The sequence below is a fragment of the Dermochelys coriacea genome, chromosome 16 (genome assembly GCF_009764565.3).
Source record: "Dermochelys coriacea isolate rDerCor1 chromosome 16, rDerCor1.pri.v4, whole genome shotgun sequence".
Classification (NCBI taxonomy): domain Eukaryota; kingdom Metazoa; phylum Chordata; order Testudines; family Dermochelyidae; genus Dermochelys; species Dermochelys coriacea.
The window spans coordinates 2,574,406-2,715,423 of record NC_050083.1 but is presented as its reverse complement, the minus strand read 5'-3'; the positions used below and the strand labels follow the sequence as shown (position 1 = coordinate 2,715,423).

The window sequence follows — 141,018 nt, the reverse complement described above, 5'->3', positions numbered from 1 at the left end:
GAATGAAAGATTCAAATGGATTTTTAGTGGCATTATTTAAAAAAAAATCAAAACAAAATTAATTCATCTTAAACGGGAGTGTTGGTTTAGTTCCTTAAAACCTTGCATATTTACACACACAGAGATATACATTCTCTTTTTATTAATATCCCTTGCACTGCTTTAATTTTTATGCAGCTCTACATAGATTATATATTTTATACATTTGGAGGCAGTTAAGTTCCAATAGAAACCCCTTATGTTCTTTTAGCCCTGGTCTACACTACGAGTTTAGGTCAAATTTAGCAGTGTTAGATCGATTTAACCTGCACTCGTCGATACGACGAAGCCATTTTTTTTTTACTTAAACGGCTCTTAAAATTGATTTCTGTACTCCTCCCCCGACGAGGTGATTAGCGCTGAAATCGACTTTGCCGGATCAAATTTGGGGTAGTGTGGTCGCAATTCAACGGAATTGGCCTCCGGGAGCTATCCCAGAGTGCTCCATTGTGACCGCTCTGGACAGCGCTCTCAACTCAGATGCACTGGCCAGGTAGACAGGAAAAGGCCTACGAACTTTTAAATCTCACTTATTGTTTGGCCAGCTTGGCAAGCTGCAGGTGAGTGCAGATCTCATCAGCAGAGGTGACCATGATGGATTCCCAGAATCGCAAAGGAGCTCCAGCATGGACCGAACAGGAGGTACGGGATCTGATCACTGTATGGGAGACGAATCCATGCCATCAGAACTCAGTTCCAAATGATGAAATGCCCAAACATTTGAAAAAATTTCCAAGGGTATGAAGGACAGAGGCTATAACAGGGACCCGCAGCAGTGCCACTTGAAACTTAAGGAGCTCAGGCAAGCCTACCAAAAAACCAGAGAGGCAAATGGCCGCTTGGGGTCAAAGCCCCAGACATGCCGCTTTTATGATGAGCTACATTCGATTCTAGGGGGTGCAGCCACCACTACCCCACTCCTGTGCTTTGATTCCATCAATGGATTATCACACAACAGGGATGCGCATTTTGGGAATGAGGAAGATGATAGCGCACAATAAGCAAGCAGATAAACAGTTTTCCCTGAGAGCCAGGAACTGTTTCTCACCCTGGACCCAGTACCCCCCCCCCCCCCCCGAATCCACCCAAGGCAGGCTTCTGGACCCACCAGGTGGAGAAGGGATCTCTGGTGAATGTACCTTTATAATATAATACATGGTTTAGAAGCAAACGTGTTTAATAATTAATTTGCCCTGAAGACTTGGGATGCATTCGCGGCCAGTACAGCTACTGGAAAAGTCTGTTAACATGTCTGGGGATGGAGCGGAAATCCTCCAGGTACATCTCCATAAAGCTCTCCTGGATGGTCACTCCTCATGGTCACCTGGTTGAAATAGGGTAATTTTATTAAGGGGACATTCAGAGGTGCCCATTCCTGCTGGGCTGTGTGCCTGTGGCTGAACAGAAATCTTCCCTGCTGTTAGCCACGTGGTGGGGGGAGGGGTGAAACCATCATCCCAGAGAATTGGGTGTGTGTGTGGGGGGGGGGGAATTAGTTGGGTTTGTGCTGCACGTTAACCTGAAAACCATGGCCCCTCCATTTAAATGGCCAATCCAATGGGTGCTTGATATGGGAAAGGAGGGCACAGCTGTTTGGAACCATTCCCACATGTTATGAAGGTTAAAGAAACCAAAAGACTGTGGCTTACCATGGCTGTCTGCAAGCCGAATTCTGTTGCCCGGCCCTGCACATGTGATCTCTCACACCAAACTGGCAGACCCTCAATATAAGAGGCAAAATGCGACCTTGTACCGAAAGCACATGTGCTATGTAATGTTAACAGCAAGGTTCACTGTGAAAGAGTCTACCCTTTGTTCTCTAAAATATGTCTTTAACTACTACTCTCCTTTTTTTCCCCCTCCCGCAGCTGAAAATGTTTCAACGCTCACATTATCATCTCCATCCCAGAGGCTAGCGAAGATTAGAAGGCAAAAAAAAAAAAAATGCACTCGCAATGAAATGTTCTCTGAGCTCATGCAGTCCTCCCACACTGAAAGAGCCCAGCAAAATGCGTGGTGGCAGACAATATTGTAGTCCAGGAAAGCACAATATGAACGCGAGGACAGGTGGTGGGTTGAAGATGATAGGTGGTGTCAGCTTGCTGACAGAAGGCAAGAATCAGTGCTGAGGCTACTGGAGGATCAAACTAATATACTCTGGTGTATGGTTGAGCTGCAGGAAAGGCTGAAGCACAGACCGCCACTACAGCCCCTGTGTAACCACCCGCCCTCCTCCCCAAGTTCCATAGCCTCGTCACCCAGACGCCCAAGAACGTGGTGGTGGGGCCTCCAGGCACCCAAGAACTCCACCCCAGAGGACTGCCCAAGCAACAGAAAGCTGGCATTCAATAAGTTTTAAAGTGCAGTGTGGCCTTTTGCTTCCCTCCTCCTCCACCCCTCCTGAGCTACCTTGGCAGTTATCCCCCTATTTGTGTGATGAATTAATAAAGGATGCATGAATTTGAATCAATAATGACTTTATTGCCTCTGCAAGCAGTGATCGAAGGGGGAGGGGAGGGCGTTCAGCTTACAGGGAAATAGAATGAACCAAGGGGGCGGGTTTTCATCAAGGAGAAACAAACAGAACTTTCACACTGTAGCCTGGCCAGTCATGAAACTGGTTTTCAAAGCTTCTCTGATGCACACCACGCCCTCTTGTACTCTTCTTACCGCTCTGGTGTCTGGCTGCGCGTAATCAGTAGCCAGGCGATTTGCCTCAACTTCCCACCCCGCCATAAACATCTCCCCCTTACTCTCACAGATATTGTGGAGCACACAGCAAGCAGTAATAACAATGGGAATATTGGTTTCGCTGAGGTCTAATTGAGTCAGTAAACTGCGCCAACGTGCTTTTAAACATCCAAATGCACATTCTACCACCATTCTGCACTTGCTCAGCCTATATTTGAACAGCTTCTGACTACTGTCCAGGCTGCCTGTGTATGGCTTCATGAGCCATGGGAGCAAGGGGTAGGCTGGGTCCCCAAGGATAACTATAGGCATTTCAACATCCCCAGTGGTTATTTTCTGGTCTGGGAAGAAAGTCCCTTGCTGCAGCTGTTGAAACAGACCAGAGTTTCTGAAGATGCGAGCGTCATGTACCTTTCCCAGCCATCCCACGCTGATGTTAGTGAAACATCCCTTGTGATCCACCAGTGCTTGCAGCACCATTGAAAAGTACCCCTTTCTGTTTATGTACTCGCTGCCTTGGTGGTCCGGTGCCAAGATAGGGATATGGGTTCCATCTGTCGCCACACCACACTTAGAGAATCCCATTGTAGCAAAGCCATCCACTATAACCTGCACATTTCCCAGAGTCACTACCCTTGATTTATCTTGGGATGATTTAGTTGGGGATTGGTCCTGTTTTGAGCAGGGGGTGGGACTAGATGACCTCCTGAGGTCCCTTCCAACCCTGATAGTCTATGATTCTATGATAGCAGCAGCTCAGTGATTGTGTTGGCTACTTGGATCACAGCAGCCCCCACAGTAGACTTGCCCACTCCAAACTGATTCCCGACTGACCAGTAGCTGTCTGGCATTACAAGCTTCCACAGGGCTATCGCCACTCGCTTGTGAACTGCGAGGGCTGCTCTCATCATAGTATTCTTGTGCTTCAGGGCAGGGGAAAGCAAGTCAAAGTTCCATGAGAGTGCCCTTATGCATGCAAAAGTTTCAGAGCCACTGGGAATCATCCCAGACCTGCAACACTATGTGGTCCCACCACTCTGTGCTTGTTTGCCCGGCCCAGAATCGGCGTTCCATGGCATGAACCTGCCCCATTACCACTATGATGTCCAAATTGCCAGGGCCCGTACTTTGAGAGAAGTCTGTGTCCATGTCCTCATCAGTCTCCTCACCACACCGCCATCACCTACTCGCCTGCTTTTGCAGGTTCTGGTTCTGCATATACTGCATGATAATGCGCGAGATGTTTACAATGCTCAGAACTGCTGTGGTGATCTGAGCGGGCTCCATGCTTGCCGCAGTATGGCATCTGCAGGAGAGCAGAGTGGCAGCAGAAGCGGTGGGTGGATGATGATGCTGACAGTAATATGGCGCCCGCATGAAAAAAAGCACAAAACTATTGTCGGCCGTTGGTTTCACGGAGGGAAGGAGGGGGGAGCAAGGGGTAGGCTGGCACCAGACAGTGCAGTACAACCGCTAACCGTCGTAGTCTCCTGGGTGCTCACCAGCAGATAGTGCAGTACGACTGTAGCCATCATTGTTTCGAGGCATACTGAATCTCCATGAGATGAAACTTAAGAGAATGACCTGGAGTCACTCCCATTTATGTCCAGGCACCCCTGACTGAGCCAAGAGCACCCAGGAGACGATGATGATGGCTACCAGTCATATCGCACTGTCTGCTGCCACAATGCAATGAGCTGCTGCTGTGTAGCAATGCAGTACTGCGTCTGCAGCACCCAGGACACGTATGGTGACGGTGAGTTGAGCAGGATCCATGCTTGCCGTGGTATGGCGTTTGCATGAGTAACCCAGGAAAAAAGGCGTGAAACGATTGTCTGCCGTTACTTTCATGGGGGGGGAGGGGGCTGACAACATGTACCCAGAATCACCTGCGACAATGTTTTTGCCCCATCAGACATTGGGATCTCAACCCAGAATTCCAATGGGTGGCGGAGACTGTGGGAACTGTGGGATAGCTACCCACAGTGCAACGCTCAGGAAGTTGATGCTAGCCTCGGTACTGTGGACGCACACCTCTGACTTAATGGTCTTAAGTGGGGACACACACAATCGACTGTATAAAATCTATTTCTAAAAAATTTACTTCTATAAATTCAACCTAATTTCGTAGTGTAGACATACCCTCAGTGAATTTTGATTAAGTTGTCCATAGTCAAATGATTTAAATCAGATTGTCTCTTTGCCTTTACAGACATTCCTTTGAGAAAGGGCCCATTTTTCTTCAGAATGGCTGCAAAGAAAGAATTCTTTTCCTATATCACTTTCTCTCTAACATTTTCACAACGTTCAACTGCTTAATTCCCTCCAGCCTCTGCAGAGTTAACTTCTCACTCTCTTTCCTTAAATCACTTGCTTATCTCCCAAAATGGCACCTTCATCAGCCCAGATATCACCATGTCAGGTACTGTCCCAGGGAGCCTCATTCCCCGGTGCCTGCACTTACTCCCCGCTACTCCTGCCACTATCTGTTGCCTGCCTGCTTGTCTGAGCCCGATCCTGCCTTCCTCGGTGAATGGTCCCTTCCCACAGGCACAGGCTTTGTCCCACTATCCATTTGACAAGGAGGGTGGACTCCTCAACTAGCTCCCACCCCTCCTGGTCCCTTTTCTTTGTTTACTTTCTCTCTTGTTGCTCTGGGGTGGTCATTCTGTCTGCAGTGGCTCCTGGAACAGCTACAACTCCCTGGGCTACTTCCCCATGGCCTCCTCCCAACACCTTCTTTATCCTCACCACAGGACCTCCCTCTTGATGTCTGAAAATGCTTCTACTTCTCAGTCTTCCTGTAGTACGCCTCTCACTCTCAGCTTCTTCCACCTCTTGCTCCCAGCTCCTCACACACACCACAAATTGAAGTGAGCTCCTTTTTAAACCTAGGTGCCCTGATTAGCCTGCCTTAATTGATTCTAGCAGCTTCTTGATTGGCTGCAGGTGTTCTAATCAGCCTGTCTGCCTTAATTGTTTCAAGAAAGTTCCTGAGTGTTCTGGAACCTTCCTTGTTACCTTACTAGGGAAAAGAGACCTACTTAACCTGGGGCTAATATATCTATGTTCTATCACTCTCCTGTAGCCCTCTGGCCTGGAGGGAGAAGGAGGGAGAGGGCTCCTGCTGGTGCTGGTGCTGGTGCTGGTGCTGGTGCTGGTGCTGGTGCTGGTGCTGGTGCTGGTGCTGGTGCTGGTGCTGGTGCTGGTGCTGGTAGGTCCTGGGCTCTCCCTGCTGCTGTTCCTACTCCAGCTGCTCCCCTGGCTGGGCCAGACTCCACTCACTCCCCTTCTCTGCTACCTGGCTGCTGGCCGGCTGCTGGACCCCTCCACCCTTGGGTAGTGCTACTGCTCCAACTGCAGCCCTGGGGGGGGCCTGCTGGCCCACTCCCTAGAGGAGGGGAGTGAGGGACCCCAGCTGTTGCTGTTGCTGCTGCGGACACCACCACCACCACCTGAGAGGGATCCTTCCTGCCTGCCTGGACCACCACCAGGAGTTCCTGGAGCTGCTGCTGCGGAGTCTGCTGCCTGGAGCTGCTGAAGCCTTGAGGAGGAGGATTGACCTTGGGAAGGTGCGCGCCCGGCTCTTCTGCTGCAACTACACCCGGGGTGCCAGCCGACGAAGGGATGAGGTGATAGGGCAGTTGGAACGGGAGGTCTTAGAGCTGGAGAGGCGTCTGGCCGCCAGCCCTGAGGATCCATCCCTCTGCAGGGAGAATGTGCTCTTCGTGGTCCAGGACCCTGGTGACTTGGTGCGGGTGGAGGCTTGCCAGGCCGTTTACACGGCAGCCTCTTCCGCCCGGGTCAACAGGGTCAAGAGCTCTGCCTTGGTGGTAGGAGACTGGCAGCAGGCGAGCTCCCTCCCACCCGCGCCTCAGGCCATCCGGTGGAGCGCAGGTCCGCTGCTCTATCTCGGCACTTACCTTTCTGCCGCACATCCGTCTCCGCCGGAGAACTGGCACGGTTTAGAGGACAGGGTGGTAGAGCAGCTCCGGAGATGGACAGAACTACTCCGGTGTCTCGCCCTTTGAGGGAGAGTGCTGGTGCTTAATCAACTTGTCCTGTCCATGCTCTGGCACCGGATCAACACCCTGGTCCCGGCCCCGGATTTCCTGGCCAGCCTCCGGACGTTGATTCTGGAGTTTGCATAGATTCATAGATACTAAGGTCAGAAGGGACCATTCTGATCATCTAGTCCGACCTCCTGCACAGCGCAGGCCACAGAATCTCACCCACCCACTCCTATGAAAAACCTCACCCATGTCTGAGCTATTGAAGTCCTTAAATCATGGTTTAAAGACTTCAAGGAGCAGAGAAGCCGCCCTCAAGTCAACCATGCCCCATGCTACAGAGGAAGGCGAAAAACCTCCAGGGCGTCTCCATTCTGCCCTGGAGGAAAATTCCTTCCCGACCCCAAATATGGCAATCAGCCAAACCCCGAGCATATGGGCAAGATTCACCAGCCAGATACTACAGAAAATTCTTTCCTGGGTAACTCAGATCCCATCCATCTAATATCCCATCTCAGGGGATTTGGCCTATTTACCCTGAATATTTAAAGATCAATAACTTTCCAAAATCCCATTATCCCATCATACCATTTCCTCCATAAACTTATCAAGTAGAATCTTAAAACCAGATAGATCTTTTGCCCCCACTGCTTCCTTTGGAAGGTTATTCCAAAACTTCACTCCTCTGATGGTTAAAAACCTTCGTCTGATTTCAAGTCTAAACTTCCTGGTGGCCAGTTTATACCCATTTGTTCTTGTGTCCACATTGGTGCTGAGTTTAAATAATTCCTCTCCCTCTCCTGTATTTATCCCTCTGATATATTTATAGAGAGCAATCATATCTCCCCTCAACCTTCTTTTAGTTAGGCTAAACAAGCCAAGCTCCTTAAGTCTCCTTTCATAAGACAAGTTTTCGATTCCTCGGATCATCCTAGTAGCCCTTCTCTGTACCTGCTCCAGTTTGAATTCATCCTTTTTAAACATGGGAGACCAGAACTGCACACAGTATTCTAGGTGTAGTATTTTAGTCTCTAAGGTGCCACAAGTACTCCTTTTCTTTTTGCGAATACAGACTAACACGGCTGCTACTCTGAAACCAGTATTCTAGGTGAGGTCTCACCAGTGCCTTGTATAATGGTACTAAAACCTCCTTATCCCTACTGGAAATGCCTCTCTTGATGCATCCCAAAACCGCATTCGCTTTTTTCACAGCCATATCACATTGGCAGCTCATAGTCATCCTATGATCAACCAATACTCCAAGGTCCTTCTCCTCTTCCGTTACTTCTAATTGATGCGTCCCCAATTTATAACTAAAATTCTTGTTATTAATCCCTAAATGCATAACCTTACACTTCTCACTATTAAATTTCATCCTCTTACTATTACTCCAGTTTACAAGGTCATCCAGATCCTCCTGTATAATATCCCGATCCTTCTCCGAATTGGCAGTACCTCCCAGCTTTGTATCATCTGCAAACTTTATTAGCACACTCCCACTTTTTGTGCCAAGGTCAGTAATAAAAAGATTAAATAAGATTGGTCCCAAAACCGATCCCTGAGGAACTCCACTGGTAACCTCCCTCCAACCTGACAGTTCGCCTTTCAGTAGGACCCGTTGCAGTCTCCCCTTTAACCAATTCCTTATCCACCTTTTGATGTTCATATTGATCCCCATCTTCTCCAATTTAACTAATAATTCCCCATGAGGCACGGTATCAAATGCCTTACTGAAATCTAGGTAAAGGAGATCCACTGCATTTCCTTTATCTAAAAAATCTGTCTCCTTTTCAAAAAAGGAGATTAGGTTGGTTTGGCACAATCTACCTTTTGTAAAACCATGTTGTATTTTGTCCCATTTACCATTGACTTCAATGTCCTTAACTAATTTCTCCTTCAAATTTTTTTCCAGGACCTTGCATACTACAGATGTCAAACTAACTGGCCTGTAGTTACCCGGATCACTTTTTTTTCCTTTCTTAAAAATAGGAACTATATTAGCAATTCTCCAATCATTCGGTACTATTCCTGAGTTTACAGATTCATTAAAAATTCTTGCTAATGGGCTTGCAATTTCAGGTGCCAATTCCTTTAATATTCTTGGATGAAGATTATCTGGGCCCCCCGATTTAGTCCCATTTAGCTGTTTGAGTTTCGCTTCTACCTCAGATATGGTAATATCTACCTCTATATCCTCATTCCCATTTGTCATGAGTTCTTCTGGTCAGGACTGCACTGGGTCCCTGCAGGGGTTCTCCATCTACCCCTGGAGGAGGGAGGGCAGGGCCTGAAGTGTCTGCATGCTCAGGTCCGTGTCTTCCACCTCCAGGCCCTGCAGAGGCTCCTTTATGGTGCAGGTAGTCCAGCGTGGAGCGTATTGGCGCACATCTTCCTGCGCCGCCTCCGGGGGCTCCGATATGACCAACCGCTCCTTTATCTCCAACCGAGAGGTCTTCCACGAGACCTCTCCAAGCTGTCGGTCTTCTACCAGGACCTCCTCCGGACCTGGAAACTGTTTGCAGTGACCAGGTCCGTGGCAGCCTCCATGGGGGAAGATCTCCTCATGGAGCCCCTGCTACACAACCCCCAGCTCCGCGTGCAGGAGGCGGAGTCCCCCGTGGTGCTCCGGAGGTTGGTCCTGGCAGAAGTCACCAGGGTCAGAGACCTCCTGGATTATGACCGGGGAGACTGGCTGGATCCCCTGACGCTCGCTCAGCGCATGGGGCTCTCCAGATCTTGTACTCCCCTGCGCGTACTTCAGGAGGTGAGGGCCGCTTTGCTGCCCGCTGCTTGGGTTTTCCTCGACCAGATCCTAAGGGAGGGTGTGCCCCACCCACCCTCCAAGCCAGGTCCTCCGGACCTTTTCATCGGGTCCCTGCTCCGTGGACCCAACCGGCCTCCCAGCCCCTTCACTGTGAGCCGGCTACACGAGCTGCAGCCGATCCGTTTTCAGACCGCGCCAAGGAAACATCTATACATGCTTGTGCTCCACACCTTTCATGTCCTCACCCTCGCATCTGCCCTGACACAAAGTGGCGGGACCTCCTGCCACCCTTAGAGGGTGAGGAGCCCTGGTGGACCAGCCTCTATTCCACACTGGTCCCGAGACTTGCCGGGGATATCAGTTGGCGGCTCCTTCACGGGGCCGTGAGCATGGGTGTGTACTTGGCGCGGTTCACCCCAATCCCGGACACCTGCCCCTTTTGCAGCGTGAGGGAAACCCTGGCGCATGTCTACCTAGAGTGCGCCAGGCTGCAGCCCCTATTCCGGCTCCTCATAAATATTTTGTTAAGATTTTGGTTGCACTTTTCCCCTCACCCTCTTATCTATGCACTCCCTGTCCGTGGCCCCACCAAGTCACGGGACCTCCTGGTCAACCTCCTCCTGGCCCTGGCTAAAGTGGCCATCTATACAACCAGGGTGAGGAGGTTGGCTGATAGAGTCTCCTGTGACTGTGGGGCCTATTTCCGATCCTCCGTCCGTTCACGCCTCCGGGCAGAGTTCCTCTGGGCGGCGTCCGCTGCGTCCCTTGACACCTTCGAGGAGCAGTGGGCGCTGTCGGGGGTTCTCTGCTCAGTATCCCCATCCGGTTCCCTTCGTTTGACCCTTTAACCGCAGCCCTGTCCCTGTTGTTCATTAGTTGTCCCCCGTAATTATTTCGTTTTCCAGGTCCTGTGGACCCCCCTCTTAGGCTGAGGGGGGGATCCTTTAGCAGTGGGCGGGCTTTGCCCGCCCACTTCCTGGATCCCAATACGGCTGTTCCTGCTTTAGCTGCTCCCCTGGCTGGGCCAGACACCATCCCGCCCCCTTCTCTGCTACCTGGTTGCTAGCTGGCTGCTGGACCCCCCACCTTTGGGTGCTGCTTCTGCTCCAACTGCAGCTCCTTGCGGGGGGGGGGGGGGGCTGCTGGCCCACTTCCCAGAAGAGGGGAGTGAGGGACCCCAGCCTTTGCTGCTGCGGACACCACCATCACCACCACCTGAGAGGGGTCCTTTCTGCCTGCCTGGGCTACCACCTGGAGTTCCTGGAGCTGCTGCTGCTGCGGAGTCTGCTGCCTGGAGCTGCTGAAGCCCTGAGGAGGAGAAGAAGAGGACCATCTGCCAGTGGGGGGGCACCTAGAGACTTTGCAGACCACCATGGAGGGGGCCCTAAGACTGAGTAACTTTCAAACTGTGCTCTTGTGGTGGGGGTCTTGACTGTGTTTATAGGGACACAGGGGGTGTGGCGTGGAGCTGCCCCCTGATCCATCTGTGTCCCCACCAACCCCCACCACTACTACCACCATCGCTGCCCCCTCCACCACCACCATTGCCTCTATACCATCTGCCTCAGCTCCTGCCTCTGGACTCAGCTGCTTGCTTGGCTTGCCACGCCCCGATTCCACCCTTTGGCCCAGAAGCAGCAGCCAGCCTAAACAGACATTGTGCAAGTGCACATGGGCGCATGTGCCCCCCCCCCGGACTGCCCACCCCACAGCTTTGCCCTTGCAACCTGCCCCATTTGCCACTTGCAGCTTTTGCCCCCCCCTTCTGCCTCAGCCCCCGCTTACTAGCTTCAGTTTGTTTGCCTGCCCCACCCATTTCCCTCAACAGCCTTTGTTTGTTTGCCCTGCCCCAGCCTCTGAAGCTAGCCCCTTGGTTTCCCTGCCCGAACTCCAGCCCGCTTAGCCCCTTGCTCCGTGCACCCATAACCCCTCCCATGCGCTTGTGCCACTCCCCATTTTAGTTTCAACCCTATTCACTGCACCCCCAATGCTGTTGTATCCCCCCCTCCCCTAGTGCACCAAGAGGAGCTGGAATTCCACCCCATGTCAGCGACTGACCCCTAACCCCTGATTACCCCCCTGTCCAGCCCACCCCTTTGGCGCCCTCCCCGCCTGCAGCCTAGCGGGGAGGAGTGGTCGACCTGCTTCCCCTTTTCCCCTCCTTCTTCTGATGTCTCCCCTTCCCTACCTGCTCATGATGCTGGGGGATGAGGCGGGTGGAGCCCCTCCAGCAGCCCAAGCTACCCCTCCCCCGCCTGCCCCTCCATCACCCCCCCCAAGCCTCTACCTCTGCTGCCGAACCATCTGCCACCACCCCCGCTGGGGCACCAGCATCGACGGGCACTGGGGTGACCTCCACTGCTGCCACGTCCTTCCCCCCTCAGATTAGGGGGGAGCCCCCCCAGCCGGTGGGAAGGGCCAGGGTAAGAAGAAGGGGAAGGGCCCCGCCAAAAAGACCAGGCCCTCCATGGCAGGGGCTGCCCCCACTGCCCCGGCCCCACCACCACCAGCTGGGGCATCCCTTTCCACTGTTCCCTCCACCAGCTCTGCGGGTGTCCCTCCCCCAGCCCCCAGGGCGTACGCCCAGGTGGCGGCAGCCCCCCCACCTGCCGCTACGTCATCTCTCCCACCCACCGCCTCCACTACCATCTATAGCGGCCAGGGCCCCTTTCCCACCATGACCAGGAAGCACGGCGTCCGTTGCCTCCTGGTGCCCGCCTCGCCCCATATGGAGACCTATGTGCGGGCGTTGGCGAGGGTGGTGGGGCCCACGGCCATTGTGGGGGCCTCCAAAATGTACGGCAAGGTCGTCTTCTTCTTAGCATCGGAGGCCACCGCCCAGGAGGTGGTGGAGAAGGGCCTGGCGGTGTGGAGCATCTTTGTCCCCTTAGAGCCGCTAGAGGACCTGGGCGTCTGCCTGCTCCTGACCTCCGTCCCTCCCTTTCTTCCCAATGCCGCCCTGTTACCCGCCTCTTCTACCCTGGGGAACCCATCTCTGTCATCAGCCCTCTCCCGTTGGGCTGCAAAGACCCCGCCCTCCGTCACGTCCTCTCGTTCTGCCGGCAAGTGCAGCTTCAACTGCCACTGGTGGCGTGTGACGGAGAGGCACTGGAGGGGTCCTTCCTAGTCCCCTACCAGGGGGCCCATTACCGCGTGCACTGCTCCACGGGGGAGGCCCGGTGCTACCTCTGCCGGGCGATGGGGCACGTCCGGAGGGACTGCCCCTTGGCCCGGCAAGGAGGGGCATCCGGGACCCCCGAGCCCCGGCAGGGCACCGGCCCCGTCATCGCCAGCGCCCCTGGATGCCCGGCGCCCGAAACCACCCCTCCTCCTTCCCAGTCCACCATTGCTCCCACTCGGGCCCAAGGGGCACCTTCCCAACTATGCCCAGACGAGCGGGAGAGCCCCGCCCCCGCTGCTTGCAATCTGGCGGGGCCTGTGGAGGAGGGTGCGGCAGGGACACTGCCGGGCATGGGAGAGGGCCCGCCCCAAGGGGAATCTTCCCTCCCTTGTGCTGCCCCACCGTTCCCCCTCGAGTCCCTGAGCCATCGCCTCTGCCCCCTGAAACGACCCTGCTAGCCAGCCCCTGCATGTTGCCATGGAGGGCTGGGCCCTAGTCCAGGGGAAGGGGGGCAAGCGGAAGGCTCGAGCTCCGCTCCTCTATTCTGATGCGGAGGCCCCCGGAAGACCAGGAAGGGGGGCACCGATGCCGAGCCTTCCGCTCTACCCACGGGTGTGCTCCATCCACTAGAGCCGGCTGGGGAAGACGTGGCAGCACTGGAAGGCAGCATCTCCCCTCCATGGGAGTCCCTCCCCTCCGAGGCCCCCCGAGGGAGCCCCGCCCGCCCTGGCGCCATCTGAAATCTCAGTGTGCCCCGAGGCGACCGTCGCGTCAGGTGCCAGCGGGGAGAATCCTGGGGTGGTGGAAAATGATTTCCCATCTATATATGAGGAGATCGAGGCCGTCGGTCTGACCCCGGTCACCCAGGGGGAGGAGGACCCTATGCCAGCAGTTCTCGATCTGGGCGACTTCACTCCAGCCCCCTTTCCCCATGCTCCCTCCTCTTGCCCCTGTTGCTTCCGCTCCCACCTCCGAGGAGCCCCTGGACTCTTCCATCAACCCAGCTGAGAAGGCACCCCGCTGACGGCCACCGAGCCTGTTGAGGTGACGGCCAGCGCCATGCGGCTGGGACCTGAGCCACCAGGGCCACCCTTCATTGGTGAGGAGCATTTGACCTCCTTCCCGGGAGGGGACCCTACAGAAGAGAGTCCACCTCCTGATGCCGTGGATGCCAAATCCACCATAGAGCCTGTGCCCGGCATCACTGAGAGCCCTCTCCCCGCCCAGAATCTCGCCTCTAACCCTGCCCCTGCCCCTGCCCCTATCCCGTCCACCTCCCGAGATGTTATTGCCGCCCCTGGGCTGTCTCCTTCCCTTTTCCAATAGATGACCCCCAGGGAGCGGCCTTTGTGTTCACCTGTCCCGACCCACCAGGGGCTGCTATCCTCCCTCCGCTGTCCCCTATCGCCCCAGGGTTCGAGGCGGGCCTAGTGGCGCCAACCCATCAGGAGCCCCGGCGGGGCTCCGCACCCTGTCTGCCCGTCTCGGTGGGCCACGGAGCTGTACCAAGGGCCCCGTCGGGGAGTAACCAGGAGACCATAACCCCAGCCCTCCATGCGGTGCGAGAGGAGTTGCGGGAGTTTCTAGAAGACGTCCGTGGCTCCCGCAACAAAGCCCAGCTTGCCCTCCAGCAATGGAGGGACTTTCATCAAATCCTCCGGGCCGCAAGGACCCTCATAGGGGAGGGTAAAAGGACCGGGAGGCAGGGCGCTGCAGCCAGCCAGTGGGTCCGCCTCTTCCGTGACTCCTTACTCACCTTCCGGGTAGGTCACGGACTGCTGCACGGCCCATCGGGAGCTGCGAGCGTCCCTGCCGGTGAGGATCCCCCCCAGCCCTCCTCATGGCAACTCTTACCATCGCAACATTGAACACCCGTGGCTGTAGGATGGGTGTCCGCAGGTCCCAGGTGCTCTCCTTCCTTCGGGAGGGGAGGTACTCTGTGGTTTTCCTGCAGGAGACCCATACGGATCCGACCGCCGAAGACAGCTGGCGCCTGGATTGGGGGGACAGGGTCTACTTTAGCCATCTCACAGTTCGTCCAGCTGGAGTGGCGACCCTGTTCTCCTACGGCCCAAGGTGCTGGGGGTCGCCGAGGCTGTGCCGGGTCGCCTGCTGCACCTCCGGGTCCCTACGGAGGGGCTCATAGTCAACCTCATTAACATCTATGCCCCGGCAGCGAGCCCGGAGCGGCTGCAATTCTATCAGCAGGCGTCCGCCTTCCTCGGCACCTTGGATCCTCATGAGCACCTGGTCCTGGGAGGGGACTTTAACATCACCCTTGAGGAGTGGGACCGCTCAGGAATCGAGCAGAGCCCAGCTGCCATCGCCGTCCTCCAGGAGAGTCGAACACCACTCCCTGGTGGACATCTGGCGTGACCACCACCCGGATGACACTTCCACATTCATCTTTGTCCGGGTGGAGGCCCATCAGTCGAGCCACTCCCAGTTGGACCGCATTTATTTATCATGCTTCCATCTTTCACGAGCCCACTCCTCCAGCATCCGGCCGGCCCCATTTTCTGACCATCATTTAGCCACCGTGACGGCCTCCCTCTGCGTGGAGAGGCCAGGGCCGGCTTATTGGCATTTCAACAACAGCTTGCTGGAGGATGTGGGCTTCGTGGCATCCTTCCGGGAGTTCTGGCTGGCCTGGCGAGGGCAGCAGCGTGCCTTTCCCTTTGCGCAGCGGTGGTGGGACCTAGGGAAGGTGCGCACCCGGCTCTTCTGCTGTGACTACACCCGGGGCGCCAGCCGATGAAGGGATGTGGCAATAGAGCAGTTGGAACGGGAGGTCTTAGAGCTGGAGTGGCGTCTGGCCGCAAGCCCCGAGGATCCGCCCCTCTGTGGAATGTGCCGGGAGAAGCAGGAGGAGCTCCGGGCCCCTGGGGCGCCTTTGTTCGATCCCGCATCCGTCTCCTTCGGGAGATGGATCGCGGCTCCCACTTCTTCTACGCCCTGGAGAAAAAGAGGGGGGCCAAGAAACATGCCATCTGCCTTCTGGCAGAAGACGCACCCCCCTCATGGATCCAGTGGAGATGTGCGGGAGGGCGAGAGCCTTCTACGCAAGCCTTTTCTCCCCGGATCCGACCGATCCTAACGCTTGCAGAGTGCTGTGGGAGGAGCTCCTGACAGTCAGCGTGGGCGACCGAGACCAGCTAGAGCTGCCTCTCACTCTGGCCGAGTTCTCAGAAGCCCTCCGTCGCATGCCCACCAATAAATCTCCGGGCATGGACGGGCTGACTGTGGAGTTCTACCGCGTGTTCTGGATGTCCTCGGCCCAGACCTAGTCACCGTCTGGGCCGAGTATTTGCAGAGCAGGGTCCTCCCTCTTTCATGCAGGCGAGCCGTGCTGGCCTTATTGTCAAAGAAGGGGGACCTCCGCGATTTACGAAATTGGCGTGCTGTCTCGCTCCTCAGCATGGACTACAAAGCTGTGGCAAAAGCAATCTCGCTGCGGCTAGGGTCCGTGCTGGTGGACATGGTCCACCCAGACCAGACCTACACTGTCCCGGGCCGCAGCATCTTCGACAACCTATATCTGGTCTGGGACCTTTTGGAACTCGGGTGTAGGGATGGTCTGTCATTCGCCCTCCTGTCCTTAGATAAGGAGAAGGCGTTCCACAGGGTGGATCACAAGTATCTCCTGAGCACTCTGCAAGCGTTTGGCTTCGGACCCCAGTTTGTGGGTTTTCTCTGGGCGCTGTACGCCTCCGCAGAGTGTCTGGTCAGGCTCAACTGGACCCTGACCGAACCGGTCAGCTTTGGGTGAGGAGTACGGCAGGGGTGCCCCCTCTTGGGCCAGCTGTACGCTCTGGCGATTGAGCCCTTCCTCTGGCTCCTCCGAAGGAGGTTGACAGGGTTGGTGCTGTGGGAGCCGGAGCTGCGGCTGGTCCTGTCAGCGTACGCTGATGACGTGCTCCTCGTGGTCCAGGACCCGGGCGACTTGGCGCGGGTGGAGTCTTCCCAGGCCATCTATTCGGCAGCCTCCTCCGTGCGGGTCAACTGGTTGAAGAGCTCTGGCTTGGTGGTCGGGGACTGGTGGCAGGCGAGCTCCTTCCCACCCGCACTTCAGGCCATCTGGTGGAGCGTGGGTCTGCTGCTCTATCTCGGCATTTACCTTTCTGCCATGCATCCCTCTCTGCCAGAGAACTGGCAGAATTTAGAGGGCGGGGTGATAGAGCGGCTCTGGAAATGGACAGGACTACTCCGGAGCCTCTCCCTTCAAGGGAGAGCGCTGGTGCTTAATCAACTAGTCCTGTCTATGCCCTGGTACTGGCTCAACACCCTGGTCCCACCCCGGGTTTCCTGGCCAACCTCCGGACATCGATTCTGGAGTTCTTTTGGTCAGGACTGCACTGGGTCCCTGCAGGGGTTCTCCATCTACCCCTGGAGGAGGGAGGGCAGGGCCTGAAGTGTCTGCATGCTCAGGTCCATGTCTTCCACCTCCAGGCCCTGCAGAGGCTCCTTTATGGTGCAGGTAGTCTGGCGTGGAGCGTATTGCCGCAAGCCTTCCTGCACCGCCTCCGGGGGCTCAGATATTACCAACCGCTCCTTTATCTCCAACTGAGAGGTCTTCCGCGAGACCTCTCCGGGCTGCCGGTCTTCTACCAGGACCTTCTCCGGACCTGGAAACTCTTTTCAACAACCAGGTCCGTGGCAGCCACTGGAGGCAGGGGGAGATCTCCTCCCGGAGCCCCTGCTATGCAACCCCCAGCTCAGTGTGCAGGTGGTGGAGTCCCGCTCGGTGCGCCAGAGGTTGGTCCTGGAGAAGTCAGAAGAGTCGGAGACCTCCTGGACTAGGACTGGGGAGACTGGCTGGATCCCCTGATGCTTGCTCAGCTCATGGGGCTCTCCAGGCCTTGTACTCATAGGAGACTTCAATCACCCTGATATCCACTGGGAAAGCAATACAGCGGTGCACAGACAATCCAGGAAGTTTTTGGAAAGTGTAGGGGACAACTTCCTGGTTCAAGTGCTGGAGGAACCAACTGAGGCAGAGCTCTTCTTGACCTGCTGCTCACAAACTGGGAAGAATTAGTAGAGGAAGCAAAAGTGGATGGGAACCTGGGAGGCAGTGACCATGAGATGGTCAAGTTCAGGATCCTGACACAGGGAAGAAAGGAGAGCAGCAGAATATGGACCCTGGACTTCAGAAAAGCAGACTTTGACTCCCTCAGGGAACTGATGGGCAGGATCACCTGGGAGAATAACATGAGGGGGGAAAGCAGTCCAGGAGAACTGACTGTATTTTAAAGAATTCTTGTGGAGGTTACAGGGACAACCCATCCCGAAGTGTAGAAAGAATAGTAAATAAGGCAAGCGACCAGCTTGGCTTAACAGTGAAATCCTTGCTGATCTTAAACACAAAAAAGAAGCCTACAAAAAGTGGAAGATTGGACAAATGACCAGGGAAGGGTATAAAAATATTGCTCAGGCATGCAGGAGTGAAATCAGGAAGGCCAAATCACACCTGGTGGTGCAGCTAGCAAGAGATGTTAAGAGTAACAAGAAGGGTTTCTTCAGATATGTTAGCAACAAGAAGAAAGTCAAGGAAAGTGTGGGCCCCTTACTGAATGAGGGAGGCAACCTAGTGACAAAGGATGTGGAAAAAGCTAATGTACTCAATGCTTTCTTTGCCTCTGTCTTCACAAACAAGGTCAGCTCCCAGACTACTGCACTGGGCAGCACAGCATGGGGAGGAGGTGACCAGCCCTCTGTGGAGAAAGAAGTGGTTCAGGACTATTTAGAAAAGCTGGACAAGCACAAGTCCATGGGTCCGGATGTGCTGCATCTGAGAGTGCTAAAGGAGTTGGCGGATGTGATTGCAGAGCCATTGGCCATTATCTTTGAAAATCAGGGGAGCTCTCGGATGACTGGAAAAAGGCTACTTTAGTGCCCATCTTTAAAAAAGGGGAGAAGGAGGATCCTGGGAACTACAGGCCAGTCAGCCTCACCTCAGTCCCTGGAAAAATCATGGAGCAGGTCCTCAAGGAATCAATTCTGAAACACTTAGAGGAGAGGAAAATGATCAGGAACAGTCAGCATGGATGCACCAAGGGCAAGTCCATGCCTGACTAATCTAATTGCCTTCTATGACGACATAAGTGGCTCTGTGGATGAGGGGAAAGCAGTGGACGTGTTGTTCCTTGACTTTAGCAAAGCTTTTGACACGGTCTCCCACAGTATTCTTGACAGTAAGTTAAAGAAGTATGGGCTGGATGAATGGACGATAAGGTGGATAGAAAGCTGGCTAGATTGTCGGGCTCAACGGGTAGTGATCAATGGCTCCGTGTCTAGTTGGCAGTCAGTATCAAGTGGAGTGCCCCAAGGGTCGGTCCTTGGGCCAGTTTTGTTCAATATCTTCCTTAATGATCTGGAGGATAGTGTGGATTGCACCCAAAGCAAGTTTGCAGATGACACTAAACTGGGAGGAGAGGTAGATAAGTTGGAGGGTAGGGAAAGGATACAGAGGGCCCTCGAAAAATTAGAGGATTGGGCCAAAGGAAATCTGATGAGGTTCAACAAGGATAAGTGCAGAGTCCTGCACTTAGGACAGAAGAATCCCATGCACCACTACAGACTAGGGACTGAATGGCTGGGCAGCAGTTCTGCAGAAAAGGACCTAGGGGTTACAGTGGACGAGAAGCTGGATATGGGTCAACAGTGTGCCCTTGTTGGCAAGAAGATCAATGTCATTTTGGGCTGTATAAGTAGTGGCATTGCCAGCAAATCGAGGGATGTGATCGTTCCCCTCTATTTGACTTTGGTGAGGCCTCGTCTGAAGTACTGTGTCCAGTTTTGGGCCCCACACTACAAGAAGGATGTGGAAAAAGTCCAGCGGAGGGCAACAAAAATGATTAGGAGACTGGAACACATGACTTATGTGGAGAGACTTCGGGAACTGGGATTGTTTATTCTGCGGAAGAGAAGAATGAGGGGGATTTGATAGCTGCTTTCAACTACCTGAAAGAGGGTTCTAAAGAGGATGGATCTAGACTGTTCTCAGTGGTAGCAGATGACAGAACAAGGAGTAATGGTCTCAAGTTGCAGTGGGGGAGGTTTAGGTTGGATATTAGGAAAAACGTTTTCACTAGGACGGTGGTGAAACACTGGAATACGCTACCGGGGGCGGGGGAGCCGTGGAATTTCCTTCCTTAGAAGTTTTTAAGGTGATGCTTGACAAAGCCCTGGCTGGGATGATTTAGTTGGGGATTGGTCCTGCTTTGAACAGAGGGTTGGACAAGATGACCTCCTGAGGTCCCTTCCAACTCTGATATGCTATGATTCTATGATACTCCCCGGCACGTACTTCAGGAAGTGAGGGCTGCTTTGCCGCCTGCTGCTCGGGTTAACTTGACCGGGTCCTGCACAAGGGCGCGCCCTGCCTACCCTCCAACCCAGGTCCTCTGGACCTTTTCATCAGGCCCCTGCTCTGTGGACCTGACCGCCCTCCCCCCCCCCCTTCACCGTGAGCCGGCTGCACGATCTGAAGCCCGTCCGTTTCCATACCGCACCAAGGAAACATCTATACATGCTTGTGCTCCACACCCTTCACGCCCTCACCCTCGTGTCCCGCCTTGATACAAAATGTCAGGACCTCCTGTCAGCTTTGGAGGGTGAGGAGCCCCAGTGGGCCAGCCTATACTCCACCCTGGTCCCGAGGCCTGCAGAGATATCAGTTGGTGGCTCCTTCATGGAGCTGTGAGCACGGTCGTGTACTTGGCGCAGTTCACCACTATCCCGGACACCTGCCTCTTTTGCGGCGTGAGGGAAACCCTGGAACACATATACTTGGAGAGTGCCAGGCTGCAGCCCCTATTCCGGCTCCTCACAGATATTTTGTTATGCTTTTGGTTTCACTTTTCCCCTCACCTTCTTATTTATGCACTCCCTATCCATGGCCCCACAACATCAAGGGACCTCCTGGTCAACCTCCTCCTAGCCCTGGCTAAAGTGGCCATCTATAAAACCAGGGTGAGGATGTTGGCTGATGGAGTCTCCTGTGACTGTGAGGCCTATTTCCGATCCTCCGTCGGTTCACGTATCCAGGCAGAGTTCCTCTGGGCTGCATCCAGTGACTCCTTTGATGCCTTTAAGGAGCAGTGGGTGCTGTCCAGGGTTCTCTGCTCAGTGTCCCCATCTGGTTCCCTTCATTTGACCCTTTGACTGCACTCCTGTCCCTGTTATTTCATTAGTTGTCCCCCGTACTCATTTGGTTTCCAGGTCCTGTGGATCCCCCTCTTAGGCTGCGGGGGGATCCTTTAGCAGTGGGCAGGCTTTGCCTGCCCATTTCCTGGATCCCAATACGATCACTTTCCTGTAGCCATGTGGTCTGACACTATCACACCATCTTAAAATTTGTTTCTTTATCTGGTAGTATTGGGTACTATTAGGACAGGGTGGCCTTCTTAACAGCTTAATACTACATTGTTTTAATTTAATTTAGATGACTGTGAGATGTAACCTTGTATTGATGCTGCCTCTGGCAGAACACAACTGAAAGTATCAATTCAGGACAAATTGCTTAGAGTAGGGCAGTTACAGCCCAAGGCTGGGTTTTCTTTACTATTAAGGCACACCAAACCAGCCAAACAGAGAGGACTTCAGTCTCATCCCCCTGGCTAACCGGAAGTCATACAAGCAATTCCCTCAGACACTCCAGTTTCCCAATATCACCACCAGTGCCACTAATTATATGGACAAATGGTTATGAAAACTAATATGCCAGTAAAAGAAAAAAGGTTCTCCCGATCCCAAAGGACCAAGCCCCAGACCCAGGTCAATAGACAAGTGAGATCTTACCCACAAATCACACTCTTGCCAGTCCTTTAGAATCTAAAATCTAAAGGTTTATTCATAAAAAAGAAATATAGATGAGAGCTAAAATTGGTCAAATGGAATCAATTACATAGAGTAATGGCAAAGTTCTTGGTTCAGGCTTGTAGCACTGATGGAATAAACTGCAGGCTCAAATCAAGTCTCTGGAGTACATCCACAGCTTGGATGGGTCATTCAGTCCTTTGTTCAGAGCTTTAGTGTAGCAAACTTTCTCTAGAGATAAGAAGCAGGACTGAAGACCAGACAGAGAGGTTTCCAGGGCCTTTTTTATCCTCTGCCATGTGGAAGGGGACCTTTGTTTTTACTGTGGAAAATCACAACAGCAAGATGGAGTTTGGAGTCACATGAGCAAGTCACATGTCCATGCATGACTCAGGTTGCAGGCGCCATTGCTCACATGCTACCCTGAACATCCCAGGAAGGCTCCTCAGATGTGGACTGGAGTCTTCCAAGGTCCATTGTCAGTTAAATGTTTCTTGATGGGGCATTTTCTCAGAGTAGTCCTTTCTCAAGAAGCCAACCAAATGCCTCACCGATGCTACTTAGAAACAAACACATTGAAATACAAGCACATAGCCAATATTCATAACTTCAAATACAAAAATGATACACACATACGGACAGCGTAATCATAACCAGCAAATTACAACCTTTCCATAGACCACTTATGTGACCTCTTTTGTACAAGATTTGGTGCCACTATAAGACCTTGGTTGCAAAAATGATCTATACAGTCACAGTTCATATTAATAATGTCACAAACCTTCTGCTTTTTAGTACATGGCTGCTGCTGTCCTAATGTGGCTGTAGACAAAGGCCTCAGACCTTACAAATGGCTACAGGAAAAGGCCTTATTCTTCCACCTGAGTGACATAGTTTGTACCGCTGTAAGTCTGTAGTATAGACCTGGCCTCAGCCACGTGGACAGAGCAGTGCATGGGGCTTAATAAAGTCCCATTTGTTTAACTAAATCTTCATTCAGCTTCTCTTTGTGAACGAAATCTCCACCAGCTCCTCACAACCACCTGACTGCCCGTGACAGCCTCATTCCTCCGAGTACTTCAGTGTATGACCGGGGAAGAGGGCAGACAGCCCATTTCTTCACCTGGGTAGGGCTGAGGAGAAGGGAGGTGGGAGACATGGGGTCAGGAAGAGAGGAGACTTATAGGTATAGAGGGCTGGTATAAGGGGGATACAGAGAGGTGGCAACACCCCAAAGCCTCCTCTCCCCAGGGTAGAAACCCCACAGCCCCTTCCATTGGCAGGAAAGGGAAAGGAAGCTGCCTCCAAAGACTCAAGATGAGAGAACAGACTTGCCATCCTCCCCTAAACATGGAGGAGAGGGCTAGCAGGCCCCTGGACTGGCTACCACCCAAGAGGCCATCTGCAGGGTAGGGAGGGAGGATGGTTGTATGCCTCCCGGAGGGGACTGGATGCTACTCCAACCTTCAAACTTTTAGTGAACCTTCTAATTAAGCAACTTCTATTAAAAACCACTACAGTACTTTACCAGAATGTGCACACTGGCCCCTAGTGCTGGGGCCTAGAAGCCCATCTCAATCACACAACTGGTCCTGGAAAAAGGTTACATGTTGGCAACTATTGGGCTGGGGTATGGGGGAAAATATTGTGTATTTCCTCCAAACTCAATCAGAACCAAAGAGCTCCCACTCCATGCAGCTGCAGCATGGGATGTGACTAATAAAGCACATATTAGCATCCTAACCTGAGAATAAGCAGGGGAATATATATCCCCAAAAGGTGTCTTGTTCTGGAAATTTATAAGTGTCTGAAAACAGAGGCATATAATGACAGTGTTTCCTTCATCCTAATAGCATTGCTATCACAGTGGTATAGTTGAGGCTAAGATTGTGTCATAGTTATTTTTAGTAAAAGTCACGGACATGTCATGGGCAATAAACAAAAATTCATGGATGAAGTGAGCTGTAGCTCACGAAAGCTTATGCTCTAATAAATTTGTTAGTCTCTAAGGTGCCACAAGTACTCCTTTTCTTTTCGTGATCTGTCTGTGACTTTGGCTGCTGCAGCTCCATGGTTTCCCCTGCCACCGTGGTGGCTGGGAGCTGTGGGGTTCCCCCTCTGCCTGTGGCAGCTGGAAGCTACAGGGTGACCGTATTTCCCAAAGAGAATATGGAACACCCCCAGCCACTCATCCCAAGGCATCCCCTTCCCCCTGCATGAGGTCACCACCCTGAGGAGGGCCCCCTCAGGAGTCTGTCGCCTGTCACTGGAATCCTGCCAGGGCCCTGCTGACTGCTAGCTCCAGAGTCCCGCAGTCCCAGGGGCTGAAACCTAGAATGTCACCGAGATCTCTGGAAGTCACGGATTCCATGACTTAGTTATAGTCTAAGCCATGCCTACTGGTGTGACACTCTGTCCCCCTCTAGTCGCAGCTAGCTCAGCTACAGATTGATGAACCTGCTGCAGCCTTGGCTACTAGAGATATATCTTTTAGCTCATGCAGTAGGTCTCCTGCATTAAGGTCCAAATACACTGTTGGGGTAAAATCTTGTTTTGGTATGTTTCTCCTCTAGTCTCCATCTTGTTTTACTAAAACAATAACTAGGACTCCATTTTGGTTGCCCTCCTTTACGGAGAGTTTCCTGCCCCTCTTTCCTGCCTTTTTCAAATTAGAGAACAGGAAAGGCAAGAAGTGCTTAAACATGTGATTGCGTAGTCTGCTGCTCGGGGATGTCCATCTTAGTGACAGTCAGTGTCTCCCACATTACCAGCCTGTGGAAGGAGTTCTAGCTAGGCCAGGACTGTAGTGTATGGTACTAGGTTCCATTTGTGTCATACACGGCATGCATCCATTTCCATTTCCACCTGCGAGTTCGCATACCACCACTCAGGATGATGCCTAGGGGATAGAGGACAGAAGAAAGAAGGGGAAAGCCACTTACCTGGTGATCATCATTGTGACGCTCTGTACTTGAGGGGAACACCGTACACCCCCGTGTTCATCTTTATAAAAAGATTGTGTGGTATCCAATGCAAAGTTTATCATGCTGGGTGTCTTCGGAAGGCTCATGATGCACTGAGCGTGGTTGTTATAGTGATGTTATAGTAATTGTTACAGTAATGTTATAGTAAGGTTATAGGTTATAATTTCAGGTATATAGTTATGAGGCTGAAAATGTATCCTCATGGCTTAAAGAAAGCCCAGGCAGAAACTCTTCAAGAACAGAGAGGCAGTTCACACCTCATCAGGGCAGGTATGGGACAAACCAGCCCAGTCTCACAGGAACAAAGGATGCTGGCCTAGGCAGCAACAAAGATCTGTTAGACTCTCCAGGGAGACACCCCCCCTCCCAGGATCATAGAATATCAGGGTTGGAAGGGACCTCAGGATGTCATCTAGTCCAACCTCCTGCTCAAAGCAGGACCAATCCCCAACTAAATCATCCCAGCCAAGGCTTTGTCAGGCCTGACCTTAAAAAACTTCAAAGGAAGGAGATTCCACCACCTCCTTAGGTAATGCATTCCAGTGCTTCACCATCCTCCCAGTGAAAAATATTTTCCTAATATCCAACCTAAACCTCCCACACTGCAACTTGAGATCATTACTCCTTGTTCTGTTATCTGCTACCACTGAGAACAGTCTAGATCCATCCTCTTTGGAACCCCCTTTCAGGTAGTTGAAAGCAGCTATCAAATCCCACCTCATTCTTCTCTTCCGCAGACAAAACAATCCTAGTTCCCTCAGCCTCTCCTCAGAAGTCATGTGTTCCAGTCCCCTAATCATTTTTGTTGCCCTCCACTGGACACTTTCCTATTTTTTCACATCCTTCTTGTAGTGTGGGGCCCAAAACTGCACACAGTACTTCCTTTGGTCAGTTTGGGACAGTGATGAGGTAATGCTTACCTGACTCTGAAGGGGAGAAGGAGGCAAAGCCAAGAGGGAAGTAAGGACATGATAAAAGGGAGAGACATTTGCCATGCTCTCTCTCTCTCTTCCACCTACATCTACAGACACCACACCAAGCAACTGAAGTGCTGATCAAAGGGGAGAGTCTGGCTGAAGAGCAACCAGCCAGCCTGTGGTGAGAAGTATCTAAGTTTGTAAGGGCACTGAAAGTATTAAGATCAGCTTAGAATGCGTTTTGCTTTTATTTCATTTGACCAAATCTGACTTGTGCTTTGACTTATAATCACTTTAAATCTATCTTTTATAGTTAATAAATTAGTTTGTTTATTCTACCTGAAGCAGTGTGTTTGGTTTGAAGCATGTCGGAGACTCCCCTTGGGATAACAAACCTGGTACACAACAATTTCTTTGTTAAATTGATGAACTCATATAAGCTTGCAGCGTCCAGTGGGCATAACTGGATACTGCAAGACGGAGGTTCCTAGAGTTGTGTCTGGGACTGGAGATATTGGAGATAGTGTCATTCAGTTGCACAGTCCAAGGATGGTGTGTGTGAACAGCCCAGGAGTGGGGGTTCTCACAGCAGAGCAAGGTAAGGCTGGCTCCCAGAGTCAAGGATTGGAGAGGCCTAGCAGATCACCGGTCCAGATAACACCAGAGGGGAACATCACAATCGAGTCCTGTTCCAGTGTGTTCCAATGTTCCTGTGGTCCAGCATTTCCAGTCTTCCTTGATTCTGTCCAGGATTCCAGAACCATCCTCATCACACGGTCAGGATTTGTCCCGTGGGACAGTCGGGGTCCATCACTTGGACAGTTGGGGTTCATGCTTAGGACAAGGAGAGAGATGGTACTATAGTTTCCTTTTATTGTCTTTTGGTTATCCCAGTGTATCAGGTTTGTGAGCTCTGGACTTCAAGTCCATTTCCATCCTACGAACAACTGAGCCATTTGTTTTACCTGTGCTTTTGTTATTACTTGTGCTTATGTTATTTAGCTTTGCAACAAGCATTCTGTTTGAGACCACGTTGGTCTAATAAATCTTGTTGTATTTGCACCTTACCCTGTTGATTTCATTCTTAACTACCCTGGGGACAGATTGTTACCAGATGTGCCTGTTACTTTGGGGTATGCTCATTTATTAGGGTTACTCTTCTGGCGGGGGCAGGGGGGATAGTTCTGTAATTCTATTAATGTACTGCTTTTGTCACTTGTGTGTTCATATGGAGCTCTACTTCTCCCTTCTGCAAGTCCGCTCCCAATGGAGCTATCCTGCAGGACCTAGGTTCCCCAGGGTAGATGACCCCCCCCCACACACACACAGTAACGGAGCAAGTCTGAGTGGACCGGGTCAATCAGCACTCTCAAGCTGACCCCCTTATATGTCCCTGTACTCAATGGGCTGAATCAAGCAGCACTTTCAAGCTGCCACCCTTATGTGCCAAAGGTATTGCACTGGAATAGAGTAAGCCTGAGCAGGCTGAGTTGAACAGCATTGCCAGGCTGCCACCCTTATATTACCCTGTACTCAGTGGACTGCGTCAAGCAGCGCTTTCAAGCAGCCACCCTTATATGCCCATAGACTCAGTAGTCTGGGTCAAGCAGCACTTCCAAGATGTCACCCTCGTATGTCACAGGTTCAGCACGTCCTTATCCCCACTTTCACATCACAATTATACTGGTAGTAACCCACTTGATGAGCAAACCCCACAGTATTTTTGGGCACTACAGGGATCTTTAGCTCAGGTAAGAGAAGTGTTGCTGCAGAGTAAAATGGGGAAGCTGAAAACACAAAAGAGTAAAGTTCAGAGAGAGAGAGAGAAGCAACCAGCTTAATCATAAAAGTTATTTATTGAATAATAGTGATCACTACACAAGAAGGGCTAAACAAACATAACAGTTACATTATTAAAGGTTAATACCTGAGGTTGAAAAGAAAACAAAGAGAGAGAGAGGAAGAGATCTCACCCACTCCATGATGCTTGAACTGGTCAGGGTTCCCAGGTGATGGTGGTAGCTCAGGGTCTTGAGTGCTGGAGACAGGCAGAGTCCCCAGCACAATCAGTCAGGAGCTGGAGTCCCAGTGAAATCGATGCAGAGTTTGGGTCCATGCATCAGAACACTTACTTGAACATAGGTAGGGGTTTTTGTAGAGAAAATACAATGGTTCAAGGGAGAATGTCACACCCCAATGGCCCCCTCCCTCAAGGGGTCCCCTGGGGAAGGCAGATCAGCATTGTATATTGCTAATGCTGTTGCAAGCATTGCAGGATATTTTGGGAATGGACAAAGTTGTGAGTGAGTGTGCAATGGAAGATTCTTTTGCAGGCTGCAAAAGGCCAAAGGGGGAAGGAGAAAGAGAGCAGAGAACGGGTTAACACTCCAGTCCAAGGTCAGGGTGCCAGACAAAAAATTATCTCACCCAGCCACAGCCAGCCATGAGAAAAGAAAAAGTACACTGAACCAGGGCTGCAGAGGTGGCAAACACCAGCAAGACAACGAGCGGGGGAGCAGAGCTTCGCGTCCCTGGAGCCGTTGTGTTTTGGGAAAGAGGAGAAGACCACAGAAAGCCGGTTTGGACTGGCACAAAGAGCACCAGGAACAGAGGTCGCAGAATGGAACACCCCCAAAGGAGCCCAGGACTTAAAACTGTCCTGAGAGCTGAAGCAATTCGGAGATCACAGCAGACCCCGGATGACCTGGGCCCAGGATAGAAATCCCATCCATCCTTCCCCCTCTTCTTCTTATATTCCACCCAGGCTTGGCCAGCCTCAGGTAGAGTGTGTGTGAGTATGAAAGTGGATTAGGGCTTGGGGCACTAATGCTTTCTTCCTTCCTCTGAGTGACGTGCGGAGCACCCATCACATTTCGCTGTTATTTTATTATTTTATCAATAAACCTTTAAAATTTAGACACTTGGTCATCTACTCCCTTAACGATCCTGTGGCCTCAACCTGATCAACCGATGCCTCAGGCAGATTGGTAACAAAAATCTGTTGCAGTTTTGGTGACGAATGTGTGTGGGGGGGGGAGACCTGCGGAGTGCACCAACTGCTTTGCCCTTGGTATTTCATGTTTTCTCTGTCTAGCACTGTTGGTATTGCATGTTGGGGATTTTATGATTAGAGGTGAGCCCCACCCTCAGTCGTAGTATGACAGAGAACCGGAGGGAGGTTTAGCATTCCTCTCCCCACCCTGGTTGGTGGGGGAAGGGTGAAGATGGGTCTACCCCCGGTCATAGAAGTACCGGGCAATAGGAGGAGGACTTTGAAATCCTCACTCCAAGCGATGGGGACAATCCTCAGTGCATACACCTGCAGTCATAGTATGACTGAGTAGAAAGAGGAGAGCTTTGGGGTTTCTCACTCAGCTCGAGAGGGGCACTTGCAGAGGAGAGCTTTGGGGTTTCTCACTCAGCCTGGGAAGGGTTGTGGTGTATGCATCCTCAGTGGGATCAGACCGAGTAGTACAGAGAGAGGCTTAGCGTCTCTTCCTCCCACCCCTCAAAGGGGGGGGTGAGCATTGTAATCCCCGATGCCAGTGTGAGCAATGTGAAATCTCAAGTGATTAAAAGACCTTCAGAGTGGTACTAAGGGATAAGGGATTTTGACAGCATGTTCAGGAAACAGATGGGTACAGCTGCGGACTTGGGAGTCCCTCAGTCATGGGCAATGGCATCAACGATGGGTTTAAGGCCGGATGTACAGGCATTAGGGAGTGCGGACACGGTAGTCCAGCTGCCCGGTTAGCTGGCGTCGTGGGAGGCAGGTGGACCTGATGCCTGAGCCACGGAGGAGGCAGCAAAGAGGGACGGGACCCTGCTGCCTCTTTCAAAGGGAAGTGAGGACCTCTCCCAGCTGGAGAGGGCTCTCACCAAAGTGGGATACAATCCCTGGGGTTCTGTGCGGAGCTTCAGAGGGGCATGCATACTTGGTAGGATTTATTAGACCTGTATGCCGAGTATGAAAAGCAGAAGGGTTTTTACCTGGGGCGGCTGTGGGATTAATTTGGACTGCAGCAGCCACGTGGTATCAAATGTTGTCGGGACAAAAAGAGGAGTTGGGCAGAAGGGAAGAGTTGTGCACCCGATAGCTGGTGGAAATGGAGCAACTGAAGCGCAGATCACTAACCAGGCTGCAACCCAAGTCTATGCCCAGGACAAGTTGCAAGCCTTGAGACAGGACTTCCAGGTGGAAAAGGCGGAACGCACCCACCTGAAAGCTTTGGCTAAGAAAGTACCAGTCCTTCAAGTACTTGTCAAAAGATTTAACCATTCGTGTTCAGCATATGCTGCTATGGCAGTGTGCCCGCCATGAAAAGGAAATTAAACAGTTAAGCCGTCAATTGGCTGTGCGTTCGGTCCAGGTGGCGAGCCTCACGGGGGATGAATCGGGTGACCCTTGTGAGGGCTTTGATCTCTTCCTTTGTGAGGATCCTCAATTTTGAGTGGAACCTTGTTGCACCCCTATAGTGGCCCTCAATAAGACCAAGGAGAGGTCCAGCAGGTGAAGGAGGAGAAGGTCGTATGTATGGCATCCCCAACTATGAGGAGAGCACCCTGTGGGGTGATTATGAAGAGGAAAGGGACCAGGAGGGGTGGGTGCTAATTAAGGAGCCCACGTTCCTTGCTAAATTGGTAGTGGAACAAAGCCTGTGCCCATGGAAAGGGACAGTGCAGCGAGAAAAAAAGGATCGGGCACAGACAAGCAGGCAGGCAGCAGATAAAGAAATTGGAAAACAGGTTGGAAGCCTTTAGGAGTAAAGGAAGCAGTAAGTACAGGCATGGGAAATTCAGATCCCTGAAATAGTACTTGGAATGGTAAAATCTGAGTTGATGAAGGTGTCATTTTGGGAGATAAGCAAGTGATTTAAGGAAAGAGAGTGAGAAGTTAACTCTGCAAAGAATGGGGGGAATTAAGCAGTTAAACATTGGAAAAGTGTTAAAAAGGAAAAGTGTTAAAGAAAAAGAAAATTCTTGGTTTCTTTCCAGCCATTCTGAAGGAAAAATGGGCCTTTTTCCAAAGGAATGTCTGTAAATAATCCAGGCAAAGAGACTATCTAACTAAAATCATTTGACTATGAACAATTTAGTCAAACTCGCTAAAAGAATATAAGGGGGTTCTATTGGAACCTGACTGCCCCAAATGTACAAAGGGAATGTAATTTATATACAGCTATGTAAAAACAGATCAGAGTATGTTGCAGAAGAGGTAAAAGAAATGCAAACATACCATGCTATTTAATTACAATCCTATTAGGGCTCCAAAGGGAGCCATAATAGGTTGTGTTTTCTTTTTCAGATTTTTGTATGTTTTAAAAGCAGGAGTTAAAAGTGAACAGTAATCAAAGCTCTGGTGAAAGTTGGTTGTGTCCCTTTTAAGACAGAGTCTCTGAGCTGCTAATGGCTTTGAATCCAAAAGCAAGCCAGAAAGCACCTGTGTTAATGCAAATTACCTAACTGATAAAGGTAGACGCCATTGAAACCTGACCTGCCTATAGAACAAACACAGGAAAATATGGGGGTAATTCCTCTGTTTTGCCTGTAATCAGCAAGGGTATTTGTAAAAGAAAAAAATATTTTAAGCAATAATCTGCCACCCCCAAAGGGATAGAAATAAGTTTTTCTTGTCTTTCAGAACAACAGGAGAAGCTGATGTTTTGACAAAAAATATGTTTTGTCTTGTTTTGTTTGTCTTGTTGCTAGCACTGTTGTGTATTAAATGTTGTAGGGAAACCTCCTCAGGTAGCAGACACCATATTAGGAGAAATTGGTTTTGGAGCAGGGATTATAAATACTGTAGACCTGGAGATGATTAAGAATAAATTAAACTCTCTGTTCCAGCTACAGGACAGCCTAATTCAGAAACAAATGGAAATAAAAATAACCCATACTACTATAGCTGTGGGATGTACTGAAATGCTGATACTTGCTTTGTTCACCTTGGAACACAAAATGTTTTGGGAAATATCAGAAAACACTAAGGTTTTGATACACTTGCTAAAGCAAAGAAAAAGCTCACTGTTTGGTATATTAATATGAATGGATGCAATATGTTTCTGGCATAGTAAGGCCAGACCTTTTAATTGGGAAAATTTTTGTTAAAATGCACACCAACAAGCTCTGAAAGTAAGGATATGGAAAGTTAGCCCACTCCTCATATTGCACATGGAATCTTTCTGGCTACTCCAGACCTTGAGCCAGTGGGCTGGGGAGGGAGGAAAGCTATTGGACACCAGGGGTTGTAATTAGTGGATTCCTCAAAAGTGGGTGTGCTTTTCCTTGCCTGTTGCTCAAGAGCCCTGTAGTGAAGACATTTCACTAGGATCCTGTATGTAGGATGAATTGGATAATGAGACCAAAGTTCTGTAAAATGGGCGGATGCCAATCAGCTCAAAACATATGCTTCCCCCTAGGTTTCTGGTCATGGTGTTGTGGGCCTTGGTTGTGGACCAGCCACCTGCCTGGACCATCCGAGCATCCAGCTGTCCATGGGATTATCTGGATGATTACAATTATGAGGAGGAAAAATACCTCCAAAGGCTCTCCCTAGCTTGAGCTGCCCAAGGGGCCCGAGCCACAGTGTGGCGGAAGACAGGAGGGGAGGTGCCTTGGAAACAGTGCATAGTCCGGATAGACACAGCAGGGCCACAGCAAAATACCTGGTGGGTGGCCCTGAACCTCCCCTGGATCCCATGGGGATGAACCCTGTTCCTCATGTGGTGGCCTGGAGAAGAAGTGGAATGGGAAGCCCTTTGGCAAGCAATAGCAATTACTGATCTCAGGATGTAATGTTGTTGTAACCTCCTAAACCAGACAAACAACATCCATGATGAAAGCCAGGGAGGGCTGTAACAGGACAACTAATAATTTAGAGAGTTTTTGTATGTGCCTCAGTTTCCCCAATAGGTGCATTTACATTGTTGCTTTTTTCCCCTTTTCCTTTGTTAACAGGACAAGGGAGTAATAGCGAGAGCCCAGGGACACCCCGAACAGGAGTGGTGGGACCACTCTTGCTGCTTTAAGCCTGCAAAATTTGTCAGGGCAAAACAATGTATATATGGTGGTATTTCTCTCTGGGAATCCTTGGGTTCCCAATGTTTTGGGCCTCCCTTTGTTAATTTTACCTTGGTTCAGAATTGACCGTGGTGGGGAGCAGGACAATTGTGGCTTAGCATCCTGGGAATGTGGCATCATGTATTATCTGGGACTGGGTGGTCCACTGCGACATGGAACGTGGCTCCCCCCAATAACACAATTAAGTGTTATGTGCTAACCATGACCACTGACCATCAGCACATATGGACTGCAGAGGAAAACCCTTGGCAGCTGTGGCCTTTGGAGCCCCCTCAAGGGTGTGTAGAGAAAAGGCAAACCCAGGCTGCTTTTACGAGGTGGGTCAACACATCTGCTGGGAAGGGGAGGCATCAGGATATGCCCCCACTAAGACCCATGTGTTTACCAGTACCTCTGTGCGTGTTTGGAGGGCCACCTACCCCAGGATGCCCCTTCATTTGCTGTTAAACTCTCAGGCGCAAATTTTTTCAGTGCATGTGGCCGCCGTTCTGCAAGAGACTGTGAATGTTTCTAACTATGCCGTGTTTAATTTTTCATGGCTAACGCCCAATGTGTTTCTCCCATTGGCGCACACCAGAGAGCAACTTTCTGTATTCCAGACAGATGCCTCCTCCTTCACGGTGTTACAACCCACATTTAATCTAGAGAAAGCTGCCTTTACCACCAACATTTGAATGGGGCATCTGTGCCAACAGGGGGATGTGTTATGCTATGTTACTAATGAAGCCAGAAGCCATTATTGGCTAGTGTATGCAATTGTGATCCTAACAATTTTGTGCATGCTGTATTGCTGTTTAGGTCAGAGACACTTGGTGTGTTATGTCATCTCCTCCCTTAACAATCCTGTGGCCTCAGCCTGATCAACTGATGCATCAGGCACATTGGTAACAAAAATCTGTCACAAGAACACTAGATTTGTTTATGGGTAAACTGATGACTGAAGGGTTTTCTTTAGGCTAGACAATAGGAGCTGATCACTCTTGGCTATGGGTGGTGTTTTCTTCCAGGGAGCTCACAATGCAATTAGGCTGCTTCAGTATTTTGGATATCAATCAAGGATTCATTACTAGAATTGGTCTGATAACTGCTGAGCTGGGTGTGTGCAGGTGTAGGTTCATTAACATCTGAAGCAGAGATTCCCATGATGCAGTGCTTCCCTGCTTTTCTGGTCCCTGTGTTCAGTGCAGTTCTCTGTTCTCCATTCTGTATGCTAATGGAGATGCCTTAATCTTGTCACCCTTGTCAGGAGAGGTCTAGGTGTGTCTCCCAGCGCCCTTCACTGTTCTCTGGAAGTCTTTTCTCTGATCGGTTTTGGTTCAAGCAGAGACTGGTTGGGGGAGGGGGATGTTTCATGAGTCAGACAGGCTGGATACTGCGCCCTGGTTCCCCAAGAACACAGAACTGACTGGTATCAAGGTACAGGAGAGGGAAGGGCCTGCTGATCAGCCCATCTTCTGAGCAGCCTCAGAAGGTAAAGACCTTCAAATGTATTTTGGGCTAATACCAGGCTTGATCCCGGGGGGCGTTACCATAGCATGGGGAGATATATGCTGTTTTAATAGCACTGATTATATCAGTTCCTGAGACTTATTTACTCTACTTCCAAACATCATAGGGCTGATTCCCAGCTGGTGTAAAGTGTCAGAGTGCCATTGAAGTCAATGGCTCTAGGACAGTTTACACCAGCTGAGGGTCTGCTGCTTTGGGATGCTCTACACTAGAAAACTGGACTTTTAACTACACCGGTATGGGTCCAGTGGTGTGACACCCCCTGCTCAGTGTAGCCTCAATTACACTGGTATATCGGAGCTTTACACTGGTGGAACAGAGTTTAACATTGGTACAGTGGTGCTTGACATTTGTACAATGTGCTTTGCACTGGTACAACTTTACTTTAAAAACACAAGAAAATAACATAAGAACATAAAAATGGCCGTACTGGGTCAGACCAAAGGTCCATCTAGCTCAGTATCCTGTCTTCCAACAGTGGTCAGTGCCAGGTGCCCCAGAGGGAATGAACAGAACAGGGAATCATCTAGTGATCCATCCCCTGTCACGCATTCCCAGCTTCTGGCAAACAAAGGCTAGGGACACCATCCCTGCCTATCCTGGCTAATAGCCATTGATGGACCTATCCTACATCAATTTATCTAGTTCTTTTTTGAACCCCCGTTATGGTCTTGGCCTTCACAACATCCTCTGGCAAGGAGTTCCCCAGGTTGACTATGTGTCATGTGAAGAAATACTTCCTTTTATTTGGTTTAAACCTGCTGTCTATTAATTTCATTTCATGGCTCCCAGTTCTTGTGTTATGAGAAGTAATAAACAATTCTTCCTTATCTACTTTCTATACACCAGTCATGATTTTATAGACCACAATCATATCTCCCCTTAGCCATCTCTTTTCCAAGATGAAAATTCCCCCCAGTCTTATTAATCTCTCCTCATATGGAAGCCGTACCATACCCCTCATCATTTTTGTTGCCCATTCCTGCACCTTTTCCAATTTCAATATATCTTTTTTTTTTTTAGATGGGGCGACCACATCTGCCCACAGTATTCAAGATGTGGGCCTACCATGGATTTATATGTAGGGAACATGATATTTTCTGTCCTATTATCTATCCCTTTCTTAATTATTCCCAGCATTCTGTTCGCTTTTTTGCCTGCCGCTGCACATTGAGTGGATGTTTTCAGAGAACTATCCACAATGACTCCTAGATCTCTTTCTTGAGTGGTAACAGCTAATTTAGACCCCATCATTTTATATGTATAGTTGAGATTATGCTTTCCAATTACTTTGCATTTATCAACATTAAATTTCATCTGCCATTTTGTTGCCCAGTCACCCAGTTTCAAGAGATCCTTTTGTAGCTGTTTGCAGTCTTCCTGGGTCTTAACTATCTTTAGTAATTTTGTATAATCTGTAAATTTTTCTACCTCACTGTCTATCCCTTTTTCCAGATCATTTATGAATCTGTTGAATAAGACTGGTCCCAGAACATTCCCCTGGGGGACAAAACTATGTACCTTTCTCCATTCCATACCTACCCATGATTTCCTATCTTTTAACCAGTTACCAATCCACGAGAGCACTTTCCTCTTATCCCTTGGCAGCTTACTTTGCATATGAGCCTTTGGTGAGGGACCTTATCAAAGGCTTTCTGAAAATCTAAGTACACTATATCCACTGGATCACCCTTGTCAATATGTTTGTTGACCCCCCTCAAAGAATTCTAGTAGATTCGTGAGGCATGATTTCCCTTTACTAAAACTATGTTGACTCTTCCTCAACAAATTACGTTCATTGTAGTAAGAGGAGGCCTTGAAACATAAATTCTTGCATCAGAGGCCCAGTCTGAGGCCTGAAGCCTGAACCAAAGTACTTCCAGCCAGTGATAAGCAAAGCTGGGCTGTGAGCCAGAGGCAGGCCCCACTCACAGAAGTTGGCAAGAAAAGGTTGTTAAAAGCACGTGCACACACACATAAGGGCTAATGAGAGGAACTGGCGCCAAACACTCCACAGACATAACAAGAAACAGGCAGGTGCATCTTAAAGACAGGGTCAAAAGGACAACATGATGGATAGATTTGTTTGAACTATAATGAGTAATCTGTTCTGCAACTGTACAAAAGTAGGTCCGGAGCACACATCTTTGTTCAGCCTAGGGGGCTGACTGAGCTGCGTCCATTGCCAGGGAGCACAAATTCGTAGTATGCCCTGTAGAGTCTATAGGGAACTATCACTGTGCTTCGTTTGACAATAAAGCCGGCTCGGGTGCCTTCGTACTTTACTAATCTGTGGTTTTTGGGGGTTCTCTCAGGGTCTGCTGCGTTAGGTATCTGCGCAGAGCCGGGGCAGCACACAGTGGGAACATGCACGCAGCCGACTGTTATCATCGTCGAACAAGAGCAGAGCACCACACCGGAAGCTACCGACAACTTTCATCTATATGTCTGACAATATTGTTATTATACTTACAACCAGTTTGCCCGGTGATGAAGTCAGGCTTACATGCCTGTAATTACCGAGATCACCTCTGGAGCCCTTTTTAAAAACGTACACTGATGTAATAGTGCTTTGCACTGGTGTAAGGGAACTGTGGCTGGTGCAGCTATTGAGGTAAAAATCCCCCTAACCAACAGGGCTGGCTCTAGGCACCAGCAAAACAAGCAGGTGCTTGGGGCAGCCCATTTCTAGGGGCGGCATTCCAGCGCTGGGCATTCTGCCCCTAGAAATGTGCCCCCACCACCCCAGCTCGACTCCACTCCACCTCCGCCAGCTCCCCTGAGCACGCTACTGCTGCTCCGCTTCTCCCCGCTCCTGCCCAGGCTAGATGCGCCAAACAGCTGTTTTGCGCGACAAGCCTGGGAAGGAGGGAGGGAGGAGGGAGAAGCCGAGCGACGGCACTCCCGGGGGAGCAGGCGGAGTGGAGGTGAGCGGGGCGGGGGGTTGCGGGGTTGGGGGAGCCGCAGGAAGCAATGGGAGGGTGCGGCACGCCCGGAGGAGCAGGCGGAGCAGATGTGAGCAGGGCGGGGGGAGCCGCAGGAAGCAATGGGGGGGGGGTGCGGCACACCCGGGGGAGCAGGCAGAGCGGAGGTGAGCGGGGCGGGGGTTTGCGGGGTGGGGAAGCCGCAGGAAGCAATGGGGGGGGTGCGGCACGCCCGGGGGAGCAGGTGGAGCAGAGGTGAGCGGAGCAGGGGGAGCCGCAGGAAGCAATGGGGGGGTGCGGCATGACCAGGGGAGCAGGCGGAGTGGAGGTGAACGGGGCAGGGGGAGCCGCAGGAAGCAATGGGGGGGTAGGGCACACCCGGGGGAGCAGGCAAAGCGGAGGTGGGGGGGTTGCGGGTTGGGGGGAGCCGAAGGAAGCAATGCAGGGGGATGCGGTACGCCCGGGGGAGCAGGCGGAGAGGAGGAGAGCGGGCAGGGTTGCAGGGGGGGAGCCGCTGGAAGGAATGGGGGGTGCGGCACGCCCGGGGGAGCAGGCGGAGCGGAGGTGAGCGGGGCGGGGGGAGCCGCAGGAAGCAATGGGCGGGTGGAGCACGCCCGGGGGAGCAGGCGGAGCGGAGGGGAGCAGGGCGGGGGGTTGCGGGGTGGGGGGAGCCGCAGGAAGCAAGGGGGGGTGCGGCATGCCCGGGGTAGCAGGCGGAATGGAGGTGAGCGGGGGGGGGAGTGCAGGGCGGGGGGAGCCGCAGGAAGCAATGGGGGGGGTGCGGCACGCCCAGGGGAGCAGGTGGTGCGGAGGTGAGCGGGGCGGGGGGTTGCGGGGTGGGGGAGCCGCAGGAAGCAATGGGGGGGGTGGCACGCCCGGGGGAGCAGGTGGAGCGGAGATGAGCGGGTGGGGTTGCGGGGTGGGGGAGCCGCAGGAAGCAATGGGGGGGGGTGCGGCACGCCCAGGGGAGCAGGCAGAGCAGAGGTGAGCGGGGCGGGGGCTTGCGAGGCAGGGGGAGCCGCAGGAAGCAATGGGGGGGGTGTGGCATGACCGGGGGAACAGGCAGAGTGGAGGTGAGCAGGGCGGGGGGTTACGGGGTGGGGGAGCCGCAGGAAGCAATGGGGGGGTGCGGCACACCCGGGGGAGCAGGCGGAGCGTAGGTGAGCGGGGCGGGGGGAGCCGCAGGAAGCAATGGGGGTAGTGCGGCATGCCTGGGGGAGCAGGCGGTGCGGAGGTGAGCAGGGCGGGGGGAGCCGCAGGAAGCAATGGGGGGGCAGCCCGCCCGGGGGAGCAGGCGGAGTGGAAGTGAGCAGGGCAGGGGGTTGCGGGGTGGGGGAGCCGCAGGAAGCAATGGGGGGGTGGAGCAGGCCCGGGGGAGCAGGTGGTGCGGAGGTGAGCGGGGCGGGGGAGCCGCAGGAAGCAATGGGGGGGCGGCCCGCCCGGGGGAGCAGGCGGAGCGGAGGTGAGCGGGGCGGGGGGTTGTGGGGCGGGGGAGCCGCAGGAAGCAATGGGGGGGGTGGAGCAGGCCCGGGGGAGCAGGCAGAGTGGAGGTGAGCAGGGCGGGGGGTTGCGGGGTGGGGGATCCGCAGGAAGCAATGGGGGGTTGCGGCACGCCCAGGGGAGCAGGTGGTGCGAAGGTGAGCGGGGCGGGGGGCTGCAGGGCGGGGGAGCCGCAGGAAGCAATGGGGGGGTGCAGCACGCCCGGGGGAGCAGGCAGAGTGGAGGTGAGCAGGGCGGGGGGTTGCGGGGCGGGGGAGCCGCAGGAAGCAAGGGGGGGGTGGAGCACGCCCGGGGGAGCAGGCGGAGCGGAGGTGAGCGGGGCGGGGGGCTGCAGGGCGGGGGAGCCGCAGGAAGCAATGGGGGGGTGCAGCACGCCCGGGGGAGCAGGCGGAGCACAGGTGAGCGGGTGGGGTTGCGGGGCGGGGGAGCCGCAGGAAGCAAGGGGGGGGTGGAGCAGGCCCGGGGGAGCAGGCGGAGCCGGGGGGGGGAAGAGACGAGCAGAGGCGGCAGAAATCCCGGGGCCGGCCCGGTGAGCAAACACCTGCTCCAGCCAAGCGCGGACGCGGACGCGGACGCGGAGCCCGAGCTCGGCCGCCCCGGGCCCCCGCCGCTCAGCCTGGCCACGCCCATGAGACGCGTCAGCGCGGGCACCGAAGCCTGTTTATGCCGAAGCCCATTGAGACAAGGCGTCGCGAAGTCCCGCCCCGAAGATCTCATTCTCACCCAGTAAGGGAACGTATTTAATGAGTGATGTGTATGTGAACCAGTCAGCGCGCGGATCATTGGCACAACCCCTCTTTATCTCGGCCTCTTTCTCGTCCATTCAGTCCAAGCCTATCTGAGGAGTGACAGGCAGGTCGTCCTATGAGCGGCGGGGTGGAGGGCGCAGGAGGAGGAGGCTGCGCGGCGCGGCGGGCGGAGTCAGTCGGTGCCATGGCGGAGAGCGACTGGGACACGGTCACGGTGCTGCGCAAGAAGGGGCCGAGCGCGGCCCAGGCCAAGTCCAAGCAGGTCAGGGGTGCCCGGAGGCCGGGCCGGGGCTGTCCGAGCGGGTCCCCTCAGGCCCGCCCTCCCCTTGGAGCCGCCCCCCGCCTTGGCAGGGGGCTGGGCCGGGGTCCGGGTCCCGCCGCGGCTGAGCTCGCGGGTACAGGAGCCCCCCGGGGCGGGGAGGCCGCGGCTGAGCTCGCGGGTACAGGAGCCCCCCGGGGCGGGGAGGCCGCGGCTGAGCTCGCGGGTACAGGAGCCCCCCGGGGCGGGGAGGCCGCGGCTGAGCTCGCGGGTACAGGAGCCCCCGGGGCGGGGAGGCCGCGGCTGAGCTCGCGGGTACAGGAGCCCCCCGGGGCGGGGAGGCCGCGGCTGAGCTCGCGGGTACAGGAGCCCCCCGGGGCGGGGAGGCCGCGGCTGAGCTCGCGGGTACAGGAGCCCCCCGGGGCGGGGAGGCCGCGGCTGAGCTCGCGGGTACAGGAGCCCCCCGGGGCGGGGAGGCCGCGGCTGAGCTCGCGGGTACAGGAGCCCCCCGGGGCGGGGAGGCCGCGGCTGAGCTCGCGGGCGCTCGGGGGGATGTTTGTGGAACGGGCTCGGCGCGCCCTGGCTGCGGGTCGCTGGCCGCAGCGGGGCTCGGGTCGGCCCGGGGCTGTGGGACTTGCCCCGCTGCCCTGTGCGCGGGCTCGTGCGGATGGCTGCGAGTAGGGCTCCCGTGTGCGCGCCCAGTCCTCTTCCCATTGCTCCCCACCAGAGCCCGTAGTGGAAGCGGGCTGGATATTTCCTGCTCGTGGGGGCCTCTTGTTTCGGGCATAACTGAACTGAATGGGATGCTCTCAACCAGGGGTCTGGGGCCCCGAGCCCAGCCGGCTGGGGCTGGAGCCTGAGCAGCTTAGCTTTGGGAGACCCTTGTGGTGTGAGGCCCTGGGCAATTGCCTTGCTGGCTACCTCCTAAGGCGAGCCCTGGCTTGTATTTGCAGAAAGCCAGTTATTGTGGCCCAGGTGCGCCATGGAGTTTTTATAGCATGTTGGGGAGGAGGGCGGCTGCCCTCAGAAAGAAAAAGGTTGAGAGCCCCGCTCCAATAAACAGTCCTGAATGCAGAATCGTGTCAATGCTCTGATCCAGCACAGTTGGAAAGAGCCTAAAATGGAAAAGGGATTTTTGTCTAGCTTGATTTGTTCCATTGCTGGCACATGTAGGGTAGGCTTTTTTCTAATAACTTGGTGTCTGTGCAGTAAGATTAATATACCTAGATTATTGCACAGTGACAAATTGCTGCTCTTCTCTCGTGACATCTTGGTGCTTTCCATCTTCTTTGCTGAAAAGACAGAATTGACACTTTGAGGCTTCACTCTTATCCAGGAGAAGCAATGACTTGGCAAGATATAATGTTGCACCTTGGATTGCTACTTCTAGTAGGAATAAAATGGAATACAGCTGGAAATACAGAATTGCAGATAATGTAGTTCATCTTTCAATATATGACCCTGCTAACCAGGCTGAGAGGGGCATTTGGCACAGATTCTAAAAATTAATCTCTCTCTCTTAAGCTCCTCCAGTGTTGCATTGGCTTGTTCTTGTGTGTGTTTGGACATTCAGTGGCTTTCAAAGGGTCTTCTCTATCTTTAATGGGGGTAACAGTTAACTTACTGTATATTAAAAATATTTCAAAACTGCTGTGCATCAAATAAGCTGGCTGATGCAACATAATGGGGTGGAGCCTAAACAAGCATAAACTACTTGGAGTGTTTGTCCTGCCCCAACCCCAGTGGAAGGAGCCTTTGATGCACATCTAATACTGCAGTGCTCCTATTGTCTATTCACTTTTAAGAATTTTTGTGACTGGACAACAGCTTTGGGAAGAAGAAGCTGCAAACTTCCCAAGTTCATACTATTTCACATATGGATTCATTGCCTGAAAACAAAGTCATGTAGCTGTTTGGTGCAACTACTGTTGGGTGGCAATAAAAATGAACACAGAATTCCTAACTGTTAAGTCCATCCATGAACAGTCATACTAAAAACCTGTATGATAACCATCTCTTAGCTGTTTCGTAATCATCTGTCACCTTGATGCTTTTGCCCCTCATGGTACAGCAACTAAATACCAAGTTCTGTGACCTTTGCCTGTCATCCGTTTGTTCCTAGGTAACTCTAAAAGTTCCAGGGTGAAACTGGAGCATGTAGCTTTGGTATCAGTGGAGATAAGTACTTATCTCCATTAACTTGTACTTAGTTTGAGTTTGTGTTAATAATACTAATGGTTTAGTGCTGCATTTTGTTTACTGGCTACTTAAAAAAATAACCATCTATAGCAGGGGCAGCTCTAGCAATTTTGCTGCCCCAAGCAGCCGCCGCCACAACAGCGGCAGAGCAGCTGCCGAATTGCCACTACGGGACATGGACTGCCACCCCATTCTAATTGCCACCCCAAGCACCTGCTTGGAAAGCTGGTGCCTGGAGCCGGCCCTGATCTATAGTCTATGTATCAGAGGGTAGCTGTGTTAGTCTGTATCCACAAAAACAATGAGGAGTCTGGTGGTGCCTTAAAGACCAACTGTTTTATGTAGCTCCATGCATCTGAAGAAGTGGGCTTTTTTTAACCATGAAAGCTTATGCCCAAAGAAATCTATTGGTCTTTAAGATGCCACCGGACTCCTCATCTATAGCCTAAGTATTTTAGGAGAGCAAGTGGATAAGTTAGCTAGGTATGGAAACAATCTCTTATCCAACTGTGGGAAGTCATAAAAGAGCATTTCTGTATATGCTTGAAACAATTTTTTTCTGGCAAGTTTATAGACAGTTAGTTAGTCTTTAACTAGACAATACTTAAAAATGATGACCTCAACAAAACATCTGAGTGAATGAAATTAGACCATATGTAAGGTTAAGATTCTGTCATGGGTATTCCGGTCATGGGCAATAAACAGAAATTCATGGTAGCCTGTGAACTGTCTCTGACTTTCACTAAAAATACCCTGGGGGGCAAAAGGAGGAACAAACAGCACTGCCAGGGCTTGCAGTTGCTCCAGCCCCACCAATGCTCCTGTGGCAGGGACTGACTGCTTCTTCTCCAGCCCCAAGAGGGCTGACTGCACTCTGACTACTACCTCAGAGGGTTGGGGCCCAGCACCATAGCAGAGGTCCCCTGGGCAGGCTGCTGGCTAGCTGTTTTGGGGGTCCTGGGGCATGCTGCTGGCTCTGCCCCGCCCCAGAAGAAGTCATGAAGGTCCTGGAAAGTCATGGAATCTGTAACTTCCATAAGAGAATTGTATCCTTAACCATGTCTTCAGATATATGCAGCTTCAGGGTCTGTCTGCAGTGCAATGTAAGCCCAAGTTTAGTAGAACTCAAGTTAGCAGACCCTGGGTGTGTTTAATTTAGGGCTTGAGTGTCCACACTGAATTATGTGGGCCTGAGTCCAACCATCCATGTCCTAGGCTTCCTAGTGCCTTTCCAAAATGTGGCCACTCTAGCCCTTTGTTTGTGGTGCAGTGTGGAAAAACTTGACTGTCCACCAAACCTGACTATCCAGAGGACAAAGAAAATCAGCCCATGGGATTGTAGAATACTTTTGGCAGACTCCTCAAACCCAAGTCCAGTGGGACCACATCTACACTTCAAAGCAATAGGGATTGAACCCTGGATCCCCGCTTGACTCAAGCTCAGAACCTTCACCCCCAGGGGGTCCTGGGACTCTGAGTCAGAGGAGCACCTGTATTCCCCCCAAGCTTCATATCACATTTGGATGCCGTTTGCAGCAGGACGGGAGATGCCGCCCCTCCTATCCCCCTCTCTCTTCCACTGGGGCTGCTGCTGGCCAAGCTGCTCCCCCATGGACCTGGTCTCACTAAGCTGGGGTGAGAGGACAGGGCCTGTCTGTGCTTGTGCCTCTGGCTCAGGAGTTGGTGCTTCAGCTGCTGCTATACTGAAAGTACTTGGTGTGCTGACGCACTCAGGCTCACACTTAATCTCCCTCACACACTAGTGGTGGTGGTGTTACTTTCCTGTCGAAATGCACATATATTCTCTGTATTTTTTTTTCTTTCAAAGTTCTTTAAGAACTACAGTGTTTCTTTTAGTGGCTTTTTTTTTGGACTGGTTTGTCCATTTCATAGTTGTTTGTTTTCCCCTTTCTTATGCTTAAATTGAATTCTTTGAGTAGTGAGTTCTAAAATGCCTAACTGGTCCTGACTGGAGTAATTATCATATTACTTACCATGTTGAGCTTTGTCGATCATTATTTAAAGTGATACAATCAAATGTGATCCTTCTTGAATGTAAATTTAGCTTCTCACCTTAGCAATGCCAGTCTAAAAAAAAAATTAGCTAAATGCATAACTTTAGACACACTGCAGATGAAGGTTATTTATTTTCAAATGATATTTTTAGTTACATCTGTAAAATAACTTAATTCATATGAAAACAAATATGGTTCCAAATCCGATACTAAGAGCAATGATGGAGTGAAATGTTAGTGAGTCACGTACATAATTGTGATCACCAAATACAAATGCCAAAATTAGAAAAATTTCCCATTCTTAAGAGGAAAAAAACATAATCACATGTTAAAATTAAATACGTTTTGAGTAGTGTGAAAACAGTTGACTAAAATAGAGTAGATAGTGGCAGTAACACAGATTGTCTGTTAAAGAAAGAAAACATATTTTATTTGTATTTATCTCTACTAAAGATGGCGTATAAAGTATCATCAGACATGTGTTTCTGATACCTTGTAAGGCTCCGAAATTGATACCTCAAGGCTTGGGATTGGAAATATCTTGTTGTATTGTCCCCTGATTGTTCTAAATTTACATATAAACTTAAAATATGGCTTTAATTGGGGTTTGTATATTTTTTCTTTATATAGTAATTAGGAGTACTGTATCAGCTAATTTCTAAGAGCATATTTACACTAGAGAGTTAAGTCTATTTTATGTTAATTGACATTGATCCTCCGATTTAAGCAATTTGATCTTGTGTGTCCCCACTATGCTCATAATGTCGGCAGAGTGCATCCTCCCTAGCAGGACTTGCATCAATGCACAAAGTGCTGCACTATGGGTGAGTGCATGGAACTGAGTGGAATTTGGGGTTGGGCTTACGATGCCTCATGGGACCAAAACATTTGCGTGGGTGGTTATAACATGGCATTGGCCTCCCATGATGCACTTACCTCCCTCTCTCCCTGAAATCAGCAGCAAAGAAACCAAGCCTTTTTTGTGCCTTTTTTCCTAAGCCTGGGTTACCCGCACAGACACCATAGCACAGCAAGCATGGCCTCTGATCAGCTGTACGCTGCTGTTGTGAGCATTACAAACACCTCATGTCTTATCCTGCAGTATATACTCAGCCGAAGCAGGAGCCACCGCACGGAACAATGTGATGCCACACAAGCAGCCCTGCTGGAAGCCATGGACCGGAGCAATTAGCAGATGCTGGCAACCGTCACGCATCACCTTGACACAGTGGAATGCCGCTTCTGGGCCCAGGAAACAAGCACTGACTGGTGGGACCATAGTTATGCAGCTATGGGATGACTAGCAGTGGCTGCAGAACTTTTGAATGCGTAAGACCACTTTCATGGAACTGTGTGAGGAGCCTTCCCCAGCCCTAAAGCGCAGCAATAGTAGATTAAGAGCTGCTCTGACAATTGAGAAGTGAGTGGCGATAGCTCTCTGGAAGTTTGCAATGCCAGAGTGCTACCGGTCAGTGGGGAATCAATTTGGAGTGGGTAAATCTACTGTGGGATCTGCTGTGATCCAAGTTTCCAGGGCAATCAATAGACTTCTGCTACGAAGGATAGTGATTCCAGGCAACGTGCAGGGCATAGTGGATGGTTTTGCCACTATGCGGTTCCCTAACTGCTGTGAGGCTACAGACAGAACACGTGTGGTGTTCCTTGCCAAGCTGTTCCCTTCATTGCATTTTCTCCCCTGTAAACTCCACCTCCACTAACCACAGTGTACTGATGAAAGAGGAGAAAAGGCTCTTCAATCTGTAAAGTTTTATTATGGTCACAAACACACAGACAACAAAGAAAAGTAAGATGATGATGATGATGCAGGGGAGGGAACAAGGAAAGCTTGCTTACAGATGCCCTTTCCCTTACCTATGATGGTTATTGCAGTGCGTCTTCTGGTCCTTGTACCCTCCCCTGGTATTGAGTGCTCCTCTTCCCCCCCGGATGTTTGCGGGAGGCAGGGAGGATGTAGAACTGGATGATGATGGCAGCAGGTTCAGCATTGGCTCCAGAGGGATTCTAGCATCCAGCTGCCTTTCTTGAACCTCAATCAGATGCCTCAACATAGAATATCTGGGTTGGAAGGGACCTCAGGAGATCATCTAGTCCAACTCCCTGCTCAAAGTGGGACCAGTTTTTGCCCCAGATCCCTAAATGGGCCGCCTCAAGGATTGAACTCACAACTTTGGGTTTAGCAGGCCAATGCTCAAACCACTGAGCTATCCCTCCCCCCATGTCTGTTTGTTCCTTCATAATCCACATCATCTCTTCCTCTGTGGCACGCTTTTGTTCCCTATATGCTGTCCTTATGCAGGCTGTCACACATAGCGTAATCCTCCATGCTTTGAGCTCTGTCTTGTCACTCTGAGGCGCGCATTAATTAATTGAACATGTCCTCCCAAGTAGTCTTTTTCTGCCTTCTAATCTGGGAAAGTCTCTGTCCCAGTGTGGAGGATGTGCTGATGGACGGGTTTCAGCTATAAAGAATACAAAGCACAAGGGTAGAATTGACAGTGCATGCATTGTTTCTGGTGCAAGGCTAATTATTTTTATAAAAGAAACATCTCTCAATGCAGTTCCCTGCAAGCCACAACATAATCACAACCACTGGCTATTGCAGGAGTTGGTTTGCTGCTCCAGCCATGGTGTGTAGGCCACAAGGCATGGGTGAGAGGTCTTGTCTTCGCAAAAGCTGCAGCACATTCTTGGGATCACAGGTTGGAACTTGAGAAAAGGCCCCTTTTCCCCTAGCAACCTTGATGTTGCTTGAGGACAGGCACCAGTGTCAAGCTCTGCAAATAGTTTGATTGTTACAAAAGTGGCACTGGGGGGGGACAAATGAGAAACATCCACCTCCCCATTTTTAAGTGCTGGTTGCAATATGCGGTGATCACTTCCAACCACAACCAGGGCATGCTTAGGAAAGTGTGTTTCTGTGACCAAGAATTCACCAAACGGTGGATTACTTGTCAAATTGCTTGTGGTTTAAAGGCTAGTATTTAAACCCACCCCCACCCCCGTTTCCACTAGGTGACCACATACGATATCACTCTCCTGAGGAAAGGAGTACTTGTGGCACCTTAGAGACTAACAAATTTATTAGAGCATAAGCTTTCGTGAGCTACAGCTCACTTCATCGGATGCATTCGATGAAGTGAGCTGTAGCTCACGAAAGCTTATGCTCTAATAAATTTTAGTCTCTAAGGTGCCACAAGTACTCCTTTTCTTTTTGCGAATACAGACTAACACGGCTGCTTCTCTGAAAACTCTCCTGAGGGTAACAGAGGCAGAAAGGGAGCAGATGCTGCAAGCGTCTGGGTACAGACCTGGTCCTTGTGTTGCAATGCTGTGTGCTGCAGTGATGCCAGCAGAGTTAATATTGGAGTGGCATGGGATGAAACAAGGCAGCCCTTCCCAGAAACCTTCTGCAAAGGATTGCAGAGTACCTCCATGAAAGCTTCCTAGAGATCTCCATGAAGGATTCCAGGGCCTTCCCCTGCACATAAAGTGTTTTTTGGAGAGCACCTTCTGCGTTGCTGGAGTGGTCACAGATACCCATGACACCTCCTTTTTTCTTCAGATTCAACATTAAAAATAATAGCATGTAACCCCTACAGTTTGATTGGAAATGTGGACTCACCAGAGGTGCCTTACCCGGCATCACACTCTGCTAGCAATTGGTCCTGTGCGGGGATGAGCTCCAGAGTTTAAAAAAGGTTCTTGGCTGTTGGGGGAGAATGGATCCTTCGCTTGCCTGCCTCGCATTCTCCTCCTCTTCCTCATCAACAATGTCCTTGTTGTTGCTTGAGGTCGCCCGGGGCTCCTGGGAGGTATCCATGGAGCATTTTGGGGTAGTGGTGGGGTCGCTGCCAAGAATCACATGCAGCTCCTCATAGAAGCAGCATGTCTGGCTCAGAACCAGAGTGACTGTTTGCCTCCCTTTATCTTCTGGTATGCTTGCTGAAGCGCCTTTATTTTCATGTGGCACTTCTGTGTGACTGTGTTGTAGCCCTTTTCCCTCATGCCCTGCGTGATTTTGGCAAAGATGTCAGCATTTCTTCTGCTGGATCAGAGCTCTGCCTGCACAGACTCTTCTCCCCACACAGCAATAAGACCCAGCACCTCCTGTGTACTCCATGCTGGAGCACATTTGCAGCCTTGAGCATCTATGGGCAGCTGTGCTGACAAGCTATCCATGCTGATCAAATAGGAAATGAAAATTCAAAAGTTTCCAGGGCTTTAACAGGGGGGCAGCTGTTTCTTGTGTACCTGGCTGATGTGCAGTGGAGTTGAAAGCACTCTCCAGAGCAGTCAAAGCAGAGCACTGTGGAACACCTCCTGGAGGCCAGTTCCTTCTAATTATACAACACCGTGTCTACTCTATCCCCATGTCAACCCTTGGATGTCAAATCAAGCGCTGTGCCACTCATGGAGGTGGAGTACAAAAGTTGACTTTATAGGCCCTTGAGGTCAGCGGAAGGGGACTTGGTAGTATGGACACATACGTTATTAAATTGACCTAATGCGGCTTATGTCGACCTACCTTTGTAGTGTAGACCAGGCCTAAGTTATCTGCAAAAAAAACTTAGTTATCAGGTGCCTTAAGTAGCACCTTGAATCATGGGTAAAGTTGCTGTCTTCCCCTACTCCCCTGGTCTGAAATTGCACCCCTTCCCTGGGTTTTCACGATTTGTGGGAAGATGGTGGATTAGGCTTGAGCCTGAGTTTGAACCTGGGACTTAAATTGCAGTCTAGACACACCTCTAGATGTTATCCTAGCCCATTTTACATTGCTTTCTTGATAATAGGGACTATAGAGCAATGTTTCTTTCTCAAACTGGATGAAGGAAGATTAAAATCCACAACTTTTTTTCTCCAGGACATCCAAAATGTCTCTAATATGGAGAGTTCTTCCAATGTACTTCTCAGAACTAATAAATCTCCTATCCAACTGCCAAAGCAGGCTACTTCCTTTCCTCTCCTTTTGTAGTAGTCATTGCAGGTGCCTGGATACGTGCTCAGGGAGGTGTGTGTTTGGGGTTTTTTTGCCTTGCAGCATGGCTGTTTAAGGATGATGGATCATTCTTTGTTAGTGTTTTTAAATAGAGGTTTGTGCCTTATGTTAATGGAACTAATCTTGATAAAGTTAAATTTCTTATTTCTAGGCAATCTTAGCAGCTCAGAGAAGAGGAGAAGATGTAGAGACCTCCAAGAAATGTAGGTATTTCTGTCTGGGAGGTGGGTAGGGAAGGCCAGTTTCATGTTTTCCTTTAACTTCATAGTAACCCTGTCACAATTTTAGGGTTAGCTGCACACGTACCCCAGCGTTCCTCAAGAGTATCCACTTCAGATTTCAGGGTCCCAGCCCTTTTGTCTCTGACAGGGACCTTATCTCTCTTCCTCCAGATTGGGGATTTAGGGTTTTTGCAGCACCTCTGATTTTTTTCCCCAGCACTGTGTAAACTTTCTCCAGGGGTTACAACAGTGTGTGTTAGTTGCAAAGCAAATTGCATTTAATCGTAGGGAATATATTAAACAAACAAAAGTTCCCATATGCATGGTAAAAGCTTATCAAAGGTCACCCATTCATCCTAGGCGGTCCTAATAAGCCAGAATCTTTTAAACTCTTCTGCAAGGGTTTCCCTCATAGAATATCAGGGTTGGAAGGGACCTTAGGAAGTCATGTAGTCCAACCCCCTGCTCAAAGCAGGACTAATCCCCAACTAAATCATCCCAGCCAGGGCTTTATCAAGCCTGACCTTAAAAACCTCAAAGGAAAGATTCCACCACCTCCCTAGGTAATGCATTCCAGTGCTTCACTGCCCTCCTAGTGAAAAAGTTTTTCCTAATATCTAACCTCCCGTCCTCTCTCTCAAACGGAAGGTCATGGCCATTTGTGGAATTAAAAAAAAGACCCATGTGTCAGTTTAATCTCGGGGGGGGGGGGGTATGCCAAAAACCTTTTCCTTGTCTGTTGGTCTCTGGAAAACCCAGTTTGAACCATTATATGCCAACATCCCCCGGGGTGATACCTCTCTGGAAGTGTTTGCGTCCTGACTGATTCCCCTTAATCCCACTGGCCACCAAACAGCTGATTGGTGGTGGGTTGGAGGTGCTGGGAGGGAGGAGGAGTTGCTGATCAGCAGGACAATCTCTTCCCCCCACCCCCCCCCCGGAGCACCCATGGTGTTGACACCTGTGCTTTTACACTGCTCTTTGTAAAGTGGGCCGTTAGTGGGTATAAACGTCATTTACCCCTAAATCAAGGCCCCTTTATGCTTATTGAATTATGTAAAAAGGACTTGGTGTACATGAGAAATGAGCTCTGTATCTTTTTAAAAAATACTTGCTTTTTACATAAATGAATTCGTTTATGTATATTGCATTTACAAAACTCTTAAAAACAGATAAAGCCTTTTTTGGGAAACTACCAAAAATATAATTTTGGCTAAAATTCTTTAATCCAAAAATGCAGCCTGGAGCAAATATCTAAAAGATAAGATCCTAGTGGCTGATATATAATAGAACTGTTACAGCATCTTTAACCATAGCACCACTGTTATGCAATGGAGCTAAAATAATACATATTTCCATAAATTCACTCTTTCAAAATACAAGTGAGATTCATAAAAATAGCTATTGCACTAGTTTTTAGTTATGAATTAAATCATTAGATGTTTGGAACTCTTGCAATCTATTATGTTGACAACCTGAGTATTTAAAGTTCTTAAACGCTTGCATAAGACACACTTTTTAAAGAAGTGTAAACATGTATTTACATAATAGTGTAATGATACTATTCTGTCTGTACTTTTTTGATTTTTTTCCCCCTAAAAACCTTAGAGAAAATAACATATTTAAGACCTCTTGACTCTCAACAGTCCTTCAGTCATCTTCGTTCTGCAGAGGTCTCAGGTCAGGCTCTGACGATACATAATACGTGTGCTTCAATAGTTAAGGATAATAAGGAATGTTAAAGAAAACAATGGGGAGAAGTTAAGAATGGTGAATGTTGATTTTTAAATTTGTGCATTTCCTTTCTAGATGTTGATTGTAATAATGTAATCCAGAAAAGGATAAAACACATCTCTAGCTCATTAAAGTACCTTTTTCTAATAAAGTTTGCTATATGTAATGATCAGACTTGAAAGCAAATATAAATTTAAGTGGAAATAAAGGAGAAGGGGGGGATCCAGAGTAGTCCTTTTTTTGATCAAGGTCTAAATTTCTTGGCCAAGGTACAAGCAAAGTCCGGACTCCAGAAAAACATTTTTCACAAAGCAAGTGCCCCTGTTCAACAAACGCATACAATGCTGTGCATTAGTAATATACCCAGGGCGTATTGCTTATATTGTTAAATGAAATCAAACCACTGTATAACCTAAAAATAACCTCCAGCAAAGATGTAATAAATTACATCTGAGATTTTGAGAAAGTACATAGATAAAAAATGTCAAATAGATGTAAATATTAGCATTAAAACACTTACAGAAAACTGTTTTTGAATCCGTTTTGAGTTTATGAAGAGTATTAACTTTGCTTTTGTAAAATTATTGTAGGCATATATAAAACCATATTTGAAACTTCCAAGCCTTTTGTGGCTTATTTAATATTCGTATCAGAGTTTGAAAGAAAACAGTCCGTACACATGAACTCTTTATCTTAGCTTTATGATTCAAGTCTGTCATTTAACAAAACAGACCCACACACATGTATTAAGCGTGTTAACGTGAATAATCACTGTGAAATCTGTTAAAACTTCAATATCACTACTGAGAATGAAATGTTATATGGCAATACACATTTAAAATATAATACTCACCATCAGTGGGAAAAGTGACAGGTCGTGTGCTGGACAAGGACCTTGACGTTTGGAGTGAGTTCAGTCAAGGCAAGATGGCTCCAATCACTCCCCTCCCCTCATTCCCCTGGTCATCTTCCAGCTCCCTGCCCAGAGAGGCTCCCGCCATCCCACTCTCTGAGCCCACATGCCAGCTCATTTCCCCCACATGGCCTGCTTGTCCCATCTCTGTGCTGCTACTGGCTGGTGGGGCTGCAGCTGCATGGGCAGCCACCCTAGGGACGTGCTGCTCCCAGCCGCCCACTCCCTGCTGGGGGGGGGGCCTGCGCTGCAGAGCAGGCAGCTCTAGCCCTAGCTCAGCTTCAGCCCATTTGACCTTTTGTGCTGAGGGGTGACTAAGGCAAGTTTTGGGGTGACTATAGCCCCCCAACACTGCACCTGACTCCAAGGCTCCACAATGTCCCTTCTAAATAAACAAGGAAACAACCAAAAACCTTAAAGTTAAGTTTTGTCTCTCGCTAATAATCAGGTACAGAGGCAAAAAATACTGTGCTCTTCTTGCTTTTCAAAGATTTTCTGTGTGTGATGTTAAGGTCTCTTACAGCTTGAGAGAGTCTGTGATAACCGGAAATCTAATGAACTACCAACAGCCAAAAGTGTGAAAACTTGAAGGGGAAGGGATTTTTATTCAGGTTGTTTAAAACTTTGTGGATTTTTTTGTTGTTGTTGTTGCTAATGCTGAATTATCTTTAATGCTTAACATTTTGGGGAAGAACATCGTTTGTTAAAGAGTCAACACCCTCACTTTTTGGGTTATTCAGAGAGAACTAACAGTACATCCTCTGAGACCTTCAGTGGGTCCTGCAGTAAAACCAGGGGAAGCGAGAGTTGACACAGATCCCTTTTTTAAAAAAAAAACAAAAAAAAACTTGGCGCAACAAGTGGGAGTACGCTAATAACACTTGCAGAGGACACAAAGTTGGGAGGTATTGCTAGTATGGAGGAGGACCACACTATCACATGTGAAGATCTGGATGACCTTGTAAACTGGAGTAATAGAAATAGGATGAAATTTAATAGTACAAGGTCATGCACTTACAGACTAAACAAGATTTTTTTTTTTGCTATCTGCTGGGGACTTATCAGTTGGAAGTGACAGAGGAGAGAGACCTGGGTGTATTGGCTGATCATTGGCAGCTCACAGTCATCCTATGTAATGCAGCTATGAAAAAGGTTAATGCTGTCCTAAAATGCATTGGGGAGGTATTTCCAGTAGAGACAGGGAAGTATTAGTACCACTATACAAAGCACTGTTGAGCTCTCATCTGGAATACTGTGTGTGGTTCTGGTCTCCCATGTTTAAGAAAGATGAATTCAAACTGGAACAAGTGCAAAGAATGGCTACTAGGATTATCCAAGGAATAGAAAATCTACCTTATGAGAGGAGACTCAAATAGCTTGGCTTGTTTAGCTTAACCAAAAGGTATAAATACATCAGAGGGGGAAGACTTATTTAAGTTAAGCGCCCGTGGAGACACAAGAACAAATGGATATAAACTGGCCATGAACAAGGTTAGCCTTGAAATTAGATGAAGGTTTCTAACCATGAGAGGAGAGGAATGAAGTTCTGGAACAGCCTTCTAAGGGGAGCAGTGGGGGCAAAAAACCTAACTGGCTTCAAGACTGAACTTGATAAGTTTATGAAGGGGATGGTATGATGCAGCTATCTATAATGGCATATGGTCCATTGATGACTGCCAGTAGCAAAAAACCACAATGTCTGGAAATGAGACACTAGATGGGGAGGGCTCTGAGTTACTACAGAGAATTTTTTTCCTGGGTATCTGCCCAATGGGTCTTATCCAAATGCTCAGGATCTAACTGATCACCATATTTGGGGTCGGAATTTTCCCTTGGGGTCAGATTGGCAGAAATGCTGTGGGTTTTTGTTTGTGTTTTGTTGTTTTTTTTGCCTTCCTCTGCAGCATGTGGCACTGGTTGCCTGCAGGTTTAAACTAGTGTAAATGGTGGATTCTCTGTAACTTGAAGTGTTTTAAACCATGATTTGAGGACTTCAGCAACTCAGCCGGAGCTTAGGGATCTATTTCTAGGAGTGGGGGCAGGAGGTCAGACTAGATCAGTGGTTCTCGTCCAGGGCACCCTGCGGAGTCATGAGCAGGTTTCAGGGGTCTGCCAAAATAAACCAAAGAGCCAGCATTAAATTCTCTGGGGCCCAGGGCTGAACCCAAAGCCTGAGCCTCACTGCCCAGGGCTAAAGCCAAAGCCTGAGCAACTTAATTTCATGGGGCCCTGAACGGTTGCCCTGCTTGGTACCCCATAACATTGGCCCTGGTTTTTAATCTACTGGATATGCAGGAAAAACAGTTGTGGCACAGGTGGGCTGTGGCTTTTTGTAATATGTTTGGGGGGGAGGGGCTCTGAACAAAAGAGGTTGAGAAACCCTGGACTAGATGATCGTGATGGTCCCTTCTGACCTTAAAGTCTATATACATTATAAGCAAAAAGGATGTAAGACCAGTTTGTATTATTTGCAGGTCACTTTGAAATTAAAATGTATATCAAGGAATGTTGGTTTGAAATGCGTTAGAACTTTTTTTAACTCTTAAAGTGCACTGTTGAGGGAAAGGTAACAATGTTTGTTTGGAATACCCTTATACCTCATGCACCATTTGGTTGGCAAATGCATGCACAAGAGGAAGGTAATTCTGCATGGTTGAAAAACAGCCTCAACGATCCATCTGACAACACTAGAAATTCCTGAAATCCTTGACCACAAATGAAAATTAGTTCTACATAAAGTCAAAACTGGAAATATTTGTAATCTAGTGAGAGTATAAACTTTTCAGGTGTATAGGTTGAGGTTTGGATGGAATTAGCTTTGTTGCTGGATTATGCAGTGTAATATTTTATGCATGTACACTCAAATATTATGAATTGTGAGAGTATTTGGGTACTTAGCTACCTTCTCTCAAATGAGTGTACTTTAACTTTTCTTGGTCCATGTACATTTTATTGAGTAACAGCTTTAAGGCCCTTCATACTCCACAGTGAGCTAGACTTAAATTATGTGGTAGACTGGAAGTTCTATAGCAGTTCAAAGTCAACTTAATATTTTAAACTCAAAAATGAAAACCAATAAGTCAATAGTCTTTGTGTTTTGGTAGTGCATTACATTTTATTCTGGCCCTAAATTTTCAGTTTTCAACATGCCACAGACTGCACTGCACAATTCTATCATACAAGTTATGGTGGGAGTGGTAGGGGAGCTTGAAGTGCTTGGCAGCTGGGGTAGGAGATTGCGGGTAAAACATTAACAGGGTTTCTGGTAAAGTGGCCAAAAGCATAGTTTAGATTGTTGTCATTTGGTTTCAGAGTCAAGCCAATAAAGATTAATAAAGCAGTTAACACCTGTCTCAAGTATTATTTCAGGCAATCTGCAGGCAATGTTGCCTCAGTTACACTTGACTTTTGTTTGGAAGGTTTTCTTTGCAATCATCAGTGCTGAATTTTTTTAATTAAAAGCTTAGGTTCTGAAGAGTGATTCTAGGGTAACTTCTGCATCAGTGGAACTGATGGAATCTGGGGGAGATGGTTGGGAGATGTCCAGGTAACCTCTACACCGGATTTTAACATTGATAGGGAAGAAAATGAAGTAAGAAATGATACAGCTGTGGGTGGGAGAATGGACATAAGGAGGAAGGGTAGTTACATATCAGTCTAATAGGTGATACTGGCGGTAGAATGTCTGTGTACCTAATCGGGTAAAGAATGTGAGCGAGGCCAAATAGCAAAAATTAAGATGTTTGTACACCAATGCAAGGCGCCTAGGTAATAAAATGGAGGAACTAGAGCTACTGGTGCAGGAAGTGAAACCAGATATTATAGGGATAACAGAAACATGGTGGAATAGTAGTCATGACTGGACTACAGATATTGAAGGCTATGTGCTGTTTAGGAGAGATGGAAGTAAAGGTGGTGGAGTAGCATTGTATATCAATGATGAGGTAGACTGTAAATAAGAAGCGATGGAATGGATAAGACAGAATCTGTCTGGGCAAAAATCACATTGGGGAAGAAAGCTACTGGAGCCTGCCCTGGCATAGTGCTTGGGGTATGCTACAGACTGCTGGGATCCGATCTGGATATGGATAGACCTCATGTTTTTAATGAAGTAAATATTAATGGGAATTGTGTGATCATGGGAGACTTTAACTTCCCAGATATAGACTGGAGGACAAGTGCTAGTAATAATAATAGGGCTCAGATTTTCCTAGATGCGATAGCTGATCCACCTAGAGGGGATGCCATTTTAGATTTGGTTTTGATGAGTCGTGAGGACCTCGTAGAAGAAATGGTTATAGGGGACAACCTTGGTTCGAGTGATCATGAGCTAATTCAGTTCAAACTAAATGGAAGGATAAACAAAAAATATATCTGACTAGGGTTTTTTTATTTCAAAAGAGCTGACTTAAAAAAATGAAGGAAATTGGTTAGGGAAATGGATTGAACTGAAGAATTTGTGGCTCTAAAGGCAGAGGAGGCCTGGGATTACTTCAAGTCACAGCTGCAGAAGCTATTGGAAGCCTGCATCCCAAGAAAGGGGGAAAAATTCATAGGTAGGAGTTGTAGACCAAGCTGGATAAGTAAGCATCTCAGAGGTGATTAAGAAAAAGCAGGCTGCCTACAAGGAGTAGAAGATGGGAGGGATTAGCAAGGAAAGCTACCTTACTGAGGTCAGAACATGTAGGGATAAAGTGAGAAAGGCCAAAAGCCATGTAGAGTTGGACCTTGCAAAGGGAATTAAAACCAATAGTAAAAGGTTCTATAGCCATATAAATAAGAAAACAAAGAATTAGGACTGCTAAACACTGAGGATGGAATGGAGGTTAAGGATAATCTAGGCATGGCCCAATATCTAAACAAAGACTGAGGCAAAGTATTGAATGAGACTAATGAGGAGCTTGGGGATAATGATAGGACCACAAATGGGAATGAGGATATGGAGGTAGATATTACCACGTCTGAGGTAGAAGCCAAACTTGCACAGCTTAATGGGACTAAATCCAGGGGCCCAGATAATCTTCATCCAAGAACATTAAAGGAACTGGCACATGAAATTGCACGCTCATTAGCAAAAATTTGTAATGAATCTGTAAACTCAGGGGTTGTACCGTATGACTGGAGAATTGCTAACATAGTTCCTATTTTTAAGAAAGGAAAAAAGTGATCCAGGTAACTACAGGCCTGTTAGTTTGACATCTGTAGTATGCAAGGTCTTGGGGAAAAAAAATTTGAAGGAGAAAGTAATTAAGGACATTGAGGTCAATGGTAACTGGGAGAAAATACAACATAGTTTTACAAAAGGTAGATCGTGTTAAACCAACCTGACCTCCTTCTTTGAGAAGGTAACAAATTTTTTTTAGACAAAGGAAATGCAGTGGATCTAATCTACCTCGATTTCAGTAAGGCACTTGATACGGTTCCACATGGAGAATTGTTAACTAAATTGGGAAAAGGTGGAGAAAAATATGAAAATTGAAAGGTGAATAAGGAACTGGTTAAAGGGGAGACTACAATGGGTCATACTGAAAGGTGAACTGTCAGGCTGGAGGGAGGTTACTAGTGGAGTTCACCAGGGATCGGTTTTGGGACCAATCTTATTTAATCTTTTTATTACTGACCTTGGCACAAAAAACAGGAATGTGCTAATAAAGTTTGCGGATGACACAAAGCTGGGAGGTATTGCCAATACAGAGAAGGACCGGGATATCATACAGGAAGATTTGGATGACCTTGTAAACTGGAGTAATAGTAATAGGATGAAATTTAATAGTGAAAAGTGCAAGGTCATGCATTTAGGGATTAATAACAAGCATTTTTGTTATAAACTGGGGACGCATCACTTGGAAGTAACGGAGGACAAGGACCTCGGAGTATTGGTTGATCACATGAGCTGCCAATGTGATATGGCCATAAAAAAAGCTAATGGAGTCTTTGGATGCATCAGGCGAGGTATTTCCAGTAGAGTTAAGGAGGTGTTAGTACCCTTATACAAGGCATTGGTGAGACCTCATCTGGAATACTGTGTGCAGTTCTGGTCTCCCATGTTTAAGAAAGATGAATTCAAACTGGAACAGGTACAGAGCAGGGCTGCTAGGAATGGAAAACCTGTCTTATGAAAGGAGATTCAAGGAGCTTGGCTTGTTTAGCCTAACCAAAAGAAGGCTGAGGGGAGATATGATTGCTCTCTATAAATATATCAGAGGGATAAATACCACAGAGGGAGAAGAATATTTAAGCTCAGTACCAGTGTGGACACAAGAACAAATGGATATAAACTGGCCACCAGGAAGTTTAGACTTGAAATTAGATGAAGGTTTCTAATCATCAGAGGAGTGAAGTTCTGGAACTGCCTTCCAAGGGAGGAGTGGGGGCAAAAGACATGTATGGCTTCAAGACTAAGCTTGATAAGTTTATGGAGGGGGTGATATGATAGGATAGCCTAATTTTGGCAATTAATTGATCTTCGACTATTAGCAGTAGATATCCCATCACAGGCCATTGGGCATGTTAGATGGGGTGGGATCTGAGTTACTCCTCTGATGGTTTAGCTGATTGTCATATTTGGGGTTGGGAAGGACTTTTCCTCCAGGGGAGATTGGCAGAGGCCTTGGGGGTTTTTCGCCTTCCTCTGCAGCGTGGGACACAGGTCACCTGCTGGAGGATTCTCTGCACCTTGAAGTCTTTAAATCACAATTTGAGGACTTCAGTAGCTGAGACATAGTTGAGAGGTTTGTTACAGGAGTGGGTGGGTGAGATTCTGTGGCCTGCATTGTGCAGGAGGTCAGACTAGACCATCATAATGGTCCCTTCTGAACTTAAAGTCTGTGATTGTATGATAAAGTTATGGTGACGTGAATGTGTAGAGTGATGAATGCTGAAAATTCTACAAAACTTGGGGAAGTTGATTGACTTTCATCAAAGTGCTTGTTCACCCTAGTACAGTTTTGACACTGCCTCTTCTTGATTTTTGTTTTAAATGCTAGGGGCAGCAGGCCAAAACAAGCAGCATTCTATCACTAAGAACACAGCTAAGCTGGATCGGGAGACAGAGGAGCTGCACCATGACAGAGTCCCCCTTGAGGTGGGCAAAGTAATCCAGCAGGGCCGACAGAGCAAGGGCCTGACACAAAAGGATTTGGCCACGGTGAGTGCTTATCAGTGTCGTTTGGTCTCTACTCCGGCTTTTCCTTAGCCAGGCTCTGTGTATGTGAGGGAGCTGGGTTGTAAATGGTGTCAAATTAGCCTCCTGACTGGTAAGTGGTGAGGTGGTATCATCAAGGGTTAATATAACACCTCAAAACTTTTCGGTGTACTGGCTAACTAGCAGCTCAGGTGGTGGACCAGGGATCTCTGTCTGGAACATGTGAGCTATGTTGTGGGCGGGAGTTAAAATGGCTTCCTCTCTAACCAGCTTAGCCCTGGCATAGTAATTACTGACGTACGGTGTTGAAAACCTATCCGTATCTGAGCTTTCAAACAGAAGTATCTGCCATGCTGCTGGACTGCTGTAGCTTGTGGACACTCTCCGCAATAGTTTTTGTATCCAATTTCTTGAGAGTGAGGCAGACCTTTTTACGATACAACTGTTATTGGCATGGTAGCGCCCAGATAGAAGAAACCAGTGATGACAGGCAGAATTCACTCTTGCAAGTCTGGTGTACTTCTTCTGAGAAGATGCAGCCACTCGTGTAATATGGGATGTCATTGGTTGTGTTTCTGAATGTTCACTGTTTGTTAAACTGATGTGTTTAAAGCACATCTTCTTTTTAGAAAATAAATGAAAAACCACAAGTTATTGCTGACTACGAATGCGGAAGAGCAATCCCCAACAACCAGGTTCTGGGCAAGATTGAAAGAGCCATCGGTGAGTGTCAGATGCACAGTTGCTATCTAACCACTTCAGTGTGGGGGAGAGGGATGCTGCTGCTGTCGTTGATTGTCTACAATTAACTCCTTTCTATTTGCACCTAGCATTCTCTAGGGAAACAGCATGTGTTGCTCTGCCGGTAGGATGCTTGCAGGGTTGATGTCAGTGCTGTTTCATGGGTTCTCCTATGGCAGTGGTCACCAACTGGTCAATCGCGATCGACTGGTCAATCCTAGAGGATTTCTCGATCGATCGTGATCTCTAGTGGGGTAGCAGGGCTGCTGCTAAGGCAGACTCCCTGCCTTCCCTGCCCCTGGGGCCGCACTGGAAGCAGCCAGTGCAGCCCCAGGGGCAGGGGTCTCCCTCTGTGCGCTGCTCCTGCCTGCAAGCACTGCCCCAGCAGCTCCCACTGGCCAGGAATGGGGAGCTGTGGCCAGTGGAAGCTGCAGGGGCAGTGCTTGCAGAGAAGGGCAGTGCGCAGAGCCACATGCCCCCAGCCCCTCTTCAGGGGGTGGCGGTGGGCCTGGGTAGGTAGGGAGCCTGCCTTAGCGGCAGCTATGCTACACCACCAACTGGGAGCTGCTGGAGGTAAGTACTGTCTGGTGGGAGGCTGCACCCCAGTCTGGAGCCTCCTCCTAGAGCCAGCACTCCAAACCCCCCTCCTGCACCCCAAGCCCCAGCCCAGTCAAAGTGAGTGAGGGTGTGGGAGAACAAGAAACAGACAGAAGGTGGGATGGAGGGAGTGGGGCTTTGGGGAAGGGGCAGGGTAGATCCTGGGTTGCCCTTAAATTCAAAATGTGATCTTGGGCATAAAAAGGTTTCAGACCACTGACCTATGGGGTGTCACTTTGCATCCTAATGTTAAGATTGTTTCTGCTGATTCAGAAGCAGGAACTCCGAAACTTTCAACTTTCCTCAAGAATTGAAAACTCTCATTGGTTCAGTGTCTGGGACTTGCTCTGTCTCATAGTGATTTTTTTTTGGATGGCAGACACCTGAAGGTCTTATGTAAATCCAAAGTCATGTATTTTGCAGTGAATACATTGGGAGTGGGATAAGTTTGTGGAGGAGATGGTATGATGGGATAACATGATTTTTGGCAATTAATTGATCTTTAACTATTCATGGTAAATAGTCCCAATGGCCTGTGATGGGATGTTAGATGGGGTGGGGTCTGAGTTACTACAGAGAATTCTTTCCTAGCTGGTGAATCTTGCCCACATGCTCAGGATTCAGCTGACTGCCATATTTGGGGTCAGGAAGGAATTTTCCTCCAGGGCTGATTGGAAGAGTTTTCCTGGGGGTTTTTCGTCTCTCTGTGGCATGGGTCACTTGCTGTAGGATTTTCTGCACCTTGAAGTCTTTAAACCATGATTTGAGGACTTCAATAGCTCAGACATAGGTGAGAGGTTTATTGCAGGATTGGGTGGGTGAGATTCTGTGGCCTGCGTTGTGCAGGAGGTCAGACTAGATCAGAATGGTCCCTTCTGACCTTAATGTCTGAGTGCCCACCTTTCTAGTTATGCAAAGCCTTAATTTCTAGATATTTGTAATGGACTAGAATATCTGCTGCTAAAACCGTCTGAAATGGCTTTTGCAATGATGCTTAGTCAGTAGAGTGATGCTTCTCAGACTAGTGATTTCCCCCCTCCCCCCCACCAGTATTATTCTTCAGGCAATGACTCTGCTAATGTCCTGTAAGTTACCTGAGCAAGGATCAATTTTTCCAATTACCTGTTTCAATTTCTTTTCGGTTATGTATAAAGCCTGATGTTTTTCTTAAATAAATCTCCCTTTCTCCTCCTCCCTCTTTTTGTATTTGTTCTGTCTTGTAGTGGGTGACTTCTCCCTTCCCTCCATCCCTCCCTCCAGCCACCTTAGTTCATTTGTTGGGCTGTTTGAGGATTCAGGGTGACAAGTATGTAGGGAGGACTCAAGTCAAACTGCTGAAAGTTGTCTCCTTTGTGTCATTCCAGGTCTTAAGCTACGTGGAAGGGATATTGGAAAACCACTTGAGGCTGGCCCAAAAGGGAAATGAAAACAAAGCCTCGAAATCAGTTTGTTCAGACTGATCTCATCTGGCTGGTGCTCTTTAACCACCAGAATCTCTCTTCATGTTGCCAAGCAGAACAAGAGGGTTTCAGACTTGCTTGGGGGGGATGGGGACTTGCAGAATTTCTACCTGCTGTAAAAAGGCAAACTTAAGAAATGATTTTGTTTTTTCCCTTCTTCTTTCTGGAGATTAAGAAACTAAACCCAATAAATATTGCATCTAATTTTGCCAGAACAGTGTGTCTTGGTGTTCAGAACTAGCTATTGATAAGACAGTTGGGGTGATCTGAAATAGGATAATTTAATTGGAGCAATTTTAAGGGAGGGTGGGTTGGGAGAGGTGGGGATTGGTCAGAATCCATATTGAAAAGGGGTGGGTTTGGGGCACTATATTGGAATGACGTTTGTTTGTTCCTTCCAGCCTCTTTTAAAAAGATGTATAATAAAGTTTGTTACCCTTCTGTTGGCTGGTGTGATCATTTCTTGGGTCTGTCCGCTGGAGGTGGCTCACCTCCCCAGCGCCTGTTTGGTGTGTGGAACTACACACAATGGAAAATGCATAGAGCATTGAGGAAATCACTGAAGTTTTAAAGTCAGAGAGAGCACAGGAGGAGTCAGATGTCAGAAGCAGTGAAGTGAAATGTTCTTCTGTGTGGCCTGGGAAAGCGGCCTTGAACCGTCTGAAACCAGTCATGGTGTTGACTCTAATGCAGTGGGGGTGGGTTCAAAGAGCAAGGTTATCACAAAGAAAGTGACTTAGACTAAACCAGGAAACTTCCAGCTAGTGAAAAATAAGTACTTCTACCCAGCACCATTCTCTTTTTTTTGTACCAAGCCAGTAGTTCCCAATGGACCTGGACAAACTTCTTTTAACCAAAATGGGTGCAAATATTCTGAGCTTGCCAGGACTCATGCTAGAGATGACAGCTCAGTGTAACTTAGTGTAATGGCCTGGGTAAGATCAGCACTGCATCTTATGACCTCTATATAGTACTGCAAGAGAGAGACTTGCTGATGAAATCTGCACATTTCTCTCTGAAATGAGTGCTGAAATGTAATACTTTCCTTCAACCAAGTTTTCAGAATGATGGTTCTGAAGAAGCTAAACTTGCACAACACATTCTTGTACTTGTAGAGAGGCAGAACCAGTTGGCTAGCATCTCTAGACTATATTCTTGTGGTTCAGACTGCAGGCTTCCTATTAGCTTAAATGATGCTGTACTTCAGGCTCCACAAATACAGCTGTGGATTGTGGGGGAAATAGGCTGAACAAGAATAAGTCCTGTACAATAGGAAATGTGCTTGTGCCAACTAATCTTCAAAAGCTTTTTGTTTAGCAGTGTGAAAAATGGAGGACTTGGAACTCCCTTCATCTTCCTCAGTAAGACTCTGTAGTGACCCCCACTTCATTCTCTCTGCTGCTCCCTGGAGCCCAGCTCACATGGGGAGTTTAGCTCATGCTCTGAATACTAATGCAATGCAACCATTTCAGTTACGTGGCCCCTTCACCTTGATTTCTCCTCAGCATGCCTTTGATGAAGGGAAGAGCGGATGGTGAGATACAGTAAGTGGTTTGCCCATGATCATGTACAAACTCTGGCAGAGCTTGGACTTGAATCCAAGGCAGTGGCTGTAGCTATTGGACCATCTATCTATCTGTAAGTTCAGGTGATTTACTATCCTCTTTTTAGAATCATAGAATATCAGGGTTGGAAGGGACCTCAGGAAGTCATCTAGTCCAACCCCCTGCTCAAAGCAGGACCAATCGCCAATATTTGGCCCACGTTTCTAAATGGCCCCCTCAAGGATTGAACTCGCAATCCTGGATTTAGCAGGCCAATGCTCAAATCGCTGAGCTATCCCTCCCCCTAAGCTGGTCTTTGGACTTAAGGAGCTTCTGGTAACCAGCACTTGAGCACTTCTTTTTATTTGAAGGTAACTCTGACATACTGAAGGTTGTAGAGTGTTTACAAGATTAGTAAAGGGTCAGACTAGGATTTTAGTCAAATGGCTTCTGAGATTATAAAGGGGGAAATTGGTTTGATACATAGCTGTACTTATTGTAAAATAACAGAACCAGATTGCTACAAAACAAGGCCATTTCTACCCTGCTCCTTGGAGGGGAAGTAATTCTTCGGTGCTCACAGCTGCTTTAATGCAATTACCCATGATTAGTCTTGGAAGGATTAGATTTATCATTACATGCCACTTACCCTCCAGAAATAACCATTTCCATCAATAATGGAAACTGAGAGAAATGCTGCTTGAGAACTTCATTTAAGGATCTTTATGTTGTATATAGGGGTGCGTGATGTTGACAGTTTGCTTTAATGGTTGCAAAATCTTAACTCCTTGAATTTCAGCTTTGGTCATTAAGAATCATCTCTCTTCTCCCCCCTCCCCCCAGTTTCCTGCAGTTGAAAATTAAAAATGGATAAAGGTAAAATGATATCCCTTGAAATTATAAAAACCTTGTCAAGCTGACCCCTGACAGTCATGAGCTCCAGCCTCTTCCCTGTAGCTGTGTCCTATTTAATTTAAATAAACAATTCCTGTTTGCGTCTGATCGCAGCCCAGCCCTGCAGATCATCCAGAAGACGCAATGAGTGTGAAGGCCTTCAAGCTCCTTCCTGCTGTTGAGCAGGAGATGTTAATGGGAGACAAAGCTCAAATCAATGTTCAATGCATTGAGTGCTTTGAGGAAAAAACCTCTATACTGTAATTAATGACTGCTTTGTCTTTCACTTCCTAGTGGAAGAGAGGATATCATCAGCTCGAAAAATAACTTTTGCTGCCACCAAACAACTGCATAAATACTTGGGCTTCAAGAAAGCGGTCAGTGAGCTGAAAGCAGCTTCAGCACTCAACAGCTACTGGTGCTTTGTGACAACACTAACATTAGTTAACATGATGAACCTGGAATCTTTCCCCACTGGAGCTAGAATCAAGAGAGCTGTGACATTCACATTAAATGAAAACCCTATGAGTGGGGACCCTTTTTGTGTAGAAGTTTGCATTATCTTAGTGAAACAGCAGACCATCCAGATGTTCATGATGTCTGAGGATAGAGTCCAGATAGTGAAGGAAGTGTTCATTCTAGAGTAACCCTATACCATGGTAGATGATCATTACTTATGCCTTGCTTTCTATACACAATATATCATATTGAATTATAATACTGGCACCTCTCAGTGTCAGAAATGGCCAGTTGTGAAAAGGATAGGCAGACAGGAGTTTTCTGCTGGCTGGGCTTGGAGGGTTAGGTATGTTTGCAAATGTGGATGGCATTTCCCGGCATGCTCCTGTGCACTGGTCAGAGAATATGATTGGAGCAGCTCTGTGTTTTCCTTATGTAGTTGCTCTAGATGAAGAATTTATTACAGTGCATAGCATGCTGGATCAACAACTAATACAGACCCTACCTTTTAAGGAAGGCCACATCCTACAAGACTCTGAAGGAAAGGTAATTGTAGCTAATAAAAGTGTGGACATCTTGGTGCCATTACCTTTGGAAAGACAGATTCAGAATCTTCTAACCAGTCAGAATGGAAGAAGCCCTAATCTTAGTAAAGGGAGTCTGAAAGAACATATAAAAAAGCAGCCAGCTGTGAACCGAGTAAGCAATGAACAGAGGATGGGTAAAAAGGTGGAGTTTGCTTGGGGGGGAGTTCCCACATTGTTTTTTGTTGATTGGGGTTTTGCTTTTCAGGCTTCTGTAAGCGGTTAATACAACACTGATGAGGCTCTTAGAAGGAAGACATTATGGATAGTGAGTGATAAGCTGTTGTGACCTACACAGGATGTGCCATATTTGTCTCTCCCAGAGGACAGAAGCGACTTCGTCTGTACAAAGTGCAAGCTGGTCTCCATATTGGAAGAGAAGGTTAAAGGACTAGAGACCCAAGTATCAATCCTATGTCGCATCAAGAAAACAAAAATTTTCTGGATAGAAGTCAGCGTTTGGTACTGCAGGCGCAGCATGCTGAAGAATCAGAGAGGGCAGTGCAGAACAGGGAAGAAAATTGGCAGCATGCGATGTCCAGAAGAAAGAGAACCCATGTACCCCCAATGCAGATAGAGGTAAGAAACCGTTTTCAGGCTCTCTGCATAGGTACTACTGCGGAGAAAGATTTAGAGGAGCCCTCTGAAGGAAGGGATCAGAAGGAGACCCCATTGACCAGAAGGCATGGGATGCACTGTCCTAGGAATGGGGGTTCCACGACTACCACTCCCAAGAGGAGGAGATGGGGGGTGGTCGGGGACTCCCTCCTAAAGGGAATGGAGTCATACATCTGCCATCCTGACCGGGAAACTCGAAGTGTGCTGCTTGCCTGGAGTTAGAATTCAGGTTGTGACGGAGTGTCTGCCCAGATTGATCAAACCCTAGGACCGCTACCCCTTCCTACTTTTCCATATGGGCACCAATGATACTGTCAAGAATGACCTTTAATCTGCAGTGACCTGCTCATGTGGCTCTGGGAAGAAGGATAAAGGAGTTTGAAGCGCAAGTTGTGTTCTCATCCATCCTCTCTATTGAAGGAAAAAGCCCAGTTAGGGACCACTGAGTTTTGGAGGTAAATGTGTGGCTACACATGTGGTGTCAGAGAGAGGGCTCTGCATTCTTCAACTATGGGATGTTCTAGGAAGAGATGGGATCCACCTAATGAAGAGAGGGAAGAGCATCTTCGCAGGCAGGATTGCTAACCTAGTGAGGAGGGCTTTAAACTAAACTAGTTTCGCCAGGGCATGGTGATCTAAGCCTAGAGGTAAGTGGGGAAATGGGATTTCAGGAGGAAACACAAGGAAGAGGTTGCAACAGGGGAGGCCGCCTGATTCAGACTGAGAAAATACAGCGATTGGCTAGTTATTTTAGGTGCTTGTACATAAACGCAAGAAGCCTGGGAAACAAGCAGGAAGAATTGGAAGTCCTGGCACAGTCAAGGAACTATAATGTGATTGGAATAACAAAGACTTGGGGTAACTCGCATGACTGGAGCACTGCCATGGATGGGAATAAACTGTTCAGGAAGGACAGGCGGGGGAGAAAAGGTGGAGGAGTTGCAGTGTATGACTGCTCAGAGCTCCAATATGAAACTGGAGAAAAGCCTGTTGAAAGATTTTGTGTTAAGTTTAGAGGCGAGAGCAACTAGGGTGATGTCGTGGTGGGCGTTTGCTATAGACCACTAGACTAGGAGGATGAGGTAGACGAGGCTTTCTTCGGACAACAAGTTTTCAGATCACAGGTCCTGGTTCTCATGGGGAACTTCAATCACCCTGACATCTGCTGGGAGAGCAATACAGCAGTGCACAGACAATCCAGGAAGTTTTTTGGAGAATGCTGGAGGAACCGACTAGGGGCTGTGCTCCTCTTGACCTGTTGCTCACAAACTGGGAAGAATTGGTATGGGAAGTAGAAGTGGGTGGCAAACCTGGCAGCAGTTAACATGAGATAGTAGAGCTCAGGATCCTGACAAAAGGAAGAAAGGAGAGCAGCAGAATACAGACACTGGACTTCAGAAAAGCAGACTTTGACTCCTTCAGGGAACTGATGGGCAGGATCGCATGGGAAGCTAATATCGGGGGAAAGGAATCCAGGAGAGCTGGCTGTATTTTAAAGAAGCCTTATTGAGGGTGCAGGAACAAACCAACCTGATGTGCAGAAAGAATAGCAAATATGGCAAGCAACCAGTTTGGCTTAACAGAGAAAGCTTCGATGAGCTTAAACACAAAAAGGAAGCTTACAAGAAGTGGAAACTTGGACAGGTGACTAGGGAGGAGTATAAAAATATTGCTCAAGCATGCAGCACAACTGGAGTTGCTGCTAGCAAGGGACGTGAAGGGTAACAAGAAGGGTTTCTACAGGTATGTTAGCAACAAGAAGGTGGTCAGGGAAAGTGTGGGATCCTTACTGAATGGGGGAGGCAACCTAGTGACGTGGAAAAAGCTGAAGTACTCAATGCTTTTTGCCTTGGTCTGCACAGACAAGGTCCGCTCCCAGACTGCTGCACTGGGTAGCACAGTATGGGGAGGAGGTGAGCAGCCCTCAGTGGTGAAAGAACAGGTTAAGGACTATTTAGAAAAGCTGGACATGAACAAGTCCATGGGGCTAGATGCAATACATATGAGGGTGCTGAGGGAGTTGGCGGATGTGATTGTAGAGCCATTGGCCATTTATTTTTGAAAACTCATGGCGATTGGAGGACGTCCCAGACAATTGGAAAAAGGCAAATATAGTGCCCATTATTTAAAAAGGGAAGGAGGAGAATCCAGAGAACTACGGACCGGTCAGCATCACCTGAGTCCCTGGAAAAATCATGGAGCAAGTCCTCAAGGAATCCATTTTGAAGAACTTGGAGGAGAGGAAAGTGAACAGGAACAGTCAACCTTGGATTCAAGGGCAAGTCATGCCTGACCAACCTGATTCCCCATATCCACAGAGCCAATTACAGAAGGCAAAGTGGTGGATGTGATATCTTGACTTTAGCAAAGCTTTTGATACTGTCTCCCACAGTATTCTTTCATAGAATATCAGGGTTGGAAGGGACCTCAGGAGGTCATCTAGTCCAACCCCCTGCTCAAAGCAGGACCAATCCCCAGTTTTTGTCCCAGATCCCTGAATGGCCCCCCTCAAGGACTGAACTCACAACCCTGGGTTTAGCAGGCCAATGCTCAAAACACTGAGCAATCCATCCCCCCCAGTAAATTAAAAATATGTATTGGATGAATGGACTGTAAGGTGGATAGAAAGCTGACTAGATCATTGGGCTCAATGGGTTGTGATCAACAGCTCAATGTTTAGTTGGCAGCCGGTATCAAGCAGAGTGCCCTAGGGGTCGGTACTAGGGTTGGTAGTGTTCAACATCTTCATTAATGATCTGGATGGTGGGATGGATTGCACCCTCCATAAAGTCACAGATGACACTAAGTTGGGAGGAGAGGTAGATCTGCTGGAGGGTAGGGATAGGGTCCAGAGTGACCTAGACAAATTGGAGGATTGGTCTAAAAGAAACCTGATGAGGTTCAACAAGGACCAGTGCAGAGTCCTGCACTTAAGATGGAAGAATCCCATGCACCGATACAGGCTGGGGACCAACTGGCTAAGCGGCAGTTCTGCAGAAAAGGACCTGGGGATTACAGTGGATGAGAAGCTGGATATGAGTCAGCAGTGTGCCCTTGTTGCCAAGAAGGCTAACGGCATATTAGGCTGCATTAGTAGGAGCATTGCCAGCAGATCGAGGGAAGTGATTATTCGGCTGTATTCAGCACTGGTGAGGCCACATCTGGAGTATTGCGTCCAGTTTTGGGACCCCCACTACAGAAAGGATGTGGACAAATTGGAGAGGCAATGAAAATAATTAGTGGTCTGGGGCACATGACTTATGAGGAGAGGTTGAGGGAACTGGGCTTATTTAGTCTGCAGAAGAGAAGAGTGAGGGGGAGATTTGATAGCAACCTTCAGCTACGTGAAGGGGGGTTCCAAGGAGGATGGACCTCAGCTGTTCTCAGTGGTGGCAAATGACAGAACAAGGAGCAATGTTCAAGTTGCAGTGGGGAAGGTTTATGTTGAATATTAGGAAAAACTTTTTCACTAGGAGGGTGATGAAGCACTGGAATGGGTTACCCAGGGAGGTGGTGGAATCTCCATCCTTAAAAGTTGTTAAGGCCTGATTTGACAAAGGCCTGGCTGGGATGACTTCCTAGGGGTTGGTCCTGCCTTGAGCAGGGGGCTGGACTAATTGACCTCCTGAGATCTCTTCCAACCCTAATCTTCTATGAACATTCCATAAGAGAAATTTTAGGTAATGTACAAATGAATCTTGCAGCAAGCAGGCTTTATACACTTTGCACAGTTTCAGTTCTTAGAAGCAAAAGAACTCTTCAGAAGCAACCAACTTCATGATCAGGAGCTGATCGCTCTCTACACCATCCTTTTGCCTACTTCCTCTTCATTCATACGGTCTCATCCACCTCTTTACAATTATGCTGATTTAAACCAGCTGGCCTAAGGGGATCAGGAGAAGATGACTAAGTGCAAACGATTCCTCATGAGTTATTTGTATGAGAGCCACAGCACTGAAGTTGCAAATGGCTACAAGGAAGACATTGCTACAGCTTTGCTCAAGCTATATGCAGAGGCTAATCATGAAAGCCTTCTGGATCTGCTGATCTCAGAGAATTTCTGTCTTCTGAGAGATAGTGCTGCTTGGCTAGAGAAACACACAGGATTTTGTACTTGGACTCCTGTATCACTACAATGGTCAAGATGCTGCACCACTTCAGTTATGGGTTTAAATAGTTAATGAAGACATTCAATATTCTACACCTTCTGACCTCTGAGTATACCCACTTAGCTGTGTTGTATTTGGAGGCAGTGCTGCAACTAAAATCTATGACCACAGACGATGCGGAATGGACCGAAACAGAGACTAAGTTGCACAGTCTTCAGAAATCCGACTTTTTAATAGAATTGTATTTTATATAAAATCAAGGGAACAGATCTTCATATGGAAAAGGCAATACTATATGGGGAAACTGCAAGAATATGACCGCACTGATGGACTCTCTTGAACTTGTTCCAGGAAGTTCAGTGATACAGGATCTGTTCAAAAAGGGACTTGTATTCCTCCCTTCAGCTGACCTTGTTTGTCTCAGCTAAAGCTTCCATTTTAGTCAGTGGCCAAAACAGTTTCAAGAGTAGCCTTAGAAATGAAAGTTGAGCCCAGTTGCCAGAGGAGTGTGAAGCCTTGCAGAACACACCTTTCATTCTGTATATGCAGCTACAGTATGAACAGGTGCCTACTGTGGGAGACTCATATCTGGTTCTGTTGCCCCATCCGCAGGTAGTGGAGTTATAGTGACCCTCTCCTGGAATTAAAGGTGAACAGGAATTGGTTGTAATTAGCTTAGGCCCAATCTATTGAAGTGTATGACTATTCCCTCCCAACCAGCTCAAGGAGGGGAGGAAAAGGGTAATAGCTAGCCTCTGCTTCAGTACCCCTCATACTATGGGGTGAAGAACATCAAGCAGCACCGATGGTTGCGGTGTCCACTACTGCCTCCTGCTCTAAAGAGGAAGTTTGAGGAGTTCACAGCTGCCATGCAGTCAGTGTGGGGTCTTGTGCAATCTTCTACCATGTTTGTCAGCTGCTGTATTGCTGCATAGGGCCAAAGCTGATAAGCCACCCAACTTTACTCCTTGGGGAATTCTGCACCAATGCATGTGCACAGAATTTATGTCCCCTGCAGATTTCTTAGCTTCCCTACAGAAAAATGACTTTCTGATAGGGAAGTAGAGGGAAGCCACAAGAGCAGTCATACAACCTTTGCAAGCAGTATGTTTCAGGTGTCCAGGGCAGTCAGCAGAGAGGCAAATCACTCTGGGGCAGGGGCCGGGCCTGGAGAAGACCTGACTTGTGGCTTCTACCCTGCACCAGGCTCAGGTGCTCGTCCTGGCTGGGCTGGGGAGGACGGGACTTCCTCTTCTCCTGCACAGCATCTGGGGTTGGGTCAGACCCACCCCCAGATTTATCCCCTGGGTGTAGAAAGCTTTGAAAACTCTCTCCTTCCTTCCCCACCAACCCCTCGCTTCTGACACCCATCACTCCTCAGCTGCAGGAGGGAGAAATCAATGTACAGGGAACTGCTTCCCCTCCCCCCCCCCCGCATCCACCCAACCCCTGTGTAACCAGACTCCCCTCATACCCAGACCCTCCTGATGAGCCTCACCCTGCACCCAGAACTACCCCTGACGAATCCCACTCTCCTTGTACCTAGACCACCCTGGCAAGCCACCTGCACCCGGATCCCCACCCTACTGCGTCCCAACCAGCTGTACATGGATACACTTCCCCCCACACACACTAAGGCCCCCCAAAGAGACCCCCCCTGCCAATCTCTATCCCCCCCATGTCCAGACCTCCCCCTCTGAGCCCCAACCAACTTTACCTGGATCCCCTGCAAAATCCCATTATCATTGCACCCAGAACCCCCCAACAAACCCCTGTGCATCCAGATTCTCTTCCTTCCCTCCATTCCCCACCCCAAAATTGCCCCACATTTGGATCCTGCATTGCTGACCCTATCTGCCCGCACCTGGTGAAGCTGGCACAGATGGGCAGGGCCCTGGGGTGTTTCTGGGGGTCCTTGTGCTGTGTCAGGGTTGGATGCAAGCTTCACCACTGAGTCTGTGTTCCACATTTATTTAACAAATAAAATGTACAGAATTTTGCAGAATTTTAAAATATTGTGCGCAGAATTCTTAATTTTTTTGGTGCAGAATGCCCTCAGGAGTACAAATTATAATGCTGGTGAACTCACAGCACAAGCAGTTTTTAGTCCTGCAGGGATGAAAAAGGCCAAAGAAATGGCGAGTGTAAGTACGAGGCTGTGTGAGCTGGCATTGTCGGGGAGTGGGACTTAGACTGGCAGTGGTCAGTCATTCATATTTTCTGTCTTCCCAGTCACCCTCCTAGTCAGTCATTTTTTATTCTGATGCTTAAGCTCTAAAGGCAGCAGCTGGATGAATAAGCAAAGCCTCCCCCCAAGCCCAAGCAGAGTGAGCTGCAGTTCCTTACATCTCTAAAAGCGATGTTATCAAAGCCTTGGCTGGTGGCTCTCTCTTCTGACATCCTGCCTGCTAACACCCTCCTCTTCGGCCAATAGCATATGCTCAAAGTTATTAGGAGCAGGAATGCAGTGGCCAGGAGAATGCCAATCACCGTTGCTGCCACAGAGCCTTTGGCAGGTTTCCCGTCTGCAATCAGAAGCAAGTGCTGAGCCAAAGGAAGATGACTGCTATGCCAGGACCCTGCACCATCGCCACCAGTGATGTGAGCTAGGTCAGGTCTCAGCTAGGCCCCAGCACTTGGCTTCAGGGGCTCAATCTGCAACATGTGGTCCATGCTACTCATCTCCCAACCCTTCCTAGCACTTGGCAGGGCATGCATCTGCCTAGCACAAGACTAAGCCCCAGCACTGCCTGACTAAGAGCTCTACAAAGAGCACAAAGGTAGAGGAGTGGCTTAAGGCAGCACTAACTATCACTGCATGCATTAACCCTTCAGGTTCCCCACAGGCCTGCTCCTGAGGGGCCCTCATTGGGAGCAGGAACTAGCTCCAGCCCAGGGCCCTCCTCCCCTACCTCCTGAGCAGGCAGCATTTCCGGTTCTCCCCTGGCTGCTGGCCTTGCTTTTCCAGCTCACCCAGAAGACCAGCATCAGTGTGCATGTCCCCCGCCCTGACTGCCCAGGGAGCCCCACTTCCCCTACTGGGTCCCTGCCAGCATTGGCAGAGCAGGCCCAGAAGAGCATTCAGCCTCTCCTCTTCCAGCCCCCAGTACTTTCTCTCTCCACATGGCTTTCCCCAGAGGTGTCAGGAAGGGGGCAGGCTGCAGCAGGAGAGAGCAGCCCACCCCTGCGAGCCCGAGCCGACGGCAAGAGCTCCAGGCAGGCCAGCGTACAAGCAGAAGAGGAAAGGGATGTTCTTGTGCTGAAGGCAAAGGGGCAGGGAGTCAGGACTCCTGGGTCCTATGCCCAGCGCCACCTCTAATTCCCTGTACAGAGTCGGGTGACTCATTTCTCTACCACAGCTCCCTGCCACACCCTGCCCTGTACAAAGGGGGCTGTGCCATGGGGGCTCACAGATAGGTGGGGAATGCTGGTGCTCTGCAGTTATGCCTTGCTAAAGGCACAGCTGCTCTGACCTCTGGCTGGGTTAGAATCGACCTCACCTTCCATCTGGCCCAAACCGTCTCCATTACAGCCCTCTCCAGCAAGGTACATGATATCGTCCAGGGCGATGGTCCCCCCGGCAGGCCACACGCCATTGGTCACTTCAAAGACAATCTGCAGGGTGAGCGGGAATCCTGCCTGAGCCCCAGCACAGCCAAGCTCAATACCCAGGGAAGGCGGATGGGAGAACAGGTGTCCCAGCTCTGGCAAGGAGCCAGAATGATGCCTGCAGGAGGTGCTAGCCTCGCTGCTCAGCCCCCACCACTGGAGGGCACTCCAGAGGAAGGGATGCTGGGGCGGCACCCAGCCAGAAGAGCAGGGGAGGGGGAGTCAAAGGCCTGACTGCAGGTTGGAGAGAGCCCACTGCACCCCAAGCCAATGGCACCTTGTGACTGGGGGCTAAAGACAAACAGCCTTGGCAAGGAACTGAACCCAACCTGCTCAGGGTGGGAGGCAGGTTGGGGCCACTGGGCTATTTTCACTGGGGCATCTGAGCTGGTGCTGCCAACCAGCTGCATGAGCAGCATCCAACAGCCCCAGGGCCCCTACTTCACAAATGCGCAGACACGTGTGTGACATTCTGCGCCCCATATTCACCACAGTGATATGATTATGGTATAATTATGATGCATCTTCTACAAAACCTGTCATGGGAGGTGTCAATGGAAAAGTTATATTTGCTGAATGTGATTATCCTATTTGTGTGCAGGTATCATTTTTGTATCTGGAGTTATGAATATTAACTATGCACCTGAATCTCAAATGTGTTTGCTCCTGGGTAACTCCCACAAGTTAGCTTACATACAGTCTAGCCAGCATGTTGGGAATGAACTAGTCAAGGTAATGGCCCATCAGTGAAAACAATGGGCATCCTCACCTAAGGGTCTTTCCTGTGAACTTTCTAGCCAGAATATGGGTAATGGCCATGACTGATTGAAGCATGCAAGGGCATGTGACTAGATTATATGATACTGGACTCCATCTTGTGCCTGTAGTTTTCCAGAAAACTATTCCAATCAAAGTCCCCAATACAAAGAAGTTCCCTCCACATGGAAGAAACTATAAAAAGGGAAAATGACATCACCATTTGGCCTCACTCCTCCCACAACTCAACACCTGGAAAGACATCTGGAAAGCAAAGGACTGAATTGGGGAGGGGTCCCAGATGGGAAAGAAGGAAACCCAGCCTGTGTATGGAAGATTGGGGGATTTTGTTTATTTCTTAGGTAACCAACTTCGATGTGTACGCTATTACTATAATCACTTAAAATCTATCTAGCTGCAGTTAATAAATCTGTTTTATATGTGACAGGGTGAGCGGGAATCAGTGGTTTGAGTGTAGTGCATGAAAAATCTTAGGGACTGTCTGGAGCCTCTCTATTGTTAGTTCATGAGTGGCTAAGAGAAGCCTTCATGTAACTGCAGCTGGATGTCTTCCTGTTTGTGTATGGCTGTGTGAATGCAAGTCCTGGAGTGGACTGCGGCTTGTCACAACCTCACAGTGTGAGAGGGGGCCCAGAGGGCTCAGCAATGTCCCAGTTCCAGGTTGCACCCCAGGGAAATCTGTCACAACGTGGTACTTGCTCTTACTCCTCACCATGGATTGGCTGGGCCTGGGCTCAGAGTGCCCTACCCACATTTCAAAGGGGAAAGGCCAGTGGTGGGGTGCCCGCTCGCAGGCCAGGGAAGCCCAACGCCTGCCCCGCTCAGCTCGCCCCGGGTGCCCACTCGCAGGTCAGGGACGCCCAGCGCTTGCCCCGCTCAGCTTGCCCCGGGTGCCCGCTCGCAGGCCAGGGACGCCCAGTGCCTGCCCCGCTCAGCTCGCTCCGGGTGCCCGCTCACAGAACAGGGACGCCCAGTGCCTGTCCCGCTCAGCTCGCCCTAGTGCCGGATGCCTGCTCGCAGAACAGGGATGCCCTGCACCTGCCCTGCTTAGCACTCGCTTGCAGGCCAGGGAAGCTCCCAGCACTCAACCTGCCTGACTCGTCCATGGTGAGCTAACAGGTGGCCTCCTCCATCACTAGTGCTCCACCTCCCTGCCAGCTGCATCCCACCGGCTGTCAGCAGTGGGAGCACTGCATGGGCATTGGTAGAAGATCATGCCAACTCGCTCCAGACAGCTCCCTGCCTCCCTCTGGGCATGCCCCCCACCATTACCTGGAACTCCACAGTGTTCTGCACTGAGATGGTCGTGTTCCGCCAGCCTTGGCCCTGGTGCCCTCGGGCGCACCAGACTGTTAATTCCCCCGCCATGCTGTACAGCTTCACCCTCAGCTCGCCACTGTCTGGTCCAGAGATGGAAGCGGGGGCCGAGGTCAATGTGAACAGCCAGGGACAGCAGCCCAGAGCTCAGCCTTTGCCTAGGCTAACCCCACCACTCATAGGGCCCAGTGCAGCTCAGACATTGGAGGGTAAACCTGAGCACCCCTCCAGAACCAGAGAGGGAAACTGAGGCATAAGGAGGGCACTGACTTGCCAGGGTCACACAGCCAGTGAGTGTCAGGGCTGGGAATAGAACCCAGGAATCCTGGCTTCCTGCTCCAACCCCTGCACCTGACTTGTGCAGCATCACCCTCTCTGCTGCCATTCCCAACTGCATCAGCTCAGCTGGCTGGCCCAGGTGAAGCCCCTGGGCCAGGATAGCAGGCAGGGATGAGTCCCGCTGCCCAGATAGACCAGCTTAGGCAGGCCATGTTGCCCACAAGCCCCCTAAGCCCTTGTGCTGCTGCTCTTACTGACAGGGTGGGGTCTCCCCACAATTAGTGCCCCAGGGCACCTAGACCAGCCTGGCCAGCCCTCAGCTTCACTGACATCAGCTCATGGCTTTGTCAGTCTGTTGGGATAACTCCCGCACCCAGGATTTAGCCCCATTTGGGACCTTCCCAACTCCCTGCTCTGCCTCTCCCCAGCTGGAGTAGCACAATGACTGTGGATCCCCTGCCCACAGCTGGCCCCTTTGCCTCTCACACGCCAGCCCCCCATGCCAGCACTGGGAGCGAAGGCTCCAGGCTTGTGGCAGTAGGCGTCACTCACAGAAGTGCTCTGGGAAGTCCATGTGGTACCAGAACCGAAGGCAGGCGCCTGTGGTGGCTGGCAGGTGCTCGCTCAGCAGCCGGGCCGCGTTCCCCCCAGGCCCCAGCACGCTGGCATCAAAGTAAACGTAGTGACCTGTGGGGGAGATGCAGCAGGAGTACAGGGGCCAGCCTTCTTTTGCAGGCCAGGTCGGGTCTGCCCACCCCTCATCTCCCTGTGCCCTTCTGCCCACCGTGGCCCAGGGCTCCTCGTCCGACTTTGCCCAAGCCCCTCGGGTTGTCTCCTAAGCAGCACTCTGCTTCACCGGCCTGTTGAGGGACACTCCCTGCCTCAGTGGGCAGCCACAGGGCCCCTCGCCCCCAAGGGGTCCGCAGGCAGGGCCAGGCGGAGGCACGTTGGTGAAGAAGGGCAGGGATGTGCCCTGCTGCTTCCTGAGCCATGCTGGGGCTGGGCAGAAACGGTGTCAGATTTCAGGGCTGCCAGGCCTGTCAGCTGCACAGCTGCACACAGCGTGTGAAGGGAACTGGCCGGCTGGGAGCCTGACCAGACCCACAGGGGGCGGATCTGCCCAGGTACCCATGGGCAGGGGGCGTTGCACTCCATGTTCCCCGCAGGGGGCCCCGATTCCCCCCCAGCTAGGAACCTGACATCAGAATCCACAGAAGGGCTCAGTGCCCCCCCCCCACAGCCTGGGCCAGAGCGCCATGGGCTCGGTGCCCCCCCCCACAGCCTGGGCCAGAGCGCCATGGGCTCGGTGCCCCCCCCCCCACAGCCTGGGCCAGAGCGCCATGGGCTCGGTGCCCCCCCCCACAGCCTGGGCCAGAGCGCCATGGGCTCGGTGCCCCCCCCCACAGCCTGGGCCAGAGCGCCATGGGCTCGGTGCCCCCCCCACAGCCTGGGCCAGAGCGCCATGGGCTCGGTGCCACCCCCCACAGCCTGGGCCAGAGCGCCATGGGCTCGGTGCCCCCCCCACAGCCTGGGCCAGAGCGCCATGGGCTCGGTGTCTCTTCCCCTTAGCCTCTCTGGCCCTCTGAGTCTCAGAAGCGTCTTTCTGCTCCCCGCAACTCGTGGGGCTCAGTTATCCCACCATTTCCCAATGTGGTCAAGCCGCACTCGCCTGTAACCCTGATGGGCACCCTGGGTCAGTGTTGGTGGCTGGGCACTGCCCGAAAGCCAAGCTCTGAGCTGGGCTGTCGCAGGGTCAGTGCTGGTCCTTTGGGGTCACTCATTGCACCATCACTCCCAGCAACTCCAGCCACTGCCAGCCGCAGAGAAAGGGTGGGTTGCCCCAAAGCCAGTGAGACAGTCTGGGGACACGACAATGCCAGCACTGCAGCATGGCCCCCATCCAAGATCCAGGCATCCTGGGTGGTGCTGAGAGCCGCTGAGTACTGTGCTGAGCTGCAAGTTACGCCGGGCAGAGCTCAGCCAGCCCCTGACCAGTTCCTGAGCCACTCAGCGTCTCTTCCACCCGGCCCCAGGGACGAGGCTTCAGTCCCACTCAACATCTTGGTCCCAGTTCAGCTGAGCCGGGCCAGGACGGAGGAGCGGATCTGCCTCCCTTCTCCAGGGTGCAGCAGCACTTGTAGTACCCCAGCCCTCAAGAGGCTCTGGCCCTGCGCTCCTGGCCATGCTGGGCACTGTTCTGAAGTGAGGAGCCTCCTTGCCCAAACACTGAGTTCCCCAGCCCCCTTTCTCCGCCGCCCACCCCTTCCCAGGAAGGCTGCATGGTGAGGGCTACCTGCTCAGCTCCCCAGCCCTGCCCATCAGTGTGTGGGTCCCTTGGACACCCCCACAGGGCAGTCAGAACCCCGCCTCCGGGATGCCTCCCCCAAGCAGCCCCATCTCCGCTCCTACCTGGCCAAGAGTGCCTCTCACCTGCTGTCGTGCCCAGCGTGTGGTCCACCTCGGGGCCTGGGCTGGCCCCGCTCTTCCAGCCCCAGGTGTAGCTGCCCAGGGTGTGGTCTGAGGGGCTGGTCCAGCCACAAGTGTCTGACTCAAAGTCACAGGAACCTGCCAGCAAGAGACCCCTGCCCCGTTACAGGAGCATGGGCTCATGGTGCCACCAGGGCATCCTCTGAGCCCACCCTGCACTCACTGGGAGGAGTGCGGGATCAGGCCCTTGGCAAGACCTCTCTGGGGCAGCCCCATCCCTACAAGCCTGGGCTGCTACACAGGATAACAGCATCATTTCTCTAACCATGGTGACAGGCAACATCTTGCCCCTGGAATGTCCCCCGGTCCTGCCTGCTGCCCCCATACACCTTCCCCTGAGCGTCCCGGCCTGCCCTGCTGCTCCGCACTGCGCTCCCTTGACGGCCACTGCCGACTACAAAAGGGAGCGGCACCGGCTGCAGGCTGACCTGCGGAGGGAGCAGTGACAGTGCCGGGTGAGCATGCTGCCATGGCCAAGAGGGCTGGGGGGACTGTGGAGTCCTCCTCTCTGGCCCCAGCCTCGGGACAGCCTGCCTGCACCCCAAACTCCTCATCCCCAGCCCTGCCCCACCCCAGAGCCTGCAACCCCTGCCAGAGCCCTCACCTCCCCCACAAGCCAACCCTCTGCCCCAGCCCTGAGCCCACTCCTGCACTGTGAACCCCTCATCCATGGCCCCACCCCGCAGCCCTCACCCCGCACCCCAACCCTCTGCCTTAGCCCTGAGCCCCCTCTAGGGTGACCAGATAGCAAGTGTGAAAAATCGGAACACAGGATGGGGGGTAATAGGTACCTATACAAGACAAAGCCCCAAATATCGGGACTGTCCCTATAAAATCGGGACATCTGGTCACCCTAGCTCCCTGCCACACTCCAAACCCCTCATTCCCAGCTCCACCGCAGAGCCCTCGCCCTCAGCCAGAGCCGTCATCCCCCTCCACACCCCCACATTGTGCAATATAGGGAAACTGTTAACCACTTACTGTTTCCAGTCCATTTTTACAGTATTTTAAAAAATATATATCGGCTTACAAGGCACCGGGGGGGGGGGCAAGACTTGGACCCATTCTGGGCACCACCAAAAATTATACAAACCTGCCGCCCCTGGGCTGAGCAGCAGGTTCCCAACCCCGCCTTGGCTGCCATGTTCAGATTGGTAGGGGCCAGTTCCTGTATCACCCTGCCATGCACATCAGTGTACATGTGTCACACCTGCCCCGGCCTTTCCACTTGGACACTGACACACAACTGGCCAGGACCCATCCTAGGGTACAGCCCCCCTACCCATGGTCCTGTAGGAGCTGCAGAGAGAAGCCAGCCAGAGACCTCCCGCAGGCAGATGCCAAAGAGGGACCTCGGGCTGCTCCAGACTCTGCTCGGTGCTGGATGGCACGTTGCGCCAGCTATCCCCTCTCAGTCCTCACCTCAGCATCCCTCCTCCCCTCCCCTGCCCTGCCCCTCTTTCCCCATGCAGCTGAACCCACCCCCTGCAGCTAGCTCTCCCCTCACTTCTCCCTGCTCAGGCTGCTGGGCCGCCCTCCCCTTCCTCAGCCAGACTGCCTGGCCCTGAAGAGCTTTGTCTGGAAGCACCTGCCCTAGTGGGCCCTGGGCACTATCAGCCCCGTACCTGGCTCTGGGCAGCTGCTGGCCTTCAGGTGCAGATCATCGAGGGCGACATAGGAGAGCTCGCCGCCAGCACTCACCACCTCGAACGCAACCTGCCAAAGAGAGCAGGGAGCAGGTCCAGGGTCAGGCCGGAGGCCCAGCCAGAGCCGACTGGACACTCCTGGGGCTCGGCATGCTCTCATGGAGCCTGGAAGGGAGGTGCTAGGCCCACCCATGGCATTGCTCTGCTCCTCCTCTTTGTGCAGGCTGGGCCAGAGCCTGATGGACCCCCCGGGTCTCAGCCATGCAGCAACAACATGGTGCCCCAGGACTAGCCCAGGTCTGCTCCAGCTTTCCAACCTCCTGCTGGCCAGTGCCCATGTGCCACAGGGAGGCGCATGGTGTAAAACCTACCCAGCTCCAGTGGAGGACTTGACCTTCCTTCCCCCTCACCAGGCCTGGCAGACACAGTTCAGCCTCCACCCATGGATGGCTGCCTGCGGAGTAGCCGGGGCTGGGGTTCAGCCCAAGAGAAGTCCCTCAGAGCACATCTCTGCTCAGAGAGCAGCTTCCAGGATTAGGCGGCCAGGGCTCTGGAGCTCCTCTCTGACTCAGGCTGGGATCTGACTGATCGCCCTGTTATGTATAGGTAGCACATCAGAGCACCAGTTAAGGACCAGGTCCCCTGGCTGTCTCACCTGCCAGTCCTCAGCCACTTGGACAGTCACTTTACCATAGCGCCAGGTGTTCCCCTGCACTGAGCTCACGCTGAACAGCCTCCGCTGCACCCCCTTCTCCTTCACACACACCGTCAGAGAACCTAGCAAAAGACAGAGATGGTGACATCTCCTGAGGGCCACCCACCAGAGCAGTGGCACTGCCAAGCCCGTGGCACTGGTGGTGTTACTGGGAGCTTGCTCTGCTCTCAACCTTCCTCCAAAGCACCATGGAGGCAGCATGCAGGGCCCTGAGTTCTAGTCCTGACTCACGGCGGGGCCCTAGCCATTTCCATATTGGTGCAATGGGGCTGACAACATGGCACAGAGCGACCCTCCCAGGCTCCGTCACTAGCAGTTCCATGGGGTAGATGTTTCCAGGCACTGCCAGGACACTTGGCTGGCCGGCCTCGAGCCCTGGCTTGACCTGGCTAACTCTAGCCTCCCAGGGAGCTGGCAAAACCCACGGGCCGAGAAATGCACCTGGGTCAGGGTACAAGTAGGAGCAGTGGGATTTGTTCCTGGGTCAGAGCTCCCCACACTCCTACTCACACTCCCTGTGAGGTCACGAGCGGGGTGTCGGGATGCCCAGTTTACCATGAGGGAACCAACCACCAAGAAGGGCCATGGCTCACCCAGCAAGTGTGTGGCAGAGCCGAGACCAGAACCCAGGAGTCCTGACTTCCAGGCCTGGCTTCAACCACAGAACAACCTTCCTCCACAGCCTCTTGGCCCTCACTCCACTGCCCAGCATCTCTGCCCCGCCAGCCCGAGGGGATCAAAGGCTTCCAGGCTCACCTGGGTTACTGGGGCTCAGCTGGTACCAGAAGCCCAGGCACTGTGGATGAGTCAGGGGCCTGTACTGCCCAGAGCTCAGAGTGGCTGCTTGCCCACGGGGCAGGGAGCCCTTGCTGGTATCAACAATCATGTAATATCCTGTGGAAAACAAAACCCAACAACCTGTCAGAGAGAGTCACTTAATCATTCCAGGCCCAGAACTGAGACCCCTGGGCCTGGGGCACAGCCATGGATGCTCCAGCATCAACCCCGATCAGACCTCTGGGCATAGACGGGAGCACAGCCATGGACACCCCCCCCCCTTCCCCCTAGCAGCATCCCTAGTCAGACCCCTGGGCACGGACTGGAGCACAGCCATGGACCCCCCCATCCTCCCAGCAGCATCCCTAGTCAGACCCCTGGGCACAGGGTACAGTTACAGACCCCTCTCCCCCATAAGGGCTAAGGCCTTTTTCGGCAGCCACATTAGGCGAGCAGCAGCCATGAACTAAAAGCAGACAGTCACATCCTCACATTCCCTCAACATTACATCAAACCACTGAACTATCAGGCTGTTAAGAAAGCTCCTATCCCAATAGTACCACCATCACCCATAAGCAAGGAATCTCTTAACATATTTAAAGAAAACTTTGTTTGCTGGCATTCTGTCTGGCAAGGAATCACTTAGCAGTTGTGGGTGGTGAAATCTCTTTTCTTTATTGTTTTGCCTTATGGTCCCTACTTCTCTACTACTAAGGCTAAGATTGTATCATGGTTATTTTTAGTAAAAGTCAGGGACATGTCCCAGGCAATAAACAAAAATGCACCATGGAAGCTGTGACCTGTCTGTGACTTTTGCTGCTGCAGCTCCATGGTTCCTTCCTCCACTACTGTGGTGGCTGGGAGCTGCAGGGTGACCATATTGCCCAAGGAGAAAATGGGACACCCCCAGCCGCTCACCCGAGGCGTCCCCCTCCCCCTGCTCGAGGTCTGAGGAGGACCCCTTCAGGAGTCTGTGGAACCTTGTCGCTGCTGTGGCCAGTCACCGGAACCCTGCCAGGGCCCCAGCTCCGGAGTCCCACAGCCCCAGGGGCTGAGGCAGGGAATGTCAGGGAGGTCTCTGCAAGTCACTTCCATGTAGGGTGACCAGATGTCCTGATTTTATAGGGACAGTCCCAATAATTGGGGCTTTTTCTTATATAGGCACACATTACTCCCATCCCGATTTTTCACATTTGCTATCTGGTCACCCTACTTCCATGACCTCAGTGACATAAACCCAGACTTACCTATTGTTTATCTAAATGGTCTCTGTCTGTTTCTTTTATTGTTTCTGTCTGTTATATAACTAATTTTGCCAGGTATAAATCAACTAAGATGGTGGGGTATGATTGGGTAAAGAATTGTTTCACAATATATTAGGACTGGTCAAAGAATTATTTTGTAATGCTTTAGTAAAATGGTTGGTTAAGGTACAACTAAGCAGGACTCAAGTTTAACTATGTAAACTGGAGTCCAAAAGGAAATTCTTTGGATTGGAACCAACTCCAGGACACAGCCCAAGATGACCTGATCCTGCCTGGCCACCAGGAAAAGTTCCTCTGCCTTATTGGGAGTGGGGAGCATTGTCTCCTTAGCGTGTGTGTTCTGTTTTGGTAGCTGTTAATAGAGGCTAAGGATATTACTGTGTAAGGCTCTTTCACTGGTAAAAGACCCCGCAAACGCACAAAAGATTATGCCCTGAGCAGTGGCAGATTTAGAGTTTAGTGGGGCCTTGTGCGCAGTTTAATTTTTGGGGCCCGACTCTCGGGACTCAGCTAAGTAAGAGAACATTCTCTCGCATCTCCCCCCCAAGTTTTCCAATCTTTTTTTCTTCATCCTCCTCCTATATTATAAGTAATAGGAAGTAAATGAAAATAAAGTGAGGTACCTTGATTGTTTTTGAATTATAACTTTTTTTTCACAGACCACTTGAAAATTGCTGAGGGACTCAGCAGACCACTTAATGATCTTACCAAATGTTGAACTATTGTGAAGTACTTTGGATAAGAGCGCTTTATATAAATACTTAATAACCTTTCCTCCGTCCACCTGAATGGAGTGCTCAGACCACAGTTTAAGAACTTCTGGTCTAGATGAAAGCTTGTATCTGCATTACACTAATGTGAAAAATGTGTAAAAATAAAAAGTACAGCTGATGCATGATGGAAAAATAAAAGTTAACTTCCTCTGAAGAAACTTATTCAATTTGGGGAAAAAAAATTTATTCAGATAGCTTTTCTTCTCCACTTTTTTTTTAGAAAATCATCAATTAAGTCATCGTAAGTAACATTTTGTAAAGAAGCACTTTCAGTTGTCAATATTGCCGACCTTGTCAAATGTTCCTGACTCATTGTATTTTGAAAATAATTTTTAACTTGTTTCAATACAGAAAAAGAACGTTCACCAGAAGTGTTTGGGACAGGTATTGTTAAAAATATTTTCAGAATGGTTTCTACATTTGGAAAGGTTGCCTGCAAACCATCACATACAAATCTATACAAATCAATTGGTGATCTCGAAGCACAGACCTCATCAGTTTTGTTAAAATGAATTAAATGTTTCACTTCATCTTCAGAAAGATTTGTGTCTATGTCCTCTCAGTAAAATTCACTTAATTTCTTACTGTAGGGGCTTTTAGCATTTTCGTCTATACTTCTGTCAAAAAACAAGCAAAATAAAGCAACAGTTTTCTTTAGAGATTCACCTCTACTCTGCAATTGCACTATTATTGTGTCACAAATAGCACTGATGGTCTCAGTGATGATCTGCTCTTTCCCTTTTAAATTGATTTCATTTTCTCTTGCTTCCACTGAGCTATAGTCATTTTGAACTTCTATGACAAAACTTTTAACTGAGGTTAACAATTGTGCAGCATTCAATAAATTTGTATCAGTCTTTTGCAGCGATTTGCTGATGGCATTAATTCTTTGAAGTCAACAGTTCCAAAAAAGAGTAAAAACAGCAACATCATACTTTTCAAACTTTTCTGCTCAGGATTTTGCTTCATTTTTCGCACATGGTTTTTCTGAATTTGACGTGGCTGTGTCAAATAAGGCTTTCTTTATGTCATCATAGCCCATTTTCAAAGCCAAAACAGCATCTGCATGAGCAGACCACCTGGTGTCACCAATTCGTTTGACTGTCAAATGTTTTTCATTTGCCTGCTCCAAGCGTGATTGTAACATATTCCACCGGTGCGTGGAAACCAAAAAAAAGGCATACGCATTTTGAACAAAGTCAAAAAATGTGTAGCTCCCTCACAAGATTCGGCTGCAGCATTGCAGATTAAATTTAAGGAATGGCTGGAACATGGTATGAATAAAGCAGAGGGGCTTGCATCGTTCAGTCTTGCCTGTAGACCTGAATATTTTCCTGCCATATTTGTGGCGTTATCAAAGCTCTGCCAACGACAATTTTTGATGTCCAAACCTAAATTTGCAATGATTTCCAAACCGTTGTCTCCAGACATTCAAAGTGTGGGATTTTAGTGGGACAAAAGAAAGAAATCACTCTACAGCTTCACCATTGCTGGTCACATTTCTTAAAATTAATATTAATTGGTCTACATGACTCACATCTGGTCTGGAATCGACTATTATAGAATAATACTTGGCATCCTTTACTTCATCAGTGAATTGGTTTCTGAGCTGCTCTGCCATTATAGTGATGAATTCATCGTAGATTTGGTGTGTTAAAAAGTTGGTCTTCCCTGAGCCACAATACTGATAATTTTTCAAACGTTCTTTGAGAAAATCATCAAATTCACTAAGATATTCAAGGCGGGTTAAAAAATTACCTTTTTGATTTGGCAATGATGACTCATCATGTCCTCTTCGAGGTAGTCCCAAATGCATCTGATGAATGCATCTGATGAAGTGAGCTGTAGCTCACAAAAGCTTATGCTCAAATAAATTTGTTAGTCTCTAAGGTGCCACAAGTACTCCTTTTCTTTTTGTGAATACAGACTAACACGGCTGCTACTCTGAAACCAAAGAAGACAGCAGTTTGACCGTGGCAACAACACGTCTCAGCACTTCCTTTTCACTCCTGAGCTGATAACACAGAATCAATTCTTACAGATAATTTACACCTTGGAACGAACTTACACATAACATTGATATGAGCTTTGGAAGTTTCATGATCAGCGATATGTCTTGCACCATTTCTCCAATTAGAGTGCCTGTCAATGAATATTTGTTTTTCTTTACTATGGTCAGGGATTAATTTGCAAACATAACAGTAACCTGCCTTAGTGGTTTATGAAACAATCAACCAAATTCTCATTTCTGTCATCCCATTTTTCTTCATCCTCAGAAAATGGGACTCATGAAGACATCCAAATTGCTTTTGTCCTGCAATCTCATACTCTTTTCTCAAATTTTCCATATTACTTATGTTTTTCGGTTCATTTACTAAGAAATATTCTATCATATCCAATGCAACAGATTTTGGCCATAATGCAATGTCTTCAAGGTAGGTTTCTTCCCTTACTTCAACAAAATTACCAATATTTTGTAGTTCCAATGTCACTTCAGAGTCCACTTGTTCAACTTTTGCAGTCGTTGTGGTATCCCCACAACTCGGCAAGTGATCAGATCATTCAGATGTTTCCTTGCCCATACTTGTTGATGAATGTCCACAATTCAATACTTCAAGCTTTTAAAAATAAGATGACAAACTGTCTTTTTGCTTAGCTTCATCTTCTTGCCTCGCCTTGATTTTTTTTGCATTTTTGACTGCCAGACTCAGTGTTGCTCCATTATTGCTAAAAAACTGACCTTGATTTTAGGCAGATTAAAAATGTCTGAAAGAGCAGCAGTGTAGCCATGGTGGGCCTGAGTGGGCCATGGACCACCTAATTAGCTTTAATGCCATTAATCCCGTATTTTTATCAGGCTCTGAAACAATGTGGGGGAGGGTGCTTTTATTCAATTGGATAATTGGTCAAGCAGACAGACTGTGATTGGCAAATGACGATTTCCCTTAGTTGCTGTTATGCTATTGCTGAGACACAGAAAAAATGGCAACGCAAATAGACTGCTTCAAAAAACCATGTTTAGAGCACAGTTCACAGAATAAGTTCTCAGAATCCAGAAAGCCTGGACCGCTTCACAACTTGAAACGCTCATTAAATTCAGTCATTTGTCAGATTCATCCTGCATTTTGGTGCCCCCATTGTTTGGGGCCCCAAGCCACTGCACGGTTTGTTTCATGGTAAATCTGCCACTGGCCCTGAGCTCTAGGAACTGGGTAAGGCTGGGGGTGCATAAATCGACCAGGTTACGCCTTGAGCCCTAGGAACTGGGGAAAGGAGGGTGCCCTAGAGTGTGCGGGTAACACCCCAGCACCAGCCCTGGGCAGACCTTTGGGCACCGGGCACAATCATGGACCCCCCCCCACTGCAGACCCTGCCAGCCCTCCAACCAACCAGAGAAGGGACCCAGCTGCAGGCCCACAGTAAGGAAAAGCCAGAGAACAACTGCATCTTCCAGTGCACCAGAACCAGCATAGACCATGCGGGTTGACAGAGCTCTCCCTGTTACCTGACCTGGCACCTCCTAGAGTGCAAGACAATGGGATTGTCACAGGGGCATGGCTACTCTATTGTACCTCCTGTTGGTCCAGCATGGCATTGCCAGATTCCCTGCCTCAGTTTCTCTTCTCAAGGTGTACGCCCTCAGCTTGCCATGCATCAGTCTGGGGAGGAGCTGTGGCTTAGCCCTCCAGCTATTTTACAAAAAACGTAAGCCCGGGGTGGAGACGGGGGAGAAAACCAAGAGTCCAAACTCAAACGTTCCCACCAAACAGAAAGTTTCCTCTGCCCTTCAGGACTTCTTCACCTGCTACCCCTCCCCCGGCCCTCCTCCCAGCCCCTTTCTATACTCGGCACCTCCTGGAGCCCCAGGTCCCACCTGAGTCCCTGGAGTGCCCTTTTCCTTCCAGTCCCAGCCTGTCTTCTCCTTGCAGCGCCAACTGCCAAGCAAGCCTCCACGTCTCCTTTTCGAAAGCCTAGAAGACCCTTAGTCTGGTGCCTGACCTGCCTTAGCCCACCCCTCAGGCTGGGGAGGTGTGGCTGGTCCCTGCCAGCCACAGTGCAGCACCGCGGCTCTTTCCACTGGCTCAGTGGAACTGGGAACCCAGGAGATCAGCATGGCCACCTTGGAGGGCCCTGGAAATGGACGGGCTCAGCCCCACCTGACAGTGCCACACGGGCTCCCTGCTCACCCATCCCCCTCCCATGTCCTGGTCCCCACCTCAGCCCTGCCCTGCAGCGTCCATGCTGCAGCATTCCAGCTGCTCACACTTGGTCTCCCTCTGGGGGACCAGCTTTTCCGTAGTGCTCAGTGTGCCAGGTGCAGCCATGGGCCTGACAATCAGCCCATGGGCATGTGGGAGAGCTGCCTTCTGCAATCAGAACCACGCAAGGACAGTCCCCAGCACCTCACGGCACCTCCTTGGCTGGCCAGGGCCCTGTGCTGCAGGCAGTGTGCAGTGGCTGTTTGCCAGGCCCAAGGAAGGCAGGCGGGCCCCCGCAGCCCTGCAGGAGCACAGGGGCTGCATTACCTCGGGCTGTCCCCACGGTGTGGTCAGTGGGAGGGCCAGCGGTGGCAGTGCCAGTGGCGTTGCTCTGCCGTGCCCATGTGTACTGCCAGCTGGAGGAGAAGCCACAGGCATTGGCCTCAAACGAACAGGATTTCTGGGGACCACAGGCTCCAGCTCGCACGGTGACATCGTCCAGGGCTATGTCCCCCAGGTACCCGTCCCGGAGAGCCTCGAAGACCAGCTGTCAAGGAGGGAGGCACACAGCACTGAGCACCGCCCTCATTGTCACCGCCTCTGCCTATGCTCACTGCTGGAGGGCGCCATGTCAGCGCCACGCCTGCATGGGACAGGATAAAGGGTCCTCAGAGTATTGAGCCCAACGGCCACGGAAATCTGTGGAGTTAGACACCTAAATACCCTCAAGGGTCTGGGCCCAAGTGACCCCTCGAAGCAGCTGCTGCCAGGGCTGCAGCCCAGGTGCCCTGTGGCTAGGTGAGCAGCAAGCTGTACGGAGCTTGCACGGCCGTGCAGCCCAGTCTCAGGCTCAGGAGTGTTGCACTCGCTGTTATTACTTACTGAGCACCAGCAAGGTCCCTGGTGTTGTACAGACATGGGGGCAGGCACAGTCCAGGAGGGGCTGGTGGTGATCACAGCATGGCACTGGGGCCAGCAAGGCCGGAGTCCTACCCCTGGCTCTGCAGTGACTCCCCACATGCCATGGAAGAGCCTTGAGCACTGAGGGAAGGGGCAGTGTGTCAGGGGCCTTACCCGGTACCTCTGTAGAGCCTGACGACTGAGTGTTACGAATCCCAGGTGCCACATGCTGCCATGAGCTCCCGTTCGGGTCCAGAGCACCGTCTCGGGCTCCCCATCGTGCTGTATCTTTAGGTTCAGCGTGCCTGGGTTGGAACTGAAGGTTAGGGAGCCCATGGGAATGGGCAGGCGAACAGCAAGTGGGGACAGTCACAGAGCATTCCTTGAGCACCTGTCACACAGCCAGGAACCCCTCCCCAGTGACCTGCAGCCAGCTCTGGGGGGATGACTGCCGGCAGGCAGGGGCAGCCTCTGCTGGAAAGTGACCAGGGATCTGCATTGGCAGAGCATACAGGAGCCAGAGTTTTACATCCCCAAAGAGAAACATGCCTGGCACTCAGTTCATCGCCCTGGAACGGGCAGACGCTGGGCTGAGCAGCTGAGAATGGAACCTGTGGTTCTCGGGAGCTAAAGCTGGTCTTGCACCCCAAGTGCTGGGTCCCTGTAAAACAGCCACCCCAGGCCAGTGAGCAAGGGGCCTGTGGGAAGGAGTCTTGGCAGGGCTGAGGCAGGAAGGGCAGGGGTCTGTCCTTCTTTGGGGGCACTAGGAAAGGGAGGGAGCCAGGATGGGAGAGAGGCTCCTCGTGCTGGGGAACTCTCTCTCCCACCCTGCACTAGGTGACCCATGCAGCTGGGACCTCACCCCCGGAAGGGCAAGCACCAGGGTGACCCATACAGCAGGGATATGTCCCTCTCTGCAACACAACTCCAGCCCTTGGCTCACACCCATGCCCCTCACCATGGCCTCCTGGGCAGTGCCCAGGTGTGTCCTTGCCAGAGGTGCCTTCTGTTGAATGCACAATGCTAGGCATGTCAACTGGCACCTTCCTGGAGATGGGGAAGGATCTGTTTCTCCTGCCCCACAGATAATGGGCTCAGCCCAGCCCCTGGAAGCCCCAGCAGGGTGTGACTTACCACTCTGAGGGCCATCCAGGCGGTACCAGAATGAGAGACACTGCTCTCTGGTGGGAGGGTCCTGGGGGTAAGTGATGAGACGTGCGCTCAGGCCCCAGGTACTTTGGGCGGAGAGATCCACGGACAAGAAATAGCCTTTCAGAAGCAAATACAGCCCACGGTGAGAGCTGGAGCAGCAGGAACAAGGGCAGGCAGGTATCTACAGACACGAGCCCAGCCCTCCCTGCACACAGCCCCAGCTTGCTACAGCTACAGACCAAGCCCCATCACACCAGCCTCACCGAGATCTTGGCCAGGCCCTTACCCCAGCCCAGGTGTATCAGCAACCCCTGAGAGCTGGAAAGGCAGCAAACAGTAGCAAACCCAGCCTCTCGCAGAGGAGCTCTGCTTGCTCCCTACCAGAGCCCTTGCCTTGCCCCACAGCCCAGCCTGGGGCCCGGGCCCAGGCATGCTCCCTGCAATCCACAACTAGGGGCCCAGCTTTGCCTCTAGAGTTTCTGGCCCTCAGCTCGCCTTCTTTGGGCTGAGTTTGGAATGGATCCCAGAGCCACAGCTGGGTGCAGTTCTGAGACCAGCTCCACAGGGTAGGCCCTGGAGGAGGGCCCCAACCCTGCTGCTTAACCTGCCCTGTGCACCCCATAGGAGTTTCTGAGGCAAGCCCTCCGGCTCCCCAGCTGGACCCACCTGTGCCGGTGGTGTGATCAGAGCCCAGCCCCAGCCCTGTGCCTCGCACCCACTCAAAATCATCGCTTTGATCCTGGTACCAGCCGCAGAGCCCCATCTCAAAGTTGCAAGACAGCTCTGTGCAGAGAGAGGAAAAGCCAAGTTGTGAACGAAGTCAGAGACTGGGGCAGGGGCCAGGGGGCTGCCATCCTGCAACCAAACTCCTCACTCCTGGCTCAGCCCCACATCAGAGCCACGCTACAGCTGCTATGGTCCATCCCCAACCCCAACTAATTTCAAAGAGCTCTTAGGTCTAGTGGCCAGAGCAAAGGAGCAGGAAATTCGGTTCCTGGGTTCTCTACTGTACTCTGAAAGGGCGTGAGGTTGAGTGGTCAGAGCAAGCAAACTGGGAGTCAGGATTCCTGGGCTCTAACCCAGTTCTGCTATTGCTTCACTGTGTGACCCTGGGTAAGTCACTTAATGTACCCATGCCTCCGTTTCTCCATCTGGAGTTGGAGTGAGCTCCTTGCTCTGAGCTCTCCAGATGGAAGGAGGTGTATCCCTTTGTTAGTTACACGCCCTTCTCTCTGCTCGGGAAGAAGAAGAGCAAGCTCCAGTCCCTGCTGGCTCCTGGTGCCCTTCCCTACCCCTTTGATGGGAGCCTCGAGCACTTGGCAGGCATGGGGAATCTGGCTCACCCCCTGGAGGGTGGGGAGTAGCCCAGAGGGCATGTGGTGGCTGCAGGAAGGAAGGCCACCTGGGCAGTGATCAGAAGAAAAGGTATCCAGGGTTCCCAGTCCTTCTGCTCGCGTGGTGCTGGAGACAATCTCAGCATCATCCCCTGCATGGGCACTAGGAATGTGAATCTGACAGGGTGAGGTTCTGGTGCTGGAACTAGACTCCTGGGCCTAGATCTTCAAAATTATTTAGGTGCCTAACTCCCATTGACACCACTGGTCCCCAGCCTTCTGCAAGGACAGCTGTGCTGGCCAGCCAGATGGCAGCTGCTTCCCTACTGCCTGCTGGCATGGGCTGTCTCCACAGTCCCCAGGGGATGAGGAGCAAACCTGGGAGAAGGGCAAGGGAGGCTGCAGGGGGCAGAGATCACTGGCTCTTGGATGAGCATGCAGACGCCCTGCACCTTCATCACCCACCTCAACTCGGCGCCTCAGCATACAGGATGGTGGAGTCCCTGTACACGAAATTCAATACCATGACAGTGTAGGGCACCTCCAGCCACAGCCTGTTGTTAACCTGCTCTTCACGCAATGGTAGTAACTAACCCATGGAAAAGAGCAAATCCTGCACTTGGCACCATCTGGACCCAAGCCCTGGAGCATGAATGGGTCAGGCTGGTGAGTCCACCCATCCTGGGCCAGCAGCAGAGCAGGAGCCCAGTGGCAGAAGTTGGTCAAGTGTCCGATTCCCGTTTCCCTGCGGTGCCCCAGGGAGAGACGTACCTGAGGCATCTGGAGGGGTAAAGTGGGGGTCGCAGTTCACAAATACAACATCGTCCACAGCAGCACTCTGCACCATGGGGCCACGCAGATTCACCAGGGCAGTCAGCTCCAGCTGAGGGGGAGAGCAGCCCTGGTAAGAGCCATGGCTGCACACACACCCCATCCTGGCCCCACAGTTCCCTCCAGACACTAGGGACCCTGAAGTCTCTGTGAAAATTCAGTACAAAGGTGAGAGGTGCCGTGTGGCAGCCTGGCGGTGGATGGGCAGTGGCCCCCTCACATACCACCCTGCAGGGGCCTCACCTGGGAGCAAGACAGGAGCTCCATCTGTGGGGCCCATTCAGCCCTTGGCAGCTGACAGCAAGAAGCCAATCATTGCTGAGACCCCTGCCTATGTCTCCCCAGGATGGAGATTGGCTGGGGCTGAGTTTGGACACTGCCACCCTGGCTGGACTGGAGTCAGCACTGAGACATGAAGGGCTCCTATTCCATCCCCTGACCAGCTGGTCCCCTCACCCCAATTAACCTCCGGGGTTTGCTCTGGCTCAGTACTTTGTTCTTGGGGCTGCAGCACTAACACAAGCCGATGCCCAAGCTACCTGCATGTGCTGCGGACACCCTTGGAGCACCCACAAGACCTGAGATGGGTGTTTTCAGGCTGCTTTGCCCACCTGGAAGGGTCTGGCTCTCTCCCCAAGAGGAACGGTGACGTGTTTCCACTCTGTGCTGCTGTTGCCCTGCATGTGCCAGGCCAGCCTGTGTGTCCCCAGGGCATGATCCACGATGCCGAGCGCAATGAACCCTAGCAAAGGGAGAGGGGGGATGGCAGGGTAGCCGCTGGCTCTGAGACACTGGCCCTAGCCGCCGGCCTGGCAGCCTCCTTGGGAGCCCACCCAGCACGGCAGGGCCCAGAACCAGCAGCTGTGTCAGGCAGCGGGATCCGAGTCAGGCAGCCAAGCTCATTGCCTGGCAGGGCTGGAGTACTGCAGTGACCCCTCCGGTGACCCCTTGCCGCTCTGATGGGCGGAGGGGGTCACGTCCAGCAGGGAGGCTGGGTTTGCACTGCCTGGGGATGGCAATGGGGTTGGGGATGGGATGTTGGGGCCAGGCTCCGGGTGGGGCTCAGAGAAATCTCTTCCCTGGGGCAAATAGGCAGAACATGGCTGCCTCCTCCCCCTGCAGCACCGAGAGGAGCCTGTTGGCCCATAGTCAGCACCTAAGGCCCCCCAGGAGTTCTACGACCGGGGCATATTGTGGGGGACAGGGCATAGGACCCTCCCTCTGCACTGGAGAGCTGAGTGCTGAGTGCAGCACGGCTGGGGGGCAGCGAGTGTGGCTACCTTGGGGGTCGCTGTGCAGCCAGTAGTGCATCTCCACGGAGCAGGCCAGGCCCGAGGGGCCCAGATGAGGGGTGCGAGCCCTTGCCACGGACACCATCTGACCTGGAGCCAGCTCCACGCCCAGGTAACTCCCTAGGCAGGAAACACAGGCCACAGTAGGGGAATGGTCACCCCTCCCCCATTGCCCCCTGCCCCACTGCCCCCTCCCATCCTCCACTGCCCCCTGCCCCACTGCCCCCAGGCCCCGCTTGCCCCCTCCCCTCGTCCACTGACCCCAGGCCCCACCTGCCCCCTCCCCTCCCCCACTGCCCCCAGGCCCCGCCTGCCCCCCTGCCCCCAGGCCCCTCCTGCCCCCTCCCCTCCTCCACTGCCCCCAGGCCCCGCTTGTCCCCTCCCCTCCTCCACTGCCCCCAGGCCCCGCCTGCCACCTTTCCCTCCCCCACTGTCTCCTAGAGCAGTGGGGGGGTCTCCCTATAGGGCGGGTTAGGGGGTAGGTAGGTGTCCCCTGTGGGGTGATGGGAGTGGGGTTCTCACCAGTGGAAGGCTAGGGGGCAGGGGTCTCCCTGCAGGTGGCCTCACCTGTGGAGGTGTTGGTGGTGTGGTCTGCCCCAGGCAGTAAGCCCTTGCTGGCTTTCTCCCTCACCCACTGCAGCTGGCCCACACTGATGTCCTTCCAGCCCCCAGCCCCAGCCTCGAAGGTCGATGTCCCTGGAACACACCAAGTTTTCACGAGCCTCGTCTGGGCCCCTGCAGCCACCGGGAGCGCGAAGCCTCTCACCAGGTGGTGCCAAGAGCCCCGAGGGCTCCTGGCCTGAAGGCGTGTGCTGCTGCAGTCCTGCCAAGAGCCCACAACCGTCAGCACCGGCGGGGCAGCTGGAGACATGATCACATGCACTGCGGCCTTGGCTAGACAGGGCAAGGGTCCCGCCAGCGCATTACCCTGAGCCCCGTGGAACCACGGAGCCTGGGGAGCTCTGGATGGCCTTGCTGGGTAGGTGCCTCGGCTTGCCTGACTCCCCTCAGCTGAGGTTTCCCACACTGTGCCACAGCATGCCCACTCCTTGTACCTGGGCTTCGCTCACTTGACCAGGGCTAGGCCCCCAGGCATGTCCAATCGGCATTCATGTGGCTACTTGTGATGCCCTGGTGACTTTCCAAAGGGACGGTTCCTGGCCTGACAGTTCTCCGGGCTGGACCGAATTCATCTCTGTGTCTGCAGAGAATCTAGCACAATGGGGCCCTGATTCTGAGCAGGCTTCTGGGCATTTCCATCTGCTCAGTGTAAAACAGCAGCACTAGGGTTTGGCCAGCCAGGCAAGGAGCCTGGGTTTGGAAATGCAGAGTGTCAAAGTGCTGGTGTCAAAGCCCCAGTTGTCACTGCAGAGTGCCAGTCTGCCGAGTGGGCTTAGCACTGTCCTTACTGACCAGATTCAGAAGCAGAAAAGCACTGCACGATCCAGAGATGTGAGTAGGGAGGAAATCCGAGACTGGGAGGGTAGAACAGGCTGGGCTGGCAGCGGGGCGGCAGGTGAGAACTCAGGGGCATTGGCAGAGTGGTGTGTGCAGGGATCCCAGGGCTGGGATGGCAGCGGGGCACAGGTGAGGACTCAGGGGCATTGGTAATGTGTGTGCCCAGCCCCAGCCCACAATCTGCCTGCTCTAGCTGGTGCTTTCAGTCCCGCACCTCATGTTAATATCACAGCACCATGGAGCTTTCTCCCACCCAGGCCAGCTGCTGCATGATCCTTTACCACAATACTTCTCATCGGAGCCGTCTTCACACGTCTCTGTAAAGTCGCAGGCCAGCTCTGCGTTGATGCACTTCTTATTGTCGCAGGCAAACTCCTCTGGGGTGCAGGGCGTGGTGGGGTCAGTGGAGGAAGGCGTGGGAGTGATGACCTGATTGCCTGGAGAGGGCGAGAGCGACAGCAGGTCAGGGGGCACTACGGCAGGGGCTGTACTGGGCCCTAATGCTCAGCTAACTACCTGCAAACGCAGACCCAGCCGGGGCACTGCAGGCCCCTCAGATGTCTCCTTAGCACAAGCCGCACTGGAACGTTACCGAGAGCGGAGACCGGAGGGGAAGGTCTCTGCTCTTCAGAGTGTGGGTCATTCCAGGAGAGACCTGGACTCTTTCCCCCCTCTTCCCCAGCCCAGCCCCACCTCCCCTCATGACACACTGCTGGAAAAGTCCCACTAGGCGCCTGTGCCATGCACTGCTAGCCGTGGAAGAGCCTGCCCCATGTGACCAGCCAGTGTGGCCCGGAGCACTGGTGGCTCATGGACACGGCTTGAGGGATCTGGGGCAAAAATTGGGGACTGGCCCTGCTTTGAGCAGGGGGTTGGACTAGATGACCTCCTGAGGTCCCTTCCAACCCTGATATTCTATGTGTCTGCCAGCCCCCCCCCCCCCCCACCCCGGGCTTCTCCCCCTGAACCCCAACCCACAGTCCCACCCCAGCTCTCCCCAGCCTGCCTCGCCTGGTGCACCATGGGTAGCTGTGGAGTGGCTGTACCTGTAAAGGCTTCCTACATGTGGCAGTGGGAGGAGGAGGGGGCTCGGGGAGAGGGAGCAGGAGGGGTAGATCACAAGGGCCAGGTGAGGATTTCCTGGCTTCTGGGTGTGTCAATGGGACACTTGCCTGGTTTGTAACAAAGTTGGCTGAGGGAATAAACATGGCAAAGCCCAGGAGGGGGACCTGGGTCCAGTGGTGGATTAGCCACCTGGGGAGCTCCCAGAAAAAATCCGCCGCTAGGCAGCAGAAGCCTGGAGTCCTGGCTGCCAAGTGGGCAAAGCTCCCGCACCCCGACCCCGCTCTGCCGCAGCAGCACCAGGCAGGAGAAGACCCTGTGCCCCGCACCTGCTCCCCAGAAGCAGTGCCCACAACTCCATCCCTGGCAGAAGCTGCAGGATGGGGGAAGGCCCCCCCCCAGCCCCAGTCCAACCCCATCCCAAGCAGAAGCCCCCAGGGAGAGGGGGAAGTTCCCCCCAGAGGTCCCCAATCTTGTCCCTGGCAGAAGCCCCCGAGCGGGAGAAGACCCCATGCCCCGACCCTGGTCCCCCACAGAAGCACGTGGTGTAGCGGAGGAAGCCCCAGCACCCGGATCCCCGTTGTGGCCCTGGGACTGGAAGAGCTCTCACTCCCTGCTGCGCCCCTGGGCCATGGTGCAGAGACAGAGCTTCTGCAGTCTTGGGGCCACGGCGGGGGGGGGGAGCAGGGGACAGAAAAGTGCAAAAGGGGTTGTGGGACTGCAGTGGGGCAGTGGAATGGGGACGACCCTGGGGAAGGTGCAGAAAGGGGTGTAGCTATGGGTGGGCCACAGGCAGAAGGGGCGGAACAGAGGCGGGGCTGCAGGTGGCTGGAGTCTGGAGGGACTACCCACTTGCTCTGGCCCAGGGCCCCAGGAAATCTTAATCTGCCTTAGCCTGGGGCTATAGCTAGAGGGGCTGTATGGGTCAGACAGATGGCTAGCTGGAGAGAGAGACTGATAGGTTTTAAGCCATGCTGTGCTGCATGGCGAGCAGGGAGTCAGGAGTGGATGACCTCACAGCTCTGAGGTTGACCTGAAGAAGCTGCCATCAGCGACAGGACTAACGTTGCCCTGCCCATTAGTCCCATGGAGAGGGAGTTAAGGTTAAAACTCCAGTCCAGCAGCTGGAAAAGGGTGAGCAAAGAGACCTGTCTGGTGGCTCACCTGCAGCCCGGACGCAGCCTGGGGATAGAACCAAGTCATCCAGGGCCATGCTTCCTTTCTGTCCTGTTCCGATCATGCCCTCAAGAATGATCTGCAGGGACAGAACGAACTGCGGATAACATGAGAGAGCAGGCTAACGCCTGCTTCCCATGCAGGACATCCCAGATGTCACACAGGAATGGGGCCTGCCCTATGGAGTCCCAGCCAGGGGTGTCTGCCGGCACTGCAAGAGGCTGCGAGACAGAGGATGGAGGGGCCATAACCTCATAGGCAAATGAAAGCAAATGGTGTGTTGTGATACAAGACCGATACTGGCATGATTTGTTTCCCTGGGGAACCTTGGCTTAGATGGGGATGGTTTCAGGGCATGTGGGTGGGTGGGTGGGACATATGGGGGTGTGAGGTGGGTCTGTGTATTGAACGTGTATGTGATGGTAGGTCAGTGCATAGGGTATGGAGAGGGTCAGTGTTTAGGCTGTGTGATGATAGTGGGTCAGTGTGTAGGGGGGGTAGAGGTGGGTCAGTGTTTAGGCTGTGTGATGGTGGTGGGTCAGTGTGTAGGCGGGGTAGAGGTGGGTCAATGTTTAGGCTGTGTGATGAGGATGGGTCAGTGTGTAGCGGGGTAGAGGTGGGTCAGTGTTTAGGCTGTGATGGTGGTGGGTCAGTGTGTACATGTGGAGGGGGTCAGTATGTAGGGGGTAGGGTGACCAGATGTCCCAATTTTATAGGGATAGTCTCGATTTTGGGGTCTTCTTCTTATATAGGCTCCTATTACCCCCCACCCCAATCCCGATTGTTCACCCTTGCTGTCTGGTCAACCTAAGTCAGGGGTAGAGGGTGTGAGGAGTGGCTCAATGTACTGGGTGTAATTCATTCCTGTAGGGCAGCTCGGCTGCAGCACCCAATCCTTAGTGCTGGTCCAGCTCTTTAATCCGCCTTCCCGGCTGGGGTGTGTGAGGCACAGCAGGGGACCCTATGTCCTGTCCGTGGCTGTGTAGCATGGCGGGTGGGAACTCTCCCCATGTCCTGTGCCCCCTGCACTGGGGCATGCCTGGCCAAGGCCTGGCTCATTGGAGCATGGTCATAGTGTGATTTCAGAAGTTGATGAGGAATGAGGTTACGGGGATGCAGGGTCAGGCTGGGAACAGGGCTGAATTAGCATCCTTGGAGCCTGAAGGCCCCTGTGATCCCCAGGAAACATATCTCCTGGGCAGGGACATGCCCCATGCTGCCCCACCTCTTCCTGGGAGGGACCCCTCTAGTGGCTCCGAGGGGATGAGGCCGTTCATGCCCATTCTCCCCTTTCCCCCTTCTGAGGGGGTGGCTTTGTGCCATGGTCACAGGTCTACTGGGTCCTGGCTTAAAACCCACATTGCCTTGCTGCTCCATGGCAAGAGATGGGCCTGGCGCCCTGTGCTGGCCCAGCCCCCATGGTGGCACCAGAAGGATTTGCTGCCCACCTGGAAGTTCTTGGTCACATTGAAGTCCACTTTCTCCCTGAACCAGTAATTGCCCAGGTCCCCAGCCCTCGTGTGCATGAGCTGCGTGACGGCCTTGGTTTGGTAGTAGATGTTGAGGCTGCTGGTGGCCGAGTCGTAGAGGTGGGAGTAGAACACGAGCTGGACCCGGAACGAGCACACAGATAATAACTCTGCCAAGCCCTGCCACTCAGTGTCAGGCTCAATCCCTGCATGCCCAGGAGCAGCCAGCCAGGAAGGAGGCTCTGGGCTCCAGCGTGGTCTTGGCTCAGCCACTAAGCCCAAAGCAGAGGTGGCATGAGGAGTGCAGGGCAGCTGCAGAAGAGCCCCTGGTTTATCTGGGTGCTGGCTGGAGTGTGTCCCGCAGCTCTGCCTGGCTCCGCCTGGCTCCGGACCATGCTCTCCTCACCCAAAGATCCCAGGAGATGCTGTTCAGCCTACAGCACAACCCTCACCAGCCAATCAGCACCCAAACTTCCTGAACGTGCCTAGTGCTGGAGAATCCTGACTGGCTGGTGAGCAGGTCAATGTCCCTCCTTCCCAGTGGGGTGGTGCCCAGGGCTCTCTTTGACTCAATGAAATTCAGAGCTTAGGAATTTTAAGCCTAATGATCTGCTGAGGCTCCCATAAAATACCCACCTCATACAGCTCATCCCCAGCCCTTCCCTTTGCTGCTTAGCTGGGAGCTGCCGGGAGCTGAGCACCAGCTGGATGGAAACACTCAAGCTGCCTTGGGCGAACACAAAGCCCAGTGGCACCTTTAGAGTTCAGTGGTTTCCAGCAAGCCTTGAAGGGCTGGTTCTCCCCAGCAGCAGCCCCCAGAGGGTGAGGTGCAGGTGGGTAAAGAGGGGCCCTGCCTGCAGTCCCTAGACACTGCGTAGGAGCCACTCCCAAGATGTCAGCCATCCTTCCCTGGCCAGGCAAAGCCAAGAGGAGGCTGACAGCCGTGTAGCCCAGGGGCGACTTACAGAGCAGCTGCTGGTCGTGGTTGCTTGGAAAACTGGACTAATCAGTCTGGCTGCACCGCTGCTCAGGTCCTGTGGGCCGGTACTGATGTAGAGGAAAAAGCCTACGGGAGATCAGCAGCACACGTTGGGATGCCAACTGTCTAACCACCCTTGCCCTGCCCCATGCCCTGCCCCTTCTCTGAGGCCCACCCTGCTCATTCCATCACCGCTCCCTCTGTCGCTCGCTCTCCCCCACCCTCACTCACTTTCAGTGGGCTGGGGCAGGGTGTTGAGGTGCGGGCGGGGGGTGTGGGCAGGGGTGTGGGCTCTGGGCTGGGACTGAGGGGTTCAGAGTGTGGGAGGGGGCTCCTGGCTATGCCTGGGGCAGGAGTTTGGGGTGCAGGAGGGGGCTCCGGACTGAGGCAGGGGGTTAGGGTGTGGGAGTGAATGAGGGGTGTGGGCTCTAGGTGGGAATTTGGGTGCAGGAGGGGGATCCAGGCTAGGGCAGGGGGTTGGGGTGTGGGAATGAATGAGGGGTGTGGGCTCTGGGTGGGAGTTTGGGTGTAGGAGGGGGCTCCAGGCTAGGGCAGGGAGTTGGGGTGTGGGAGGGGGTAAGGGATGCGGGCTCCAGCCAGGTGGCACTTATCTCAGACAACTCCGGTCAGTGGTGCAGCGGGACTAAGGCAGCATCCTGCCTGCCCTGGCCCCACACCATTCCCAGAAGCGGCCAGCATGTCCTTGCGACCCCTGGCAGTGGGAGGGCAGGGATCTCTGTGTGCTGCCCGCATCCCGAGCACCGAGTCCGCAGTTTCCATTGGCCGGGAACTGCCTTAGCCCAGCTGTGCTGCCGACGAGGTAAGTGCGGCCAGAGGGCTCCATGCGCTGTCTCGTCCATGAACTTCTCCCAGAAGCGGCCAACACATCCCTGCATCTCCTGGGGGGGGGGGCGGGCAGGGGGCTCTGTGTACTGCCCCTGCCTGCAGGCACCCCACCACAGTTCCCATTGGCCGCAGTTTTTGGCCAATGGGAGCTGCAGAGTCGGCACTAGGGGTGGGAGCAGCATGCAGAGACCCCCTCGCCCACCCTCCAGGAGCCTCAGGGATGTGCTGGCTGCTTCTGGAGCAGCGGGGGGCCAGGGCAGGCCAGGAGGGTTGGCAACCCTAAGAACACATTCAGTACAGCCCCCCAGGCTGGCTTTATACTCAGGCGCCATGTGTTACTGGGCATGCACCATGCTGTACCTGCCGGGGATAGAGGGGGCAGTGTTGCCTAGTGGGCAAAGCACTGGAATGGGATGTGTGCTCTAGGGGAACCATGGGAAATTCACTTCCCTGCTCTGTGGCTCAGCTTCCCCAGCTGTAGAATGGGGATAATGACAGCGCCCCCTGGAGCTGAGATCTCCTGATGACTAGTGCTCCATGTGAGCTAGGGATTGTTGTTAGACCTGTCTAGTAGCTCTGCCCCCCAGAAAGAGTCCCCAGCAAAAAGGATGAAGAGAGGCAAATACTATAGCGAGAAATCTGCCACCTGGGGCGGGGCCCCCAGTTTTGTCAGTGCCCGCCTCAAACAGCAGACACTTTTGCAGACTAGGGCCCCCTTCATGCACTTGCACATTTGGTTTTTAATTTTGTGATCTTCCCTGCACAAGTCAGTTCCCATGGTGAACTGCTCATTGGTGTTTCACTAGCATGCTCCCCAGTGGGCATGGAAGGCACTCTCTAGCAAGGCAAACAATACGCAAAGGAGGTTGACTGCAGGAAGGAAGACAAAGATTTTGCTTGCATAAAGGCCTGAAAGCCAAAGAGAGCTACTTTAACTTGGGAACCTCCCATGCCATCACCCACCCCTGGAACAAAGACCCTGTTTGAAACAGACATGAGCACATCAGAATGTACCTGTGACAACTGAAAAACCCAACAGTCAAAGAAACTAGTGAGCTAAGGACGGAGCAGAGTGGCAGGGTGGCTAGGACAGTGACTAAGGACTTCTCTCCCCACACCCCCCTTCTGCGCTGGCGGGGGCAGAGACCCCTCTTGCTGTGCATGGGCACACCGAGCACCATGTCAGAATGTACTGACGCAGGAGAGCAGCTCTGAGCCGGAACTCGGGGACGGGTGTTTGGGGAGAGACTGTCAGACTCAAAGGTCACTCTGATGTGCTGTGTCAGAGGGAACAGTTCATCCTCGATGGGAGCAGTAAGGTCAGGTTGCTTTTATCTCCTCCCAAAGGGCTCAGAGGTCCCAGCCTGTCCCAGGTGTGCTGGCAGGGGGTTAATGTTTAACATTTGTTATGCTCTATTTTCTTGGCAGTGCCTTCCAGTAACCACAGAGCTTGCTTTCCAGGAGGACATTATGGCTGTCCCCTTACCCAGAACCACCAGCAGAGGGGTCTGAGACATGGCTTTGGAGCCTGCTCCACCCAGCCATCCCAGAGGGCCTGCGGTGCATTGTGGGAACACCCATAATCAAGGTAGTAAAGGCAGCTTGTGTGGAACCTGCCCCAGCATGGGTGTGATTCCATGAGCCCTAAGAACCAGCCTGGGCCCTGTTCCGTGACCGAATAACTGAGCAAGCAAAGCACCAGCTTGTCTTGGGCTCCGAACTGTAGCAGTGAACGGGCTGCCTTGCGGCAGGCCACGGCTCAGGGCAGGAAATATTCCAGGGAAATCCAAACCCGCCCTCTGCATGGAGTCCTCACAGCAGTAGAGCAGAGCTGAGCCAATCCTAAAGTCACAGTGACCTGATGACCAGGATGGGACAGGAATGGGCGGGATCCTGCCAGCTGCTTCTCCCTGGCCTCTCCACAGAGTGTTACCTGGCCCCACACACCACTGCAGGCAGCAGCATTCTGGGGGCAGGGAACAGGGTCAGACTCTGGCATCTATTCAGCCCTAGACACACACAGCAGAACTACTCAGCCCCTCAGCAGCCCAGGCCCCTGGTGCATCCCTGACTCTGCTTCCCTCTCCTGACAGGATGGGTGCAGCACAGGGGGACCCAGCAGCCCTAAGTGGGTTGCAGAGGTACCTGTCCTGCTGTTGCTGCTGTGGTCCCGTGTGGGGGTGCGGGCCGCAGGCGCAAGGTGGAGGCTTGTGTTCCTGACCCAGGTCGGGTAATCGGGCGAAGGGACCCAGTCACACCAGCCCGTCTCAAAGGAACAGAGGGTGAACGATCCTGGAAGGAGAAAGGAGGTGGCAATGGGGGTGACACCACATGGGGGTTTCCCTCACTACCCAGCAGGGGGGCTCTGCAGGGCATCCCCAGGGCTGGAGTCTCCCTTCATCATCCCCTTCATGGTGATTGCTCTCTCTTGCATGCACACACAGGGTGCTGCCCTCTTCCCGCTGAGGGGGGGTGTGAGAACAGCCAGTACTCAGTGGCATGGGGGCAATGGGGAAGATGGCACCAGGCTCAGTTCCCCAGGCTCTGGCAGGCAGGAGAGCTGGGGGAAGACCCACTCCTCTGCCCATACGATCGCCCCTGGGGCTTTCACCGGGATGCCCAGCGGACAGCGGGGAGTTGTCTAGAGCAGCCTGCAAAGGGAGCAGAGGCTCAGGGTCAGGGATCCGAGCCCGGCGAGACAAGAACCGCGCAGGCCAGGCTAGCTCACATCCAGGCCAGAGACACCCAGCAAGCTGGCTGGGGGTGCCCGGGCACATGTGCACACGTGGCACTACCCTCTTTAGGAGGAGCCAGAACTGTGTGGCTGGGTGTCCTAGGGGCAGTGCTCTGGACCTGGGGGGAGGTTCCTGGCAAATACAGCCTTGGAAGGTGGGGTTAGGCTGCTTCGACGCCTCCCGGCCCAGCTGGAACCAGGCAATGCCAAAGTTCCCAGCTCAGAGAATCCCAGAATCTCAGGGGTGTAAGGGACCTCAGGAGGGCACCTAGTCCCACCCCTGCTCAAAGCAGGACCAATCCCCAACTAAATCATCCCAGCCAGGGCTTTCTCAAGCCTGACCTTAAAAACTTTTAAGGAAGGAGATTCCACCACCACCCTACGGAACCCATTCTAGCGCTTCACCACCCTCCTAGTGAAATAGTTTTTCCTAATATTCAACCTAAACCTCCCCCAGGCCCAGCTTACTCAGCAGAGTGGCACATGGCAACATTTGGCCAAACTCTGAGCTCTTGGGAGCCATTCAGGCACAGAGCCCCACAGCAATCCTAGCCTGCTCCCCAGGGTGGACTGGGAAAGACCCACTGGGTCCCATCCACCTCTGACTCCAACACACATACACTCTCTGGTTCCTGTCTGGATTTAACAGCATCACTGCTCTCGGGCCCTTGGAGGCCAGTGCTCCCCGGCCCACCAACGCTGCCCGCTCTCCAGCCCTGGCAGCTGGTGCTCAGCACTCTCTGGCCTGGGAACGCTGCCTGCTCTAGGGCCCCTGGAGGCCTGTCCTCTCTGACCCAGGAATGCTGCCTGACATCCAGCCCCTAGTGGCTGGTGTTCTCTGGCCCAGGAACGCTGCCCATTCTACAAACTCTAGTGGCCGGTGCTCTCCAGCCCAGGAATGCTGCCCGCCCTCCTGTCCCTGACAGCTGGTGCTGAGCTCTCTCCTGCCCGGGAACACTCACTGCACTCTGTGGTGGATTCGTCTGACAGATCCCCGCAGTTGTCAGTGCCATCACAGAGCTGCTCCAGCTGCACACATGATCCACGGCTGCAGTTCCTCTCCTCCCAGCCACACACTAGGCTCAGGGGCGCTGAGTGCAGGCAGGAAAGGGTTAAGTCGCTTAGAGAGATAGGACAAATCCCAGCTTTGCAGGTCTGGTGCCCACTCCCCAGAGATGGCCCGGGCGTGGCAGTCTGGTAGTGCTTGGAGCTACCCGGGAGTTGATGGGGCATGAGGCTGTGAGGGTTGGGAAGAGCCGAATGCTGCTAGCTGGACTTAACCCTTGCTGCGGGTCTGTGGCCGGGGCAGCTGGGCGCAGCTGGCTGAGAAGAGGGGCAGTGGGACTCTGTAGGCAGCACAGCATAGGTGACTGGGGCTCTGGCTCAAGTGCATTACTGGTGTCGGTGCAGGCACAATGTGCAGCCCCAGGGACACTGTTGGCTCTGGTCACACGTAAGCTCTGGGCACAGGCTTGGGCCCACTGAGCTGCAGTGGGCCCTCTCCAGCCAGTGGCGTGCTCACTTCCTCTGACCCCTTGCCTAGCTCAGGGGTCCCAGAGAATTCATAACATCAGCAGCCAGCCAGGGGGGTGGAAGTAGCTGGCCACAGTGCAGCGAGAGTGCCCGCTTCCCCACGCAGCAGCAGCCCTTCAGAGGGGGCTCATGTGCTCTAGACGGGGCTCTGTCTTGCCCTGGGCATGCCGAGGGGAGTTGCGGGAGGCTAAAGGAATAAAGGAAGCATCTGGGGGCTTTGCACTGGCTCCCTCCTGACTCCACAGCCAAGCGCAGCACCCCGGGTAGAGACAGGTGCGGGGAGGAGGGGTGCTGCCTTACGTGGCAAGCCACAGCTCCTGAACTCCACATCGTCCAGCTGCAAGGAGCTCTGCTGTGAGGAGAGGGTTATCTGCCAAGAGAAGAGAAACCCTGGTGTGGGCACAGCCTAGGCACCAGCACAACTGACACGACCCAAGGAGTGGACATGACTGGCACAGCCTGACCACCCACAGCCTCTGGGTTCCCTCTGCTCCCTGTTCCCTCTCCCCTCCTGGGGGGGAGGGATAGCTCAGGGGTTTGAGCATTGGCCTGCCAAACCCAGGATTGTGAGTTCAATCCTTGAGGGGGCCATTTAGGGATCTGGGGCAAAAATTGGGGATTGGACCTGCTTTGAGCAGGGGGTTGGACTAGATGACCTCCTGTGGTCCCTTCCAACCCTGATATTGTATGATTCTGCCTGCTCTTCCCCTGCAGGTGGGGCAAGTAGCCACTGTGAGATTGTTTTCCCCCAGCCAGGGCTGACAAGAGCCCCACAGCAGGTGTTGCAGAGTTTGCATTTGCTGGGCATGCCCCCTGTCCAGGGCCCATCACACACTGAGCACTAGCCCCTCTCAAAGGAGGTCTGTCATATATGGACGGTCTAGAGCCTGTCTGGCCACTGGCCTGGTTCTATGCTAATGCAATATAGTGGGCCAATATTGAACCGGTGCCCTGCTCTCCAGAGCCAGCTGATTCCCATGTGACCTATCTTGGGCCACCACATGCCACAGCTGCAATGTCTACCCAGCCCTTTCCCAGCCTTTGCAGCTCTGCACTTCCCTGGGAGGTAGGTGTGGGGCTGCCCCACAGGCCAGTGTCCTAGGCCCCACTCATTGGTGGGCCATGTATCAGCATATCATGCCTAGCTAGCATGGGAGGCCTGCATGTGCTCAGTTTTTGCCAACTTGGCTCAGGCTGTTGCCAGGGGGCGCAGAGCAGGCTGAGGGTTGGTTTCTCACCTGGAACTCCCCTGGCACCCGGCCTGTGTATGCAACCAGCTCCTGCCAGGCAGAAATGCTGCTTTCAGGGCTCTGCCACAGCGTTATGGTCTCATTGTCATATGTCAGCTCCACCCACAGAGCCGGCTGCACCATCTTGTTAAGCCCTACAAACAAGCCAGGATCCATGATCACAAGGTCTCTCCTCCAGACGTGGACACCCCAAGAGTGCCCCAGCATGACATGCCAGTCTCTAGTCACCAATTCTCTCAAAACGGGGTGACTGGGCAACAAAATGGCAGGTGAAATTCAGTGTTGATAAATGCAAAGTAATGCACATTGGAAAACATAATCCGAACCATACACACAAAATGATGGGGTCTAAAATAGCTGTTACCACTCAAGAAAGAGATCTTGGAGTCATTGTGGATAGTTCTCTGAAAACAGCCACTCAATGTGTAGCGGCAGACAAAAAACCAAACGGAATGATGGGAATCATTAAGAAAGGGATAGAAAATAGACAGAAAATATCATGTTGCCTCTATATAAATCCATGGTATGCCCACACCTTGAATACTGCGTGCAGATGTGGTCACCCCATCTCAAAAAAGATATATTGAAGTTGGAAAAGGTTCAGAAAAGGGCAAAACAAATTATTAGGGGGATGGAACAGCTTCCATATGAGGAGAGATAAATAAGACTGGGACTTTTCATCTTGGAAAGGAGACGACTAAGGGGGAATATGATTGAGGACTATAAAATCATGATTGGTGTGGAGAAAGTGAATAAGGAAATGCTATTTACTCCTTCTCATAACACAAGAACTAGGGGCCACAAAATGAAATTAATAGGCAGCAGGTTTAAAACAAACAAAAGGAAGTATTTTTTCACACAACACACAGTCAACCTGTGGAACTCTTTGCCAGAGGATGTTGTAAAGGCCACGACTATAACAGGGTTCAAAAAAGAACTAGATAAATTGATGGAGGATAGGTACATCAATGGCTATTAGCCAGGATGGGCAGGGATGGTGTCCCTAGCCTCTGTTTGCCAGAATCTGGGAATGGGTGACAGGGGATGGATCATTTGAGGATTCCCTGTTCTGTTCATTCCCTCTAGGGCACTTGGCATTGACCACTGTCGGAAGACAGGATACTGGGCTAGATGGACCTTTGGTCTGACCCAGTAGGGCCATTCTTATGTTCTTCTAGCACCAGCCAGTGCCGTCCTCTCATCCTAGCTAGGGCACTGTGGTGCCCCCACTCAAGCCTTCTGCACAGCAGCACAGAATGCTGCTGCTCAGGGTGCGAGGTCAGCCTGGCTTGTGCTTTACAGTTTCTAGGCAACTGGGAACCAGGACTCCTGAGTTCAGTAAGGTTCTGCTTTAATTCCACCTGAAGGACCAAGTTCTGGTGGCCTAGCAGCTGGAAGGGTCTCTCTTGGCCCAGTGGCCCTCTAGAGACCCAGACAGAGATTCTGACCCTGTCCCTGGCTCTGCCATTGACTCACTGGGTGAAGTTGGGCAAATCCCTTCCCCTTCGGTGCCTCAGTTTCTCCAGCCATAACATGGGGATTATATTATTCCCCACATCACAGGGAGACTGTGAGGATTCAGAAATGTCTGTAAAATGCTTATGGACCCTCAGAAGGAAATGGGCAAATGGAAGGCAAGGGGCTATTTAGTAGTAATACCAATGGTATCTGGTGCTCAGTAGCTGCTAAAACATTGACAATTCAATTCATACAAGGAATATAAGCATTGCCAGATCGGATCAGATAGGGCTCCATCAAGCCCAGATCCTGTCTCCAGAAGGATCCTGTACCAGCTGTTTTGGACAGGCATGCACACCTCCCTATACCAGACAATAGCACACCAACCTGCTGGGAGCAACCCCAACCCGTCAATTATCCTGACCAGCTGATCCCATCCCAGCCTCCACCCTCTGCAGCTGCCCTGGCCCCTCCAGTGCTCCTTTGAACACTAGGCTGTGCTTGTGTCAGGGGCAGGAGAGGCTGTGACATCCCCAGCAGTGCAGCACTGGTGTAGCAGACAGTGCAGTGGGTGCACCTTTACCTGTGTCCCACAGGCGATACCATGCTCGGATCTCACAGGTGGCTGCTGCTTGTCGCATCACAGGGGACCTTAACCTAGCGATGGCAGCAAACGTGTTTCTGCGCATCTCTGCAGCCATGTACCAGCCTGGGGAGAGCATATATCAGGAGGGTTATTCATATTGCAAGGGCAAGACAGGGAAGGAAACACATTCCCTTCCCTGATCCACTTCATGGGAAACAGACCCATCGTGACAGCCGCACCATGTGTGTTCTCACCAGGAGTCTCAAACCGGACTCCAGTTCTTAGGCTCTAACACAGACCACCAGGAGGAATGCCCCCCCAGGAGAAAGAACAGGAGGACTTGTGGCACCTTAAAGACTAACAAATTTATTTGAGCATAAGTTTTCGTGAGCTACAGCTCACTTCATCAGATGCATCCCGTGAAAACAGTTCTCATTCCTGTGCAGCACTGCCACAGGGTGAGGCTGCATTTACCCCGGTTTATCTGAATGCATGATTCCATATACACCTGAGAACTGAGTCACTGTTACCTGTGCAAAGAGCCGTCTCCCCTGCAGCTCATGGCACCCGGAGCAGCCTTACCCCACCCTGTCTTCTCCGCATCTCCACTTATGCCAGCTCCTTGCACAGGGCTCCTCATCTCTGACTACCTCCATCATGGCTCGTCCTTTTCTCAGGCCTGGTCTACACTTAAAATGTAGATCAACCAAGCTGTGCCGCTCAGGGGTGTGAATGGGGAGGGTCCCAGAGACAGGGCTTCAGCCCGAGCTTGGATGTCTATGCTGCAGTTTTATAGCCCCACAACCCCAAGTCAGTGGACATGGGCCAGCCCCAGGTGTTTTATTGCAACGTAGACAGACCCAAAGCCAGCTGTGTTTTAAAGAATAAAGGCAAAGCCCAGCTACAGAAATACCAAATTCTGTCTAAGAGCCATGAAGTCATGTGACTGGATGGGCCTTTCAGGACTCCAAGGGCCAGACTCCCCAGTGCCCTACACCCTGGGTAGCCCTTTACTCCAGCTGAGAATGGGCAAAGCCCCCCATTTGGGTAGTTCACAGCAGCTTTGCACTGGCTAATAAAGAAACTGGCTCCCAAATTCCCTTGCGAAGTCTGAGGCCTTTTTCTGCAGGAAGGTGCAGCAGCCACAGTAGGACAGTCGCAGCCATGAGCTAAGAAGCAGAGAGTCACATCCACAGATTCCCTCTAAATTACATCAAAACAATGTCATATCGGGCTGTGAAGAATGTGCTCCTGCCCTAACAATGCCCACCACCACCAGATAAAGAAACAGAGCTTACAAAGTTTAAAGAAAACTTTGTTTGACAGCGTTCTGCCTGGCAAGGAACCACTTCTCAACAGTGAATGCATCCGATGAAGAGAGCTGTAGCCCACGCAAGCTTATGCTCAAATAAATTTGTTCATCTCTAAGGTGCCACAAGAACCCGTGTTTTTTTCTCAACAGTTGTGATTGTGAAATCTCTACTTCTGTTGTTTTGTCTTTACGGGCCCCACTTCTCTATTGTTTATCTGTAGGGTCTCTGACTGGTTCTTTGATTGTTTCTGTCTGTGGCATAACAAATTTCGCAAGATTTAAATCAACTCAGGTGCTGGGGTCTGATTGGGTAAAGAATGGTTTCACAATGGGCTAGGAAGGGTAAAAATACTGTCTTGTAACACTTCAGTTTACAATGATTGGTGACGGTAGAGCTAAGCAGGACTCAAGTTTCACTATATACACTTGGATCCAAAAGGAAGTTCTTTAGCACCCAACTCCAGGACACAGCCCAGGATCAGAGCTGCCAGACCTCAACACCTGCCAATCATACTGTGCAGAAGCTGGAGCCCCAAATGATCTGATCCTGCCTGGCCACCAGGAAAAGTTCGTCTGCCTTATTGGGAGTGAGGAGCATTGTCTGCTTAGTGTGTGTGTTCTGTTTTGGTAACTGTTAATAAATAGAGGGTATTACTGTGTAAGGCTCCTTCACTGGTCAAAGACTCTGCAAACCCACAAAAGATTACATCCTGAGCCCTAGGAACTGGGTAAGGGTAGGTGCCTTTCGCCCAGAGCATTAGGAACTGGGTAAGGGTGGGTGTGCCTAAATTAATCAGGTTACACCTTGAGCCCACAGAATGGTAAAAGTGGATGCCCTAGAGTGTCTGATGCAGGTAACACCCTGGCTTTTGTGCATTTATAATCCCAGCCTTAAAGCAACAGGGCTAAGGAATCCCAAAGAGCCACCGTGTGCTGATCACAGGTGGATCTGTTCTGAACACCACAGTGCACCCTACGCCTAGACACTCGTCAGGTACAGCTGCTGCAGGGAGGGCGATTTTTTCAGCTCTGATACCCCAGTGCAGAGGTAAGGAGAGTGGCCACTGGCTACCCAAGCTATTTATTTGGTCCCATAATATAAGAACTAGGGGCCACCAAATGAAATTAATGGGAAGCAGGTTTAAAACAAATAAAAGGAAGTTCTTCTTCACTCAGCGCAGTCAACCTGTGGAACTCCTTGTCTGAGGAGGTTGTGAAGGCTAGGACTATAACAAGGTTTAAAAGAGAACTGGATAAATTCATGGAGGTTAAGTTCATTAATGGCTGTTAGCCAGGATGGGTCAGGAATGGTGTCCCTAGCCTCTGTTTGTCAGAGGGTGGAGATGGATGGCAGGAGAGAGATCACTAGATCATTACCTGATAGGTTCACTCCCTCTGGGGCACCTGGCATTGGCCACTGTCAGTAGACAGAATACTGGGCTGGATGGACCTTTGGTCTGACCCAGTATGGCCATTCTTATGTTCTTATGTACCCAGTGGAATGTGGTGCAGTTACCCAGATCAGTGCCCCGGGTGTGATCGGCGCTGGGCCCTGTCCCCCACGTGGCGATGCTGGCTCGGCCTGCAACCCATCTGTAGACAGAGGTGCTCACATCCTTCCATCCACAGTTGCCTTCTTCAAAATCGCAGGTGAAGGGAGTTCCCAGCGTGACTGATTCTTTGTGATAACCTGCTGGGAAGCAGAGAGAGTGATTAGTGCTCATGAGGGCTGGGCAGGACTCGTTCCTGGAAGTAGCAGATTCCAGGATGTTTCTGTTGGTGATAAATCATCGGACATTTGGGGATTCCTGGGGGAGTGGGTAGGGGAGTGGGGGATGAGTGGAATGGGTGAGGAGAGTGGGTACTTAGGTGGGTGGGTAAGTGGCATGTGGATAACTTGAGGTGGCTCTCATGGGGCCTATGTGCCAGGCAGAGCTAGCAAGAAAGCCACAGTTGCGTAGCCTGCAGCGCATTTCGCTCATTCAGGGCCTTTGGCCCATCCTTGTGGGATGCAGTGGGGCCCTGGTTCTAGGGTTCCCAACTCTGACTGAAGCTATTCCAGGAGTTTTTTTCCCCAACATGATGTAATTTCATTTTCTTAAAATAGCCTATTAAAATCTCCTGGATTGCTTTCAATAGTCACTGGGAGATGGATGCTGATTCCAGGAGACTCCAGGCCAATCCTGGAGGGTTGGCAACCCTTCCTGGTTCCCTACTCTTCTGTTGGAGCAGGTTCAAGGTCAAGGACCCCTGGGGAACCCGAGGCTCTTGGGCTGCAGATTGCTTATCCCAGGAAAGCTGCTATGCAGGAAAGAGCAGCTAGAAGCCAAAGAGCAGGAGTCAGAGGTCGCACTCACCACACTGGTTCTCATCGGAGCAGTCCCTGCAGTCACACACAAAGTCACACACCCTCGGGGCAGGATTGCTGCATCTGTTGATGAAGATGGACTGGATGCCAGGGTGAGGCCAAGCTACCAGAGAGGGTAAAAGCCAGCATCAGGGGGGCCAGCCCCAGGCAGCACTGAGGTATGTCCCTGGCCACTGGCTGCCATCTCTGCAGGGGGTTACAGCCAGTGCATGACACTAGGTTGTGAATCTTGAGGCTTGGAGGCCTGACAGGTGGGGAGTCTCTGCACCTGCGATGTTCATAGGCCCCTTTGAACACTCCAGCACCCGCAGAGCTAGGCTGGGGATTCTGTGGGGGGAGATTGCAGAGTTGCCCTTTCCAGCTAGGCTGTAGTTTGGCTTGCTTCTCACTCTCATCAGCCTGTGGCTGCAGGAGGAAGATGGTGGCTTTTGGGGAGGTCATTTACCATGATTCATGGGCTGGAGAGTTAAACATGAATGGAGGCAAAATCAAAGTGAAAGTCACCATGTGGTGAAAAAGAGCTAAGACATCTGCCCCATCAGCATTTGGGGCTAGGAGGGTGGGAACTCATTTGCCTCTTGGGATCTGGATTTGAAGACCCACAGGCTACATTTGAGCTTTGGATTCTCCTGTCTTACAGTGGCATGTCTCAAATACACCATAAAATGCTTCTGATGTAGGGGGTGGGCAGGAGCCTGGTTGCATGATTAGTGCTCAGGATGCTGGGGGTATATTGACAGCTCTGGGAGACAGCAGGTTCCAGTGGGAAATGGGGCTTGAGATCTATTCCCAGCTCTCTGTGACACCTTGGGAAGTCACTTCCCCATTCCATGCCTCAGTTTCCCCATCGTAAAATGAAGATAATGGTGCTGACCCAGCCTTGTAAAGTGCCTTGAGATCTGGAGATAAATATGTAATGCCAGCAGACCAGGCACCAGCTCATGCCAGGATTCCATGTCTCAACTGGACGCAGGGTGACCAGACAGCAAATGTGAAAATCAGGATGGAGGTGGGGGGTAATAGGAGCCTATATAAGAAAAAAGACCCAAAAATCAGGACTGTCCATATAAAATCAGGACATCTGGTCACCCTAACTGGACACATGTGGGTTAATAGTGATAAAATAGGTATTAGAATTATAAGAAAGTTTTTTGTGTCTAGACTCTGCTGAATACTTGTGAGTTGTCACCTGTGTTCATCTTACCTATAATATCTGTGCTCCAGACTGGAAGATAATGTTGAAGTGGGCGTATTGGGAGCCCCTGGGACTGAATTGCCAGAGAGCAGAGGGACATTAATTAGTGTGGAGCTGCTCTTCTTCAGAAATTATGCCCCTCCCCCCCCCCGCAAAGAGGAGACCAGATGGGCTCTGGTTCATTCTTACAACTGCAAACTCCCCATATCTGTCAACCAAAGGACTCCTATAGCTGGTCTGCTGCTCCCTCCCTGTGAAGGTGAGTCACCTGAGTGGACGCTGCCCCGCTGCTGAGTTTGCAGCTCAGAGCATATGGCAGGAGAGGGATAAAAAGCTCAGACCAAAGGAACTAAGGTCTCAGAGCTGCTTGGACTCAGGCACAGGGGGACACAAGCTGTTTTTAAGCATAACCAAGATCCTTGCCTGTTTAGCCCTAAAGAACATACAGAGCTTGCTGATTACAGAAGCCTACATTATCTTTTGAAATCTAAGACTGTAATTCATTTGTGTGACCTGTGTGTCTATATTTGCTGGCTTGCAAATAACACTCTAATTTCCTTTTCCTATTAATACATCTTCATATAGTTTACTATAGGATTAACTACAAGCTTTGTCTTTGGGGTGAGACCTAAAGCACAGCTGATTGGGATAAGTGACTGGTTCTTTCGGATCAGAAATAACCTGAACATTGCTGTGATTCTTGGTGTAAGGGGCCATCTACCACAGAGCTATGATCACCTTTATGGCAAGACAGATTGGCGAACCCAAGGGCTGTTTGTGACCTGGGGCGCCAGAACGGTTGGGGCTAGGGGACCATGGCCCCATCACTTTTTACCATCTGTAAGGGTGAGTGATGGCGGGGCGGAGTGGAGAGAGCAGGGGGTGGGGTTTTGAGGGGAAGAGGAGGTGCAGGGGTGGGGCCTTGGGGGAAGGGGCAGGGCCTCAGGGAGAAGGGGTGCCATGGGGTCAGAGGCCTCGGGAGTAGGGGTCAGGCAGTGAGGGAAGGGGCGGTCCGGGGGGGGAGGAGGGCATGGTTTGGGTGCCTGAGAAGTTTTCACTTGGTGCATTTGGTTGGTGAAATCTAAGTTTAGAACTCACAACTTTTGGGGTTGGTGCCCTGAGTCAGTCCTGAGGTTGGCACTCACACTCCTGCAAAACCTTTGTGAGCATCATAAAATAGTGATGTTATTTAATTGAATATTTGTCATGCTGTCTGGAGTGGCTCATGACCATGAGTGCCCACCTCAGGGCAGACTGTCAGAAAACGCAAGACACCCCAAGCTGGTGATGTGGCCTATAATTATAACAAATGTGTACTCCTCGATCACTCTACCAGTCTTACCATGGAGTCACAGACAGTCCCCTTAGACTCTCCACTCTATAGGGTTGCCAAGCATCCGGTTTTCGACCGGAATGCCCGGTCAAAGAGGGACCCTGGCGGCTCCAGTCAGCACTGCTAACTGGGCCACTAAAAGGCTAGTCCCTACCTGCCCTGGCTCCGTGTGGCTCCCAGAAGTGTCTGTCATGTCCAGCACCTAGGCGCAGGGGTCGCCGTGAGCTCCTGCCCCACCCCGAGCGCAAACTCCGCAGCACCCATCGGCCAGGAACCATGGCCAATGGGAGCTGCGGGGAAAGCGCCTGCGAGTGGGGGCAGCACGTGGAGCCCCTGTAGCCACCCCTACACCTATGAGTCAGAGGGACATGTCACCACTTCCGGGAGCCACCTGAGGTAAGCACTGCCCAGCAGGAGCCTGCACCCTGCACTCCCTCCCACACCCCAACCCCTGGTCGGAATCCCCTCCCACAGCCTCCCAGAGCCCACACCCTGCATCCCCTCCCACACTCCGAACCCCTTGGCCCCATCCTGGAGCCCCCTCCTGCATCCCAAACCCCTCATCCCTGGCCTCATTCCAGAGCCCACACCCCCAGCTGGAGCCCTCACCCTCTCCCGCACCCCAACCCCCTGCCCTAGCCCGGCAAAAATAGTGAGTGAGGGTGGGGGAGAGCAAGAGATAGAGGGAAGGGGGATCGAGTAAGCAAGGGGTGGGGCCTTGTGGAAGAAATGGAGTAGCGGGCGGGGCAAGGGTGTTTGGTTTTCTGCAATCAGAAAGTTGGTAACCCTATCAGTCTATCCTGTCACCCAGACAAACTGGACTTTGTAATAAACGGTCATGTCAAAAATCACACCAACATCAGGTTGCTCCCAGTCTCCAGAGACCAGTCACTTACCCCAGGTCAAATGGTACTCCAGATCTTACACCAAAGACAAGGCTGGCACCCAATTCTATAGTAAACTAACTATAGGTTTATTAGCTAAAAAAAGGAAATGAGAGTTATTCAGGTTAAAGCAGGTAAAATATATGCGCAAGTGAGTCACAGTTTGTAACTCCAAATGGTGTCAGTGATGTAATAAAATGCCAGTTTCCCAAAAATCTTTCAGGGTACCCAGGTTGTCTCTGGGGATCTCTGTTTTGCATCCAGTACACATCCCTGTAAGAGTCCAAACAGTCCAGACATGAAGGATCTTTCCCTGAATCCATTCTTATAGCTTTTTCTGACAAAAAACAAGCTGACAGGGTCACTACCCTGGTGGGCTCTTTCTCTGAGGACAGAGAGTGAGGAATGCATTTTAAGTCTTTGTCATCTGATCATCACACAGAATGCCAACTTAATTTGAAATTAGCACTTTTCTGTTAGAGTTCTTCATTTGCATTCCACAAGGCCTCTTTCTCGTTTGAGGGGTTATTTAGTTACAGGGGTGTACACGATGTAAATGTTTGCTATTACATTATAACGGGATACAGATAAGTGAAAACAATGCATTTAATGTCCCATTCATTTTCATGAAGTTTAAATACACTCTTATTCATTTCACAATCACTTTGATCTATACTAACACACAAGTGAATTGGTCTGGCTTCCAGCCATGCATTTGTAAGCATGCAGTGAGGCCTGGGGCTTTGACATGAACTGGCACCTGGTCTGCCAGCATCACAATATTATTGTATTTTAAGCAAATCCTAGGCAATTGAACCAACATGTTTATGGGAATGTGGCAGAAATGGAATGTAACAATTTCCCCTCCCTGAATTCTTTCAAACGTGATTCAGAACGTGCTTTATCCCATAATCCCTTCTACTAGGCCTGTCTCAGGGCCAGCTGGCACCGTCTGTGGGGGGCAGAGCTCACATCTCTGTCTGATAGGTTTCTCCGGGTGAAGAAATGTCCCTGGCAGAGCCATATGGAGCCATGCGGCCCAAGAGGCCATGCAGAGCTGGGCAATGTAGTCCACACCTTGGATGGCTCCTACAGCGCTATAGCTAATAGAACTGGTCAGAAGAGCTTTGACAGAACCATATTCCATCGGAATGGGAGTCCGTTAACAGTGGAACACTCCATTCATTGAGTGCTCTAGAATTTCACCTTGGAAGAAAACCAGAAAAAAAAGTCCTAACACTGTTGAAATGTCCCATTTTGACATTGTCATAGAATCATAGACATGTCCGGCTAGAAGGGATCTAGAGAGGCCATCTAGTCCAGCCCCCTGCACTGAGACAGAAGGAAGGAAACCTAGACCATCCCTGACATATGTTTGTCCAGTCTGTTCTTATAAACCTCCAGTGACGGGGGTTCCACAACCTGCCTTGGTGCACATGGAGAACAATTGATCACTGGCCTCTTTATAAAAGCCTTTAACATATCTGAAGACTGCTATCAGGTTCCCTCTCAGGCCTTGTCTACACTAAAGGGAAAAGTCGATCTAAGCTATGCAATTTGAGTGACATGACTAGCGATGTAGCTTAGATCTACTTACTGCGGGGTCCACACTACGTGATGTCAATGGGATACGCTCTCCCATCGACTTCCCTTACTCTTCTCGATCCAGTGGAGAACAGGAGTCGACGGGACAGCGATCTGCTGTCAATTTAGCGGGTCTTCACTAGACCTGTTAAATCGACCGCCAAGGCATCAATCGCTGTGTCGATCCCCCGGAAAGTGTAGACGAGCCCTCAGTCTTCTCAAGACTAAACAGGCCCAGTTTGTGTAACATTTCCTCACAGAGCAGGTTTTCTAAACCTTTTATCTGTTTTATTACTCTCCTCTGGACTCCCTCCATTTGTCTACATATTTCTTAGTGCAGCGCCCAGAATTAGACACAGAACTCCAGCTGAGACCTCGCCAGGCCCAAGTAGAGTGGCACAGTTATTGCCTGTGCCTTACATATTACACTCCTGTTAATACACCCAGAATTATGTTAGTCTTTTTCACAATTGCATCACACTGGTAATTCTCATTCAATTCGCAATAAACTATAATCCCCAGAGCCTTTTCAACAATACTACCACTTTGACAGTTACTACCCATTTTGTAGTTGTGCATTTGAGTTTTCCTTCCTAATTGAAGTACTTTTGCACTTGTCTTTATTGAATTTCCTCTGGTTGCTTTCACAACAATTCTCCAGTTCTGAATTCTAATCCTGTCCTTCAAAGTGTTTGCAACCCTTCCTAGCTTGGTGTCATCCACAGATGTCATAAGCACACTTTCCAATTCATTATCCTAATCATTAACTAAAATATTGAATAGTATCAGACCCAGGACTGATTCCACTAGACACTTCATTCCAGTTTGACAGTGAACTATTGATAACTACTCTTTGAATGGTTTCAGAGTAGCAGCCGTGTTAGTCTGTATTCGCAAAAAGAAAAGGAGTACTTGTGGCACCTTAGAGACTAACAAATTTATTAGAGCATAAGCTTTCGTGAGCTACAGCTCACTTCATCGGATGTATCCGATGAAGTGAGCTGTAGCTCACGAAAGCTTATGCTCTAATAAATTTGTTAATCTCTAAGGTGCCACAAGTACTCCTTTTCTTTTTACTCTTTGAATGTGGTTTTTCAACCAGTCTTGCATCCACATTATAGTAATTTCATCTGGACCACATTTCCATTTGGATAGAAAGATGGCTAGATTGTTGGGCTCAATGGGTAGTGATCAATGGCTCCATGTCTAGTTGGCAGCCGGTATCAAGCGGAGTGCCCCAAGGGTCGGTCCTGGGGCCAGTTTTGTTCAATATCTTCATTAATGATCTGGAGGATGGCGTGGATTGCAACCTCAGCAAGTTTGCAGATGACACTAAACTGGGAGGAGAGGTAGATACGCTGGAGGGTAGGGATAGGATACAGAGGGCCCTAGACAAATTAGAGGATTGGGCCAAAAGAAATCTGATGAGGTTCAACAAGGACAAGGGCAGAGTCCTGCACTTAGGATGGAAGAATCCCATGCACCTCTACAGACTAGGGACCGAATGGCTCGGCAGCAGTTCTGCAGAAAAGGACCTGGGGTTAAAGTGGATGAGAAGCTGGATATGAGTCAACAGTGTGCCCCTGTTGCCAAGAAGGCTAATGGCATTTTGGGCTGTATAAGTAGGGGCATTGCCAGCAGATCGAGGGACGTGATCGTTCCCCTCTATTCAACATTGGTCAGGCCTCATCTGGAGTACTGTGTCCAGTTTTGGGCCCCACACTACAAGAAGGATGTGGAAAAATTGGAAAGAGTCCAGCGGAGGGCAACAAAAATGATTAGGGGACTGGAACACATGACTTATGAGGAAAGGCTGAGGCAACTGGGATTGGTTAGTCTGCGGAAGAGAAGAATGAGGGGGGATTTGATAGCTGCTTTCAACTACCTGAAAGGGGGTTCCAAAGAGGATGGATCTAGACTGTTCTCAGTGGTAGCAGATGACAGAACAAGGAGTAATGGTCTCAAGTTGCAGTGGGGGAGGTTTAGTTGGATATTAGGAAAAACTTTTTCACTAGGAGGCTGGTGAAACACTGGAATGGGTTACCTAGGGAGGTGGTGGAATCTCGTTCCTTAGAAGTTTTTAAGGTCAGCCTTGACAAAGCCCTGGCTGGGATGATTTAGTTGGGGATTGGTCCTGCTTTGAGCAGGGAGTTGGACTAGATGATCTTCTGAGGTCCCTTCCAACCCTGATAGTCTATGATTCTATGACTCTATGATTCCCAAATTTGCTTATGAGAATGTCATGTGGGACTGTATCAAAAGCCTTACTAAAATCAAGCTATAGCAGATCTACTGCTTTCCCTCCCCCTCCATCCACATCCAGTAACCCTGTCGAAGAAGGAAATTGAGTTGGTTTGGCATGATTTGTTCTTGACAAATCCATGCTCGCTATTCCTTATAAACTGTTATCCTTACAAATTGATTGTTTAATCATTTGTTTCTGTATCTTTCTGGGCATTAACATTAGGTGAAGTTGTCAGAATGAAACATTTCCATTTTTCAGTTTGAAATAACTTTGTTTCAGTTTGATTTTCTATTCAGTTATATACTATAGGTCAATACACTATCTGTAATTCATAATAATAGAATACCAAACTTGAAAAAAGTTAAAATTGAAACAATTTTTTTTTTTTAGAATTTTCCTTCATGGAGAATTTCAATATTGTGCAGTTTCATTCCAATTCTGAATTAAGCCATATTTCAGAATCCTTTGTGAACTGGCATTTCTGGCCTCGGCACAGCTCTAATAGTGATCACTCAGGTGTGCAATAACCCCTGTATCAATGCCCCAGGGGCTTGCTCTTGTCATAAAATGAACATGCACCCAAGGAAGAGTCAGAGCCTGAGCAATGCTGGTATTACAGATGTTTGAATGGCATCACTGGCATCCAATCAGCATTCACATCCAAACCTGGAAAGGATGGACCTAACACTCAGATTTGAAATCCACCTCCCTTGACAGAGGCACATTAAGATTTACTGGGGCCCTGTGCACAAAGAACATTTGAGCCCCCCACACCTCCATCACCACTGTACCCTGCCTCTGCTCTTCCCCTACCCACCCAAGGCCCCACCCCCTGGCCAAGCCAGAAGTTGGAGCCAGCAGGGCCATGGTAAGAGCTGCCCAGGGAGCCCAGGCTGCTGTGGGGAGCCTTGGACCCTCCACCTAGGGTTGCCAGGAGTCTGGTTTGTTTTGATTTGATCATTTTTTTTCCTTTAGACTTTATCATCCAGCTGCATGTTCTCTGTTTGATTTGGTGTGAAGCTCTTTAGAATGGGGAAAATCTTTTGGGTCTGTGTTTGCACAACACCTTGCACAAAGGGTTCCTGGCCCAGGATGAAGGCTCCTAGGTGCTAGGGAAATGCACCTAACTAATAACAGAACAACAGGAATTGATCTATTATATTAAACGTGTCCACATGATACAGCTGAAAGAAACCAGATCAGTAATCTCCCAGGAACATTCTGATTAAATCAATCTGTTCCTGTTCACTCAGCTCTAGTGTTTGTATTTCAGTAGTGCCTGAGGCGCCACCTGAGCTCAGGGTCCCATTGTGCTAGATACTGTACAAACACCGAGTGAGAAACCAGACCCTGTGCTGAAGAGCCCAATCTAAAGAGACATGACAAAGGGGAAACTGAGGCACAGAGAGAGGCAGTGACTTGCCAAAGGTCATCCAGGGAATCAGTGGCAAAACTGGGAATAGAAGTTAGGTTCGCAGCATGCCAGCCTCATGCTCTAACCACTAGAGAACTCTCCTTCCTTTAGTGTGGAGTCATCCAAGGCTCAACATACCTTCTGCTCTCTGGCAAATCAGTCCAAGGGAACTAACATGTGGCATGATCAAAGCCAATCTTGCCTCAGCTTCTTGTTTAAGGGCAAAATGTCTCCTTAAAGCCCTGGCATGGCAGGAGTTTACAGTCCCCCACAATGGGACACAGAGAAGTTACATGTGGAGGTTGAATCTGAACTAGCAAGTGGTGGCTTGTTCCCTGGCCTCTCCCAGCAATGTCCGGCTGGGAAGTGCTGCGTCCGCAAGGGGAACTTACCAGAGAGCACCAGAACCAAGAGGAGCAGCCGTGCAGGCATCTCCTGAGCCTCTGCCCCGGGGCAGGTGTGCAGCTGGGAGCTGACACAGCTGCTGGAGGGGCTGTGCTGCAGAGCGAAGGCTGGAACCAGCTCCAAGGACTTGACAAGCTCTGGACTTCAGCCCCAGCTCTTACCTGCACTGCAGAGCTCTTGATCCCAGTGCAATCAGTCCCAGGGGAGCAGGTTTTATCAGCAGGGCATTTCCCTATGGAACTGACACTGTAGCCAGGGACATGCAGGGGTGGAGCAGAATGGCAGCAGTTTGGCTGCGTCAGTATCACACATCCTGGGAAGCAGTGACCATGGATCCATCTCACTCCCAGGAGGAGTGTGGGGCAGGGGGGATAGTAGGGATCTCTCAGAGGATCCACGATAGAGAACTCCTAGGTATCCCCCTCCAGCCCCTGAGGAGCCCTCACTTGTCCTCGCTTTACCCTCACCCCACCCTTGAGAGTGAGACTCCATGCTATCCACTGTCTTTCCAGGGAGGGGACTCTGGAGGCCATCAATGCTGAGCTGCCAGGGGACTGCTGCTGAGGCACACCCGGTGCTTGTGGCTGTGTGTGTGCCCAGTGCTGGGTAGCAGCTGCTGGCCTCAGGCAGGGTCAGAGCCTGTCTACTCCCCTCTAACCGAGCGGCTCCAGCAACCCCTGTGATCAACAGCAGGACTTTTGGACCACCCCAGCCATGGGGTCACCCTCCAGACCCTTTACCAGCTGCCTCTTTGGGCTCAGCTGGAGCCATGACTGGGAAATGGGCATCCCCGCACAATGGGGAAATTGGGGATGAAGACTGGAATTCAAGCAAGACATCGGGGTAACTGAGATGCAGATGAGCTAATAATTAATTTGGCTTTCATGATGGCTAAGGACTGTGTAGTCAGGGTCAGGGAAGGTGTCTTACAAATGCTGTCTATGCAAATTCCCTTTATGGATGTGGCCAGGGTGAGACAAGTTTGTAGGTAATTGGTCTGCAGTGAATGAGCTGTCCTGACTCCAGGGGCAGAAATCATGATAACTGCTACATGCTGCGGTGGCTTCCCAGCAAGGAAAGATGGGAAGTGGTTGGGCCCTGCTTTGAGATCCAGGGTCCTGGGGAATCTTAGCTGTTTAAGTTCTTGTGGCTCTGAAGCTGGCACTGATCCCCATTTGTTTGCTAAATGTTTCTGACAAACAGAAAATAGCCGAAAAGGAACCACAGTAGCTACCTGTGAATGGTGAGCCTGGTAAACGCTGGCACTGGGGGAAAGTACACGGCGGAGAGGCAAGCTTTCAGCGTTTCAGCTGGAGCTGTTTCAGTACAGTGCTGTGTATTTCAATGAGACGCAGCAGAACAGTCTATGGGTCTGCCTCACTGCAATTAACACCCGTGGCTGCTGGCCTGTGACAGCTGACTCGGACTACAGGGCCCAGGCTAAGGAGCTGTTTAATTGCAGTGTAGACATTTGGGCGCAGGCTGGAGTTTGGGCTCGAGGACCCAGAGAGGTGGATGGGTTCCAGAGCTCAGGCTGCAGCCAGAACATCTACACAGCAACTGAACAGCCTCTTAGCCCAAGCCAGCTGGCACGGGCCAGCCGCAGGGCAGACATACCTTGACCTAAGGGACTTTCCAGTTAGGAATCAGGAGTTGTTCTCCTGATCCACCAAAGACATAGGTTGTAGTGCACTGGAGGAAACCAGCTCACCAGTTGGGAAGAGGCATTACAGGCCATCCAGAAAATGTCTCCGGAACGCATAATAGAGCCTTCAGTCAGCCCTTGGGCTCACCAGAGGGATGGGTAAGAATGGGGTGGTAGCACCAGATGCTGTGTGGGCCATAGAAAATTAAATGAAGTCACTTTAAAGGATTCTTGTCCATTACCACTAATAGGTGATACCCTGGACACTGTAGCGGGTTCAGTCTGGTTTTCCCACACTGGATCTTAGCAGTGGGTGCTGGAATGTGGAAATGGATCCAAAAGAGAAGGAACAACCTGCCTGCACAGCAGGGCAGGCTTGTGGCAATACAAAGTGATGGCTTTGGTCGGTGTAAAGCAGCACACACATCTGAGAAGCTAATGGAGAGTGTGACAGGGCGGGTCCCTCCCAGCCTGCCTGCTACACCTAGACTCTACATAACATCCTGATGCTGCTGAAACCTGTGAACAGGACCTGGTACATTTACAAACAGTCTGTTACAGGCTTGAAGCTGATCATCTGAAATAAACCCCAAAACCGAAGTTGTTCCAAGAAGAGGTAGCCTACCTCAGGCACCCAACTGGTGAGGTGAGAATTTCCACTGACAAAAAGAAAATCAAGGCTGTACAGAACAGCCAACTCCTCAGCCACTCCTAGATGTGCGGAGTTTGATAGGACTCTGCTCCTATTACAGAAGGTTTATTTGTGAGTTTGCCAATAGCTGCTGCATAGGTCGGGTGAGAAAGGGAAACCATGCCAGCAGTCAGCACAGTGTGATCTGGCATTTGCAGAGCCAAAAAAGGCTCTTGTGACTGCTCCTGTCTCAGCTTAGCCATGTTTCAAAACTTCTTTCATATTGGACACAGATGCTAGTGCTTTTGAGTTGGGGGTGGTATTGACATAAAAACACAAAAGACAGGAGACGGTGGTGGCTTATCACAGCAAAAGACTAAATTCTCTTGGAAGAAATTATTGCACCAATTGAAGGAATGCCTGGCAATGATTACAACATTTCCACCACTCACTGTCCAGGAGAACTTAACGCCTGTGGTCAGGCCAGACCAGGCATCCTTGCAATGGCTCTTTAGATTTAGGAGTCTTGAGGGGCCACTTTCCAGGTGGCTGGAGACCCAGCAATGCTGTGATTTTACAATCACACACAGGCCTCAACACAATCATAGGGATGCTGATGCCTTGTCCAGCTGGCCTTCTTGAGGGATTAATTGCAAACACTGCCCTTAGCCAGAGAACAAGGAACTGGCCAGTAAAGGGAAAGTGTGTGCTCAGTGAGAGATTACCCTTGCCTCGCTCTCTTTGCTCCTCAAAGTGAAAATGTTCCTGCTTCATCCCTGGGACAGAGGATGTAGGGTGCAGGAATGAACTCCAGAGCAGTGAAAAACTTCCCAAAGAGATGGCCCTGAATTCAGAATAGTGTTTGACTAGGAAAGCAACTGGAAATGCAGCCACCCTAGAGCATCTAGTATCTCCTTACTATGCTGGTCAGGATGGGAAAACTTGGAGCTTAAAGATGAATTATGGTATAGAACATGGGAGAAATCAGTGGGTGATGGGTACAGGTATCAGCTGGTGGTACCAGATACATTGAAAAAGGAGCTGCTGAGGTTATGTCAAGATTAAAAACTGCTGGACATTTTGGGGCTACCAAAATTTTGGCCAAGGAAAGAGAGGGATGATGGGCAGAACTGAGATGGGAGCTGGTGTTATGACTGCCATCCGGCAGGTCGCTGAGCTATAGACAATCACAGACCTGGTTAAAGGCGATAGGTATTCTTCTAAGCACCTTCCTTTCAGGCTACACACAGGGAGCAATTAAATGTCCATTGTGTAATAATATCTGGAAAACAATAAGCTATCATCCAAGGCACTGAGCCACATGGTAAAGCCAAAGAAAGCTAAGCTATGTGGTTTGAACAGCTTCCCTTGGACTGATTGCAAATGCAGTGGGAGGGGATTGACTGGTCGAAGCTGTGTATGTCTGTGTGGGTGACTGAGCAACAGAAAGCCAGCAGACAGCAAGAGAAACAGTCATGAGAGTGGCCATGCGAGGGAACAGAGAGACAGAGCTTCTGGGGACACAGTACTGCTGGAGAGGCAGGCTTGGAAATTGTGAGCAAGGAAACTGCCTGCTGCTGTTCGTTTCTACAGTGTTTGGAGAAACTGGACTTTGTGTGCATTCTTTGTAAATAAACAGGACTGCACCAAAGAACTATCTGACTTGTGGCATCAAGTTTTCGTCCTAATGGAAATAACCTAAATATTGGCTAATCATGTGAGCCAAAGGGTTAGTGCTGGGAAGCAGTGCCACCAGGTGGACAGAGCACTAAATGGTGACTTGAATTCTATTCTTGGCTATGCCACTGGCCTGCTGGGTAACCTGGGGCAAGTTGCTTCCCCCTCTGTGCCTCAGTCCCCCATCTGTAAAAGGGGGCCAATGATACCAATGTCCCTTGTGAAGTGCTATGAGAGCAGCAGATGAAAAGTGCTAGATAAGACTTAGGTATTATATCATAATTTCCACCAGTGTGGGCTGCAATCGACTAGGGTTGCACATGGAGAGTTCTCTTGGTTTAAGGTCTCTGCATAGCTGTGACATGAGGCGGAGGGAGGCTAGTTATTTGCAGACACAAGATTCACTACAGGTGAATGGTTTCCAGCACACAGAGCCTTATGAACCTAGTGCAAGCTCAGAGACCCCATCTCTGACTCCCGGCTGGTGATGGTTTGCCAGTACTCCACAGCCTTGGACTCCAGACATGGGCACGTTGCTGTAAGTGTCCAATACACTCATGATTGGCCTGCCGGTGATTCACTATGGTGAGACCAGTGCTTGTCTTGCTTCCTAGAAGTGGTGACCCAGACAGGTGCCTATTATTAATTAATAAATATTAATAATAATAACAACAATAATAATAATTAATAATACATTCCCTGGCCCTCCAGGATGGATTCTGAGCAGGTGGCCAAGAAGGTGGCTTTGCGACAGCCCAACACCTCTCACAGCAGCACCATCCCCAGCTCATGCTCCCAAGGCCTTGGATGACCTTGACTGGCATGGAGCAGTATGCCCTCACCCCCACCCCACAGCACCCTGCCCTCAGGGTTCTGTTGCCCAAGTCCTAATGCACACAGCAGCACGTACCTTCTGCTTCCTAGGAGATGTCCTTGGACTCTAGGCTAGGCTTAGCCTGGTGCAATCAAGTCATAAACAAAGTTTGATTCTGCTCTCACCTGTGCTGGTGTAAGTCAGGGGGCTCTACAACATCAATGGGATACTGCTGCTGCAGAGCTGCGTGCGGGAGAGCAGAATCCAGCCTGCAAGGGAAGGGGCATTCCTGAGCTATCAGAGGGGACACTGGCCTTCCTGAGCCTGGAAATGTTGGTTGGGCAACAACCACACCCCACCTCCAAGTGGGAGTACAAGTTCACGGAAAAGGCAAGTCTCCTGGCTTTGCCCTCCTCACTTGACTAGCAGTTATCCCCCTGCCACTGCTCATTATCCTCCCTAGCTGACTAGAAGCCTGAACTGCTGCAGATCTCTATGGTCTATACACACCACAGCAGAAACTATCTGAATGTTATTTTCCCAGGATTAAAAACCAGCATATAAACATCTCTCATTAGTAGCAGTTAGCATTGACTGATTGGCTTGACATATTGCAGAGGGATTTGTCTTATTTATGCTGTTTGTTTAGTCTGCTCTCAGCAAGGTTAAGACCCTGAATATTCCCTACAGACACACGTGTAATGGTAAAGTCGATGTTTTGTTCATATATCTAAAGGTCTTTGGTTGGAGATAAGGCAGAAGTATGCTTGTAACGGGATGTGTATGTCATGAGTGGCTGTGCATTGGAATGGGAGTTGCTGTGGAGTCAGTGAGTGTGTGTGGATATCTGATGCATGGCAGGGAAGACACACGCTTATGTCAGGGTGGATGTTCATATGACCTTATCTGGTGATCTCATTGAGAGTTATGGATTGCGTTAACTGGGAATGCACTTAGCTCTAAGCTGCCAATGTTTCTGGTGTAGGAATTTTTGAAATGGCATGAGATGTATCAGCCCAGGTTCTAACCAACCACTGTTGGCAGGATGCTTTTGTCAGCCTTTATCAATGCTTTAAAAGGGAAACTGCGAGGTTAAAATTCTTGTTATTCTTATTTTGAAAAGCAAAACAGGAGCCCTGCTGAGATGATTCAAAGAGAAGCATTTTAAAATCTAACCCACTTGTCACTTTTTACGCTGTTTGGTTACTCTGTATTCCACTCAGCTCCAGTGATGAACTGAGTCAGTTTCATTTGATATCTAGTTAATTTCACCTTTAGGTTTCCATGCACAAGTCCAGGGCTGAAGAAGTTGCAAGGGGGAGAGTTGAGTTCTCTTTTCAAATAGTTTCTATAGGAGTTTAAATCATTAGACAATTTGTATTGTGAAGGGGTCATTTTTTTATACCTCACTGGGTGGGTCAAATCTGACTTGATGGTGCCTCTGGTGGGGAAATTTCTGGTGATGGTTAGTGGGGCTAAGGAATTTGGACCCTAATATGCCTTGCCTGAAATTCACTGTAGTGCAGCAGCACCAATATAAAGTCTAGGCACAACTTACAGGGACAAGACTTAGGCCCCACTTAAGTTAGTCCCACTTTGGCCCTTTGGGTTGAAACAGGACTTAATTAATAGATTCCAAGGCCAGAAGGGACCATCATCTTGTCTGATTTCCTGTCCAACAACGGCCAAAGAACTGCCCCAAAATAATTCTTGGAGAAGATTTTTTAGAAAAACCTCCAATCTTGATTTTAAAATTGTCAATGATGGAAAATCCACCACCTTGATAAATTGCTCCAGTAGTTAATTACTCTCTCCTTTAAGAATTTATGCCTTATTTCCAGTTTGAATTTGTCTAGTTTCAGCTTCCAGCCATTGGATCATGTTAGACCTTTCTCTGCTAGATTGAAGAGCCCATTATTAAATATTTGTTGCCCATATAACAAATTACAGACTGTGATCAAGTCACCTCTTAACCTTCTCTTTGTTAAGCTAAATAGAGTGAGCTCTTTATAACTAGAAGGCAGGTTTTCTAATCCTTTAATCAATATTGTGCCTCTTCTCTGAATCCTCTCCAATTTATCAACATCCTTCTTGAATTGTGGACTCCAGAATTGGACACAGTGCCACAGCAGTCACACCAGTGCTGAATGCAGAGGTAAAATAACCTCTCTGCTCCTACTCAAGCCTAACATTCGCTTTTTTGGCCACAGTGTCAGACTGGAAGCTCGTGTTCAGCTGATTCTCCACCACAACCACCAAATCTTTTTCCGAGTCCCTGCTTCCCAAGCAGTGTCCCTCATTCTAGAACTATGGCCTGCACTCTTTGCTCCTCAATGTCTACATTTACACTTAGTCATATTAAAACGCATATTGTTTGATTGCGCTCAGTTTACCAAGCAATTGAGATCCCTCTGAATCAGTGACCTGCTGGCTCTTCATTATTTACCACTCCCGCAATTTGTGTGTCATCTGCACACTTAATCATGATGGTTTTATGTTTTCTTACAAGTCATTGATAAAAATGTTGAAGAGTGTAGGTCCAAGAATAGATTCCCACAAGACCGCACTGGAAACACACCTGCTCAATGATGATTTCCCCTTTACAATTATATTTTGAAACCTATCAGTTAGCCAATTTTTAATCAATTTAATTCATTTTATATCATTCTAATTTTTTAATCAAAATATTGTGCAGTACCTAACTCTTGTGCTTTGCCTCAGAACTCCCTGTAGTCAATTATTAAAAAAAACATAAACGTTCTCACTTCTTCTCCTTCAGTGTAGGCCTCGTGCTCCTGTGTTTTGCAGGGAGATCACTGCCTCTGAATTCCAAGGTGACCTCTAAATCTCCTGCCAGGACATGTACAAACCTGCAACATCCAGGAATAATCTGTGCCCAGGGCAAGACAGAGGGAGTCTTGATGAAATGTTAAGCAGCAATATCCTGCCTCAGAGCTGCAGAGCAGAGGCCTGTATAACAGGGCAGTACATGCAGCACATCCAGTGCTCTCTATCTGACCATTCAAAATCAGTGCTGGTGCCCCTGTGGCTAGTTATGACCTCGTTTTACAGGGGAGGCCACCATGGCCATTTGCAAGTCCCCAGCTTTGCTTGGCCAGTTGTGGTTTGTTTGAAATTGCTGCGTCTGGCTTAGGAACAAGCGCAGTTAAAGGAGGTAGGGAGCTTCCCAAGCACTCTGGCCCAAATCTACAAAGGAACTTAGGCCTTGCCATGCTGAACATCATGCCACCAACTCTTAGGTGCCTAGAAAAATCACAGGCACCCCACGGCGATCTCCACAGTCTGAGTTAAGCAGCCAGGCTCTCATTCACTGAGTGGGGGAGACAGGTGCCTTAAGTGGGATCCACAAAGCCAGCAAGCAAGGTGCAAAGGCTCCTAAACTAGCCAATGACAGGAGAGCATCCTAAGTCCTCCTCCCGCTCGCCCCACCCCCCGAACTAGAGGCCTAAATCTGCTTAGCGATCAGCGCAAGTCAGGGGGCTTTTGAGCCGCAGACATTTGTTGCAGGAATGAGACAGGCACTGGCCTCGCCCACACCACAAAAATGGCCGTGGCAGAGGAGGGGGTGCCATGTGGTAACTTCTAACCCAGTTCTAGCGCACTCAGCAGGGCTGTGGGAGACCCAGGTTCAATTCCCCCCCTGCCTGTGGGGAGGAAGGATTTGAAGAGGAACTGCTCAGAAGCATGCTCTCCTAGGTACAGACACCCATGGGGAAAAAATGGTGGGTGCTGAGCACCCACCAGCAACCCCCTATCAGCTCCTTCGCACCTCCCACCCACCAGCAGGCCCTGGGGATCACCCCCTCCCACCTGCCACAATCGGCTGTTTCACAGCGTGCAGGCAGGAGGCTCTGGGGAGAGGGGGGAAGAGCGAGGATGTGGCCCACTTGACGGAGGGGGTGAAGCGGGGTGGAGCCTTGGGGGAAGGGGTGCAGTGAGGGACGGCCTGCGGCAGGGCTGGCAGTGGAACATCCCCCGGCACTTTGGAAAGTCGGTTCCTGTGCATGCTCTAACCGCTGAGCAATGGGGGAGGGGCGCCCTGGGTTTCACCTCTCGTTCCACTGGGGATAGATAATGACAGTGAGCCCAGTGATGGGGGGACACCCACTAAGTGGGAGACCTGTGCCCAGGCCCGTTCCCAACAATCAGCGGTGAGGCTAAGATTTTGTCCTGGACATTTTTAGTAGAAGTCACCGACAGGCGACAGGCAAAACAGAAAAATTCACAGAAGCTGTGACCTGTCGGTGACTTCTACTAAAAATATCCAGGACAAAATGGGGATCTGGGGATCCCCACATTGCCTGAAGGGAGCCACCTGCAGCAGCTGGGGGCTGTGGGGTGCCCCTGGGGGCCAGGAGCTGTGGGGTGCCTGCACCATCGGCAGCTCCCGGGGCCCACGGTGGCAGCGAGCTCAGGAGTTCCCCCGCCGTCACCTGTGAACTTGCCAGGAGCTCAGGGGTTGCCCCTCCGCCCCTCCTCCCTGGCTATTGGGAGCTCAGTGGTTCCCCTGCCACTGCTAAGCTTGAGGTGTTTCCCCGCCACTGGCGGTGGCTGGGAGCTGTGGGGTACCCCACCATGGGCAGTGGTGTACTCTGCAGCTCCCCACTGCTGAAGTCACGTAGGTCGCTGGAAGTCACGGATTCCATGACTTCCATGACTAAAGCATAGCCATAATCATCAGTTATCCCCAGTGGAACAGCAGACTGACAGAGCCCATGTCAGACTAACCCCAGTGGTGCCAGCACACTGCTGAGAGATGGGAGACCCCTATTCATATGCTCTGCCCCCATCAGGCAGACTGGGGAATTGAACTGGGGGTCTCCCACACCTCCACAAAGTGTTCAAACCTCTGGGCTAGAAGTTATAAGGGCAGCAGAAGCTCCTCAACCAGATTTTGAATTAGATCCAAGCCAGTAGGGGCCAACCACTGAGCATGCCTTCTGGGTCAGGTTCTACCCATGCCTCAGGCGGACTGTCTTCCTTACTGTGTGAATTGCTCTGGGATGTAGGTGGCAGGTGCATGGGTGGACGGACGCCTGGAGGGAAGCAGCAGTGCACAGGCCTAGAGACAGAGCTTGGGTATGTGGGGAACTCCAACCTTGAAAAAGAGGCACCGAGCAAACTGAGATGTTTGTAGAGTATAGGGGGGCTCATGTAGGGGCCAGTAGGCAGGCTGCAGATGCAGCCTCACAGTCCCCAAATTCCTGGGGTGGCCTTATCAGGCAATCTGGAGGCCAAGTTACAGTCTGTCTTTTTTCAGGTTCCCCCAGTCAGACAAGGGGCAGAGGGTCAGGTAGGGGGATGGGATGCTCTGTAGCTGAGGGGAACACCCAGCATCCCCATGTTCATCCTTGTAAAATGACTGTGTGGTATCCAATGCAAAGTTTGTCATAATGGGTGTTTTCAGAAGGCTCATGATGCACTGAGCATGGTTGTTATAGTAATTGTTACAGTAATGTTATAGATTATAATTTCATGTATACAGTTATGATGCTGAAAATGTATCCTCATGGCTTAAACTAAGCCCAAGCAAAAACTTTCCAGTAGCAGAGGGGCAGTTCACACCTCATCAGGGCAGATATGAGACAAACCCAGCCCAGCTTCACAGGAGCAAAGGACACTGGCCTAGGCAGCAACAAAAGGATCTGTTAAGACTCTGCGTGAGTCACCCCCGTTCCTTTGGTCAGTTTTGGACTGCAATGATTTAATGCTCACCCGACTCTGAACCTTGTGGGGGGGGAGCCAAGAGGGAAGAAAGGACATGATAAAAGGGAGACATTTGCCATACTCTCTCTCACCTATATCTACAGACACCACCATACCAAGCAACTGAAGCACTGATCAAAGGGGAGAGTCTGGCTAAAGAGCAACCAGCCAGCCTGTGGCGAGAAGCATCTAAATTTGTAAGGACATTGAAAGTGTTAAGATAAGCTTAGAATGTGTTTTGCTTTTACTTCATTTGATCAAATCCAACTTGTTATGTTTTGCTTTATAATCACCTAAAAATCTATCTTTATAGCTAATAAATCTGTTTGCTTATTCTATCCGAAGCAGTGAGCTTTGTTTGAAGCATGTCAGAGATTCCCCTTGGGATAACAAGCCTGGTAAATATCACTTTCTTTGTTAAATTGACAAACTCGTATAACCATGCACCATCCAGAAGGCATAACTGGACACTGCAAGACAGAGATTCCAGAGTTATGTCTGGAACCGGAGATATTGCCTAGTGTCATTCGGTTGCATAATCCAAGGAGCAGTTTACATGGCAGAGGATGTGCGTGAATAGCCCAGGAGTGGGGGTTCTCACAGCAGAGCAAGTTAAGGCTGGCTCCCAGGTGCCCACTGGTAGCTTGTTACTCCAGGTGAAGTTCACACTTTAAGCACTGATATTTGTGATTTTAAGTGAGTCTTAATTGCAGTGGCTAAGAACAGTTAGGAGGTGGTCACAGTTTTGTTATTTTCAGTTTGTTTATTTCGGGAAAGGGAAGTAGGAACAGAAAAACAGGAAAATGAGTGAAAGCAGTGAAGCGATTGCGAAGTTGAAGCTTTTTAGGCTGCAGTCTGCAGAAAAGGGAAGGGAACACCAGAGATTATTGCAACTGAAAGAAGTGGCGATAAAAGAAAAAGAGAGAGAGAGAGAGAGAGAGAGAGAGAGAAGAAAGAGCAAAAAAACACCAACTGGACCTGTTAGAGAAGCAGAACCAGAAGCCCTGACCCCAACGACTCCATCACTCCAAAAATCCACAAATGGGAACACTTATATCCTGCATAAAGTGAGGATGATGATATCGTTGGATATCTCACTACCTTCAACAGGCTGTGGGTAATGCATGAAATCCCTGCTGATAAGAGAGTTCCTACCCTGATTGCAAAATGAACTGGTAAAGCCGAAATATATTCAATGGAATGCCTATTGAAGATGCTTTAGACTATAGTAAATTTAAAGATACTGTTTAATTTTCACCGTAAACATTCAGGGAGAAGTCCTGGCTCCACTGAGATCAATGGCAACCCCCCCGCGATTTTACTGGGGCCAGGATTTCCACCACAGGCTTTGCTGCCCCTTCGCCAGATGCAGCTCAAGACTACAGCACTGAGACAATTAATGGATCCCAAGGACATGGAGGCTGGTGAATTCCTTATGCTCTAGGCTTGTCCCCCTTCTGCCAGAAGCTTCCCAGCAGAATGAACTTGCATCTTCCATGAAGCTCCAGACACAAGGAAACACAATGCATCCCAGGCAGCTCCAGAGCACTGGCCAGTGCAGGCTCTGCTTCCACAAGCCCAGCCAATGACCTGGGCTTCTCAGTCCTAGGAAAAGGGAATGATGTCTTCTGCTGTCGGAGTAAGCCAGGTCAGTAGCCTTCATCAGCCCAGGTGACCACATAGTCTGGATACTCGTCTTTCAGTATCTTTGTGGACACAGAGTGTTTTGCTTGACCAAAGCCCTGGAAGAGGAAAAAGGCAGCGCTGTGAACTGTGAAGGGCTCAGGAAGAGTCCTGGGGACAGAGCCCTGAGCAATAAGAAAATCCAAGGGGATAATCTGGGGATGGAAGAGGCCACCAGTGCTTTGCCTAAAACTCGCAAATGACCACCCTCTACACCTGGCAACAATCTACACTGAACACACTGCAGCTTGGCACATGGTGCCCAGAAGTAGAGCATTAGGGCAGTCCTGTCCTAACGCTGTCCCGGCTCCTAGAGGAGATTAGGGTTGGGAAGACTCTGGAGAGTGATGGCATCCTTGAGCCACACAAGGTACCTCTGTCTTACTGGGTTTACCTGGGGCAGGTCTGGGGATCTAGAGTGTTTCTGGCAGAGGCAGTGAAGGCAGATTGTGAAGAAAAAGCCGAAGGAGAGAGATTAAACTATTTTCCAGAGCTGGGTGGGATCCATACAGTTCTCTCTGCTCCAAGAGCAAACAGTGCCATGTGGTCACTCTTAGCCCTTTGAGCTGTTCCTTGGCAACACCTGCTGCTCTGTGCCCAGTGTGACGAGCAGCAGTGCATGAATTTATTCCAATTCGGCTTCTTTCTTTGCCCATTTGGCTTTTGCTCTCAAAATGGAAGCAGCCATAAGCACAAGCCTTAATTAGGTGGGTACAGTTAAAGGAGCACAATCCCCCAGGAGGAACATGGTCACACCAGCATAGATGTGCTTGGACGGGGATAGCTATTCCCATAGGGAAAGTGAATAAGCTATACCAGCATAAGGCACCTTTATACAGACATTTCTGCACTCATATCAGGGGGATTGTATTGCCTTAACTATACTAATGTAGTTAAAGCAATAAAGGGTGTACAAACATAACTAGATCAGCAGAAAAGTTACACCCCTACCTGACAGTTATACTGGTACAAAAACTGTGTTTAGACCAGGCATTAGGCTACAGCAGGTTAACAGGCAGCAGGTTTAAAAAAAAAAAAAAGCGCATAAGGAAGCACTTCTTCACACAAGGCACAGTCAACCTGTGGAACTTCTTGCCATGGGCTGTGTGTAGTGAAGGCCAAAAGTATAAGTGGGTTCCCAAAAGGAGATAAGTTCATGGAGGATCGGTCCATCAATAGCTGTTGTCCATGATAGTTAGGGATGCAACCCTACACTTTCGATGTTTTTTTGGTCTTACAGGCCCACTCTTCAGGAAGGGCTATTGGTTACCAGCCTAACTAATAAGTCAATACCTTTAAAGCTTCACTACCTTATACACATTAGACAGTGGTAAGATGCCAGCTTCCATGTCAACCCTCTCCACCCACTCCCCTCAAGACTGGTTACAAGTTTCTCAATCAAACCAAGAGCACCCTCCCATGGCTCCTTGTTTACCACAGAATATCCATAAACGTGGATCTTCTTCTCCTTGCTCTGATGGGAGATCCTGCCCCCGCCCAAGCACTCGCAGTCGTAGCCTTGCTTCTCGATTTCTGCTGCAGTCTTGTCATAAATATCAGCTAGGGTGGGAGACATTGTAGGATGAATGGTTTCAGAGTAGCAGCCGTGTTAGTCCGTATTCGCAAAAAGAAAAGGAGTACCTGTGGCACCTTAGAGACTAACAAATTTATTAGAGCATAAGCTTTCGATGAAGTGAGCTGTAGCTCACGAAAGCTTATGCTCTAATAAATTTGTTAGTCTCTAAGGTGCCACAAGTACTCCTTTTCTTTTTGTAGGATGAACGTAAACAAAAGTCTATTAAAGTTCCTTCCCTGGAGATATTCTTGGTTCATGTAGAATATATGGAACATTTAATTCATACATGAGCTGCCTACCCCACACATACAATTGCAGGGTAAAGACATGCTCAGAGCTTACCCACAGTTAAAGAGATACAGGATTGGTAGGAACCACAATCTGATGGCTCACTACTATGGGCCCCATTTCACAGTTCTCGTCTCCAGACCCAGTTACTACGGATCCAGACCTGAACAGATGGTTCCTAGGATTTACAACAGCAGGAGTGGGTGGGTGAGATTCTGTGGCCTGCGTTGTGCAGGAGGTCGGACTAGATGATCAGTATGGTCCCTTCTGACCGTAATGTCTATGAAAGAATCCCAGCCCACCCAACTCACGATGGACTTTCTGCTCAGTTATCAACAGCACCAGTTGCAACTATTTGTATTCAGCTGCACAGCGATGGCGGATCCCTTCATACACTAGCAGTCTCCTGAAAGGCAGGTACCATTACCAGGCAAATCATGATCAGTTTGCTGCACTCAGCTCCAAGTGCGGGAACCCCGACGGCAGCCTCAGGATTGAGCCACATCCCTTGTGCACCTTACCTATGCGGGGCCCTGGGTCCTGAGGCACCCGCTGCCCCCCGGGGAGAACACTTGGCTCATCACTGAGCGCAGCCTCCCAGGATCCATCACTCTCCCCCCATGAGCAATGGGGACGCAGAGGCGCAGGACTTGGAGGCAGAGCCAGGCCCGGAGCCCAGGAGTCCCGGCTGACAGCGCCAGCTGCCCGCGCAGTGCGGAGAGCCGGTCCCGACCCGAGCCCCGCCCTGCGGGCCCCGCGAGGCAGCCAGCACCGGGGCCGGGGCAGCTACCCCCGGGGCCGACCCCCAGCTGGTGCGCGGCCCGGGCGTAACCCCGCCCCTCACCGTGGTACTCGGCCCAGGCGTGGCCCCGCACGATCTCCCTGGCGGGCCCACGGCCCCCGGCCGGCCGCACGCGGACCAGCACGTATTTGAAGACGCCGTCGGGCTCGATGTCGACGCTCGGGACGCGGCACAACTCTCCCGCCGCCATCTTGCCGAGCCCGCGGCCTCGCGCTGCTTCCGCCCAATAGCAAAACGGGGCGGGGAACTGCACAGCGCCACGGCCAATCACGTTGCAGGGCCGTGAAGATCTCGCCCAATTAGAGCAAAACGCTCTTAAAGGGGACGCGAACAGTCTAATCCTTCAAGGTGAGAGCGGAGGGGTGTGATTTCGCCGACAGAAAATGCCGCTCGCTGGGCCGGTTGGAAGGGGCCGGGAGCCGCCCCGGGACCGCCGGGTAGCGCTGTGCGGGGCGGCCCGGGTCTGCTCGGGGGCCCGCTGGACGGGCTGGGAGGAGGCGGCGAGTGAGCAGGGCCTGCTGGGCGCGAGGGGTGCGGGGCTGCAGGCGTTGTACAAACACCCACAGACACGCGAGGCCCTGAGGCCCCCCTCGACACCCGGCGCCCCCCCCGCGCCCCCCCGCCTGGCACCCGTCTCCCCGGCCCCCCCTCACATCCCTCTCCCCGCGCCCCCCCCGGCACCCCGCCTGCTGCCCCCCCGACACCCCGCTTGTCACCCGTCTCCCCGGGCCCCCCCTCACATCCCTCTCCCCGCGCCCCCCCCGGCACCCCCCCTCTCACCCCACTCCCTGCGCCCCCCGACACCCCACCTGCTACCCCCCCGACACCCTGCTTGTCACCCATCTCCCCGGGCCCCCCCTCACATCCCTCTCCCCGCGCCCCCCCGGCACCCCGCCTGCTGCCCCCCCGACACCCCGCTTGTCACCCATCTCCCCGGGCCCCCCCTCACATCCCTCTCCCCGCGCCCCCCCCGACACCCCGCTTGTCACCCGTCTCCCCGGGCCCCCCCTCACATCCCTCTCCCCGCGCCCCCCCGGCACCCCACCTGCTACCCCCCCGACACCCTGCTTGTCACCCGTCTCCCCGGGCCCCCCCTCACATCCCTCTCCCCGCGCCCCCCCCCGGCACCCCGCCTGCTGCCCCCCCGACACCCCGCTTGTCACCCGTCTCCCCGGCCCCCCCCTCACATCCCTCTCCCCGCGCCCCCCCCGGCACCCCGCCTGCTGCCCCCCCGACACCCCGCTTGTCACCCATCTCCCCGGGCCCCCCTCACATCCCTCTCCCCGCGCCCACCCCGGCACCCCCCCTCTCACCCCACTCCCTGCGCCCCCCGACACCCCACCTGCTACCCCCCGACACCCTGCTTGTCACCCGTCTCCCCGGGCCCCCCCTCACATCCCTCTCCCCGCGCCCACCCCGGCACCCCACCTGGCACCCGTCTCCCTGCGCCCCCCCTCTCACCCCACTCCCTGCGCCCCCCGACACCCCACCTGCTGCCCCCCCGGCACCCCGCTTGTCACCCATCTCCCCAGGCCCCCCCTCACATCCCTCTCCCCGCACCCCCCCGGCACCCCGCTTGTCACCCGTCTCCCCGGGCCCCCCCTCACATCCCTCTCCCCGCGCCCCCCCCGGCACCCCGCTTGTCACCCGTCTCCCCGGGCCCCCCCCTCACATCCCTCTCCCCGCGCCCCCCCCGGCACCCCGCCTGCTGCCCCCCCCGACACCCCGCTTGTCACCCATCTCCCCGGGCCACCCCTCACATCCCTCTCCCCGCGCCCCCCCCCGGCACCCCGCTTGTCACCCATCTCCCCGGGCCCCCCCCTCACATCCCTCTCCCCGCGCCCCCCCCCGGCACCCCGCCTGCTGCCCCCCCGACACCCCGCTTGTCACCCATCTCCCCGGGCCCCCCCTCACATCCCTCTCCCCGCGCCCACCCCGGCACCCCCCCTCTCACCCCACTCCCTGCGCCCCCCGACACCCCACCTGCTACCCCCCCCGACACCCTGCTTGTCACCCATCTCCCCGGGCCCCCCCTCACATCCCTCTCCCTGCGCCCCCCCCGGCACCCCGCTTGTCACCCGTCTCCCCGGGCCCCCCTCACATCCCTCTCCCCGCGCCCCCCCCGGCACCCCGCCTGCTGCCCCCCCGACACCCCGCTTGTCACCCGTCTCCCCGGGCCCCCCCTCACATCCCTCTCCCCGCGCCCCCCCCGGCACCCCGCCTGCTGCCCCCCCGACACCCCGCTTGTCACCCATCTCCCCGGGCCCCCCCTCACATCCCTCTCCCCGCGCCCCCCCGCGCCCCCCCCGCCTGGCACCCGTCTCCCCGGGCCCCCCCTCACATCCCTCTCCCCGCGCCCCCCCGCGCCCCCCCCGCCTGGCACCCGTCTCCCCGGCCCCCCCTCACATCCCTCTCCCCGCGCCCCCCCCCCGGCACCCCGCTTGTCACCCATCTCCCCGGGCCCCCCCCTCACATCCCTCTCCCCGCGCCCCCCCCGGCACCCCGCCTGCTGCCCCCCCGACACCCCGCTTGTCACCCATCTCCCCGGGCCCCCCCTCACATCCCTCTCCCCGCGCCCCCCCCGCACCCCGCCTGCTGCCCCCCGACACCCCGCTTGTCACCCATCTCCCCGGGCCCCCCCTCACATCCCTCTCCCCGCGCCCCCCCCCGCACCCCGCCTGCTGCCCCCCCGACACCCCGCTTGTCACCCATCTCCCCGGCCCCCCCTCACATCCCTCTCCCCGCGCCCACCCCGGCACCCCGCTTGTCACCCGTCTCCCCGGGCCCCCCCTCACATCCCTCTCCCCGCGCCCCCCCGGCACCCCGCTTGTCACCCGTCTCCCCGGGCCCCCCCTCACATCCCTCTCCCTGCGCCCCCCCCGGCACCCCGCTTGTCACCCGTCTCCCCGGGCCCCCCTCACATCCCTCTCCCCGCGCCCCCCCGGCACCCCGCCTGCTGCCCCCCCCCCCGACACCCCGCTTGTCACCCATCTCCCCGGGCCCCCCCTCACATCCCTCTCCCCGCGCCCCCCCCCGACACCCCGCCTGCTGCCCCCCCGACACCCCGCTTGTCACCCATCTCCCCGGGCCCCCCCCTCACATCCCTCTCCCGCGCCCCCCCCGGCACCCCGCCTGCTGCCCCCCCGACACCCCGCTTGTCACCCGTCTCCCCGGGCCCCCCCTCACATCCCTCTCCCCGCGCCCCCCCCCCGGCACCCCGCTTGTCACCCATCTCCCCGGGCCCCCCCCTCACATCCCTCTCCCCGCGCCCCCCCCCGGCACCCCGCCTGCTGCCCCCCCGACACCCCGCTTGTCACCCATCTCCCCGGGCCCCCCCTCACATCCCTCTCCCCGCGCCCCCCCCCCCGGCACCCCGCTTGTCACCCATCTCCCCGGGCCCCCCCTCACATCCCTCTCCCCGCGCCCCCCCCCGGCACCCCCCCTCTCACCCCACTCCCTGCGCCCCCCGACACCCCACCTGCTACCCCCCCGACACCCTGCTTGTCACCCATCTCCCCGGGCCCCCCCCTCACATCCCTCTCCCTGCGCCCCCCCGGCACCCCGCTTGTCACCCGTCTCCCCGGGCCCCCCCTCACATCCCTCGCCCCGCGCCCCCCCCCCCGGCACCCCGCCTGCTGCCCCCCCCGACACCCCGCTTGTCACCCATCTCCCCGGGCCCCCCCTCACATCCCTCTCCCCGCGCCCCCCCCGGCACCCCGCCTGCTGCCCCCCCGACACCCCGCTTGTCACCCTTCTCCCCGGGCCCCCCCTCACATCCCTCTCCCACCGCGCCCCCCGCGTCCCACCAAGCCGCCTGGCAACCCGTCCTCCCCGGGCCCCCCCTCACATCCCTCTCCCCGCGCCCCCCCCGCGCCCCCCCGCCTGGCACCCGTCTCCCCGCCCCCCCCTCACATCCCTCTCCCCGCGCCCCCCCCCGGCACCCCGCTTGTCACCCATCTCCCGGGGCCCCCCCCTCACATCCCTCTCCCCGCGCCCCCCCGGCACCCCGCCTGCTGCCCCCACCGACACCCCGCTTGTCACCCAGCTCCCCGGGCCCCCCCTCACATCCCTCTCCCCGCGCGCCCCCCCCGGCACCCCGCCTGCTGCCCCCCGACACCCCGCTTGTCACCCATCTCCCCGGGCCCCCCCTCACATCCCTCTCCCCGCCCCACACCCGGCACCCCAAAGCTTGTCACCCGTCTCCCCGGGCCCCCCCTCACATCCCTCTCCCCGCGCCCCCCCCCGGCACCCCGCTTGTCACCCGTCTCCCCGGGCCCCCCCCTCACATCCCTCTCCCTGCGCCCCCCCGGCACCCCGCTTGTCACCCGTCTCCCCGGGCCCCCCCTCACATCCCTCTCCCCGCGCCCCCCCGGCACCCCGCCTGCTGCCCCCCCGACACCCCTTGTCACCCATCTCCCCGGGCCCCCCCCACATCCTCTCCCCGCGCCCCCCCGACACCCCGCCTGCTGCCCCCCCGACCCCCGCTTGTCACCCATCTCCCCGGCCCCCCCTCACATCCCTCTCCCCGCGCCCCCCCCCGGCACCCCGCCTGCTGCCCCCCCGACACCCCGCTTGTCACCCATCTCCCCGGCCCCCCCTCACATCCCTCTCCCCGCCCCCCCCCGGCACCCCGCCTGCTGCCCCCCCCGACACCCCGCTTGTCACCCATCTCCCCGGGCCCCCCCCTCACATCCCTCTCCCCGCGCCCCCCCCGGCACCCCGCCTGCTGCCCCCCCCGACACCCCGCTTGTCACCCGTCTCCCCGCCCCCCCTCACATCCCTCTCCCCGCGCCCCCCCCGGCACCCCGCCTGCTGCCCCCCCGACACCCCGCTTGTCACCCATCTCCCCGGGCCCCCCCTCACATCCCTCTCCCCGCGCCCCCCCCCGGCACCCCGCCTGCTGCCCCCCCCGACACCCCGCTTGTCACCCGTCTCCCCGGCCCCCCCTCACATCCCTCTCCCCGCACCCCCCCGGCACCCCGCCTGCTGCCCCCCCGACACCCCGCTTGTCACCCGTCTCCCCGGGCCCCCCCCTCACATCCCTCTCGCCCGCGCCCCCCCCGGCACCCCGCTTGTCACCCATCTCCCCGGGCCCCCCCCTCACATCCCTCTCCCCGCGCCCCCCCCGGCACCCCGCCTGCTGCCCCCCCGACACCCCGCTTGTCACCCGTCTCCCCGGCCCCCCCTCACCTCCCTCTCCCCCCGCCCCCCCCCCGGCACCCCCCCCTGCTTGCCCCCCCGACAACCCCGCTTGTCACCCATCTCCCCGGCCCCCCCTCACCATCCCTCTCCCCGCGCCCCCACCGGCACCCCGCCTGCTGCCCCCCCGACACCCCGCTTGTCCACCCATCTCCCCGGGCCCCCCCTCACATCCCTCTCCCAGCGCCCCCCCCCCGGCATCCCCGCCTGCTGCCCCCACCGACACCCCGCTGTCACCCATCTCCCCGGCCCCCCCTCACATCCCTCTCCCCGCGCCCCCCCCAGGCACCCCGCCTGCTGCCCCCCCGACACCCCGCTTGTCACCCGATCTCCCCGGCCCCCCCCTCACATCCCTCTCCCCGCGCCCCCCCCGGCACCCCGCCTGCTGCCCCCCCGACACCCCGCTTGTCACCCTCTCCCCGGCCCCCCTCACATCCCTCTCCCCGCGCCCCCCCCGGCACCCCGCCTGCTGCCCCCCCGACACCCCGCTTGTCACCCGTCTCCCCGGGCCCCCCCCTCACATCCCTCTCCCCGCGCCCCCCCCCGGCACCCCGCCTGCTGCCCCCCCCGACACCCCGCTTGTCACCCGTCTCCCCGGCCCCCCCTCACATCCCTCTCCCCGCGCCCCCCCCGGCACCCCGCCTGCTGCCCCCCGACACCCCGCTTGTCACCCCTCTCCCCCGCCCCCCCTCACATCCCTCTCCCCGCGCCCCCCC

The 141,018-nt window shown here is 52.1% G+C and overlaps 3 protein-coding genes, 2 long non-coding RNA genes and 1 pseudogene across 6 annotated transcripts; 3 read left to right on the top strand and 3 right to left on the bottom strand.

The window, feature by feature from the left end:
* The first annotated feature begins 27,143 nt into the window (after positions 1 to 27,143).
* On the top strand, positions 27,144 to 30,984 carry LOC122456906. The gene is made up of 3 exons (XR_006276071.1): positions 27,144 to 27,154; positions 27,800 to 27,804; positions 30,238 to 30,984. It is a non-coding gene; the product is annotated as an uncharacterized LOC122456906 (long non-coding RNA).
* Positions 30,985 to 39,189: 8,205 nt separating this feature from the next.
* Positions 39,190 to 61,849, top strand: EDF1 (endothelial differentiation related factor 1). 2 transcript variants are annotated; one of them, XM_038374911.2, is made up of 5 exons: positions 39,190 to 39,370; positions 48,750 to 48,801; positions 58,453 to 58,613; positions 59,240 to 59,333; positions 61,313 to 61,849. In XM_038374911.2, the coding sequence occupies exons 1-5, from the start codon at positions 39,224 to 39,226 to the stop codon at positions 61,372 to 61,374; spliced, it is 516 nt and encodes a 171-aa protein (XP_038230839.1). In that variant the 5' UTR covers positions 39,190 to 39,223; the 3' UTR covers positions 61,375 to 61,849. The 2 variants fall into 2 exon arrangements, with proteins under 2 accessions (XP_038230839.1, XP_043354624.1); XM_043498689.1 differs by having other exon boundaries at positions 39,211 to 39,370; positions 59,441 to 61,398.
* Positions 61,850 to 63,990: 2,141 nt separating this feature from the next.
* LOC119844297 lies at positions 63,991 to 71,235 on the top strand (annotated as a pseudogene).
* A 484-nt stretch (positions 71,236 to 71,719) lies between these two features.
* MAMDC4 (MAM domain containing 4) lies at positions 71,720 to 111,641 on the bottom strand. The gene is made up of 29 exons (XM_043499047.1): positions 111,590 to 111,641; positions 111,190 to 111,303; positions 110,349 to 110,522; positions 107,518 to 107,643; positions 105,465 to 105,610; positions 104,527 to 104,596; positions 103,656 to 103,784; positions 102,105 to 102,251; positions 99,100 to 99,200; positions 98,114 to 98,272; positions 96,654 to 96,762; positions 94,709 to 94,864; positions 93,537 to 93,863; positions 92,958 to 93,089; positions 92,289 to 92,419; positions 91,618 to 91,729; positions 90,179 to 90,295; positions 89,495 to 89,629; positions 88,535 to 88,665; positions 87,788 to 88,007; positions 81,203 to 81,340; positions 80,387 to 80,508; positions 79,711 to 79,801; positions 78,029 to 78,163; positions 76,151 to 76,285; positions 75,275 to 75,402; positions 73,117 to 73,231; positions 71,963 to 72,141; positions 71,720 to 71,725 (listed from the first exon to the last, which is right to left on the bottom strand). Exons 1-29 carry the CDS (start codon positions 111,639 to 111,641, stop codon positions 71,720 to 71,722), a joined length of 3,837 nt encoding a protein of 1,278 aa, XP_043354982.1.
* On the bottom strand, positions 96,655 to 99,269 carry LOC122456873. Its single transcript, XR_006276004.1, has 3 exons — positions 99,100 to 99,269; positions 98,114 to 98,272; positions 96,655 to 96,744 (listed from the first exon to the last, which is right to left on the bottom strand). It is a non-coding gene; the product is annotated as an uncharacterized LOC122456873 (long non-coding RNA).
* A 20,342-nt stretch (positions 111,642 to 131,983) lies between the features above and the next one.
* Positions 131,984 to 135,335, bottom strand: PHPT1 (phosphohistidine phosphatase 1). Its single transcript, XM_038374937.2, has 3 exons — positions 135,146 to 135,335; positions 133,873 to 133,997; positions 131,984 to 132,496 (listed from the first exon to the last, which is right to left on the bottom strand). The coding sequence occupies exons 1-3, from the start codon at positions 135,291 to 135,293 to the stop codon at positions 132,404 to 132,406; spliced, it is 366 nt and encodes a 121-aa protein (XP_038230865.1). The 5' UTR covers positions 135,294 to 135,335; the 3' UTR covers positions 131,984 to 132,403.
* Positions 135,336 to 141,018: the final 5,683 nt, after the last annotated feature.

Excerpts from the sequence above, each read along its gene's own strand:
- MAMDC4 (XM_043499047.1), bottom strand. The coding sequence starts at position 111,641 with ATGACCTCCCCAAAAGCCACCATCTTCCTCCTGCAGCCACAGGCTGAT. Across the intron at positions 102,252-103,655 it reads CGAATCCACCACAGAGTGCA|GATCGTTCACCCTCTGTTCC; the intron begins GTGAGTGTTCCC and ends TTCTCCTTCCAG. Across the intron at positions 73,232-75,274 it reads AGAACACTGTGGAGTTCCAG|ATTGTCTTTGAAGTGACCAA; the intron begins GTAATGGTGGGG and ends CTCACCCTGCAG.
- EDF1 (XM_038374911.2), top strand. The coding sequence starts at position 39,224 with ATGAGCGGCGGGGTGGAGGGCGCAGGAGGAGGAGGCTGCGCGGCGCGG. Across the intron at positions 48,802-58,452 it reads TGTAGAGACCTCCAAGAAAT|GGGCAGCAGGCCAAAACAAG; the intron begins GTAGGTATTTCT and ends TTTAAATGCTAG. Across the intron at positions 59,334-61,312 it reads CAAGATTGAAAGAGCCATCG|GTCTTAAGCTACGTGGAAGG; the intron begins GTGAGTGTCAGA and ends GTGTCATTCCAG.
- PHPT1 (XM_038374937.2), bottom strand. The coding sequence starts at position 135,293 with ATGGCGGCGGGAGAGTTGTGCCGCGTCCCGAGCGTCGACATCGAGCCC. Across the intron at positions 133,998-135,145 it reads CGCCTGGGCCGAGTACCACG|CTGATATTTATGACAAGACT; the intron begins GTGAGGGGCGGG and ends CTCCCACCCTAG. Across the intron at positions 132,497-133,872 it reads ACGTTTATGGATATTCTGTG|GGCTTTGGTCAAGCAAAACA; the intron begins GTAAACAAGGAG and ends TTCCTCTTCCAG.